This window comes from Diceros bicornis, chromosome 32 (genome assembly GCF_020826845.1).
Source record: "Diceros bicornis minor isolate mBicDic1 chromosome 32, mDicBic1.mat.cur, whole genome shotgun sequence".
NCBI classification, from domain to species: domain Eukaryota; kingdom Metazoa; phylum Chordata; class Mammalia; order Perissodactyla; family Rhinocerotidae; genus Diceros; species Diceros bicornis.
Window position 1 is genome coordinate 33531145 of NC_080771.1, and position 117817 is coordinate 33648961.

The 117817-nt window shown below is 50.5% G+C and overlaps 2 protein-coding genes across 6 annotated transcripts; one reads left to right on the forward strand and one right to left on the reverse strand.

The window, feature by feature from the left end:
- Nucleotides 1-35312: 35312 nt before the first annotated feature.
- On the reverse strand, nt 35313-77616 carry COTL1 (coactosin like F-actin binding protein 1). The gene is made up of 4 exons (XM_058528390.1): nt 77423-77616; nt 77084-77166; nt 53072-53229; nt 35313-36641 (listed from the first exon to the last, which is right to left on the reverse strand). Exons 1-4 carry the CDS (start codon nt 77497-77499, stop codon nt 36531-36533), a joined length of 429 nt encoding a protein of 142 aa, XP_058384373.1. The 5' UTR covers nt 77500-77616; the 3' UTR covers nt 35313-36530.
- Nucleotides 77617-101478: 23862 nt separating this feature from the next.
- On the forward strand, nt 101479-115400 carry KLHL36 (kelch like family member 36). 5 transcript variants are annotated; one of them, XM_058528391.1, is made up of 5 exons: nt 101483-101529; nt 104235-104467; nt 109430-110503; nt 112294-112451; nt 114658-115400. In XM_058528391.1, the coding sequence occupies exons 1-5, from the start codon at nt 101508-101510 to the stop codon at nt 115211-115213; spliced, it is 2043 nt and encodes a 680-aa protein (XP_058384374.1). In that variant the 5' UTR covers nt 101483-101507; the 3' UTR covers nt 115214-115400. The 5 variants fall into 5 exon arrangements, with proteins under 5 accessions (XP_058384375.1, XP_058384374.1, XP_058384378.1 ...); XM_058528395.1 differs by lacking the exon at nt 101483-101529 and adding an exon at nt 101934-101952 and having other exon boundaries at nt 104391-104467; XM_058528393.1 differs by lacking the exon at nt 101483-101529 and adding an exon at nt 101961-102353 and having other exon boundaries at nt 104391-104467.
- Nucleotides 115401-117817: the final 2417 nt, after the last annotated feature.

Below are 117817 nucleotides of genomic sequence, written 5' to 3' on the forward strand. Positions count from 1 at the left end.
CTGCAGTGGCTCCCCGCTGCGAGTTGAAGGTGTTTCATCATCCTGGTTTGGTTCCCTCCGCTGCCCAAGCCTCTGTACAGAGCCCCGTCATTACACTCCCTTTGAGGAACACTGTGGAAACACCACACTTTCCTGCTGATCCCGACTAATACAAATGCAGCTTACCCACATACGACACTGCTCCATGACCCCCGCTGTACCCCGAGTCTGCAAAACGCCTCCACACTCATCGTCATCCACACTCTCTGGGTCTAGCTTCAAAGCTTCACTGTATCTGCCACCTTCCTAGTCTCACCCCGTTCCAGGACTGTATGACCTCCCACCCGAATTGCTTCAATAACTCCCCAATCTGCACCCCTCCTTCATTCTCTTTGCCTCAGATCATGCTGCACACCCCTGTCTGATTCCCCCTCCTGTCATATGTCAATCAGAATGTCATTCGGCCACTGAAAAACCTTCAGCAGTGCAGGAGAAAGAGTACAGTCTTTGGTGTCAGACAGACCTGGGTTTCGTCTCTGAACCTCAGTCTCTTCATCTGTGAAATGGGCCCAGTAAGAGTTGCCTACCTTCTTGTCATTCAAAGTGTGGTCATAGACCAGCAGCATCAGTGTGGTCTGAGGGTCTGTTAGAAATGCAGAATCTCAGCCCCCACCCCCAGACCTGCTGAATCAGAGTCTGCATTTTCACCAGATCCTCCAGGGAATTCGTGTGCACAGTAAATTTTGAAAAGCCCGGCTCTGCCTCTCAGGATCTTGTTTGGAGTGAATAAAATGTAAAGTTTCTCTCTGTTACCAACTTGGAGAAAGGTTAGTGCCCTTCCTCATCTTTGTTTTCTGCCGGTAGGAAGGCAGAAACTCCATCCTCCTCCCAAGTGCAATCACGATGCGCCCTGGGGGCTAGCAGTTAACAACTTCCTATGCATCATCTCCTTCCATCCTCATAGTGCCCCTCTGAAGGAGAAACTATGGTCCCCCTCGTACAGACGAGGAAACTGATGCTCAGAGAGGCCCAATTCACCTTGGCCAAGGCAGGCAGGGAGACCAAGGCTGTCTGAGGCCCCTGCCTCTGTTTGAGCTGCTATGCTCGCCTCTCTTTCTCAGCCTGCGCCCTGTGGGATCCTAAGTTTGGGGCACTGCGTTTCTAAGAGCCACACCTGCTCCTGCTCCCATCTTCGCTCGTCATCCGCGACTTCCAGAGCAGGAGGCGGCATCGTCCCCGTGAACAAGTTACGAGTTCCCCTCCAGGGCCAGTCTGGAAACTCCCGACAAACACACCCTCCAAGCAAGCAAGCCAGAACTTGAACAAAGAAATACAAAAATGTTACCACCTTGCAGATTATGGGCAATCGGGCTGCCGGATTTGCATTTTCAGCCAAGTGTCGTTTTGCTCACTCTGCTTGCTGAAATCACTCCATTCTGATTCCCTCATTCATGAGCGTAACCACGACGGTCACTGGGACAGTGAATGTGATGCGAGCAGTGACCTTTCCGGAGAATGCCCAGTCGCCCCAGCATTCCTGAGAGGCATTCCCCAGAAGCAGCTGAGGACTTGGTGCTGTTTCTGGAAGCGCCTTTCTTGGCTGCTCAAAATCTTGTCTTTATATCTGGGAGTCCTGGCCTCTCGTTGCACGCACGTCCGGTTCCCCTCCAGGGGCGAGGACTTCCTCCAGGATACCCCAGCCGTTTCCTGCCTGCGGCTGTTGGAGGAGAGGTGGGGGTGAGTTCTGACAATCTCATCATCGGAAGGGATGCTGGGGCCAGAGGCCAGGAGCAGGAAGGAAACCACACAGCTGAGCACCTGCCGGAAACTGTCGCCCTGGACGCTGCAGCAAGAACGTGATCTTACTACTGAAATAACATGTGGCTGCACGTTGGTTCAACAAAATTTTAAAGCATATTTATTTGTTCCTTATGAAAGTAATATAACCACCTTCCAGAAATGAAAAGCAAGAAATCACACACACACATCGTGTCAGGGGGTCCCTAAACCATCCCCACGTTCAGAGATTCCCTAGAAGGACTCACGGGTTTCAGCATATAGCTGTATTCACGGCTAAGATTCATTTTAGCAGTGGAGTCAGGGCAGCCAGAACATAAGGGGAAACCCACAGGGGGAGTGTTATAGTCTGAATGTTCATGACCCCCGAAATTCATCTGTTGAAGCCCTAACCCCCAATGTGATGGCATTTGGAGATGGAGCCGTTGGGAGGTTAGATGAGGTCATGAGGGCAGAGCCGCATGATGAGATCAGTACCCTTAGGAGGAGAGACCAGAGCTCCCTCTCCTCCACGTGAGGACACAGGCAGGAGGCGGCCGTCTGCAAGCCAGGAAGAGGGCCCTCACCAGGAGCCGACCCTGTGGGCACCTTGATCTTAGATTTCCAGCCTCCAGATCTCTGAGAAATAAATATCTGTTGTTTAAGCCCCCCAGTCTGTGGTAATTCCATTACAGCAGCCCGAGCTGATTGAGACGGGCAGTCTAGAAGAATCCACACACAGGCTTCCTTCTGCTCTCCCCCATGAGGGTGACAGAGCACACTCTTCCTGCAGCAGCATGTGTGCGATGTGTCTGCCCAGGGAGCCCATTAGAGCCGCCATCCCCAAGGGTTTTACTGGGGCCTGGTCATGTAGGCATCCTCTGCCTGGCACGTGCCAAAATTCCAGATTCCCGTAAAGAAAGCAAGAGTTCAGCAGAAGCCATATTGTTGTACAAACACACTAGTGAAATATCTTTATCAGCGACGGAATGCAGAGGATGGTTCAAGTGCCCGGTTCCCAGGCCAGCTGGGGGCTGAGATGTAAGCAGGCCTTTCTGAGGAAGGCCACCTCCAGCCTGCCACGTTAACCCTTTTCTGCACCTACACATGCAACCATAACACTACCCCTGCTGGCGCTTCTGTGCGTTGCCCTCCTTTCAACTCCCGGCAAGATTCTAGAATGGATGATCTAGGAACACATGGAAAAGAAGTAGTTAGTGTTTGTTAGGAGCCAGCATGGAATGACAACAACAGCAACAACAATAATAATAATCTGCATCACTACATGCCGGGTAACTTTACATTGTCTCCTTTAATCCTCACGGCAACCTTGTGGGATAGGAAATATTATTCCCATTATACAGCTGAGGAAAACTGAGGCTCAGAGAGGTTAAGTGACTTGCCAAGGTCACACAGCCCTTAAGTGGAGATGCTGTGATTCAAATCCAGACCTGTCCTCCCCTAAGACCAACCTCCTAACCATCACACTAGGAGCATCACACCAGCTTATCTTATTTCCAAGAGGATTCACAGGCAGTAAATCAGGAAAATGCAACAAACACGGTGAAACCGGATGTGAGAGATCTCTCATGACTTCCTTGATATTTAACCCAATCAGTTGGATTCCAAATTGTTGCAAGACGGCCATCCACGGGAACTGACTGATCCGTGGGCAGGACTGATAACGGCTCAAGAGGGTGACATGTCACAGCGCTGTGGACTCAGCGTGGTCCTGTCAGCTGATCCCCTGACCCCCTTGCACCCCATCAGCCCGTGGTACAGTACCTGGGATGTGATGGGCACCCCAGGTGGCAGAGACAAGCCAGCTAAGGGAGGCCCTACTGTGGACACTGCCCACCTCTCCCGTCCACTCCGAGCCCCAGCAACTAGACTGACACTCACAGATGGGCCTGATCCAAACCGAAGAGTGAGGCATGATAGCTCTTGAGTTAACTGGAGATTTTGTAAGGATTGGATGGGAACATGTGAACCTACGATGGAGACTGAGAACAGGATTCAGTCCATTCCACAGTTAAATAAACACAACAACAGACCCCAAAAGGCAGATGTGCGGACACACCGCGGGAGGTGCAGCGGTGCTCTGCGGCCCTCCCCTCCCTGCTGCTGACCGGCCCTTAGCTGCACCAGGCGAAGAGAAAGCTCTCTCTGCTCGGATCTGGTCCAGACTCCCCTCCTCCACCGCCATGCGCTTGCGTTAGCCCCCTCTGGGGTTCTCGGCAGGCACTGCCCTGCCCTGGGAATGCCTTTGCTCTCATTTTGTTTAGTCTCCCTGGACATTTTCTGTCCTCTATGGTTCCCCGGCCTGTGGCCGCCCCCTTCGATGCAGTCCTAGGAAGGATTTTGAAATGCCTTTCCTTCGACTGGGAAGACCACCTTTCCAACCAGGTCTGTGTGTCTTGTTCCAGGTTCTTTCAGCTGCAGGAAACACAAACCCAGGGCCGGCTCCAAGAGCACACAACCTGTACAGTGGCACGGGGCCCCCGCTCAGAAGGGGTCCCCACTTGGTCTCATGCTCTCCTGTCGCCACCTTGAAATTCTTAAAAGTGTTTGAACAAGGGACCCCACAGTCTCCTTTTGCACAAAGGCATTCTGGAAATTCAAATTACCAAAGGAGATGACTGGAAGGACAAGGGGGCGTCTCAGAGAACCCAAAGGCAAGATTGTGGTCAGGCACCACAGGGCTGGAAGCAGGGCCTGGAGAACCAAGACGAGCCCAGGAGGCCTCGTCCGCTCTCTCCCTGAGCCCTCATTTCTGCCCCCTGCCTTATTCTCGCTCTGAGCGAGACAACATGACTGCTGGCCCACAAGATTCCCTCTCCTCTGTTCCAGGATCCTTCCCGACGGCGACTTCATGCGACAGAGGATCAGTTCTGGCCAAGGGGACGGGGCCCCACAAGACCAACGTGGCCTCCTTCCATGTGGAAGCAGAAAACCGAGTCAGCAGTTGGCAAAGAGCAAGTCTGCCTTCCCGTGGAGCAGTCAACCGCCCCCGGCTGCCGCAGCCCAGAATTTACGGCTTTACCATCTCAGGCTCACTCTCCCGTGAGCTGCCCTTCTGGGAATGAAGTCCACAAATGTACTGGGTGATGGATTAGTTGACCTCCGACCCTCAGTCCATTTCCAGCTGCGCTATTGATTTGGGGAAAATCCTATCCCCTCTTGTCATTTTCTTTCTCCTCCTATTTAAAAACAAACCGACCGAAATAAACAAACAAAACTTCACAAGGCAGCTGGGGCGGTGAACAATACAGATATCTGTGAAAATGGCTGGTCTCGAAAGACGCTTCTCACACATACAATAGAATGCGTATTTTCTAAGACTTTGTAAGCAAGCTGTATATCTTCGGCCCTTCAGAGTGTGAGCCTCAGTAACTCCTTGTAAAGCTTTCTCTGGGGCCATTCAGAGTTCTGGGTGGACGGATAGCAGCCTCCCCAAAGGAAGTTGATTAGACTCTGGGAGATAAATCTTCTTCGCTTCCTTCCTCTCCGAGACGATTACGAGGAAAGTGCTCCTACAGGCCCGGCGGGAACAAAGGCCCTGTGTCCAGCAGGGCACCCCCCGCCCCGACCTCTCATGCATTATGAATCAAGACCTCATGAGCATTTCATAAAGCGTTCCACGCTCTGAAATGGCCGCTGCTCATCCTCGGGCTGCACGCTGCAGGGACCCCCTCAGCCCCTTCAGGCTGCTGTCCCCCTGCTGCCCCCACACCAGCCCCAGGGGACTGCCAACCACCCCCAGCCACAAATGCCAGCCTGGCCTTCTGCAGATGCCGCCCTGGCTGACGCCCGTGGCTGGAGGCCCCCTTCTCCACAGGGCTCCTCCACTTCCCCTTCACCATCTTGCCCCCTCTCATGGGGCCCTGACCTGCAGGGGTGCTGGGGACCCTAAGCAAGTAACAAACACAAGCTTTGGGGGCAGGCTCAGCGGCCTTCAAATCCAACGCCCACTTCCCAGCCCCCTGCCTCTCGTCTCCTTGTCTGCAAAGAGGGAGATGATGACAATAGTGCTGATTTCACAGGGGCGGTAAGAGGTTAGCTGTGATCCCTGTGTGAAGCACTTGGCAGCGGGCCTGGGCCACAGTGAGAGTGGGGTCAGCTCTGGCCAGGGCAGTCTATCTGTGTGTCTGTCTGTCTCCTTCTCTGTCTCACCCTGTCATGATATGTTTTTACACCCTCCCTTAGGCAGAGGATGCTCATGAGATGATGCTCATGGGGAGCAGCGGTGGTTACTAGGGAGGGCAAGGGAGCAGGTGGCTGAAAATGCATCCTGAGAGGCAGGGAGGTGGCGACAGGCGGGACAGCCAAGCCCCTGGCGCATGCTCCGTTGTCCCACTGCACATCACTCACAAAACACAAATACAAAGATAAAATTATTAAGCATTTCCAGAAGGCTACTGTAGAGCATTAAATCCTGGGCACAGGCCTGTCTGAGCATAGGGCCATTTGCCCATGATGCCAGCCCTGACTGTAGCTATTATTTCAATTTATCCGTCACCCTAATTCTTTGATTCAAGAAAGCCATTCATTGAATAAACATCTTCTAACGATTTGGGAGTATCTGCTAGAGCTGAGCACAGACATACACCATAAGCCAGCAATTCCACTCCTCGGTACACACCCAGCAGGACTGCAGGCACTTGTAAGAACTTGCATCAGAATGTTCTCAGCAGCACTACTCACACTGGAAACGACCTGAATGTCCATCAACAGGAGAATGGTTAGACAAATGGGGCCCATCCGTATGATGGAAAACCACCCAGAAGAAAGGTGACTCTCAGCTCCACACGACAACAAGGCTGGATCCCACAAGTGTAACACTGAAGGAGAGAAGCCAGATGCAAAAGAGCGTCTGTGGTTCCGTGTGTGAAGGCAGGACAACGAATCTGGGCAGTTAGAGGTCAGGATAATGCTCACCCCTGGGGGAGTCAATGGGGGCACGAGGGGGGCTGGGGGCTGGTAACGTGGGGTTTCTTGATCTCAATGCCGATCACGTGGTTGCGTTCAGCGTGTGAGCATTAGTGGAGCTGTACACTTCAACGTGTGCACTTCTCTGTATATACTATATCTCAATAGAAAGTAAAGTGTGCAATAACCTTTCCCGGGGCTCACTCGGGGGACGACCAAGGGGGCGAAGGAGCTGACTCGGGCCTCCCCCAGGGCAGCCCCCAAGTCCTAGGTCTCCTTTGCCCCCTGCCTGTCTCCTTACGCTAGATGTGATTTTGTGACACTCAGAACATCACTTGGAGTGCAACAGTGACAAGAGAGAACCTGAAGGTTCAAGGCCAGGAAATGTGGCCCCCGGTATCCTCTTGGTTTTATTTACGGAAGATTGGTACAGAGTGATAGAAAAGCAAAATGAGGGAATACTGTACAGCCACTGGAAGAAACGCTGGAGAAGACCACTGAGTGACTCTCAAGCCTGTGAATGAGGGCGGCTGTACCCCACAGGCAAGCCAACAAGTTAGCCTGCTACAGTTCTACAGCTGCTAGCAGAAGACACGAGACCCCTGGAGCAGAGACAAAGGACTTTACTACTCGCCGCACAGCAGGTAGCACGAGCTCCAGGTCTGCATCAGTTCTCCTCGCCCCAGGTTCCACCGGGTGATGTGAAGGGACCCAGTGGATGCCCCACACACAGCGTGTTCCTCCCTGCTGAGGAACCTTGAGCTTGGGAAACCCAGATCTCTCCTGCTGGGCAGGAAGCCTGCCCGAGCTTTGTCCTGGAGGGAGACTCCGTCTGTATTATACTGGGCAGAAAACAAACTTGCCCTTTGCTAGGCGGGAGGCACTATGTCTAACACCAAGGCCGTTTGCCATACAAACATCCTTGAAAAGATGGTCAGTGCGTGTGCTTGCAAGACACATAGGAACCTGAGAGACACGTGGAGAACAGTCTCCCCACAATGACACAGAAGGAAATTTGGGGTCACTGAGAAACAGGTACAAAACAGTCCACACGTTGTGATCCTGAGTTCTGGGTATACACGCATGCACATTACATAAGCTATCACAAGACTGGCGAAAGATACCCACAAATGTTCACATTCCCTCTGAGTATTCTCACGTTTCTATAGTGAACAAGCATTACTTTTACATGCAGAAAAGTAAACGTAAAAAATAGTTATCAGGGCAGGCCCAGTGGCATAGTGGTTAGGTTCACGCACTCTGCTTCAGCAGCCCAGGGTTCACAGATCCCAGAAGCAGACCTACACACCACTCATTAAGCCATCCTGTGTTGGTATCCCACATACAAAATAGAGGAAGATGGGTATGGATGTTAGCTCAGGGCTAATCTTCCTCAGCAAAAAAAAAAACAAGTTATCATTGTGGCTAAGAATAAATAGCTAGCCCTTGCTCTATGTTCACAAAATGCCAAGCCCTGTACTGAGCACATTACATGTAACACCTCCTTTAATCCTCACAACGGCCTATGAGGCAGGTCTGTTTACTATGCTCATTTTCCAGATGAGGCAAACTGAGCCTGGAGAGGCCACACGGTAGGGAATGAGTACAGCTGGATTCTGAGCCCAAGGGGAGTGGCCGCAGACTTCAAGCTCTTACAACCACTTTCCTCTGTGCCTCGAATGAAGCCTTATTATGACAGGAGAGAAAGCCCTCTTACCAGCAGCCTTTTATTTATAGATGTAATGATAAGTCTAAAAATAGAGACAAGAATTGTTTTCTCTCCACCCAGAAAATTAAACAAATATAAATCCCACCATAGTTGGATAGGAAGACCATGTAATAACATCCAAATGTTTATGATGAAGTCAAAAAGGCAGGGTAGACAATTTATGCAGAACAATGTTGCAAATTTGTAAGAAAAAGATACATATATATATATACACATACATACAAGGGAACAAAAGCACCTGAACACAATATGCAAAGAAATTGCTGTGTCTGCTTTAGGGGGAAAAACTCTTGGTGATATTTTTTTCTTTTCCCCATTTTCTGAATTTTCTATAACACAGTTATACTTCTTTTATAACGAAAAATGTAATAACAATTTAAGAAGCAAGATAAAGCACAAATGAAGCCAATCATAGACTATGAGAGCTACTACAGAATGTCAGTCCGCTCCAGCCAGAGGTCGTGACCCTGCCGCCAGTGGGCCTCGTCTGCCTGAAGAATGTTCTACTTGGCTGAATCCCTGTTTAAACAAATACTCATTGCTTTCTGTCTCTATAAAATAGGGAGGTTTCAGATAAAATCCATCTTTCTCTGAACATGTGCCTTCCTCTGACCCAGCAGTGCCACTCCTGCGATAGATTCGATGGAAATGTGTATGCGCGTACACCAAAGGTGCATTCTAGAATGTTCACAGCCACTCCATTCATAATAGCCCCGCACAAGAAACCACTTGAATGCCCATTGCGGTGGATGAATAAATGAACTGTGGTTCATTCGCACCATGAAAGACGGTACAGAAGCTAGAGTGAACGATCTACAATGCCGCCCAAAACTGGTATGAGTTACAGACACAAGGTGACGGAAAGAAGCCAGATCCCAAAGCATAGCCTGTAGGTGAAGTGTGAATACAAACCAGCAGAGCTGATGCCTGGTGTTAGAGGTCGGGACAGGGGTCACCTCAGGGATGGGGGGACATCGAGGCAGTGATGCTGGGGCATGAGGGGGAAGGTGGGATTTCGGAGCCAGGCGTGCTGTTTCTTCATCTGGTTGCTAAACTGTGTGTTCCGTTTTCAAAAATCCACCCAGCTGTACACTTTTGATTTGAACACCTTTTTTTTGGCATGAACGTTATTTGTGGGTTCCGACTCCTAGCGACCCTGTGCACAGCAGAGCGGAGCCCTGCCCCGTCTTTCTTACACCATCCTCTCTCCTTCTGGAGCTGTATCAGACAACGTTCCGCTGCTGTTCATGGGGTTTTCGTGGCCAGTTTTTTCGGATGGGGGTACCCAGGTCCTTCTTCCTAGTCTGTCTCAGTCTGGAAGCTCCACTGACACCCGTCCACCACGGGTGACCTGCAGGTATTGGAAATCCCGGCGGCAGAGCTTTCAGCATCACAGCCGCACACAGTATGACAACCAACAGACGGGTGGTGTGGTTCCCTGAGCAGGAAACGAACCCGGGCCACGGTGGTGAGAGCGCCGAATCTTAACCACTAGACCACCGGGGCTGGCTATGAATGTCACACTTTAGTTAAAAACAAAAACCTTAAAATGACAAAAGCAAATATGATAAAATCTTGACATTAAAAAAAAAAAAACCGGGGCCGGCCCGGTGGCGCAAGCGGTTGGGTGCGCGCGCTCCGCTGCGGCGGCCCGGGGTTCGCTGGTTCGGATCCCGGGCGCGCACCGACGCACTGCTTGGTAAGCCATGCTGTGGCGGCGTCCCATATAAAGTGGAGGAAGATAGGCACCGATGTTAGCCCAGGGCCGTCTTCCTCAGCGAAAAAAAAAAAGAGGAGGATTGGCAGATGTTAGCTCAGGGCTGATCTCCTCACAAAAAAAAAAAAAAAAACCAAAGTTCTGGTTTCTCTTGAAAAATCAGAAGCTCTAGAGAGCAGAGCCCTCGTGGTAAAGCTGGCTCTGGCCTCCCAGGCTCACCGAGCCCGGGCACGGCCTCCCCACTGCCTTACCCACCTCCTGGCCCCGCAGGCACTGGCATCTGCAGTTTGTCACTTCTGAGGTGACAAAGCTGAGGCTCAGAGAGAGGACGTGGCTTGCCTGGGTCCACACAGCAATGCGGGTGGCAGAGCAGCGGCTGGAACCGAGTTTCAAGGCCCTCAGGGCATCGCCCCATGCGGCCATGCTAACCTCGTCTGGGCTGGAAGGAAGAAATGTCCAATTCAAGGTTAAAGCTGAATTCTCACTACGACTTCAGCAACTGGAGGCCGCTCGTCCTTCCCCTCTGGATTCTAATCCTCGACTGCCATTGTTTCAAGTCCTGCTGCTCTTGATTTTTCTCTAACTTTTAAAGCAACTGAGACCCACTGAGAAAGGGGTACTGGCCCCCTGCTGAGGCCTAAGCCGAGGGGTGACTTTGCTGAGAGCAGAGCACTGGGTACGCTCCCAACATCGAGAGACTCGTGGGCATTAACGCAGGTGGGTGTCCTGTGGGCTAGTAATCCCAGTAACACAGAAATGGAAAATCCTGGGTTCAACTCCTTCCACAACCTGGATCCTCTTATTGCAACCAATTCTCTGGGGGTGACTTCCGGGAGCAAGGAAAGTGGCGACTTAAAGTACTCTCCCCTAGCTGGTGCCTGAAATTCCACCACGAAAACTTCCATCCTGTTATCAGTTCTCTTCCCCTGGGAGGGCACCGCTTCGCTATCGCCAGTCCTGGGCACCTCACTGCGGAGGCAGGAGCTGAGAGCAGCTTTCCCAGGTGGAAGGAGGGGCCCTCACAGAGCACTAGCCCCTGGACAGAGGAGGGCCGGGGAGGATGGCAGAGTGGGCAGCAGGGAAGAATGCATAGTAAGCCCCTTCTGTGTTTGGGTGAGGTCCTTGCCCTCCAGAGAGGGCACCAGATGGACAAAGAACTATAATGGAGCAGGGACAAATGTTCTGGGCACACAGGAGAGGAAGCAAACACAGATGGAAGAGGGTTCAAGTCACTTAATGTCGTTAAGCCTTATCTTCCTTGTCTGAAAAGTGGGGGTGATGCGAGCGCCCACTGAGGAGGACTGTCATGAACTTGTGTGAGTGAGACTTTCATGGGTGAGAAACTCAGGAAGGCACTAAGCACAGTGCAGGCATGCAGTAGGTGCCCAGTAAATGCAAGCAAGGAGGAGACGTCACCATTGCGCTTGGGGCCGGCCCTGCCTGGTGGTTCTCACCAACAGTCTTACCCACTGCGTCTCGTTGGCCCAGAGGCTTCCCCTTCATCCCACCTGATGGATTCAGTTCCCGAGCCTGGCAGCTCCAGGAGGCTGGAAACCTTGTTGTTGATTTCCCCCGGGGTTTCCCCAGCAGCCAGAACCACGTTACACAGGGTTGACACTAAGTATCTTGTGACCGAGTGAATGAAGGAATGCACATTTCAAGGCTAGCTCAAATGGCACCTCCTCTCTGACTTCTGATTGCTCCTCCCCTGGGCTCCTCTGCACCCCTCACCCCTCACCCCACAGTGCTCTCTCAGCACCATGACAGCGCGTTTTCTCATCCACTCAGTGCCTAGGGCTGAGCGTGCAAGACATGAGTCAACACTGATGAAGCTGGTGGGGCAGGAGGGAGTGACGAGGGAGTGATTAGACCATAAACCATGTGCTGAGCCTCTGGCTCCTGGCCACAGGGAAGCCTAGTTTCCCATTTCCTCCCTTCCCCTCCTGTCCCGGCTCCTGGCTCCCCTCTGGTTTAGGATGCAAAGAAAACAAGTAGTGGGTCCTCCTGCCTCTGGGCTTTGTGGGGATTATTCTAGCTCAGAGGGGCAGTCTAGAAAGATGCCGGGACAACCTCTTTCCTCTCCTGGGCCAGAGCTGGAGGGCATCCCTCCAAGACAGGCTGATAGGATGCGGGCAAAGGGCTGATCAAGCGAGTGGCCTGAGGCTTCCATTCCTCAACTTCAGGCTGTGGGTGGGGTCCTCGCAAGGGGTCTGCAAATCCACCAGTGAACAGAATTTAACAACGGTTCCAGTATATATTTGCTATTTCACAAATTTATAAAACATAGGCTCGTTTACCATTGCTGTCCTAAATTTGCAGTAGCCTGTTACCCTCGGGCATTTTCTGAATCACCAGATGATGGAGAGCACAGGTGGGGGTTCAGTCCTGGAGCCCCCCCACCCCTCCTCCCCCGGGACTCTGCTCTCCGGCCCCCCAAGCACGGACCCCGGCGGCCATATTTGCACCTGGCCAGTCAGCTGCTCTGGCTGTAGCTGATTGGACCAGGGGTGGTCACCTGACTCAGTCTGGGCCAATCAGATTCTTCCCCTGAGCGTGCGCCTCCGCCAGGTTGCGTTTAGGAGTTGTGGTTCGTAATTTTAGATGCCGGGGGGGCCAACATCTGCCTCATGGATAGAGGACAGCAAGCAGGTTGGCAGTGACAGAAGATGGAGAAGGGATGCCACCAGGGTCTCTGATGGCCTTCCACCTGGTCTGACCCCTCCTGAGGCCCTGCTGCCCTTGGTCAGCAGGAGTCGGTGGCGTATGTCTCCATCTATGCCCCTTGCCCCTCAAGCCCACCCAGGTGGTTCCTAACAGCTCTGACAACTGCTCCCACACTTTCCGTTTTTGCATGAAGCAGGGGCTTGCATTTGAAAGAATTCAGAACTAACTGTCTAGGCAGCATGGAAACCCCAACCTCTGTAATTAAAGTCATTGTGTGATAAAGCAACATCAAAGATCTGGCTTCTCTCCATAACAGGATTCTTGAAAAGTAGACGAGGAAAGGGCATATTTATCCTCCTTCCAAAGACAGTGTTTTATTAGCTTCCTTGTTTTGAAAAAAAAGTCAACCAGCGACTTCCTTTAATTGGGCTGATCTGCCCAACAAAACCCCAAGAGCAGCTGTGTGCCTTGGCCTTTCCCTTTCGCCAAAGGATCTTGTTACTTAGTCCACGGTGCCTGTGTTCAAGAAGAATCTGAGACCCTGTATTGGAAACAGTGGAAGGGGTGGCTACGCGGAAGGGACCACCCGTGTTTGGGTTGGGATATGACGGTGAGGGTCAGAAGTAGAGATGAGAGAACCATAGTGGTTCACGGTTTGCTGTGTGGCCATGGACAAGGTTCTCCTGGCTCTGTGCCTCTTTTGTGAAATGAGCTGGACTCTAGTGCTCAGCTCCCTTCCACGGGGGCTTTGTAGACTCAGAGGAGGACAATCCTTACCGTGGGCTCCCTTCTGGTCACCCACAGGTGGCCCTGACCCCCCTCACATGCAGTCTGGAGGGCAAAAGAGCAAAGGACGAACAGTTCTGCCCTGGGTCCTGCCCCCTCGGTGCCTCTTACTCACCAAAGCCGTGACCTCTGACCACTTTACCCGAGAAGCTGTCCCCATCACACCCTAGACACACAGTGTTGGGTCCACCCAGAGCTTTTTAAGTGGATTAATTCCAAACAACCAAAATTGGGAGATTTCAAATAAAACCCAGATTTCTGACGCTTCTTGAAATATTAGATGATCTGGCAAAATTGAGCCACAGTCCCAACATGACCAAGTTCACGGAGCGGGGTGGTGCCTGTCACTTCAGAGGGAGCCCCTGCTCTGCGTGCCACCACAGTCCCCATTATGGGAGGACCCAAACGACCCAAATTACCCCGGGGCGTGGGCCTTTCAGTTTTAAAACCGGACAGTCCTGGGGCAAACCAGGGCAGTTTGTCAGCCTGGTCCTCACCCAGAACGTTTGCTCATTTGTGGTCTCTGTCTGGCCCCAGAGCCTGAGTTTGCAACCCCCTTGTTAATTGTATGTTAATTATATATGTTAACCACATGCCTCCCCACACCCTATCTCTTTGCTGCGCTACCCCCTGACTCCCCTTTATCGTGTGATGCCCCCACCTGCCCTCCACCACCAGCACCTGCATTTCTCTGCCTGGCAGCTTTCTTTGGCCGGGACCCCCTTTGCCCACCTGTAAGGCTGGCCAGCCAGAAGTGCTGAAGGCTGGTGCCCCGGGGAGCAGCCCTGAGCCCACCCTTGAGGGAGCAGAGGGCCAGCACTCAGCTGCCTGGACCTTGGGTGGGAAGATGGTCAAGTGTGTCCCACAGGGCAGCCTCCAGGTCCCCAGCAGGACTGAGCCCCGGTTCCTGTGGCAATCACTGGCACCGCAACCCTGCCCGTCATGGGCTCCCTCCCTTCCCTGTCTCACCCCCCAACTCCCCTACTCCTGTATCTCAGACCACCTCCCAGATAAACCCCTTGCACTCGAATCCTTGCTTCAGGTTCTGCTGGTTGGGGACCCAAACTAGGTCAACCACGACATCCCCAGCACCCAGTGCATGTAAGGCACTCGAAAAACATTTTTGAACCCATCAGTGAAGCAGCAGTTTCCTGGGGTTTGGTAAGCAGCCTCCTTGCTGACTGACAGGCAGCACACTGGGGGCTAAGAGCCGGGCTTCAGAGTCGGACCCAGAGACCAGTCGCATTTGTGTCACTTACCAGGGTCAGTTACTGCCCCTCTGAGCCTCAGGCCCTCATCTGTGAAATAGGAACAATCGCCACTCGCCCCAAAGAGTGGTTGTGAGGATGGTGGGGAGGCAGGAAGGCTCACGGCAGTGTCTGGCATGGGGTGAGTGCTCCCAAAACGCAGTACTGTGTGTGGTCCTTGTTGATGTCACTGGTGTCCATCTACCCAGACCAGGAGGATGCCCAGCAGTCTAATGTTGAGATTGTCAGCACCTGAGGGCAGGTTCCTGGGGGCTTGGGCTCCTGCTGCCCCAGGACACAGGAGGCTGAAGCACACCCGCTGGAATGAACCAGTTTTCCTTCCCAGCGGGACTTGCGTGGCGGACAAGCTGCCTGAAGTTGACTCAGTGAGAACATTTTACAATGGCCAGAGCAGAAGCAAAGTTTGGAGAGGAGCCCAGGGAACATCCCAGAACAGTTTCTGCATCTCAGGGATAGAGCCAGGCAGGGAGGTGAGGGGTCCGTGCTTAATGGCCCGGTTCTTGAGGCCTGAATTATCCATCTCCAGCAGGGGATAGATGCCAAGGACACTAGACATTCGAGTGGGTTGACGAGCCCCCACCGTGGTCAGTACTGGAGACTCTGTCCCTGTGTCTCTGTGACTGGCAGACACCACCACCCCCATCCGTCTCTAAGCTCCCAGCGCATAACATGCCCTTCCTACCATGCGGCCTTTGCACATGTAATAGTTTCCTATTGCTGCTTGCAGAGTTTGGGAGTCCCACGACCACCTCACTTCCTACACCAAGTGCAAGTTTAGGGGTTCCCAAGATCACCCTCAGGTTTGATAATTTGCTAGAAGGACTCATGGAACTCAGAGAAGCCAGCATACTTAGGTTCCAGTTGACCACAGTGCAAGGATGCAGCTCAGCATCAGCAAGGGAAGAGGCGCAGGGGGCAGAGTCCGGGAGAGACCATGCACTAGTTAGCGTCCAGTCGTCCCCTCCCAAAGGAGTTGTGTGGACAGCACTTATTTCTTGCAGCACGGATGTGTGACAACATGGTCAGAGTATTGCCATGTAGGGAAGCTCCTCCGAGCCTTGATGTCCAGTTTCTATTGGGGATCGGTCATGTAGACATGGCTGACCAACCGCATGGTTGACCTTAACCTCCAGCCCCTGCAGGGGTGGAGCTGACTGTAGACCCCAGGCCCCCAGCACAAATCACGTTGTTGGCAGAGACCATGCAGTGTGGCCCAAGGCCCCAGGTAAACAAAGACACTCTCAGACAGGATGTTCCAAGGGCTTTGAGGTCACCTCCCAGGACAAAGGCCAATCCTTTACTGCATACTGTTATAACAACCACAAACGTGGTGGGCTAAAACAACTCAAATTTATTCTGTTACAGCTCTGGAGCTCAGAAGTCTGAAATGAGTCTTATGGGGCTAAAATCAAGGTGTCAGCACGGCTGGTTCCTTCCGGAGGCTCCAGGGCAGAATCCGTTCCTTGCCTCTTCTGACTTGTAGAGGCTGCCAGCGTTCCTTGGCTCATGGCTGCATGACTCCAATCTCTTAATTTTGTCGTCACATCTACTTCTATAGTCAAATATTCCTCTGCCTCCCTCTTGTAAGGACACTTGTGATTACATTTAGAGTCCACCTGGATCCAGGTAATCCAGGATAATGCCCCCTCCCGTCAAGAATCTCAACTTAATCACCCCCACGATGTCCCTCTGGCCATATAAAGTAACATCCACAGGTTCCAGGGATTAGGGCCTGGACATCTTAGGAGGCCATTATTCAGCCGACCACAGTTCTCCCCAAAACGCCCCATATCTTCCGTGGAAAATGTCTCCTCAACCTTCAGATTTCAGCCTAAACTTCATCATCCACAGGGGCTTTTCAGGAGTCGGAGGTCAGAGAATCCCAAGTTTGACTTCTGGATTTCTCTGTTATTTCTCTTTTCTCAGCCTCCTAGAGCCTCGGTTGGCAGACAGTCCTTATAATGTAATGTAAGCAGGTAATGCCCACGAAACGCCCGGCACCTCCGAGGCGTGCCGCAAGCACTGGGTCTGGTCCTGCTTTTACTTTCCCCCATGAAAAGCCCACAGCTGGGTCCTCACAAACTAGCAGAGCTGGGAGGACTCAGAGCACGTGGCATCTCGCAGACCTCTTCACTCAAGGCCACCTTGCCAGACTTTCCCATTTGCAGGCACTACCTAGAGTGGATTTTTTCAATCTCCTTGTTTTTCTATTTATATATTGATAAGATCTTGAAGGAATGTGAGTAGATCCAAATTTTAGGACAAGTTTGAGCAGGCATCAGTGTTCAAAAGTCAAAGCCATAACGTGCATCTGACTTCTAGAAACATCGTCTGAACACGTTGATCCCCAAGAGTCCCCTGCTTGTCAAGCACTGCTCTTCTGACACCAGCCCCAGCTCGTCCACAGGTGTGAAACACTGTGGAAGTGCCCTGGAACCTTATCTCCAAAGGAGGGCACACCCTTCCCTTATAAATAAGCCCAGGAAAGCCCACCTGCCATCTGAACTAACTGTTGTCTGCAACACAGCAGTACTATTATTTAGTTCATATTTTAAAAAAATCAACCCACTGTGGTTTGTCATTTCTTAGCCTTGCTGGAGGTGATAGCCATGAAACCAGGGTTCTGATGAGCTGCGTAGTTCAGTGATTAACAACACAGACAGTGGATCCAGAACATCTAGGTGAAAGACTGAGTCCTCTACAGCTGTGTGACCTTGGGCAAGTTACTTAAACTTCCTGGGCCTCTGTTTCCACCTCTATAGAATGGGAATAATGATAGCATGTACTGCACAGGGTGGTTGAAAGGATTAAAGGAGTTAATATATGTAAGGTGCTTAGAACAGCTCCGGGCACGCAGTGGTGTACTGGTAAACGCCTGCCACATGGCTCTGTGGTGAGCCCTGATTTGCAGTGTTTGCTGGTTTCCCATTTCCCTGGCAGCTGATTTCAACGGCTGATTTCCGGTTTCCATCATGGCTGATTTCGAGCCACCAATGTGAGGTCAGTGAGCGAGGAGCTGGGAGGGGACAAGCACGGCGGGCTCCTGTGAGCCGGTTCTCGCTGGCTCCACCACACCTTTGAGTGCATGGCACCCGGGGAGCATAACGTTACTCAGCGGCTCTCAGAGGGAGGCCCCCGGACCAGCAGCATCAGCACCACCTGGGGCCTGGTTAGAAATGCAGATTCTTGGGCCCCATCCAGACCCATTGGATCAGAAATGCTAGGGGTGGGCCCGGCAATCTGCATGGTAACACACTCGCCAGGTGTTCTGTGCCTGTTTAAGTGTCAGAACAGCTGATGGAAGTGTTAGCTTCTGTTAGTGTAAGTTTTAATACATTCCAACAATTACCATAATGACTGTTCCTCTGTGTGCCCTGAAGTCACCAGGCAAATCGTCAGCCTTATACCCATCACTTTTCGAGAAGATTCACCTAATCCCTGGGGACACTGAGAGCCGTAGGAGCAGAGGGACAGCCCCAGGGCCACACAGCGTGTCTGTGACAGAACCAGGACGGGAGCCAGGTCACACACTCCCGCCAGGTCCCCTGCCCCGGACCTTCTCTCCAGTGATGGCAGGGGGTCCATCTAACGCCTTTCGTATTCTGACTTTTCTTGTTTGGTGGGGCTTGTGGTTCTCAAAAGCCCCTGGGGTGAAGGGAACATGATTCCGTGTGAGAAAGCACAGGTTTGAGGCCAGATCACTTTCCAAGTGCTGGTTCCGCCACTTCTGGCCATGTGACGGAGGGCAGGTGGTTTAGCCGTGCCCACTGGGCACCCTTCAGCGGCAGATGGGGACGTGGGGCCACCTCGCTCATCCACAACAGGCTGCACCAACACCTGCCGCTGAAGGCAAAGGGGCCCCAGGGTCGTCACAGGGGTGAACTCGCAAATCTGAAACCAGAGCCCGGAAGCAGCGTTTCGCAGTGGAACCTGATACCGTGAAAACAGCCTCTGGCGTTAGCTTTTCTCTTTTAACCGAACTGAAGTGCAAATCATGAATAATTAAATAGCTGTCTTGTCCCGTCCTTGTGATGGATTCCCAGGGCTTCTTGGAGCATTTGGGGATGTGCGGATTGGGTATTCTCTGCCAGGGCCCCCGAGAGGGGGTCACCTCTGCGGGGGACCCCCAAGGGGGGACATTTACTGTAAGCAGCATTTGCACCATCCTGCTCCTCACCTGGCGCCCTTACCTCTGCCATCTCCACCCTCCCCTTCAGGTTTGTTAAAGACCCTTTTCACTGCAGTACAAGTAACCAGTGAAGTCGCCAGTTTGGCCTTCAGAGAAATCTATATTCAACCCATCTCAATTTTCCCCAGTTTTTATGTCACAAACCTAATCAACACAATGTTTGACATCTTTCCCACATTCTCTCCCAGTCCTGGTGACACTGCCAATATTTTAGGAGAGACAGTAGCCCCCATTTACTGAGTGCCCACTATGGCCCAGGTGCCCTCCTAGGGGCTGGGCATGGAGAAGGGAAAGGGGCAGACAGAGCTGCCGCCCGGAGCCAGCACTGGACAGGGAGGCCGACAGGGGAGAGCTCACACAGGACTAAATCCTGTCCCTGCAGCCTGAGACGCTCCTGGGAAGAAAAGAAAGCCGACCCATTGGCAGAGAGGCCCGGAGGCCAGGGGGTCGGGCGGGGGGCCGCACACCACCTCCTCCTGCTCTCATGTTCCAGGCATTTCCTCTTGCAGAGTCCCAGAATCATTTCTTTTAATGTGCAAAAATAAAACTTTATTTCTCTATAAGTGCACTCAATTTGTTCGTGAAACAGAAGAACATTCTCAGTCTTGGCACTTGAGGATAATTAACCCTGTTACGGACTGAATGTTTGTGTCTCCCCAAAATTCCTACGTTGAAGCCCCAACCTCATAATGAGTATGGCTGTATTTGGAGATGGGGCCTAATCAAGGAGGTGATTAAGATTAAATTAGGCCATAAAAGTGGGGCCCTGCTCTGACAGGACTAGCGTCCTTACACAAAGAGACACCAGAGAGCTCACGTGCTCTCTCCACGTACACACACCGGGGAAAGAACCTGTGAGGACATAGTAAGAAGGTGGCCGACGGCAAGCCGGGAAGGAGCCCTCACCAGAAACCACCTCAGCCGGACCTTGATCTTAGATTCCCAGCCTCCAGAACTGTGAGAAATCAATGTCTGGTGTTGAAGCCCCCCATCTCTGGTGTTTTGTCATGGCAGCCCGAGCAGACCAAGGCAGATTTAAGGCCTGGCTCTCGCACTACTTAGGGGGCGTCCTGTATGGCACTTGCTGTTTCCCGTACAGTGGGACCTCGGGCTGCATCCACGTTTCCAGCTTTACAAACAATGCAAACGTCTGTCCTTAAAGGAACGTCACACAAGAAGAGCCCGTGTTCACAGAGTGCTTAGCCGGCCAGAGGGTCTTCGTTAACACTTACCAGAATTAATTACTTTCATCCCCAGCACCCCTTGAGCTGGAAGTGCTCTTGTTAACTTGATTTAACACATGGAGAAACTGAGGCACAGAGGGGTGAAGCCACTTGCCTGGGGCACAGAGCCGGTAAGTGCAGAGCTGAGATCTGAACTCTCACAGAGAGGTGTGGTGAGGAGCTGACATCAAGAGGAAAAGAGCCAGAGGGACCCGCCTTTGCTCTGTTCTCAGCACAAGCCCCGCCTCCTCCGGTGGGTGCACTGTGCCGAGAGCCACAGGAGAAGGTCTGGGCACAGGCACCCACAGCGCAGGTGGAGCTCGGTGCCACCACGTTCTGTGCCGGGGTGCAGTGGCACAAGCTGTGTGCAGCGTGACTCGGCAGGGCCCTCCCTATTCCAGGGGTGTGTCCTCCTTGGACCCTCTGCTGGTTCTCTGTCCTCAGGAAATACCTGCCCAGGTGCAGTCGGAGGCCGCACACGTTCCTCGCAGCATTGTCTACAATGGTGAGGAATTGGAAACAGCCTCACTGTTCATCAGTACGCAAGTGCTTACATGAATTATGCTGTCGTAAAAAAGAATGCCACGTCTACATCAGGGTTTCTAAGCCTTGGCACTGGTGACATTTTGGGCCGGGTCATTCTTTGCGGTGGGGGCTGGCTGTGCACTGGCAGACGTTTAACAGCAACCCTGGCCTCGACCCACGGGATGCCAGTACCACCCCCTCCCTTGCCAGTCGAGATCATCACAAACATCTCCTGGCACTGCCAGATGTCTCCTAGCAGACAAAATTGCCTCTGGTTAAGAATCACAGGTCTCCCTACAGTGAAGCATAAAGAGCCAACACAGACCGATAAGTGAGACGAACTTATAGAACTGGATGCATTTTTTTAAAACAAGCCTAAGCTATTTATCTATGCAGATATACAGAGAGGTGCCCGTACAGACACAGATAAAGTGGACAGCCACAGCCACAGACGCAGACCTAGACACAGACGGACACAGACGCAGACACAGATGCGACCACACAACAAGTTTTCCTGATTCCCTGCTCCATGCCCGGAACTGCTCTTGCTACCGGGAAAGAGCATGAACAACATGGACCCCCTGCTCTCCTGGGGTTGCTCTCTGGAGGGGAGAGGCTGGCAAGGAACAAAGACACCTGGTCAGGTGGTGAGCAGTGCTCTGAAAAATAACTGGACCCAGGGCCTAGAGAGCACACAGGGTGCTGACTGGAACAGGGGTCAGGGCAGGCCTCTCTGAGAAGGCGACACTGAGCAGAAAGCTACGTGAAGGAGGGAGTGCGCACAAGAACGTGGGGGTGAGTGTCCTCCAGGCAGAGGGAGGGAGTCGTGCAAAGGCCCTGAGGCCGACTGTGCCACGTGTGTGTGAAGCACAGGGAGGAGGCCTGCGTGCCTGGACCGGAGAGAGTGGGATGAGTGGTAGGTGATGAGGTCGTGAGACATCAGGGTCCCCATCACAGCTGGCCTTGCTGCCATTGTAATGACTGGGTTTGCTCGGTGTGAACAGGAAGCACACAGGGTCTGAGCAGATGTCATCTGTCTTAGGTCTTGAAAGCATCACTTTGGCTGCTGGCTGAGAATAAACAGACAGTGGGGAACCAGGAGGGAAGTCAGCAGACGGTGGCAACACTCCGTGCGAGGGGTGGTGGCAGTTTGGACCATCTCCACCCCTTAAGCTTGAGATGCCGGTGGAATAGCCCACTGGGAATGTAAGGACGCCATAGGATGGGTGGTTCTGGAGGTAATGGGGAGGGAGAAGGTGAAGGAGGGGGAGAGGGAGAGAGGGAGGGAAAGACATCAGCATGGACTTTGGAGCCAACAGATGGGCTCCAATCCCAGCCCCACCACTCCCTAGCTTTGCGATCTTAGGCAAGTAGCTTCACCTCTCTGAGCCTCAGTCTCCTCATCTGTAAAATGGTTTGACAATATCGCCTCCCTCATAGATGAGAATGACATATGCTTGTCACGTAGTAGGCCCTCAGTTAAAATGGCAGCTTCCCCCGCATGGGAGGCGTTCTTGCTCCCCTCCCCCACACACCCAGCCAATCTCTCAGCTCAGCACGCAGGCCTCAGGCCAGGGCTCCTGGGAGGCCCAGAGCTCAGCCTTCCCACGTGCAGACGAAACCTGAGATCCTGAGTTCATGTGACCGCAGACCTGCGGGCCTGATGGCTATTGTCAAGAAGAGCCTTTTAGAAGAACTTCCAAGCAGGGGCCAGGTTTCAAGGCCCCTGAGGGCTTGTTAGAGCCAGCATTACCCCCACAGCCAAGCAGCCCTAGGGAGGGCCGCCTGCCCCCCTAGAACTCTCCAGCACTCCGCCCTGACAGCTGGTGTGCCCCCAGCCCGCCCCCAAAGGCTGGGCTTGTGGTTGGGGTTTTCTTTCTCTTTCTCTCAGCCCGGTAACAGCCCCAGCCCCCAACGCCATCTCAGCACAATTCAGCAGGCTGGGAAGGTCAGAGCCCTCCCACAGCAAGTGCTCGGGGGCTCATAAATCCACTCGAACAATCCCTGCCCAGGGCATCTCCGTGTCACACGGGTGGGGGTGCACAGCCCAAAGGGGGCCTCAAGATGCTCCCGAAAAGCGACACACACGGGCTTGCTTTTCCTCAGACGCTCTGTAGCACTATGGAAACAGCCATGGTCACATAACCAGCTGAAGAGAATGTTCTAGGATCTTTAAACGGCCTGGCAGGAGTGAGCTGGGCCTGGAGGCAGAGCAGGGCGGTGTCTGGGGCTTTTCAAGCCACCAGCAACCTGGGACCTGCACCTCTTGTTCTTTTGGCAGAGAAGCCAGCCTGTGGGGCAAAATGGCTCCCCGCTCCCCCCACCCCCACTCCTCCATGTTGTCCAGAGCAACCAGAACGTGCCTGCTGAATGAATGCCAATCACTTTTATACAAATACCCAAACCGGGGCTTCTTTTGAAAATCAGAAGAACCGGGAACACACGGCCACCACAGTGAGGGGCGAGAGCTGCTCTCTTTAGCAGGGCACAACCTCTCCCCTTGGCCTCACTCCCCACCTCTCCATGCTGTCTCCTTGGCACTCAGCCTCCTTCCCTGGCCCCTGCCCAGAGAGGCCTCTGGGAGGCAAGCCCCATGCCTGGAGGAGGTGGGGGGCAGAACAAGGTGCAGGAGGCTTTTGCAGTTAGATTCAATAGACCTGGAAACAAGGAAGGGAGGACACGCTGAGGTCTCGGGCTGGAGAGCTGGGGTTGATGAGGAGATGGGGGCTGGCAGATGGGGAGTGCAGGGAGGAAGGGAGGGGCAAAGGATGTCCTCATTTGTTTGTATGTTGAGCCCCTCGCCTGGGGAGCCGTTCAGTCAGCAACTGAAACATCCAAGTCTGACCTGGAGGAGAGCACACGCGGTCTTCCACAAGCATGATCCTGTCCTCAGAGCAGCTTGAAATAAACACCGCTATTTTCACATCCGCTTGGCAAAACTAAAAAGATTAATAACGAGAGACAGAAAGCAGATTAGTGGCTGCCAGGGGCGGGGGTTGGGGGTGGGTTTAGGGAGAGACTGCTTAACAGGTATGAGGTGTCCTTTTGGGGTGATGGAAAGTTCTGGAACTAGATAGTGGTGATGGTTGCACAATGTTGTGAATGTGCATAATGCCACTGAATGGTTCCCTTTAAAATGGTTAAAATGGTAGATTTCATGTTACGTGTATTTTACCGCAGTAGAAAAAAGATGGATAATATCCAGTGTTGGCAAGGACACAGGGAGACAGGGGTGGAGCGTAGGTCGGCGCAGGGCCTCAGGAGGGCGGGTGGGTGGTTCATGTCATGATTTAGATGGTTCACCCAAAAATCTTTCAGAAACTCTGGAATAAAGATGCGTGTGCAAAGAGGTTCAAGACAGAGATGTTAATTGGAAACAGACAAACAAAAGCTGGAAACAACCTAAATGCTGCATTAGGTTTCTGTTTTTGCAGAACAAACCGCCACCCACTTGGCAATTTAAAACAAGACACCCCCAGCCCCCTCCCCCCCATTTACAATTTCACAGTTTAATAGGTCAGAAGTCCTGACACGACACACTGGCCTCTCTGCTCAGGGCATCAAGGCCGAAACCAAGACGTCAGCAAGCTGCAGTCCCACCATGAGCTCAGGGGCCTCTTCTAGGCTCATCCAGTGTGGTGGCAGAATTCATTTCTTGCAGACCATCAGCCAGGAGTTGCTGTCAGTGCCTGGAGGCCTCTCTCAGGCCCTTTCCTCTCTGACACTTTCAATCTCCCTGCCAGGAGGAACCAGTCCCTTTTAAGGGATCACCTGATTAGGTCAGGCCCACCGAGGATAGTCTCTCTTTCTTAAAATCAACAGCGCCATATAACATACCCTAGTCATAAGAGTGACACCTCATCATATTTATAGTTTCCTCCCACATTCAAGGGGAGGGGCCTCTTCAAGGATGTGGGTCCCTGGAGGTCATTGTAGAATTCTGCCTGCCGCAGTGCCCATCAGTAAGGGCCTAGTTCAGTAAACTATGATACCTCCACAATCTCGAAAACTAAAGAGAATTTAAATGAGATATATCTACATGAACTGATGGAGAACGTTTTCCTTGATGCATCGTTAAATGAAAATAGCACATTGCAAAACTATAAGTATGTACATTTTATATATATGTATAGATATATAATTTCACTTATATGTAATTTCATTTTATCAAAAAAATTCTATCTATGCATGCCTGTATATGTGTGTGTATCTTTGTACATGCACAAAGGAAAGAAAAATCTGGAAGAATACAGATGATTGGGGTAACCGCTATTTATAGTTTGGTCTGTATTCTTCTAAACGTTTTCCTTTTATTTTATACACTTCTGTACTATTAGAATTAGTTACATTGAATATCTATTATTTTTGTAGCTGAAAATGATGAAACATTAATAAGAAAAAGCTCACGACTTAGTCACTAGTCTAATCACTACATTTTTAAAGCACATGAAACTGTCTGCCCCCACAGGCCTTTTGATGTGATGACACGGGAGTAATTTTCAAGCCAGACTCGTCATTTTCAGTTTTGAAATATTCCTCAGTGACTCTCGAACTTACTCATTGCTAAGTGAGAGAGCCCGGAACTCAGAGTGAGGTGCGAACCTGGAACAACACCTCCAGCACAATGTTCTCCGCAAGGAGGGGGGTCAGCCGAGCTCTGAGTGGGTTGTCTACATTGGAGGCAAGCAGCAGCCCCTGAGGTCTGAGTCAGGCTGCGAGCAAGACCCAGCTGGTGATGGAAGGTCAGGGTGGACATGCACTCCAGGCGGCCAGTGGGGATGGGCACCCAGGGAGGTGGCATGAGTCAGCCTCAACGCAGAAAGTAGACACAATTCTAAGTATTTCTGGCTGAAAGCAATTTAGCACAAGGTACTAGGTGCTTACAAAACCGATGGCAGGCTGGGGAGCAGCTCCAGGCTCAGCTGCGGTAATGAGCCCCAGACACTGCAGAACTGACCCGCCAACAGAGCTGCCACAATCACGAGCGCGGAGAACCAGACAGCTGCAAGGGGACTGCTGAGTCAATAGTGCCCTCAGAGCTGCAGTCCGGGGGTCAGAGCCCCATGGCTGCCCTACCCTGCTCTAGGCTCCCACAGAGCTGGAGACTGGACGACCTTGCTTGACAAGAGAACAGGCCACAAGAGAGACAGCTGCCCCCTCCTTCCTGCCTTCCAGATTTCACGTGAACGCAGCTGATTGGCATAATCAAATCTGCACCCAGAACCCTTGCTCCCAGGGAGTCCGAGGGCTTCATTGTTAACTTTTCAGCATCGGCAGCACTAGAAGGAGGTAGGAATGAATACCGAGTACCAACGGTCATTACCCAGTAGAGGGCCTATGCCACGGGAGGTCAAGACACAGAGAGGAGACAGCAGAATCCGGCTCCAAGGCCCCACCACACGTTCACAGTCCCACTGGCAAGGACAGCCTTGACACAGCCTCCAGTCCAGGTTTCTTGGATGACCAGTGGCCCTCAGATGTAACAACGGGGGCAGGTTTCTCTTCTCTAACCTCAGTGTGGCTACACAGACGAAGTCCTGCTGAGCTCACGCTCTGATTATTGTGGATAATCAACATCCTAGTGGCCGTTCTGTATGGGGGGCACCATCATCAGCCAAGCCCCGTGCTGAGGGCCCCATGCACAACCAAGTATCGGATAATTTACAGCAACCTTATAAGATGGGGACTGTTGTTATTATTATTATTATTATTTAAAAAGTGATAAAACTGAGTCTCAGAGGAGTTTCGTAGCTTGCTCGAGGTGGCACAGCAACTGAATGGCAGAGCCAGGTTAGAGTCCATCTACCGGACCACAACAGGACACTGGGGTACTGCTATTCATCTCTGCTTTTGTCTTAAATGAGAAAACGAATCTGTGCTTCCTAAATGCAGTTGGTCTAGCAGACAATTATTCCAAAATACAGAATGCACGGGGAGGTAAACGATAAGAGGAACGCTTTGTGGGGCAGGCACCAGAATCACAGTGCTGAGTGGTCCCTGGACCCCTCTCAGAGCTAACGTCCTGTTCTAAAGCAAGTCGACCGACACTGCTAGACACTGGTCATCACCACAGCCACACTGGAAGTGACTGCCTGGGGGTCAGGGTGGGGTGGCGACACTACTTCTTTCAGGACACTCTGTCAGCATCCCTGAAGCGATCTACAATACGGTCCCAGAGTTGCCATAGCAACTCCCCATCTGGGCTATTTAAACGAAATAAAGGAAGCATCCTCTTTCTCTAGGCTTTGAAGAGTGACTCCTTCATTCAACAAATATTTAAAAGTGTCATCCAGGGTGGCAAACTCAAACGCTGTTAACATGAAGGAGTTCATGTCAAAGGATGGCAGGGGGATTAACTGGAGAGTTGGGGGCTGTAAGGCCCTAGAGAGTACACCCCCCAATCTGTATGGGCAGCCATCTCAGTCCCAGCCCCTCCTTGCTCTGTAGGAATGCAATCCTAGTGTTACTGGATCTTCAGATTTGTCAAGAAAAGTTGAGAGCTGGGTTTTTATGTGACATCTTTCCACTTTTAAACATTGGCAACCCATTCAAAATTTGGGGTGGGGCCTCTGAGTACTGTTGTGCAGGTTGTGCACTATACAATTCTGGGGTCACCAGTCTCATGTAAGTTCAAATGAGCAGTGCCCTCTGCGGTTGTGCATTGGCACACTATGCAGCTCTCTATGTGCAGTCCCATAACATCAAGGGGCCAAATTTGGCTTGTGGGCCACCAGCTTGCCCATTCTAGCTCTCTAAATATCTGTCCATAGAAGTTTAGCTAAATTAATAATTGTCCAACCATCCAGTACAAGCCACAAAAAAACGATGACTATCGTAGTATTCACTGATGTGAAAAACTGTTCACCATATGTTGATAAGTAGAAAAAGCAGGTTGCACAAACGTGAGAGGAGTGGAATCTCCAGTTTTGAAAATAAAAATGCACATGCTGCATTAACAAGGCTAGAAGGCTGTACCCCCAAATTCAACAATGGTCACCTCTGGGAGGTAGAGTATTTTATCTTCTTTGTCTCTATTTTCTAAATACTTTTATGATGGCAAGTAATACTCAAAAAATGAAAAAGTTTAAGTTCATTCTAAAAATGGAATCAAAGATTTTTTCTAGCAAAAGAGAGGACAGCAGGGCTGTGATCAAAAACGGTGGTTCTCAAGCTCAAAGGCGCGTCAGCGTCGCCCAGGGGCCGTGTTTAAATGCAGACTTCCACCCAGCCCTGAGTGTGACTCAGGCCAGGGATAGGCCTGTGGAATTGCCTTTCACCAGATTCCTAGGTGATGCCAACACAGTCCCGGACCAGGCCCTTCACTGGGAAAGAGCATCTTTAGGCTCTACCCTGTGTAAAGAGCTCCTCATTAGAGTATCTAAGAATCACTCAGTAAACTTGCTAAAAATGCAGATTCTGGGCTGATCCCCAAAAATCGTGACTCCCTGGGTCTGGGGTGGGGCCCGGGAATCTGCATTTTAGCAAATATGCCAGGAAGTTTGGCTGTGGGTGTCTGGGCACGCCCTTTGAGAAGCACAGACCTCTATGTGGTGCAAACCTATTTAGTGGTACCCAATTATCAAGTGACTATTAACTGGGCTCCTACTGTGTGCCAGGCACTGTCAGGGGTTGGAGGAGCTGGACAGGTGCATAAGACACGCCCCTGCCCTCCAGGGGTGTCACGGGGGGCAAAGCCAGAAGCAGCAGGCACCCAGGTGGAAGGCGTCTGGGGACGCTGACAAGATTCGGTGCAGGGAGACAGGAGGCGGGGGCCTGGGCAGTGGGTGCCCCGTGGACCTGAGGGAGGCAGCCTGCAGGAGGGCGCTGGGGGCCTCTGGGGACATTCTTCCTCTTGCTCTTCAGACCAGCAATCTGGTTCTCAACAGCCACCAGCCTCATTTCATTCGGTGTTTGAATCTTCAAACTCAAAACTCGTGCTGTTGCGCAGCAATCCGTCTGTTCCGTTCTCAGCTGGACCTCTAAGAGCGCTCATCAATTTTTTCCTTAGCTTCCCCCGACTCTGCCATCAGTTCTACTCCAGACAAAGTCGTCTGTTCCAGCTGAGCGGTTTGACACGCCTCCCTGCAGGGTACACTGTGTGAATTCTTTTGTCTGTTTTTAAAATTTTCTGAACTTCTGTATTCCAAACAGACAGGAAACTGGAGAAAATAACCTAACAAATTCCTACCTGCCCATCTACAGATGCTTCCATTTTATTGTATATATTTCCTTCCGCTCTTTTAAAAATAAATGAAACCAGCGGACAAGCTGGAGTCCCACTGACATTATCTTTCTCTCCACCCCTCCCTCCCCAAGGCTCGCCGCTCCTTCTCACGGCATCTGATGTATGTCTGCTCCTGTGTACATATTCATAACCAATATGTCATATCATTTTGCTTGAAAATTTAGCTCCGGTGTTATCATTCTGTACCCTTATCCTTTTGCAAAGTGCCTTTTACACCCACCTTTACGCTTGGGGATTTATCGGAAGAATCAAAGTTTGTCTTCCCTGTGCACACCATCCACGGTTTAGCGTGTCCTCAGCAGTGACACCAGACACGGGAACTGCTGGGAACGAGCCAATGCGCAAAGAACGACCTGTCGATGTCTGCTGTAGTTCTCCGGGATTTACCAGAAATAACCGTGGCAGACTGTTAGCCCTCAGTTCAAAGGGGCCTCTTCACTCTCTTACCCACCAGCGGCAAGAAGCTCCCCAAACCGGGGATGGAGAGGGGCTCCCCCGTCCAGGCCCTGGGCACAGGCGGACAGAACAGACCCTCCCCAGGCTCACGTGGCAGGAGGTGCCCCTCTCTGGGGGATCTGCAAGTCTCCGCAGGCTGAATCGTCCCCAGGGCCCCAGACTCCCTGGTGTGGCTCTTGGCGTCAGGGCAACATCTGTCCCTCCAGTTCCACCCAGAGGGAGCCAAGATCCCACACCTGCCCCAGCCTCGGAAGCAGCCTTCCCACGGTATCTTAAGACTTTTCCAGAGACAATTAAAAGTGAGGAGGAGTCAGGGCAAAGGGTTCAAGCTTCTGGAGGTAAAGGAGCTGGACAGGTGCACGAGACAGGTGGACAGGCAGACAGGTACACGAGATACGAGCCCACCTCCACGGGCGGGACAGGAGGCAGAGCCAGAAGTGGGAGCCAGCTCCCAGGGTGGGGAAGCCCGGAAGCCCCCTGGCCCCTTTGCCTGGTTCAGCACAGCACAGGGCTGACCCAGCCTGAGCAGGTCTGGGTTCCGTGTGCATCTTGGAGAGATGTGTGCATCTTGGGTTGTGTGCATCTTCTCCCATGAAGCCTCACTCACCAACTGTTTACTGAGCACCTACTCCGTGCGAGGCACTGGGAACACAGTCCCTGCCCTGGAGAGGTTTCCAGGTGGTGGTGGAGGGAGAGAAGCAAATGAGGGAGGGAAGTGTTCTGGTGCTCCTGTAACAAATGACCACAAACTGGGGGCTTATAACAGCAGAAATGTATTCTCTCTGACAGTTCTGGAGGCCGGAAATCTGAAATCAAGGTGTCGGCAGGGCGGCGCTCCCTCCAGATGTTGGAGGCTCTGGGGAGGGTCCTTCCTGCCTCATCCTCCAGGCGTTCCTGGGCGTGTGGCCGCATCTCTCCAGTCTCTGCCTCCGTCTTCACATGGCCTCTCTTGTGTATCTTTCTGTCTCAAGTCTCCCTCTGCTTTCTCTTACAAGGGACACCCGTCATTAGATTCAGGGCCCACCCTAAATCCAGGATGATCTCATCTGGGGATCCTTAACTTAATTACAGCTAACAGCCTCTATTTCCAAATGAGGTCACATGCACAGTTTCTGGGGCGTGGACGTATCTTTTGGGGACTGCCATTCAGCTCACTACATGGGGTGTGGGGGGACCTTCTGGAAGAAGGAGGTCAGAGCAGAGACCAATCTGTCTCTTGAGGAAGGGAGCAGGGTCTTCAGGAAAGTGAAGGAAGGAGGGCCAGACCAGGGGGCCAAGGAGAGGAGTGGACTGAGTCCCGGCTGGAGAGGCAAACAGGGCCCCCTTGGCCCCCTGGGAAGTGTAAAGGCGATCACAGGGCAATGAGGCGCTCCTGGGGGTCAGCAAAGGGCTGATAACGGACCTGCTATTTGGGAGTGATCTAAATTTAGGATGAACTTTCTGATGGGCAAGAGAAGGCTCAAAATTAAAGCATTGTTGGAAAAAAATAAGTTCTAAATATGTTTTTCTCTGAGTTTCATGACTACAGAATTTACATTCAAACAAAAGCAGAGTGTTGCAGGCCCCAGACGGCCAGGCCCCTGGACGGAGGCTGAGAGCTCATGGCGAGGGGACGGTCAGGCTTCACCTGCTGTCGCAATTCTCCCTCCAGTCATGAGTGACGGCGGACGAGACAGGATTGCTCCCCATGACTCTGCAGGTCCTGCAGCCCGGGTACCTCAGCCTCGTCGCACTCTGTCCACGAGGTTGGAATGTCCCCCGAGGTTTAGGGGAAGCCGTTATGACCAGTATCCACTCACAGAGGAGCAGGGAGATGGGCAATCGCCTACCGCCCGAGCTTTTCCTGCATCAGAACGGAGTCCTCAGAGGATGCCTCAGATCACGGCCAAGTCCTGTCTGAGGGCTTCACGTCCTGTATCCCCGGCATCCTTGTGCAAGGTCACCTTGAACCTGTTCCTTGTTTGGCCAGATTTGCGAATGGCTTCCAGCCAAATGCTTGACTCCTCTTCTCCCGGTTATGGTTTCTGAGGCCGGCTCAACACCTTCTGACCAAGACGAGGAGGATCAACACCGGGGCAATCGCCCCATCTGGTGAACTTGCCGGTCTGTCTTTGAGGGAAGTCCCTCGTGTCCAAAGGCCCCAACAGAGGCCTCACATGGTCCCTTAGAGCTGCCTTTGGTTTTCCTTTGCCCTTTTCTCCAGCTGGAGAAAAAATGGCGATGGTTCCACGCTGTCGTGGCGCCGTGGCCGCGGTGGGGTTTGGCTGCCTGGCATTTATGCCTCTTTCTTCGGATAGGAGCCCAATGGCCGGAATTCCTGCTCCATCCTGCCACAGCCTCGAGGGGCCGCCTGCCAAGGGGCCTTATCCTGGCCAAGTGAGGCTAACCAGTCACTTCCTATTGGGCAGAATGTTTGGGCTCACTCATTCATTCATTCCTGTGGCAGACCCCACAGCATGGGCTAATGAAAAGATACTTGTACCTGGGACTGGTTGGGTTCAAATCCTGGCTCAGCTAGTTCCTAGGTGTGTGTGGCAGGTTTTATTTCTGTTCACAATTATTTGGTGAAATATCCCTGCCCCACTCACTTGGCGCCGCTATATGACTTGCCTTGGCTACTCCTCAGAGAACTCAAGCATCCCACCTGAGGTCACACAGCCTGTAAGTGGCGGAGTTGGGATTTGAACCCTTCCACCTCACACCATGCTGACTCCCAGTGCCAGCCCCCCGTCCCCACCAGTGGGTCCAAGAGCCCCCCCACCGCCGCAAGCTCCGTCCAGGTGTCAGCCTGCTCTGGCAAAGCACATCCTAGAGGCATTTGTGTTCTCCACGTGACGTCTGCCAAACCCAGAGCTATAATGGCGGGCCCACGGATGGTGGCGCCAAGCAGGGGTAGAAGGTTCTAGATGCTCTGTCACTGCCTTGGTGTTAGGCTGACGCTGCTTGTGGCCCAGCCCTTCCCCAGACCAAGGATGGTCTCCCAGGACTACGCAGAGTAGCCATCATCATATTAACAGATGACATGGTGATGAGCAGTTTGCGCCTCACCTCCTTTAGTCCTCCTATAAATGTGGGGGGTAACGCTGTGGTCTGAATGTTAGTGTCCCCCCAAATTCACGTGTTGGAATCCTAACCCCTGCATTGGTATTAGGAGGTGGGGCCTTTGGGAGGTGCTGAGGTCACGAGGGTGGATTAGGGCCCGTATAATGGAGACGCCACAGAGCTCCCTGCCACTTCCACCGTGTGAGGACACAGCGAGAAGTCTGCAACCAGGAGAGGCCCTCACCCGAGCCTTCAGGCACCCTGAGCTCGGGCTTGCAGCCTCCAGAACTAAAAGAAAGAAATTTCTGCTGTCATAAGCTGCCCGGCCCGTGGTGTTTGTGATGGCAGCCCAGCCAACTAAGATGGGTAAGCAGGGGTATCGTGGCCCTGGTTTACAGGGGGGACCTGGGGCTCAGAGGGGTGAGGGGTGAGCCAGACCACCTGGCTGGTCACCTCCGGCCTGACTCGGCTGAGCGCAGAGCCGCCTTCTGTCCCGTGATGAGTCATCTCCTCCCAGCCCATTTGGCTTTTGGTTCTTGTTTTCTCCCTTTTTCTCTGACTCACTAAGAACCCGGGAACAGGAAGCAGCGGGAGACTGTGATGAGGACAACCCATCCTGGGACGGGGGCGGCACCCTGGAGCTGGCCCCCCTTTCCAGCCTCAGAGCCCCTGGAGAGTAAACATCCATCGGGAGGGCTGGGCAGGGTTGAGAAACGCAGCCTCCCCCAGGGGTCAGTCAGCCAGGAGCAGCCACCTCCGGGAGGGCCAGGAATGCCCGCCGCAATTATGGCTTGTTTTACTGTCGATGGCCTCTGCCCCGCCCCCTCTCACCCCCACGCTCGCACAAGTCCCCTGAGCATGAGGGCGCCCAGGGGCCTCGCACAGCGCCCGGTCCCAGCAGGTGTGGTGCCCGGTCCCAGCAGGTGTGGCGCTTCGAAAAGAGTCACAGATGTCTCGGCACAGTTCCCATGGAGAGGTGGAGATCAACATCCCTTCCCTTGAGTTGAGGGGGCTTAGGACCGCTTCCCCAGCGGAGTCCAGTGGAAGTGCTGCCCTGTGACTCCTGAGGCTTGGTCAGAAAAGGCCACGCAGCTTCCTCCTGGTCCTCTGGGGGAAGCCAGCCTCCATATAACAAGTCCAACAACCCGAGACCGCCACTCCGGAGAGGCCACGCTGGGTGCTCCCATCCAGCTGAGCAGCATCAGCTGCCGCCACGTGAAAGGGCCAGCTCGGACATCCAGCCCAGTCGATCTGCCCACAACCAAATGAGAGACCCCCGCCAGCGAGAATCACCCAGCTGAGCCCTTCCTGAACTCCTGTCCTTCCAAATCAAGGGCAAGTTGGAATGGTGGTTGTTTTACACCGTTCGATTTTGGGTAATCTGGAACAGCTGTTGGATGACCAACATGTAAGGTACTTCAGAGAGTGTCTAAGCAAAGACTCGGGTACTGAGGCTCCATCCCCACCCCCACCAGGCCCTGACAGAGGCCAGATCAGGGCCTCCAGGCCTCGGGCGGAGACAGGAGCAGGTGGAAGCAGCTCAGGCGACATTCCAGACGCCCACTAGGTGCCTGTTACGGGGGATAAAGAGGTGACAAAGGAGAGGCCTCTCTCTGCCCTTGAAGCCTCGCTGTGCGCCAGCCGCCCTCTGAATCCCAGCAGAGGCCTGAGCCGCAGCTTCCCATCAAAACCAAGCTGCTGGCACACTAACCCAGCTCCACCCTCCCTGCCCTTCCCCTCAGCAAACGTCCCCAGGGAGCCTTTGTCCTGGGTCCCCTTGTCCCTCCACCCCCTTTGCCCACTTCACTCCTCTCCTTCGGTTCTCAGCTCAGGTGTCACCTCCTCAGGGAAACCCTCCTTGATGCTCCTGACCAGGCCCAGTGCCTTGTAATTTTCTCTCATAGAACCTGGCTTTTCTTCCAGAGGGGGCTTACCCTCGTCTATAATTGTCCCAAGTTCTCTAACTGGAGCTCAAAGCCCATAAGCTGGGAAGCCAGACACCTGTTTTAGGTGTAGGAAAAAGCTGGGGCACGCAGAGCTAACAAGACCTAGTGGCAGGCATGATGTAATGAGAACCGAGCCCGTACCGGACACCCTCAGTCTCGCTGCACTGTAAGCCTGCCCACCTATCACAGTAGGTAATACTGTTGCCCGTTTTGCAGATGAGGAAACTGAGGCCCAGAGAGGTTAACTAACTTGCCTAAAGCCACACAGATGTACGCAGAGGAGCAGGTATTAGAACCCAGACGTGGCTGGCGTGGAGCAGGATAATCAGGGCCTTGCCCACACCTTGCAGGATCCTTCCTGCTCTGATTTTGGTTTCTGCCCCCTCCACACGCCCCCCGCCCACCCTGCCCCACACTCGGCTCCTCCAAACCCAGCCCTCTGTGGGTCTGAAGCTCCTCCAGCCCGACTCTGAGTCCCCACTGGGTCTGGTGGGCTGGAAGTCCAGTTTTTAAGTTCTAGGACAACCTCGGAAAGGATGTCATGGCCCAGCTGAGGGGGGCGCTTTCTCTCAGCTTTTCCTGAAGAGACAGAGTGGAGAGCTCTGCCACCTTCTAGCTGGGTGGCCTCAGCGAGTCACTTTGTCTCTCTGAGCCTCAGTTTCCATAAATGGGAATGCAAACAGCACCTATTTCGTAAGGTTGTTGTTAAACATTAAACTACTGAATATCAACGTGCCTATCCCCCAGGAGCTCCATAAATGCCTATTAAATCTGAACATGACAATTGCCTTTGTCTTTACAGTAAAGAAAGAAGCTTTATAACACAAAGCAGACAAACTTGTTTTTTGAAAAACAAAACAAACATTTATTTCTGTAAACTGTTTGAGTGCAGATGTTCCTGGCAACCCCAATACAGCACAGATCTCCCCCAATGAAGTGAGCAAGGAAAAGAAGAGAAAGAACCATACAAATGTGCTCATGAAGAACCAAGCCGATCTCATCTTTCTTTGGAAAAAAAATCCTTTTGAATGTGTGGTGCAGACCCAGGATTAGAACCACAGATGCTCTGGTCTGCGAGGGCGGGGCCCCTGCTCCACACGGCCGGGGTGGCAGAGCAGCCCTCGGCCCCTGCTGTCCTTGCTGTCGGCAGACCTTCCCGAAAGTAAGGAATCTGTTCCCAGCTCTACCTCAATCCCATTCCGCACCCCGGGCCTCTCTCCCTAACAGCCTTGTCACTTTGGGAGCCCCTGAAGTTAACCTGAAAGACTCCTCTTGTCAAATCTGGACTCGTTCCTTCGCCCCACTCCATGCCATAGTGAGACACCACCAAAAGGGCGGGAACGAGCCATTTTAGACCGTGTGGCCAAGCCACTGCCAGGCAACGTTTAAGGCAAATTTTCTCTCCTCTCTTGGTCTGAGTCAGGCCTGAATGTCTCCCCACCCAGCACTGGCTCTGTTGGCCATGTAGCTCAGGCAACTTTGATGGGGTGGGGTGAGGGACTCGGGGGCACACTCTGAGAGTTGGAGCCTGAGAATGGGAGAAATGTATGTGCTCATGAAGGCCGGCGGCGGCGGGCGCACAGCTGGCACCGCTGCCTCCTCAGCGGTCAGCAGGCAGGCACGCCATGGAAAACCAAGATGACGGCACAGACCTAGGTTCCAGAAGCAGCATGAGGCCATGGTGGGCAAGGCCAGGCAGGCTAGGTGCACGTCAGAGAAATGCCAGGAAAAGGGGTCACCCAAGGAGGCGCCTCAGATCTGATGATGGGCATGACCTTGGCATCAAAATGATTTTTCTTTAGAACATGAAAGAAGGGGTGGGGAGAAAAAGAAGATAAAAGAAAGATGTTCCATGAGCTTCATGATTTAGGACATAATAGGGCTCACAAGGGAAGCAGGGAAGGAAGGGGAGCTGGGGTGCAGACAGGGTGGCGGGCGTTGCCTCTCATTGCGTCTCCTCTCCCTGGTGGGCTGGTGGGCTGGTAGCTGAGGCCGCGGTCCCCTCCCCCGGGGAGCAGGCAGATGACTTTGGCAAGGGACAGGGGGAGGGCTGGGGTTACTCTGTCTGGGCGTCGTAATTGGCTCCCCCAGCCTTCTTCAGCTCGCTCTTGATGAAATCTTCCTCCAGCTCCTTCCGATCACTGATCACAAACTCTTTAGCAAAATTCTGCAAGAACAAAATAAAACACAGAGTTCCTGTTAAGAAGAAACAGGATCTAAGCGTTGCTCAGGCAACCCGCCAGGAAGTCTTGGCACCTAAAACACTAAGAAATGATCAAAATGAAAATTTGGTGGCAGAGTGGTTTGGCAAAAAAAAAAAAAAAAAAAAAAAAAACGCAACACATGACTAGAGATCAGAAAACAGGTAAAGTCGGGGTACTGTGTTGTCCCAAGACCATGGAGATGGGCCAAGGTCAGATCTGGGTTTCAATTCTGGCTCTGTCCTTTTCTGGCTCTGTGACCTTGGGCAAATGCCTTCAACTCTCTGTGCCTCAGTTTCCTTATTTGTGAAAAACCGTCTTGTCAGGAGAATAATAGATGAGGTTGGAAAGGCAGGCTAGTATGCTGGTAAATGTTTAATACCAGGCTCTCCAGAACAAAAAGAGAAAAAGGGGAGAGGCCTGCTTTGTAGCTTTTGCCCATTTCCATCATATAAATATTCTCGCAATGATTGGTTGGAGTTGGGAAGAGAGACTTGACTGGCTCTCATAAGCTGGCACAAGCTAGCTTCAGGCACCCCCAGCTGTGACAAGACAGAACTTCTGGTCCCAGGTCTGAGTGATCAGCCTAGGCACGAATGCACGAGAGTCAATACTGGGCCTTCCAGCCATACTCAGTTACTTGAGGGCAGGGGGTTTGTTTGCATTCATTCAGCAAACACCGTGCCATGCGCTGGGGCTATGGCAATTAACAAAATGGATGCAGTCACTGTTTCCTCTTGGGGTGCACAGATTTCAGCCATAAAACCCCCCAGGCCTGGCAAACAGGAGGCTCTGGGTAAAAGCTTGTGGCATGAATGAGCAAAGCAGGTGATCTGGCTTATCAGATGACCCCGAGCCATGAAGAATAACAGTTATTTTAATACATGGATCATAAGACTTCTATAAACAAGGAAAATTTGAGGATGGGAACAGATAAGAATATAGAGAAATCTACCAAAATATGAATAACAAGTCTGAAGGTCAGAAAATCATCCACATAAAAAAAAGTCCACAAGGAAATCATGTAAACAATGACCCCATTTATTAAGCACCTATTTGTACCGGACACTGCACACATTGGCAAACTTCATTCTTAAAACCCTTTCCTGCGACCCAGCAATTCCACTCCTATAAATCTACCCAAGAGAAATGAAAGGACACAAATGTTCACAGCAGCATTATTCGTGACAGTGAAAAAGTGGAAACAACCCAATGTCCATCAGCAGATGAATAGATAAACAAAAGATGGTCTATCCATACAACAGAATATTATTCAGCCATAAAAAAGAATGAGGTACTGACACAAGCTACAACATGGGTGAACCTTGAAGACATCATGCTCAGTGAAAGACGCCAGACATAAAAGACCACATATTGTACAATTTCATTTATATGAAATCTCCAGAAAAGGCAAATCCATAGAGATAGAAAGTAGATTATAGTTTCCAGGTGCTGGAAATGGGAACAGGAAATGATAGAAATGTTCTAAAATTAGATTGTGCTGATGGTTGCACAACTCTTTAAATTCACTAAAAGTCACTGAATTGTACACTTAGGATGAGTTAATTTTGTGGTATGTAAATGATACTTTGATAAAGCTGTTTTTTAAAAAATCATGTAAAATGATCAATATTATTTCTGTTTTAAAGATGAGAAAACAAAGGCTAAAGATTACAATACCTGCCCAAAGTCACATAGCTGGAAGGTCCAGCTGACTCCAAAGCTGGCATTCTTAAAAGCATCACCATCTCCTTCCATGATGTTAAAAGTGTTTTGGAACTAGATAGAGGTGATGGTTACACAACATTGTGAATATACTAAATGCCACTGACTTGTATATTTTAAGATGTTTAATTTTATGTTACGTGAAGTTTACCTCAATTTAACAAAAACAAGAATACAAAAAAAAAACCTCACCATGCCTCCAAGAAGAATAACTAAACCAGGAGAACACTCAAGGTCAAGTTTTACGTATAAAGACAAACCGTTTGCCATGCAAAGAATACTAACAGGAAGGAGGAATGAGGAGGTTAATATTTATCAAGAAACTAATATGTGCCAGGCACAGCCTCACACATTTTCTCACTTAATCCTCCCTCAGTATATTAGCTTTTTTTCTTAAGATAAGACCCACGGGTTGGCTTGGAGAGATTGTGTGACTATCTCAGGATGACTCAACATCCTCCTGACCCGTTCTACTCCCATCCCACCATCCTGTGCTGCTAAGTGTCTGTGTATGTCTGCAGTACAGTGAGTGAACACAAGCTGGATGTGAGAGCCAGAAAGAAGAACCGAGAATTAACGTGTTTCTCAACCTGAGCCCCAGTGGCCCAGAGAAGAGGCAGAGCACAGACCAAGGAGGAGGAAGCCCACAGCTCAAAATGCCTATAAAAGGAAGTCCAAAGTTCCTCTGTTTCGTGATAGCTATATATGGCAATCTAAAGAAATAAGAACACTGTTTGTATCTGTTAGCCATTAAAAGATTTAGATTAAGAAGACGTTTGATAAGGTCTAAGAAATCGACAGAGAAACTGTCCATGGAGCTGTGCAAAGTCCAATTTAAAACCACAAGTATATGGGAAATCAAATTATGGCCAAAATAAGGAGCAAGCAGGATAGCAGAATCTGGTAAAAACATAACAATAAACGTAAATGAACAAAATTATCTTTAAAAAAAAGCTATGTCTCAAACTACAAAGAAAAAGCAACCCCAAACCCTGTGCTACGTACAAGAGACATGTTTAAAAACAAAAGATTAGCAAATAAATGATTCCATCAAACAAAAGTATATAAGAAAGCAACCTCACCCACCCTCCAGAGGCACAAAGGGGCAAGCAGGAGGGCTCCACATGGAACCCCCCCGACACAGAGGATGCTCAGGCATCCCCAGAGGCTTCAAAGGTGAGTCATTGCTTCCCTTAAGGGTGGGGACTCTACAAAAAGTCCCCAGAAGGTCTGAGTCAACCTAAAAACCAACTCACAACAACCCCTACACTTCTCCACCTCTGTTCCTTCCAACAGACCTTGCAGAGTGGGCCTTCAGCTTGGCAAGGGAGATGCCATCACCCCCCAGGAATGGGCTTCATTGTGTGTTTTCAAAAAGAGGCAGAAACAGCAAAAACAGCTCTGTGGGCAGCTCTGACCTGTAGGCAGCAAGAAGGAGCCTACAAGGACTTGCCTGCGGCTGAAAACCACAAAGAACACTTCTGTGCAGAGCAGGGCCACCTCCTCGCCATGCTCACACCTCCAAACTCTCAGCCACTGTCCCTGGCACCCTCCCCACGCCACCAATCACCTGCTGGGGCAGAGGCAGGCGACACAAAGGCTGCAAGAGTCAGCAGGCAAGTCCTCACTAGGAAAGAGACTTTCAGGGCCCAGAGCAAGGCTAATACATACAGAATTTTTAATTTTCTAGTAGCCACATTGAAAAAAGTAAAAAAGAAACAGATGACATTAATTTTAATAGTATTTTATCTAATTCTATATATCCAAAGTATTGCCATTTTAACATGTAATCAATACACAAAGTCATTAATGAGATCTTCTACATTCTTTTCTCCATGATAAGTCTTAGAAACCCCATGTGTATTTAACACGTACAACACAGAGCAGCACAGACAAGCCAAACCTCAAGCACTCGGCAGCCACAGGTGGCTGGTGACAGCACAGGTCTAGACAGAACAAGAAAGAGTCTGAAAGAACAATATGCTCAATCAAGGAGAATCATTCATCATAAAACCTTAGAGCTGATCTGAGTGGGGGAGGGGGAGCCTTCTGCGGGCGCAGGAAATGTTCCATGTCTTGATCTGGGTGGTGGTTTCACAGGCGGGTATGAAAATTCAAAATTTTAAAATTCAAAAATTTATCAAGCTATACACCTAAAATGTGTGTTTTCCTCTATGTAAATTATACTATGGTTAACAAAAAAAGTGGGGAAGATGGAACTGAAAGGAAAGAGCCTTTGAAACCCTAACATTCACCCCCTCGTTTGATACAGGAGCAGCAAGAGAGCCAGAGAGAGGAAGCAATTCATCCCAGGGCACACAGCAGCCTCACAGCAGGGGTCCTGCCAGCCAGTTCTCGCCCCAGGTCTGTCCTGTCCTCTCTCCTCTGCATCCCAGACTGCCCATCCCACCCACATCAGCATCTGTCATACCCTCAAGGCTGCCGAAGCCACATGTCAAAGACTTCAAAGCAAAATGTGCTGGTCTGGGGCACTGTCACCTGTGGTTCTGGAAAGCTCTTCTTTGTCTTGTGGAGGAACACGGTGTCCCTAGTTGATAGCTTCCAGACAAGGTCTCTCCCTTTTCTACCACAGCAGGACTTTTCAAAGGAAGAAGCCCCAGCTAAATGAGATATCAAGATGGTTTGGAAACACGCACCAACCAAGTTTAGGACGCGTGTTGTCCCTCTGACTTTTCTCAAGGGCATATATGTTCGTGTGTCAAAGAGGTAAGATGGACACCAGCCTGCTTCCGAGGAAGGCAGCTCCAGAGAAGAACTGGGCTTAGGAACGGGGCTCTGTACATAGTCGAGCATCTAGTTGCAAGGCTGCCTTAAAAAGTGCATAAATATTTTCATATCCTTGGCTTTAAATCATCTCATTTCTAAATGGCTTCCAACTGCCTGAGTTTAAACCCCAGCGTCAGTCCTAAAGCATTCTGGGAATAGATCTGGACCAAATACAAACAGGGACAGTTGTCCATATGCAACTCCAACAGCCTGACTCTCCCCAGGGACCTCCCTGAGCCTCAGTCTCCTCATCTGCAAATGGGGACAATAAGAGGCCCTACATCCTGGGGTTGCTGTGAGGATCTGATGAGTGTGCAAAGGGCATGACAGTGGATGAGTGTGCCTGGTGCAGAGTAAGTGCTCAAGAATGATTAGGTCGCATCCTAAACGATCCTGGCTTCACCTACATTCTCAAGATGGTTAGGGGGTCTGAGGTGTAAAGAAGTTTTCTGACACACTCAGAGTGAGGGCACAGGGCGTGGCTGGTTCCTCTTCTCTCACCCCACACTGATTTCTCCATCTCCACTATGTATTTTTTAAAGAAGGGAAGTCCGGGGAATTCTTCAGAATAACCAATAACCAAGGCAGTGACACTGGCATCTCCTGGCCCTTGCAGAGAGAAGATGGTAAATCCAGCTGCACACTCAAAAGCTGGGCACAGGGTTAGCCACGGGAGGACGGGGAGGAAGCCTGTGTGGGAGTAGAAGTGTCAGGGCTTCTACCCAGAACAACAGGACTATGGTGGGTTGCTAACCGATGCAGAGAACGTGGGGGCAGGGGAAGGTCTGGGAAGAAAAATGAGTGGGGAGTCTGACAGTTAAAGTTGTGAGGTGAGCAATGCGTATTTCCACACAGCGGGGGCAGGGAGGAGAGGTGACCTTCGTTGTATCCAAAGACAATGAAGCCAATGCAATTTATTCCTCCAACCAACACATGCTTACTGAACACGGATTATATCCCACACATGCCTCTAGGCCCTGGGAAGTCACAATTCTGGTACTTATGGGTCTCTCTGCGAGTCTGAGAGCAGAAAGAGAGAACCAGGGGTTCTGAAATGCCCTGAAGGAGGCAGTCAATGGCTCTGGGCCCTGGTTTCTGTCTCCGTGAAAGAAGAGGGCTGGACAACAGGTTCTCCTAGCCCTCTTCCACCAGCCATCCACGGATTTGCACCTAAGCCTCCCGAGCACATGGAACAAACTTCCACTGAAGACACCAGAATCCGAGGGGCAATGGGGAAAACTGGCACAAGAAGAGTTACCTTTGGGATCAGAGTGTGGCTTTCCAAAGGAAGGCTGTGTGCCAGCTGCAGGTGCGACCCAAACCCTTGCAAAAAAGTGTGGGGGATGGAATCTTTCCTCCCGCATGTGTGAGATGGGGCAGGGGGTGGGCAAGGCACATCCTGGCCACAATAATGTATCTTTTCCCCACATGGGCGAAGATTAATTATAAACCAAAGACCTTAGCGTGCTGAAGAAAAGCCATCAGCCCCCAGAAGGCTGCATCTTGCTAAGAGAAAGGGCACCTTCTGGGGAACATAAGCCAGATGAAAATGCACAGCATCCACCTTGCTAGGCATTCAGCTGCCCACCCCCCTTGGGCCCCCTGCACTTCCCCTCCTATAAGCGTTCTAAAGTGCTCAAAGACCAAGGTTTGAAAAATCCTTCCAGCAAGGTGTAATTTACTCCACAAGAACAGGTTCTTCTAACAGGCGTGAGTCACCACAGAAAAGGGAAAAAACAAACAGATCAAAATGGTATGGTCGGGCGTCTGACAGATTCGGGAACAAAGGCACCTGTGTCACCGTCACAGTTCAGGAATGAGGCGACACTGTTCAGTAGGGAGAGGACAGAGGACAAGAGGGAGGCATGTGTCACCCATCTTTCAGGTGGGCACAGGGGGCTGTCCAGCACAGGTGGGCTGCAGGAAGGCGTCACGTCCTAAAGCGTGCTGCGGGTGGGTGTGTGCCAAGACCAAATAGGGCAGCTGTCTGCATGCCTCGAATCCTGGCGCCTGCAGGGCCACACACCTCCTTAGCATTTGGGCGACTGCCTGGATTCTGACCCCTGCTTTCCTGCTGGTGGACATCCACAGAAGCCCTAACCCCACTTCACCTGATGTCTGACTAATGGCTACCTGTAGATCGGGGATGGCAGGAACATGGGAAACACTCCACTCTCGCCTCCTGTATCCATGGCAGGCATCACGAAGCAATCATGGCACTTTTCCTGCTGAGTCCAGACTTAGCCTCAGAATCCTTCTTAACCCAAGGCTCCAAATAGCCCTGCAGTTGATCAATTGACAAGCAATACAAAATCCAGGTTTAGGTCTCAATTTCTGCCTGGTTAAAATTTTGCTTCGCATTGCTTATTCCTTAGTGACACTCACTTTTGGGAATTTTTCCCAAAGAAATAATTCAACAGGGTCCAGCCCGGTGGCCCAAGCGGTTAAGTGCTCGCGCTCTGCTGCGGGGGCCCGGGGTTCGCCGGTTCGGATCCCGGGTGCGCACCAACACACCGCTTGGCAAGCCATGCTGTGGCGGCGTCCCATATAAAGTAGAGGAAGACGGGCACGGATGTTAGCTCAGGGCCAGTCTTTCTTAGTAAAAAAAAAAGAGGAGGATTGGCAGATGTTAGCCCAGGGCCGATCTTCCTCACACACACACAAAAAAGAGATAATTCAACAGATTTTTTAAAACTACAGTATAGTCATGTGCTGCATAACGACGTTTTGATCAACGATAGACTGCATATACGACGGTGGTCCCATCAGATTAGTACCATACAGCGTAGGTGTGCAGTAGGTTGTACGACCTAGGTTTGTGGAAGTACACTCTGCAATGTTCCCACAACATCGCCTGACAACGCATTTCTCAGAACGTGTCCCCGTCGTTAAGCAACGCATTACTTACACCTATACTCAAAGATGTTCACTGTCAGTAAACACCAGACTGTTTTCATTTTTCAACCAAAGTTGAATAAATAAGTAAACAGTATCTACACTGAACACCTCATACACATCAGGCACTTATTATATACAGTATTTTATTTAACTTTTACAATTCCATGAGTTAGGAATTATCATCCCAAATTTTGAGAGGAGGAAGTGCTGAAGCTCAGGGAAGGGAAGCAGCCAGCAGAGGGTCACACCCATGGAGAGGGGTGGGCTGCGACTGAACCCCACACTTAGCTCCAGGCCAAGGTCTTTACAGGAGAGTGAACTCACACACGCACACACTGTACAACATTCACGGAACAGTATTCAACCATGAAAAGTATGCAAACTGAAAACATTTATGAACTAAGTGAAAGGACACACGTCCCACCTCTGCTGCGATTAACTGTTTGTAAAAACGCGTACCAGGTGGCGAGGGCTCCACGAGAATTAGCAGAAATCGCTGTGCGAGGAGGGAGATTGTGGCCGATGGTTATTTAGTCCCTGAAGTTTGTCTGAACTAATTTTTTTTTTCCCACAATGCAATAGATGTTTTATTTCTTTTTAGACAAAAGAGTTAGTTAAGAGGAATTTTTTGGGGGGTGGGGGGATTGTGTGGAGATCTAATATGCGAGTGGTTTGAATTTTCATGTTTATATGTTTGTTACCAATGCCTACCTTTGTAAAGTCAGGGAATTTTGTCTGAACAGTATCTTCTTTGGGGGTGTCTATTGTGGTTTTCTTTATGTCTGAGTTGCGATTCACTTTTATGAATCTTCCTGGCGCATCTGAGGAAAAACATGCCCTTTCTATTTCAAAGATATGACATATAATACATACTGTTGTTTGTATATATATTTCCGACGAAGCTGATAGTATTCACTCTCTCTCTGTTCTTACTTAGATTTGTCTGTTTGATCTGTCAAAGTGTGAGAGAGCTCTTAAAATCTCCCACTGTGATTTGTTTTTAATTTCTCTTTGTTTTTCTAACAGATTTTGTTTTATGTATGTCAGTCTTATTATTCAGCCTTTTATAGCTTCATTATGGGTTATTCCCTTTATCAACAGAAAAATAACCATCTCTCTGGTTTAATGAGTTTTTCTTGAATTTTATTTTATCTGCTTTGCTCTCTTTTCTTGGTGTTCACCTGATGCTCTCTGGCCTTTTCCTTCATTTTTAATCTTCTCTATGATTTTTTGACATGTCTTTTGTCAACAGCGTATAATTGGGTTTTGATTTTTTTTGAAGTATTTTTTATTGATGTTTTAATAGTTTTTAACATTGTGAAATTTGGGGTTGTACATTTTTGTTTGTCCATCACCATATATATGTCTCCCTTCACCCCTTGTGCCCACCCCCCACCCCCATTGCCCCTGGTAACCACAATACAGTTTTCTCTGCCCATGTGTTGGTTTATATTCCACATATGAGTGAGATCATACAGTGTTTGTCTTTCTCCTTCTGGCTTATTTCACTTAACATAATACCTTCCAGGCCCATCCATCTCATTGCAAACGGGATGGTTTTGTCTTTTTTTATGGCCGAGTAGTATTCCATTGTGTGTGTATATATATATCACATTTTCTTGATCCAATGTCTGAACTAATTTTAAAAACCACAATGCCCTGGGATAACCCACTGTGGGGGAGAAAATGGAGAGCATGCAGCTTGTGGCTTTTTCCGGAAGGCACTCTGAAAAGGGAGAATGTCGAGGGACAACTAACAAGAGGAGGACAAACGTGAAGAGGGACGCATAGAAGGGAAGAGAAAGAGGGAGGAAAAATCTGCAAGAACAAGTTGTAAAGGGAGCAGCAGCCTTCAGCCCCCACGAGCAACGTGGGGTCTGCATTTCACAGGACAGCTGTCTGGACTCAGCGCTCCAGGCTGCTTCAGTTGAGACCTGCACATGTCTAATCCGGCGTCCCCACAGCGTGGAAACCATACACTGGTGACAGTGAGGCGACAGGAGGCCAGCTGCTGGTGGGCCACCAGGCAGGTGCCGTGCCAGGGCCGGCTGGCCCGGGGCTGGGACCTGTCTGGGGGTTTAGTGAGGGCACCCAGGCCACAACTGCTGGGCAGAGCTCTTGGCTTGTAAAAGCGGCTTCCATTTCCACGCCAGGCTCCGGGTGCAGGGTGCCCCCCTCTTTCTCCTTTTCACCTCTAGGTAGCTGGAGCACAGAGCTGGCCGCAGGGCTCCCTGCTGCCTGCCCAACCATTCAAGTGGCCTCCAATCCCTTGTCATCTAGTTTCTGCCTCAACACTCACCTTGGCTTAAGGAGCCATCTCTCCAAGCCTCGGTTTCCCCATCTGTATCTTGGGGGTAGTAACAGCACCTAGCCCACAGTGAATAAGCCAGGCCGTCCGCACACGATACCCAGCCCCGCCGCTCACAGGCTGCGTGGGGGCTTTGCGTTTGTAACCAGGTGGTCTGGGTTTTAAATATACGATGTGAGCAACACAGAGCCCCCTTGCCTGCGTCCAGGTGAAACGCACCAGCACAAAAGGCCCTTTCTGGTTCTGAGAAGAATAAAGGGACTTTCCACGAACCACGGGCTGGAAGAAGCACCAACACGCCCCGTGAAAACAAATACTGAAACCCTCTGGAGAGCAATGGAGTGTCTACGGTTGGTGCCCGAGTGCCGGGCTCCGCGAGGGGGAGCGGCGGCCCTGTAAATCTCATTAGGGAGGTGCGGGGTTCTCCCGGCTGACCCTACCAGCTCTCACTTCTGCTTTCTATTGCAACAAAAGCAGAGCCTCTGGAAAGCCCAACCCACCCCCAAATCCCTCCCTGACTGCAACTGGCTTCCACAGTTAAATCAACCCAAAGAACAGTTATTAAACATTTACTAGCATCTGTCCAGGAATACACAAAGAATAAGAGACAGTCTAGAGCCTCTGCAAACAGATTCATTTCTTCACTTTTTAGCACCTGTTTTGGTATTCTTCTAGGCACGAGGAGTACTATGTAATAAAGCAGCCATGGTCCCTGCCCTAGAGATTACTTTCTAGGGTCAATTATAATTCACGGAATCTGGATCATAGTAGACACACAGACAAAGGAGCAATCAATTCTGATGGAGGCTGGTAGGAGAATAAGGTAAAGAATCAGGGTTTTGCAGGATGAATTGGAGTTCACCACTCACTAAAATGGAGAAACCCTCTTCACACTCTTTGCTTTTCTTTACTCCTTCCAACAACTCTATGAAAATTTACACTCCCTTCTTCATAAGTAAAAACAGATTCTAGAGATGAAGTTACTTGCCCAAGGTCCTAAAACAAAGAGTTGAGGCAGCTGGAGTATCAGCTTGGGTCTCACTCCCCCTATGCCCGTGATCTTTTCCATTTGACACAGCAGGATTTTTTTTAATAAGCACTGAGCAATGATGTTCAGTTTCCAGTTTGGAAAAAACAAAGGTTCTACCATGAAGGAAGATGGAGAACCAGGAAATTTAAAAATAAATGTAAAAAGTTTGTTTCCTACAGAACTTCTCAGAGCCTTTAACGTGCCATGTGCAATATGAGTCTACAAAAGTAGAGTTTCCAAAATGCATGTGGCTCAGAGCATTTTTCCTGGTGCTGGAGGACTTGGGGAAATGCACAGAGGGGTGAAGTGTGTGAGTCGGGGATCTGGGGCCGGACGGTCTGGGCTGCAGGCAGAGCTCCACCATGTCCAGGCGCTGGAACCTCAAGCAAGTTACTCAACTTCCCAGGCCCCAGGCTCCTCGTCTATAAAATGGCGCTAATGACAGAACTGGCCTTGTGAAGAATAAATGATTTCAATATGTGGAAAGTCCTTAAAAGTGCCAGGCACATGATAGGGCACAATAAAACTACTGTTATCAACATTATTACCACACTGGTACACACGTGACCCTCCCGGAGGAGTGGTAGGTACATCTGGTCCCGGCCCTGGGGGTGGGAGGAGGTCCAGAATGGAAGCCGCCCCTGCTCCTGGTTTAGAAGCAATCAGAATGCACACCGAGCTGACAGTTCCACTCCGTCACTGAATGTCTGTCCTTCCCACCTCCACTGCTCCTTGGAGGAAACACTCTGCTGTTCGCTTTCCCCAGCGCTGAAAGCTGAGATGTACCCTCTGGCTACTTGGCTCTGTGAACATTCATATGATGTTAAAAAATAAATAAAAGGATCACGTGAATAAAGTCATTCTGCAAGGCAAGCACGATGCACCCCTGACCGAGTCTGCTCTAAATCAGGACGGTCTGGCCTGGCACGGGCAGGTCTCTAACGGTGGTGACAGCATTGTCCCCGTAACCCCACAGAGGCGCCAGAACAATGGGACGGGTGTTCTGTCCCCGGCACCAGCCAGGCACCTCTGTGCAGCAGAGACGGCAGCGGCGAAGCAGCCACGCATGCCGTCCACTCGGCGCATTCCCGGGGCTCAAGTCCGGGTGTCACCACCACCCAGCCTCTGCTGCCGCGGCCGTGCTGGGGTGTCTTGTTTTGTCTTGTTTTCCCCAGACGCGGCCGCAGACACCTCTCAGTGTCTCAGCCTGGCTCTGAACAGACTGAAGAGACCCAGAGTTGAACCTCCTGACCTTTAACCTCTCCAGGCTCCAGCCCTGGCCCTGCTGCTTGTTAGCTGTGGGTTTGGGGCAAGTCCTGTCACTGCTCTGGGCCTCAGTTTCCCCAAATGCTGATGCACCTATGAGGCCAGCCCCGGGTGAGGATGACTTGTTTGAAGCACTGGCAAGGGTGGGGGAGGCGGGGACCTTCTTGTGTTGCTGACAGCTGTGACTTAGTCCAAGCCATCTGTAAGACAATTAGGAGATGTGGATCAACACGGGACCCACCCTCTCCTAAGGAAATACTCCACAGTGTGGAAAGCTGTGCATCACAGTGTTGTCTACAGTGGAAAACCGAAAACGACAACAGCTGCTGCTTCCAGGTCTTCACCAGACGCAGTTCTAATCTAAGCACTTCCCCTTTATTGGCCCATTTATCCCCACAACAACCCTAAGAGGCAGATACTGTATCACCTCTGTTTGAGACTTCAGGGGACTGAGGCCCAGAGAGGGTAAGCACTGTGCCCAATGCCACACATTAAGCAGCGGAGCTGTAATCTGAACCCTCGCCATCTGGCTCAGAAGGCTACACTCCAGACCATCACACTGCACTGTCTCTTCGTCCGACAAAGGAAAATAAGGTTCCTTTAAAGATAAGATGCCTTCATAAACAAAGTCCCCATTTAAAAAAAAGGAAAAAATGTCAGAGTGAGTCACAACGGAATATGGCACGGCAAGTCAACTCATCCAACTCACTTTATAAAAGGGGGAAACGGAGGCCCAGGAAGGGAGAGAGACTCACCTGCAGTCAGGGGGGTAGCATAAAGACCCACCTTTATAGATTCCAGTGTCTCTACATCCATGTACATTCTCTGTGTTTTATACAAAGTAAAGGATGTGGGTATATGGCTTTCATTACAATAAAAGCTAAGGGTGTGTTAGTAATCTTAAACCAGAAGTCAATACACTTCTTCTTCACATGGAAATCGTGGTAAAAGGGAGCTGTGATCCAGTCCCCAAGACATGGAACCCAGAACGGCCCATCTGGAAGGCCCCTTAGCAAACACCTGGTCCGAGTCCCCATTAAACAGAGGGAAAAATTAACACACGTGCCAAGATCAGCATGATTTTAGTGATTGTCGAAAGACACCGTTATGCCAGCATAATTCACCCTTTGCAACTTAAATGGCTGTATTTGTAACTGTAGAATAAACATGAGGTCTTGTAATAACTTCAAATAATGAAGCTTTTTAAATGCAGAGGTGGAAAATGCAAAAGTAATGGTCAAAATATTACATGGCACCTGCAGTTCAAGATGGCGTCCCTGCTTTTCCATTTACCAGCATCCCTTTCTTTTAATAACTGGCATCGTGCTGGAGCTGCCAATCATGAAGCTCCGCCTCCCTGCCCCACAGGATGTGCATGTGACCGTAAGCTGGGCCCAGGGGGGTCCTTTAAGGGAATGATGACTCTGAGGGAAGAGGGCTCTCTACCCTCAGATCAAGACCCAGAAGAACCACCATAGCCTGGACCATTCCTCCTGCTGGACAGAGGCCACCTGAGGCCCAACCCACGAAAAGCCAGATGAGAAGAAGATATTGCTTGAGCCCTTCACTCAGCCACACCTAAAGCTGGAAACCCCTGCACTTTCCAGTTCAGAGAGCCAGGCAGTTCCCCCTTCTGCTTCAAGTATTTGAGCTTGCAAATAAATGAATTATAACCAACACTCCCAACGGAAGGTCCCCACCAAAATATCATATTTCCAAGTCACCCTCAGTCACTGGCCCACTTAACCAAATTGAGAAGAGTTCTCAATTTAAGAGGAACTCTGCAGACTGCTAATGGGTACAGGGTTTCCTTTGGGGGTGATGGAAAAGTTCTGGAACTAGACAATGGTAATAATTACACAACACTGGATACACTTAAGGCCATGGAATTGTATACTTTAAAATGTTCTTTAAAATGGCTAAAATGATAAATTTTATGTTATTGTATTCTGCCACAATTTTTAAAATGGAAAAGAAAAAGGAGCTCTGAAAGATTTGAAAGACTGCCCCCTCTTCCCCCCACCGGAGGCATCCTGGCCAACACTTCCTCCCTGTGTCCCTTTTTCTCCTGGCCACATCCAGGCTGACCAGCGGAGGGCTAAGCGTAGCTGGTAGAATTAAGCAGACCTTTGGCCATGGAACATGCATTCTTTTGCATTTTCCATTCTGCCGCCACAAAGCAGACCTCTAAAAGTGTTAACCATTAAAACTCAAACTGGCCTGGAGAAAAATAGCCCGTAGGGTTGAATAGGTGGCCTCGCAAAGCCAGGGTGTCGGTGGTGGACACGGTGCAGACAGCGGTGCTAACCAGTAATGCTGATGAGGAGGTGAAGTAAACGACGTTTACTCAGCATTTACTATGTCCACGCATGGGGCTAACCCTCTTGGAAGGTAATCTGACACCCCAGACCTTTTTTTTTTTTGGTGAGGAAGATTAGCCTCAAGCTAACATCTGTTGCCAATCCTCCTCTTTTTTGCTGAGGAAGATTGGCTCCAGGCTAACATCCGTGCCCATCTTCCTCTACTTCATATGGGACACCGCCACAGCATGGCTTGACAAGCGGTGCATCAGTGCGTCCCCAGGATCCGAACCTGCGAACCCCAGGCCACCGAAGTGGAGCGTGCGACCTTAACCATTATACCACCCAGCCAGCCCCCTCACACCTTTTTAAAATGATCATCATGCCTATTAACTCCGGAACCCCACCTCCTGCAAATGTATTCTAAAGAAATAATTCAGATAGGAGCTGCGTGGATTAAAATGTTGGTTGCAACATTATTTACAAAAATAAAACTTGGAAGCAACTCAAGAGGCCAACAACAAGGGAGCATTTAGGACATTACAGTGCACTTGTGAAATGGGACACTCAGCCACCAGAAAAATGTTCATCACAAAGACTCTGCAGCCACATAATTTATGAAATTATGTTAAGTAAGACAGAAAAAAAAGAAGCCAAGCGGAGCGTGATTTGCAGGCTGTGACTGCGGCACGGCTCAGAGGTGGGTGAGCTCGCCCACGCGGCTGGGAGGGAAGATGGAAAAACAGGCCATGATAATGGAATGATAGGAATTTTTTTCTTTCCTATTATTATTTTTTAAATCAAAGTTTTATTTGGGGACAGTTTTAGATTTACAGAAAAATTGCAGAGACAGTACCAAGAGTTCCCATATACCCCACAGGCTGTTTTCGCAACTGTTAACGTCGTAGGATACTGTGGTACCTTTGTCACAACTACGGAGCCAACACGGGAACGTTACTATCAACTAAACTCCAGACTTCATTCCCATTTCACCAGTTTTTCTGTTCTAGGATCCAATCCAGAATTCCACATGGCACACAGCCTATTTTTGTGTGTGTGTGTTTTGTTTGTTTTTTACAATTCAACGGCTTTTAATATATTCGCAGATACGTGCAACCATCGCCACAGTCAATTTTAGAGTATTTCCATCACCTTCAAAAAAAGCCCCGTACCCGTGAGCCACTACCTCCCGACCCCGGGTTTTGAGAAATCCTTTTGCAAAATGGAGAACCCTTTGGGCAAGGAGACAACTCTCTCCCTCACCTCCCTTCTCCTGGTGATCTCTCTGGAATTCAAATTTTCTTTTCTCAGTACGATCCCATGCGCCAGCCCCAAATGAACCACCTTGGAGGTTTCTGATAGTGTCAATTTTTGTTATGTCCAGAATGGAAAAAAACTTTAAAATAGAGAGCTCTACACGTAGAACTGTTCAGGAGCTAAGAGACAAAACCAAGCATAGGTCCACCTTCTCCTCCTTCCTCCCAGTCTAATGGGGTTGGGGAGGAAGTCAGCCACAGCCAGGGGCCAGCTGCCCTGCCCAGGTGTCTGGGCCATTGGTGACATGGCCTTTGTCATTCTATGGCCACCAAAATCATAACACCCCCACTGGCCCTCATAAAGTTGACATCTATTCATTCAACAAGTATCATGAGTACCTACTGTGTGCCAGGCACTGTTCAGAGAGGGCACGCATGAATTCTCCCATTGGGTCCTCATGGCCACCACTGGAAGTTAATCATGATTCAACCAGGGAGTGGCCGCCCTTTTGGTCATCCCTCCAGCCCCTCCTCCATGAACTGCCTCTGCCTGACCCTCAAAGGGAGACTCCCAGCCGCCATGTTTCTATCACATGATGGTCAGGACCACAAATGCAGCTACCCGCCTCCTAGCCCGCACCCTGAAAACAACCTTAGTAACGTGTCACCCAGCGGCTCTAGTGGTCCAGAGACCTGGCACGGCACATTTGAAGTCACATCTAAGTCAAAGACCCAGGAGCCAAGCCCAGCCCTCTCTGACCCGGCTGGATGGTGCCCGTTTGTGGGGTGTGACCCCCAGACCCTAAGAGAACACAGAGACAATCACCTGCACGACTTCCTTCACCAGGGTCTTGTCCGTGCCGGTTTTGGCTCGCTGCAGCCCGCTGACGTTCTCGCCGATCCACGTGATGAGGGCGAACTTGGACCTCTTGCTCATGGCATCCCCGGTGGTGAAGCGCACGAAGGCGAACAGCCGGATGTCATCTGCAGCCAAGGGCAAAAAGAGGGAGCGGTGCTCGGTTAAAACACCCCAAGACCACGAGTCCCCAAGGAGGGGCCGTGAGCCACGAGTGCGCCCGCAGTGGCACAGCAGGGCCCAACACTGACCTTGCCACATTCCCTCCTAAACCCCACACCATCACCACAGGCTTTGATGCCCATGTCACAGATGGACACGGAGGTTCAGAGACGTCACGGGTCACTCTCCAGGCCACACAGGCAGCTGGAGGCCACGCTGGGATTTGAACCCAGGCCTCTGGCTGCTGCACCTGCGACCCTCCCCTCCCTTCACACAGCCAAGGCTCAGATTCTGGATCTTATTTGGGGAGCAGAAGTCCTTCAACTCCTCTTATCCCCAGTCGTCGAGGCCCTATCTGGACTGGGAAAGCCGCACGGGAGAGATGGGACCCGGGCTAGGGGAGGGTGGGAGGCACAGACAGACAAAGCAAGCAAAGCCCTTATTTGGGCCTGGGTACAGCTCCAGGTCCATGGGCACGGCTAGCTTATGCTAGACAATCAGGCCAATAAAGAAGTCTGATATTTTTCCATTGGGTGTGTTATGATTGTTGTATCTTATATATTCATTTTTATTAAAATGACTTAGGGAGGGCCGGCCCAGTGGCATAGCAGTTAAGGTCGCACGCTCTGCTTCGATGGCCCGGAGTTCCCAGGTTCGGATCCTGGGTGTGCACTGACGCACTACTTGTCAAGACATGCTGTGGTGGCATCCTGTATAGAGGAAGATGGGCACTGATGTTAGCCCAGGGCCAATCTTCCTCAGCAAAAAGAGGAGGATTGGCATCGGATGTTAGCTCAGGGCTAGTCTTCCTCACAAAAAAAAAAAAATGACTCTAGGGGCCACTCTGTTCCCTTCATCTACACTTACGTTTGTTTGATGACCACATCATTTTCATTATTGTCACTTTAGAATCTCTTCCACCATCCACTGTGCTAAGATCCCCGTCCTCCACTGTTCTGTGTTCCCAAAATGTTATGTGACATTCTTGAGTTTTTAAAGTGACGTACGTGTGTGTGTGTGTGTCCCATGAGGATAGACCAGGGTTCTCCACCTCAGCACTCTTGACGCTTGGGGCCGGGTCGTCCTTTATGGGGGGCTGTCCTGGGCACTGTAGGATGCTGAGCAGCACGCCTGGCCTCCACCCACTAGACGCCAGTATCACACCCCCAACCCAGTCATGACACCTAGAAATGTCTCCAGACGTTGCCCAGTGTCCCCTGGGGGGCAGAACCGCCCCCAGGTGAGAATGAATGTCTAGACACAGTTTGTGTCCCCAGTTAATTGGGATCCACTTTGTGTTTTCCACCAAAATTCTGTGCTTTCATTGAGGAAATCACATATCCTTACTCGCTTAATTTCTACATATTTCATATTTTAATTGCAACTATCAGTGAGATCTCATGACAACCCTTGACTGGGGATGGCTGGCACGTGGGGATGCTGCTGGTTGGGTTATTCATCTTGTACTTGCTGCTCTGCTCAGCTCTTATGTTCTCAAACGGCTTTTGGCTGTTGGCTGTGGGATTTCTCAGGCACCCAATGACACCGCAGAGCAGTGCTCCTCAAACATTCCTGTGTATCTGAATCACTCGGGGATCTTGCTAAAATGTGGGTTCTGACTCAGCAGGTCCAGGATGGGGCCGTGGAGACTGCAGTTCTAAGCATCTCCCAGGTGAGGCTGACGCTCCTGCTCAAAGAACCACGTTTTGAGGTTTTACTATTTTTTTTAAATCAAGGTGCCTTTCTTCCTAGAATCTTTCTAGAATCCTAGGTGCCTCCATGTGTGCCTCCATGCTGAATCTCACACAATGTGGAGGTTTACACCAAGACCCCAGGCCACAAGCCCTCTGCGTGTGATGGAGACACGGTGTGGAGTGACGAAGTTCACTGCCTGGCCAGTACCTCACAGCCTGAGCGCATGCTGGACAGCAAGCTGCACCATCTAACGGGCGACCACCTCTCCCAGGGGAGTGAAGAAACAGTTCTCAGAGGCCACGACTGTGACTCAAACTCTACACTCCGGGCCAGGGACTCCAAAGACTCATGTCTTAAAGGAAACAGACCCTGACCACCATTCACGTGGCACAGCAGCCTTCGGTTTATGAGACACGTGTATGTTTGACTATCCCATTTGGTCTTCACAACAATGCTGTGAGGTGGGCAATGGGGGGGCAGCACCATCATCACCTTCATTAACACCCAGATCACTGTTTGATAGATGAGGCTCAGAGGTCGTGTGATGTGTCCAAGGTGAAAACAATGACAAAGCCAAGCGTGGGGACATCTCGGGTGTGTCTGCCCAGCGCCCCCTCCTTGGGGAACTGCTTCCACCCGGCCATGGGAGTCTGGTGGGTGCCCACTGTGGGACCCGACCAAGGGGGTCAGTGGGTGACAAGGCAGTGGGTACAGAGAAGAAAGTGTCTCAGAGACACTTCACAAGCCAAATCGACAGGGCTTGGTGACCGACTGGCCATGGGAAGTAAGGAAGAGGTCCAGGGGATTCCCATGTGGGGTGCAAGCTCCATCTCTTACTCCCCAGGGACTCTGATTTAATCGCCAAACATCCCAGCCTCAGCTGCCTCATCTGTAAAATAGGGTAATTCTTTCTGTCCCTCCCATTTTTTTTCTTTATTGAGGTAAAAGTCACATAACATAAAATTCACCACTTTATTTTAAAGAGTACAATTCAGTGGCATTTAGTACACTCACAATGTTGTGCAACCATCACCTCTATCTAATTCCAGAACATTTTCATCACCCCCAAAAAGAAAGCCCACACGAACCAGCAGTCACTTCCCAGCCCCCCTCCCCCAGCCCTAAGCAACCACTAATCCACTTTCTGTCTCTAAATTTGCCTGTTCTGGACATTTCACACAGATGGACTCACACACTGTGTGGTCTTTTGTGTCTGGCTTCTCTCACTCAGCATGTTTTCAAGGTTCACCCACATTGGAGGGAGGTCAGTCCTTCATTCCTTTTATGGCTGGATAATATTCCATTGTATGGATATGCCACATTCTGTTCACCCATTCATCTGCTGATGGACAGCCGGGATGTTTCCAAATTGGGGTGAATTTATACCTTGCTCGTGAGTCGACGCTGAGGATTAAACAAGAATTCCCTCCTGAGTCGACGATGAGGATTAAACAAGAACACTGAGAAACCCGCTGGGCCCGACCTGGTAGAATCTTCTCCCTGAAGCTGTAGCCCAGGGTGGAGCTGCTAGGTGGACAGTGAGCACAGGAAATGAGGCTGACGGGACTGAGGAACTGAAATTCACACAGGGGCCGGCGGATGCAGACAGTGCGTGGGGGAGAAGCCCGTTAGCTCCTGAGCACTTCCCAGCTTTCACGGCCATGTCTGGGAAGCCAGCGTGCTGTTTTGAGTGGTGTTATTGGAGGAAAAGGAAAACCAGCACCCAAGTGTTTAATTAAATTGCTGCCTGGACCTGAGGGGGAGGTGGGGCCACACATCAGATGCCTCCCTCCTGACTTGTTAGCGCCTTAATGCAGAGGCAACACAAGCCAAAGGCCGGCAGTCTGTTTCCACGGCAACCACCCTATTCCCCATTTCCACATCGGTCAGTCTGGCCTTTGGGTTCCCGTGACTGCATGTGGATCGCAAGGGCCCCATCACTGGCCAAAGCCCCACTGTGGGAAAGTTGCAAACCACATGCCCCAAGCACCAGCCCAGGACCTGGCACAAGACAGATGCAGAATAAGTAAAGCACACCCCCACTTCCAAGGACACGGGGAGCCTGACCTTTACAGACTTTCCAGAACTGCAGGCTGATGTCATTTAAATGATCGTGGCAGGAGGGACTGTTTTCCTGGGTGGCTGTGCGGTGCTTATCTGACAAGGGTTTGGCCGACGAGATTGCTGCCATCTTTCAAAATCCAAGAGTCACGTTATGCTTACAGTCGTTTGCCGCTAAGATCTGGCACGACATTGAAACGTCAGCTGATTCCGAGATGAAAAACCTGTTGGTCTGAGCAACATTTTCGTGGCTGCCCACGCAGACCTGCAGCCTCTCTCTCCCTCACTCGCCATGAAGGAGGCTCTAAGCCCATTTTGACCTCAAACTGGCCTGGGCAGGAGGAAGTTCTAGTTCTGAGTCGCTGGTTGGGCTACTTTCCCCCTCTGAACAAACCGTACAGCACAACACAGACACACTCGTGGGTGTGTCAACTGAAAGGCACAGCTAGACCTCATCACAGACGCACATGTGTATGTGTGTGCGTGCGTGTGCCTGGGTGCGTGCATGCACGTGCGTGTGTGTGCACACGTACACTATGATGGCAACACTGGCCAGAAGAAGGCCAGTTCTGGAGGTTGCTGTCACCCCCACGGCTCCACTCGGTCCCCAATGGGGCCAACAGCACATCTTTTCAGACTGCGAGTGAGGAGCGGAGGGTGCCCTCTGGATGACCCCAGCGGGAGAGCTGGGCCCCAGACCTTACCCAAACACTCTCACCAGGAGACAGACCCAGAGCTCCTCTGTGAGGCTCAGCACAGATGTCTACACCTGCTGCTCCCTCTCAGCACAGCTGTCTACACCTGCTGCTCCCTCGGCCGTTCATCCTCAACCTTCTGCTCTACCATGTCCAGGTTAAGAGTCCAAGTTCTGGAATCCATTAGAAGCACAGCCCCACTGGGTACCAGCTCTGTGACACAGACCAATTCCCGAATGTCTCTAAGCCTCAGTTTCCGCATCTGCAAAATGGGTCATTCACCTTCCTCATAGGGTGGTTGTGAGGATTCAATGAAAAACTGAGACGTGAAGGGCTTGGCTGATGGGGATGGTCGCTGTTTCTCTATCCCCACCTCTTCTGTGACACTGCACTTGGAGGTCCCCAGTGGCCTCCTAACAGCCAAACCCAACGGACAGCCTCCCTGCCTCTGCCTTCTTTGCTGGTGTTCTGTGTCTTAACGCTCACTCCTCAGTCATTTCACCACTCGTTCCATGAGTATTTCTTGAGGATCCACTACATGCCAAGCACAGTGCTTAGCACTGGGGGTACAGATAAGACCAGTAAGGGTCCTGAGGATGACAGGCCACCATTTTTGAGCGCTTACGATGTGCTAGGCACCCTTCTAAGCATTTAAACAATTTCGCACATTTCTCCATCTCAACCTCTCTGTGAGGTCAGCTCTGCTCACAGTCCCATTTTACAGATAAAGAAACCGGGGCTCAGAGAGGTGAAGCGATGAGGAGCCAGGCAACCCTTTCCCTGCCCGAGGGAGAACTAGTTAAGCCCAGAGCAGCAGTTCTCAAAGTGAGAGTCCTTGGGCCAGCAGCGTCAGCATCACCCAGGAACTCATGAGAAATGTGAATTCAGAAACTCAGGAACGGGGCCTGGAAACCGGGTTTGAACAAGCCCCGAGGGGGATTCTGACGCCTCCAGGGCTTGAGAACCACTGACCTAGAGAAAGATGTGAGAAGAGGAAACAGTGAGGCTCTCAGCAGGGGGAAAGCACTCCATCCCTGGAGGGAAAGAGGGCGAGACAAGTCTCCCGGCAGAAACGCTGAAGTGCTCACAGTTCAGCCCCCACCCTCTTCCTTCCCGCCCACACCCCTTTCATTTGAAGGAAGTGATCATGTCAAGGAGCTTCCTATGGCCTCGCTTCTCAACAGTGTAATCTACAGAATTCGAGGTATCTAGGCATGGTTCCCGAGCATCTTACCACCAAAGACCACTGGAACTGGCCCCCAGTGAGTCTCCCTCCGCCCAAACCCCACAGCCCAAGACAGGGCAAAGAGGGGTACTCAGAAAAAGAGCCTCTGAACTCGGCACTGGGTGTCAGGGAGTTCTTTCTGTTGCCTCTAGATCATCTACTTGACATAAGCCATCGTTAACCAGGATTCCCAGTGCATCATAAAATCACACAGGGCCCGTCCCAGGGGAGACGTCAGCCAGGGACAAAGCAAGGGCAGGAGCGCCGTCCCCGAGGACTATCGACACCACTGTTTGCTGCCTTCTGGCCAGCGCCGTGAGCTCCAAGCCCAGGTCTCCTGCACGTTAGGTGTCCCCGTGAGGGACTGTGACACCCTCCCCTTGGTCCTCACATGGTGTTAATAAAACTCCACTCCCAAACGAACTTGACCCTTTGGTTGATCTGTGAAGCCTTGTCAGAGGCCAGTGATGGTTTATCAATCTGGAAGAGCTCCTGGACCAGCCAATCCCGCCACCCTTGCGGATCCCTCGGGACCGAGAAGCCCTAGGCAGGGCCCCTCGGTTCAATGTCCTCTCTTCAAGGCTCCTCATCTTCATTCACTAAGTCAGTTAATCCACAGCAGTAAGTCACCACACGTGAAGTTCTTGGGATACTGCCCAGCACGGAGTAAGCACTCAGAAATGCTGGCTGTCATCACGTTGCATTCTCTCCTCTGCAGCCCCGTCCTCCCTCGCTCTCCTCTAACACCCCTCCGAGACCCTGCATTTCCTTTCTTTCTCTCCTGTCCACTGCCTTTACTATGCCTCACCTCCTCCCCATCCAGGTCTCCTCGCTCCATCTCTTCTCTCCTCCTGCACTCTCTGTCCAGGGCTAGAAAGGAGGGAGGGATACAGGAAGAGAGAGGGAAGGCAGGAGGACCAAAGGTGTGATGCTAAGCAGTTATAGCAAGGGGACATGGGAGGAAATATAATGACACAAAGAGGGGGAGATGACCATAAAAGGGCATGGGAAGAGGGATAAAGAAAAAAGGGGGAATTCAGACTTCTTTGGACTCACCAAGGCCACAAGGATGAGCCGCTCTAATATTCTTCCAAAAACTATGAACAGCATATAATCCCCACCAAGTTCTCAAGGACTCCCCCTGCCCTCCCCACCCCTCCCACCCAGATTGGAAATCTCCCGAGGTTCAGGTAATCACTGAGGGGCAGATTCTGATCAATTCTCACCAGGGTGACCCAACACAGGATCCACATTGATCGAGGGCCCCCCACCTTCTCCCAAAAGGGATCCTAGAGTTCCCCTCCGCCTGCCCCCAAAGCCAGTCCCGGCTGGAGGACAAACCCAGAGGGGACTGAGGATCCGCGATGGGCCAAGCAGTGTGCAACTTTCACACACTTCTGCAAATGCTTTGAACGATTTTTTTCGTTACACACAAAACCTACTAAACATAGAATAATTAGAAGTACAAATAAGCAAAAAGAAGTGTCTCACCACCTATAACCCTAAGTGAACACCCTAAGTCACACCTAGGGAAACTTGTTGGTGCACGTCCTCCTGATCTTTTTAGCTACTTTCCTATCTGTCCAGTTCTTGTTACTCCCCCAGGGCCAGGCACAGAGTGGGCGCCCACCACATGTCTGCTGGCCAACAGAAAGAAAAAGGAGAGAGAACTCATCATTTCATAATTACCACCCAACACTGAACTTCAGAGCAAGACAAAAGAAAGGAGGAAGAAGAGGGGAGGAAATTGCCCCAGAGCACGACATGATTGCAGCTCGCTCTAAGGCTGACCTTACCTTATATAGACTCCCTGAGAAGTTATGCAAACATGGGTCAGTAAGGAAGAAACCCACACACCAAAAAGCTGAGCTGTCAGCTTCCACCAGCAAGCTCGAGCTCACGGAGCGGGTATGAAAGGAAATGGAAAGAATTCTAACATCCTGCCGCCCGCCCGGGGCGAGGGGACCACTGGACAGTGGCCACGGCAGCGCTCGCTCCCAGCTGGCTGCTAATGCGGGAGCCCAGGCGGCGACAGGACAAGCGACAAGGACTTGGGGAGAGGAAGATGTCCTCTCTCGGACACAGAGGATGGAGGGATTGCGGGGTGCCCCGGAGGGGACTGACGCCTGAGGCTGAGAGGAGCCGGGTTCCTCCCTTGAAGTGACAGCTTCGTTACTGAAAAGCCCCAAATCACGCGCTCTCTCTTTTCCAAAGTGACTTTTATTGCTAGCCCTGATTGCTAAAACAAACAACAAAAAACCCTCCCATCCCACTCAAAATCATTTTAGAAAGTATTAAAAAGCATAAAAAATAAAGAAACTCATTATCCCAGGAATAAAACCCATGTTCACATTTTGGATTATTCCTCACAGAGAATGAATGGAGATTTCGTGTATTTATATGAGTTATACTATACGTATATATATGTATATATACATAGTCTGCATTTGAGATCTCACTGTATATCCAGTTTGATACTTTGTTCCACCCATTCCTCAAAGCAGTAGACTTCTCAAATGATTAATGAATTTTCATCAAATGCCAAATGACCCAGCTTTCCTAGTCTGACAGAGAACACAAGAAAATGGAGTACAGGATAGCCAGAGGAAAGAAAGATGATTACTACTGAGGAACCCTCAGGGACTGGGCTGATCCAGATATCCAAATTATAAGGAGAGCTAAAGGTTCCCCCCCCATGACAAAGCACCAGAACTTTTTTTTAAATGGTTACTTTTACTTCCTTAAATGGAAGTCAGTGTGTTACACCCAACTTCACCTTCTGACTTAGAGAACTGCGGAGCCAACCAGTTCCTGGAGGCTCTGAGCACATTATTACAGCATCCACAATGAGACACCCCGGGGAGCCACGAAGGATTCAGTGTCTGTTTGCCTGAGCACTGAATGCCCCTGGTGTATACTGCTCTGCCTTCTTGTAGCCACTTTGCTGTTTCTTCCAGTGCTATCAGTTAGTCATTTGACAAACACTTATTGACAATCTGTGATCCAGGGATTTTGCTGAACAAGACACAATCCTTACTCCCCAAAAATACACAATCCAGCCTGGCAAACAAAAACGAAGTATGTGAACACAATGAAGTTAGTGCTACAGCAGCGAGTTATCTATCACAGGGCCAACAGGAACATCAAAGAAGGGAGGAAATTAACTCTGCCTGGAAGGTAGTGATCAGGGCAGGCTTCACAGAGGAGGTGATATTTGCCCTGGATCTTTAAGGATGACTTAGAGTTCATCCAGCGAACAGGGTACGGATGAAGGGGACTCATGTTAGCAACTTGAGGGATAGATTCTGGCAGAACTCCACAGACAAAAGCAACAGCTTCTGCGGGCAAGTTCAAAATGCTTTCCTCTACCAGCCCTCCTCTCTATTTCTGATTGCCACAGGCTAGAGGGGCATATAACTGGCTTATTATTACAGTGCGTAAAATAAGAGTCTAAAGGCTCAGAGTGACTTCCCTGAGGGCTCCTCCCGCCTGCTCATCCCCACTCCAGGAGGGCAGGAATCTTGCTCTCTGTTATAGCTCAGGCCACCAGAATGGTGCCTGACACACTTGATAAACACTTCTTGAGGAAATGAAGAGCCTCTGCCCCTCTGCTTTAGCTGCCCAGAGGTTTTTCAGTCCCCAGTTCTCAGCTGTGTTCCATTCCATGGGGCATGCCATCTTGTAAGGACAAAACCAATCCCCTTCCCGGATTTTAAAGGTGTGGCTTCCACCCACAGAGAGCAGGAATGAATAGACGGGCAGAATGATCAGATGTGGACAGATAACAACCGACTGGTCTGGACAAAAGTGCCCTTTAAGTGAAAGTGTGTGGGAAGGGCAGACCAACAGCGCGATGCGGCTAAGTGGGCACCGCCTGCATACTGTGGGGGCTCCTCTCCACCTTCCCGCCCACGTAACCAAGGGCAGCACCGCAGAGGAGCAAAGCCAGCGCTCAACCTCAGCAGCCCCAGAGGGCCAGGAGACCCTTCACGTCCGGCTCTGCCTCTCCACCTGTGACCACAGCCCAGTGGCTTCCCCTCCCAACTCCCAGCTCTCTGGGCTGGAGTGGCTTCTCCGTCTCTGCCCCAGAGCCCCTGGGTAGTGGGGACAGAACCACAGAGGGTTTCCATGCCCGTGGCTGTTCACACTGGCAGCCCTGGAGTCTGCCCCCAATGCTGACAGCTGACTCATTTTACTCTTGAATTGATTCCCTTATTTATTAACCCACATGAATACCCAAGGCAGAGCTTCCACTTTTCTTAAGTGCCGACTTTTCTTAAGTCATCGGGATGAGTCAATAGTGGAAAGCCCTCGGAATCCGGCCTGGCACATGGCAGGTGGCGAGAAGCATTAGATGACCCCCAGGAGAAGGACAGTGCTAACATTACGGAGCACGTGGAGGCAGCGGGCAAATGAGAACACACACAGTCAAGTCCACACGGAGGCGCGCCAGGCAGGGGCGGGCTGAGTGCAGCTGTGGGATGGGGGTACTGGAGAGTCCCCGAGGGGAAAGGTAGGTCTGAAATGGAGGGAAAAGGGACAGAACTGACCGGGGAATTAGCCACAAAAAGGGCCAAGGTGAAATTCTAGAAGGTCGTAGAACCAAAGGAGTGGGAATAAAATGCACAGCACTCAAGTAAAATCCAGAGTCCTCACCACCACTGCCCTCAAGGCCCGCCCCGTGCTCTGGCCCCGCCCACCCCCGGCCCCAGCTCCCTGCACACAGGCACCCGGGCCCTGCTCGGTTTCTGTCCTGCCGCTCACCCCTTTTCTTCTTTACATCTTAAAAACTGAGATAGTGTTTACACACCATAAAATGTACCCCTTTTAAGTGTACAATTCAGTGGGTTTTAGTATATTCACAAGGTTGTGCAACCATCACCACTGTCTAATTCCAGAACATTTCATCACCCCGAAACGAGACCTCATACCCATTAGCAGTCACTCCTCATCTCCTGTCCCCACCCCTGGCAACCACTAATCTGCTTTCTGTCTCCACAGATTTGCTTGTTCTGGAAACTTCATATAATGGAATCATACAATATGTGGCCTTTTCATACCTGGCTTCTTTCACTGAGCACAATGTTTTCAAGGTTTTAGCCACGTTGTAGCATGTGTCACTATTTCATTCCTTTTCATGATTGAATACTATTCCATTGTATGGACAGACCACATTTTGTCTGTCCATTCATCAGTTGAAAGACACTTGGGTGGTTTCCACTTTTTAGCTAATGTGAATAATGCTGCTGTGAACATTTATTTACAAGCGTTTGTGAGGACGTATGTTTTCAATTCTCTTGGGACTGCTAGGCTTAATCTGTTCAGGAACCACCAAACTGGTTTTCACAGCGGCTACACTATCTTCCTCTCCCACCAGCAGTGCACGAGGGTCCTGATTCTCCACATCCTCACCAACACCTGTTATTACAGCCTGTTAGTGCGTGTGAAGTGATATCTCACTGTGGTTTGATTTGCTCCCTAATGGCTAATGATGTTGAGCATCTTTCCATGTGTTTATTGGCCACTTGTATGTCTTCTTTAGAGAAATATCCATTCAAATTCCTTGCTCATTTTTAATTGGATTGTTTGTCTTGCTGTTATTGAGTTGTAAGAGTTCTTTATACATTCTGGACACTAGGCCATTATCGGATCTGTGACTTGAGGGCCTTCCCTTTCGCTGGGCCCAATCCTCACCCGGATACCTGCAAGTCCAGCTCCTCGTTCAGGTCTTGTCTTGGTGTCACCTCCTTTTAGGCCTCCCCTGAGCACGCTGGCTAACGGCGGCCTCTCTGCAGTCTCTCTCCAGCCCACTGCTTTGTTCTCTTCTCTTTATGGCCCTCATCTCAGTCTGAAATGATCTGATTTGCTGGCTTGTCTATCACCTGTCCCTGCTCTCCCAGCAGAACGTAGGCCTGTGACTCAGCTCACTCAACCTCCCCAGGGTCCAGAGCACCTTGCACATAGTAGGTCCTCGATTTATATTTCTTGGATGAATGAGTAATTACAAGTCGCCAAAGAAGAAGGTACGTTACTTTCCCAGAATCGGACACACAGCAGTAGGTTTTGCCAAATCAAGAACACGGCGGGTCAGGGGCCGGCCTGGTGGTGCAGCGGTTAAGTTCGCACGCCCTGCTTCGGCAGCCCAGGGTTCCCAGGTTCGGATCCTGGGCACAGACCTACGCACCGCTTATCAAGCCATGCTGTGGTGGCGTCCCACACATAAAGTAGTGGAAGTTGGGCACAGATGTTAGCCGAAGGCCAATCTTCCTCAGCAAAAAGAGGAGGACTGGCAACAGATGTTAGCTCAGGGCTAATCTTCCTCACCAATAAAAAAAAAAAAAGCCACAGAGTGAGTGGTATCCCAGTTCAGGGCTGCAAGAGCTCACAGGAGTGCACACAGGCCCTCCTCTGTCGGGCAGGGGGCTCAGCCAGGGGCTGCCCAGAGCCTGGCTCCTTTCCCTCCTCCCCAGAAGCCCCAGCGTGACCCACAGGGGCCCCTGGCCTGCCCGAGGCAGCAACTTCCTTTATTTGCAAACCATGAACAATCCACTCCATTCTATAGTCAGGGTAGAATTATAGCCAAAAAAGGGAAGAAAACTACTTCCGGGTCAGATCAGACGACCTCCAAGGGACATCCTTTCAGACAAAAGTAGCGAAATCAGAATTTTACCCTGGGGGGCCAGCCTCGTGGCTTAGCGGTTAGGTTAAGTGCGCGCGCTCCGCTACTGGCGGCTGGGGTTCGGATCCCGGGCACACACCAACGCACCGCTTGTCGGGCCATGCTGAGGCCGCGTCCCACATACAGCAACTAGAGGATGTGCAACTATGACATACAACTATCTACTGGGGCTTTAGGGGAAAAAAAGGAGGAGGATTGGCAATAGATGTTAGCTCAGAGCCGGTCTTCCTCAGCGAAAAGAGGAGGATTAGCACGGATGTTAGCTCAGGGCTGATCTTCCTCCCAAAAAGAAAAAAAGAAAAAGTAAATTAAAAAAAAAAGAATTTTACTCTGGGAAGGATGGAGGCATTTGAATTACAGAGTGTCGCTCCCCAGAGACCAGCACAGGGTTTCCACTTCAACAAAGGCAGAAAAAGTAGCTCTGAGCTGCGTATTCCCACAAATGTGCCACCAGCCAGAGACACCAGCCTCAGGTCCATCCCCTAACTTTCAACTTTCAAGAAAAGAGCTTGTGGAAAGTCGTTAAGAGTAGATCCTACAAGTTCTCATAACAAGGAGAAGGTTTTTTTTCTTTTCTTATTATTGTCTCTAGACCAGATGATGGATGTTATCTAAACCTATGGTGGTAATCTTGTCATAATATATGTAAGTCAAACCATCATGCTGTACACCTTAAACTTATACAGTGATGTACGTCAATTATTTCTCAATAAAACTGAAAAAAAAAGAGAGAAAGAAAAAGAAAAGAGCTTGTCTATGATCTTCCCTCCTTGTTCAAAAGAATTTCAGTTGCCAGTGTCTGGAAGCAGCATGGTGTGAGGAGTGGCGCCAGGAGCACAGGCACCAGGGAAGGAACACAGCTCAGCCTCTGTGCAACCTTAGGCCACTGCCTTCATGTCTCTGAGCCTCAGTTTCCCCATCTATAAAGTGGGGACAAGAACAGGGCCAACCACACTGGGTCGTGGTGCAGATGAAAGGAAATCATGATTAGACGTCTACGGCAGGCAAAACAAAGGCCCCCAAAGATGTCTGCGTCCTAATCTCTGGGACCTGGGACTATGTGACCTGATGCGGCAAAAGGGACTCGGCAGATGTGATTAAGTGAAGGATCTTGACATGGGGAGATGATCCCGGATGACACGGGTGGGTCCAATCTCATCATGAACATCCTCGAATGGGGCAGTGGGAGACAGGAGAGCACAACCAGAGATGGCTTCGTGAGAAGGACTCAACCGGCCATTGTTGGCCTTGAAGGTGGAGGGAGGGGCCACGAGCCAAGGAACACAGGAGTCTCTAGAAGCTAGAAAAGGCAAGGAAATGATGCTCCCCCAGAGCCTTCAGAAGGAAGCAGCCCTGCTCAAATCTTGATTTTAGCCCCTTGAGACTGATTTTGGACTTCTGACCTCCAGAACTGTAAGATGATAAAATTATGTTGTTTTAAGCCACTAAGTTTGTGGTCATTTGTTACAGCAGCCATAAGACACTCATACAATGACCTCAGCACAATGCCTGGCACAATAAAGGCCCAGTGTTCACCATATTTTTTAAGCATAATTATTACTTATTATTGGCAAGGAAGCTTACATAAATGCATAGAAGATAAAACAAATGCACACAGAAAAATGAGACAGATGACCACAGACTAAGTCCAGAACTAAAACAGGATCTAAGGAAGGTTAACTTCAAATTCACTGATGAAATAAAATACAAAATGCTGAGGTAACAGCCCCGCCTTCAGACACAGGCTTCTGCGGACCCAGCCCTGCCGAGGCCACAGAGCTGAATCTGAAAGCCAAACGTAAAAAATTAAGTCTGTGCGGAATGCAGCCAAGCAGGGGCTCCGGGGCAGAAGACCTAGGCCAGAGGCCAGTGGAGCACGGGGGCATCGGCCAGGGAGCCCCAGTGCCTGAGACCCTCCATCCGGGCCAGCAGAGGGGACAGCAGGCCTTCCAGGGGCGAGCTCAGCTCGCACACGTGTCAGGGGACTCGTTCATTCCTCTACTCAGCCATCACCTGTGGAGAACGGCAGGTGCTGTTCCAGGCACTGACGGTACAGCAGAGCCAAACGGACCAGGATTCTGCCCCTCAGGAGCTCAGATTCTAGCAGGAGAGTCAGACGACAGATACATGAGTGTCATGCAGATATAGCTTGGGAAACTGGTAGGTGCTACCGCCCATGACTTGGGCCCACACGAGGGAGTGACACACCCAAGGACTGGCAGACCATGAGGGTTGGGGATTCTCCACTGAGGACACCACCTCCAGAGAGACAAAGTCCCTCATTCCAGGACCTCGCCATGGAATTGAGGAAACAGACACGCACACAACCACCACACAATGTGGCAAGCATCACAAAGACAAGGAGGGCATCTGAGCAGAGGGGACATTTACGCTGGGTCTTGACGGATGTATAGAAGTCCTCCAGAAAAGCAAAATGGATGAAGACAGTGCAGGAAGAGGGGAGACTGTGCACAAGTCATACAGAAGGGGGAGGGCACGGCAGCACAGTGCAGGGGACAAGCTAGGAGCCTCCAACACAGATCTGGGTTCCAAGTCCAGTTTTTCCACGTACTGTGCCATTTCAAGCAAGTGACTTTCGACTCTCCAAGGAAACCATCAGATTCCTCATCAGTAAAATGGGGATAACTCCTACTTACAGGTGTCACTGCACTCATGATTCCCTCCTGGAGAAGGAAAATCAGATGAGCTAACACATGCAAAGCGCCCACACAGTGCCTGGCACTTGGCCATCCATGAGGTCAGAATCAAACATGTTGGGGACGTGCCCTGGAGGGGTTAGCTGGTGAGCATCCGTCATAAAGGGCATTCCATGTCCTCTCTAAGCTTCTGGACCATATGGGCAGAAGCCGCCAAAGGTTCCTAAGGGGAGAGGAGTGGATGCAACCTGCTGGGAAGTTCAGAAGCCACCTCTGGCCCGGACCGCAAGTTCACTGGGGTCATGGGAAGGGCCCAACTCAGCACTCGGGGAAGGGCTCAGCGCACAGTAGCCGCTCAACATGTCCTGGAGAGGGAAAGCCATGGCCAAGGGTGGAGCCCTTGGAAACACCCACACAAAGGGGAAGGAGAACCAGCAGCAGGAAGCGAGAACAAGAGATGAGAGACATAAAAGGAGAACTGAGTGAGCGGTGTCGGGCAGAAGCAGGGGGCGGGGAAATCATTTCTTCAGTAAGCAGAAGTCACTGACAAATGCTGGAGGGAGTTGAAGAGGCATAAACAGCCACGAAATCTGGCACCCAGAAGATTCCTGAAGACCTACGCAAGGGGTTCCACGCTCTGGGTGCGGGGGGACAGCAGCATGGAAGGGGGTGAGGAAAGGATAGAGACGAGGAGGCAGAGATTACACCTCTACAGTCCACAAGCAGTACTTTCAAAAAGTTTGCATTAACTCCAAAGGATTTTCAAGGAGCAAAAACTCAATTCAATTCAACTAACTGAAGACTTTTTCTGAACAAGGGACACCCTTCTCACCAGGAAGATGGACATCTACTAACCTTCCCCATGGGAGACGTGGCCACAAACTGAAAAGCAAACACAAATATCAAGACGCAATCCAAAAGATCTGTCACAAAGCCCATGCATCTCATGACACAAAGAAGGCACGCAATGTGGCTCAGGACCTCCAACAATAGATGTGCAGGAAAAAAAGGCAGTGGGAGACTGGATATTGCAGAAAACTATGAAGGTAATGGCTCAATAGCCCTCAGGGTGCCATTTAAAAATCATAACCCAACGTTGTTTCTGGAACAAAGCAGATGCTCAATTAATGTTTGTTGACTGCATGACTGACCAACTGTTTAGCACTTTCCAGTGTCCAAAGCACTGTCACAGATTTAAAGCTTCCTTTAGACCTCATATTCCCTGAGACTCACTAGACAATTTCTCTCCCTTCCTTCTCACTCAAATTTCTGAAATCCATATGTGTATGTACAGCTAGGGGGAAAAATCCAAGCACGCAACGGCATGATGAATAGGCTGCCGACTGCATGCGTGTTGTACAGCTACACACGCAGGCCACCCACAGCCAGTGTCTTTGTCTCTTCTGCACCCATCTCTCTTCTCTTGGTAATGGCAAAGATTCTCTCCTTGAACAAACTCTAATCAGGCTCTTCTGAGTTCTTTTTCAACTAGGTCTCAACTTTTGGGCTTCCGTGTTCATCTCTGCACTATCCAGTTTTAACAAGAATCCTGCTAAGTCAGTTTAGCCAGAATCCCCCACACTGTGAGTCAGATCACCCTCGATATCTAATGGGTTCCTCATCCTCCACCACCCCCAGGTGACGTCTGACCACCTGGCCTGTGTTCAGCAAGAATCCTGTTAGGTCAGTTTACCAGAATCCCCCCTCACCCTCACATTTCCTCTTGGTAACTTTCTGACCTCCCATCCTGCTCCTCGACTAAAAATTCCCACTTTTCCTTATTGTATTCAGAGTTGAGCCCATCTCTCGCCCCTACTGCAAAACCCCATCCCCACCCCAACAGTTCCCCTGCATCAAGTCTACCTTACCGTTCTTTAACGAGTGTCAGAATGAATAATTTTTTCTTTAACAGTAAACACACCCCCGTTTTCCTTAGGAACTATCCCATTACCACCCTCAGTCCCGGGTAGGGCTGACCCCATCCCAGAGGGGCATCACCCAGGCCTCTGCTAATGCATTGTGTCACTCTTCCTGGGAGCAGAACAGATCAGAGAAGGGGGCTGTGAGAGAGAAGGAGAGTGCATGGCCAATGAAGGCCTCTTTCAATCCCTTTCTTAAACACCTATGCCAAGTGGTTGGGCAGGTATGTCTCCTGACATACCTCTTATGATGAGGGTCTCACTACCTCCAGTGACAGCCCATTCTAACTTGATGACAGTTCTTCCTTAGGTGAACTCAAAAATCTACCCCTGAAATTTCTACTATTTAACCTTCTTCTACCACATGGGGTTGGGGGGGGGCGGGTAGGAACACTGAAGAAGTCCACACCTTCCACACAACTGCCCTTCGAACATCTGAAGACAACATTCATGTCCCCCTGAGGTACTCTCCAAGTTAAAAAGGCTCAATTTCCTCAGTCAATTCTCACATGAGAGGTTTTGAATTCCTTGCCCAACCCGGATTCTCCTCTCTTAGCCTGTCCAGCTGTCTCCCCTGGGGCTATGGCCAGGATTCATTTAGATAGAAATGATAAAGAACCCACTCAAGCTGGCTTAAGAAACAACAAATTTAATTGGCTCATAAAGCAAACAAGCTAAAGCGAGAGCTTCAGGCATGGCTGGATCCCAGAGTTTAAGCCATGTCATCTGGTCTCCATTCCCATCTCTGGCTCTGTTCCTGAGTGCTCAGACAGGTTCTCTCTCCAAACGGTAGACAGGTCCCACAAGCTCCAAGCCTTCGTTATGCTTACAGGTCTTAATCCCAGGGAAAGACAAAAGGACTCTTTCCCAACAACTCTATCCAAAGTCTCAGGGATGAACCTGATTGGGTGACTTGAGTCACATGGGCCCAACCCTGAACCAATCAGTTAACAGAAGGGATGGCTTACTCTGATTGGCCAGGTTTGGGTCATGTGCCTTCCCAGCGGGGAGGGACAGAGTCAGCCCCACTGGAACTACATTAGCTGAGCAGGATTATCATGAAATGAGAGGGAGAAGTTCCCCTAAATGATGGGCTGCTGAACAGACAAAAACATCGAACCCCACATCTCTCTGTGAGTGATGTTTTCAGCTGAACACTCCACAGCATCATGGGAATATCATGTGCACCCAGAGCATCATTCAGCCCATGTCACAGGGCATCTACCCCAAATCCAGCTTCATGCTGACACCGTCCTCAACGAATGCATTTTTCTGGTAACCACCCCACACATCAAGCTTATTTCAACCTATCCATTGATGTCCAACACCTTCCAAGAAGGTGCTACGTTAACAATAACCACATTTATCAAGCACTGAAGCGATACCAGGCACTGGTATCTTGTCAATTTATCCTCACAACAACCCCGTGTATTATGTGCAATCATTATCCCCATCTTACAGATGAGGAAACAGAGAATCTGGGAGATTTGTCCAAGGCTACAAGTCAAGGCAAGACACCCTGCCTCCAGCATGGATGCTCATAACCCACCAGCTCTAAAATCTGCACCAACAGAAAACTGGATTCATTCCCAGATGCCTGGATTCTTTCCAAAATAAAACTGCTTGCAACAGAATACTTTGGGGTCCATCAATAAAGGATCGGTTAAACAATGTTACATTTATATGAGAGAACATTATGCAGCCATTTTAAAAGCTGGGGGAGGACAATAAATTATCAGCTCCATGAGGACAGGAGCCTTCTCTGCTTCTATATTTATCCTCTGTGCCCAGAACAGTACCCTGCAGAATAGCTGCTCCTGTACATTGCAGGAAGGAAGGAAAGAGAATGAATGAACAAACTTCTGAGTGGGAAAGCTATACCTGAACTACATCTGGTTTTGATTCTCTTCTTTTTGCTCAGTCTTGCTTTCTGAAATTCTACAAGGGAACATGTACTACTTGTAAGGTGCAAAACAAAACGTGATTTCATGGCCAGCCCGAGACACTGCCTCATCACACAGACATGATCTGGAAGCCTTTCTGCCGCAGAGAGGTCCTGTGTCCAATCAGTCTGCCAAATGGCTCCTTCCCCGTGGCCTTTGCCAGCTGAGCCCTGCTCCTCCTCCCCGTGGCTCCTGACTCCCCATGGCTCTGTCGGGAGATCCAGAGACCCTCTAGCACAGCTCAGTACCCATTTCCTCCTCCCCATCATCTCTTCACCCTCCCACCTGTCTGGTGCTCAGACTACATACTCTACTTCCGTGTCAATTACATTCCACCAATGAGATGGCAATCACAGTTATTAACACTTATGGAGTACTTACTACGACCTTGGCACCATGGACTTGCTTGCTTCCTTAATCCTCCTAATGACCACATTATAGCAGAAGGATGAGCAGGTGGGTAACTCACCTGCTCCAGCTCACATGACTGGCGAGTATTTGAACCCAGGCTGTCCGATGCAGCCTAAACCTTTAACCACTGTGCTAACCACCTCTTACCATGTGCTGAGCACCTACTGCATGCGCACCTGGGCCAACAGTCTAATGTGTGCCCACATGGGGCCGAATGCCTAACGCGCCCACTGTGAGCTAACTGGGGTTGAGTGACTACTGTGCGCTGAGCTGGGGCATGCACTGGAAGCTTCAGAACAGAAAGCACACTGTCATCATAGGTGCTATAAGAGTAAAAATAACGATACCAAAGTAACAGTAAACGACAGCCAATGTGCATCAGGGGCCTGTGTTCTCACTTTAGACAGATTATTTCAGTTAACCCTCCCAGTTACCATCAGCGGTAGACACTGTCAGGACCCCCATTTTACAGCTCAGGAAACTGCAGCACAGAGGAAGGGACATTCTTGCCCAAGGCCACACAGTGAGTGAGAGGCAGAGTTGGGATGTGAATCTAGAGCTTTTCAGATTCCAAAGTGTCCTGGCTGTTGAAATAAAGAAGGGATCACAGTAGGCTCGGTGGGTGGCTGACTCCTACATGGGCTGAGATAGGGAAGAGGAATTCTACCCAGTGGGAACCTCCAAAATTGAAGGCCGCCAGGCTGGGAGTGTTACATAGCATCAGGGTGAGGGAAGCTACTGGGCAGGAGATGTGGGTGAGGACAAACAGAGTGGAATGCCTATTGACAGCCTGTGCTTAATTCAGTGGGTAGAGGGGAGCCATGGAAGGTTAATGACCAGAGGAGTGACTTGATTAGAGATGTGCTTTAGCAAGTTATTCCAGCAATGGAGAGTAGAATGGATATAAGACAAGCAAGACCAAGGGCTGAGACCTGCAACAAAGGGGTAGGGGGTGAGGAGCAAGGGACCTGTTTTTGGTTTGCCCCTCTTCTAGAAGTGGCACGCCCCCCCACTCTTCCCTTAGGAGGCCACCCGCCCCCACTCTGTCTCCTGGCTTGGGTGAAGCTGCCCCTCCTCGGCTCCAGGGTGGGCACTGATCCAGGCCTAGCCAGCGGAGGTTCAGGAGTCCCAGTGGTTGGGTCAGGATGGGTTCAAATGCCCAGCCAAGGCGAGTCTGTCAGCCTGGAGACTTCCACTGAAATCACTGGCAAAGGGTCTCGCTCTCCCCATGGGGATGGCTTTGCCCGTGGCCTGGAAGCCGGGGCAGTTGGTGGTCATCTGCATCACCACTCAGGGAGAATCTGCCCTCCGGCCCCCAAGAAGAGGGATAAAAGAGGAAGGCAGAGCTAGGAGATGGAGGAGACGGGCTTCGAGTTCGGGCAGCCTTCCCTGCACCTCGTACTTCCCCTGGACTCTCCAAGTGGGGAAGCTACAGACTGACTTTCTGCTTAAAGTAGTCTGCATTGGGCTTCTCTCAGTGCACCTGCAAGATCTCTGAGCATCCCACCGGGACTGAATGGGGCAAAAAGCAAGAGCAGAGGCGCTGACGGAGCGGTCAGCACAGAAAGAAAGAAGCCAGGCAAGTCCAGCGCCAGACGAGGAAGAGTAGGCGCACAGAGGGCTCCAAGGCCTGCCAGCAGAAAGAAACAGCAGCATGAGGGCCCAGCAATTTCGAGATCGGCGACCTTCCAGAAAACAGCTGCAGTGGACAAGGAGAGGCCAGGCCAGGGGGCTGAGGAGAGATGGGAGCAGGAGAAAACGCTGACAATTAGCCAGAGGGCAGAGGAAAGGGGAAGGAGGGTGTTTCAGAGACAGAATGCCTGAGGGGGGGCTGTCAGGGAGGAGAGAAAGCCCAGGAGGAAACCCCCCCCCTTCACCCCCCCAGAGCTGATGGAGGAAGAGACCAGGTGCTCTTTCGGGATTCCAAGAACCCTGCGCACCCTGCGAGATGTTTGGAATAGGGAGGCTGTGCCAGACTGGGTGCTTGTCTTCACAGCATGGGCCTGTCAGGATACCTGGCCGGGAATCAGGGCCACAAAGAGCCCTCCCTGCATCACACAAGTGGGTAAATATGTCTTCATAACCTGCAGACAATCCCACAAGCCCCGACCAGAACCTGCTGTGCCACTGAAGAAGTCTCATGGCTTGAAGATGAGAATCTAAACCACTTCCTGAGAGAGGAGGCCAAGAGCATGGGCCTCAGAGCCAGCCTGCCTGGGTTCAAGTCCCAGCTCTGCCACGTCCTAGCTGTGTGATCTCAGGCAAGTCACTTAACCTCTCTGGGCCTTGGTTTACTCTTCTGTGGAAGGGGTACAATCTCAGTAATGGAGACAAGGCGTGTCAAGTGCAGTGATTTGCATATAGAAAGTTACCAGTCGGTGTTCTGATTCCTTTGTCACTGGGTTATGGGGACACGACAGTGGGAGGGAACAAGCTTTTCCGAGAGGAACAAGAGCAAACACAGCAACCACACCTCGCCTGTACGTTTGTCCAACAGATGGCTGGGGAAGGAAGGCAGACTTCTAGCCAAAGCAGACGGAGCCTGCAGATCCCAGGGCCCATTCATAAGATCAACAAGCAGCAGGCAAAACATTTTTAGTTCCCCCACCAGACACTCCCCACTCCCACCCGAGTCGTAGGGGGTAGGGTTGGAGCAGACACCGGCAGAGCCGGAGGGAGGAAGGAAGCGGTGACCACACCGAGCCCTCCCAGCTTCGCCCACGGCCAGGAGCATCTGTTGGAAATCTACTAACAGGATGCTCTTTCTTCTCTGTCACCTTGTCCTCCTTGGTGGAGAGAACAATAGCTTCAAAGGCAGAACCGGTCTGATGGGGGTGGGGTGATGGATGGCCAGCAGGAGAAAGAAACTGCTAGTTGACCGTCCTGAGTTCCTGGAGGAGGGAAGCTGGCCTGTGAGACAAAGCCTCAGAGACGGCAAGGCAAAAAACATCCCAGTTGTGCTGAATCTCCTAGCTGTGCACCAAATCAAGGACCAAGTCAATAGTTTGCACTTTTCTACTTGCAGAAGCATTCACCACGGTGGCAGAGGGAAAGACATCATGGAGACAGAGCTCCTGAGCCAGAGGTCTGGGTTCAAATCCTGCCCCACCGACTCTCCACAAGAGGCCCTGTGCACTGAATTAAATGTGAGTTTTTATAGTACTTACTGCATCTAATATTTTAAACCTACCCTCTACAAAAGCAATGAGTGACTGTATAGAGGGAGCTCTCAGCGAGACATTTTAGTTGGGAGAACATTAAAAAAAACCCAAACAAACCATAGTACCACCCAGCCCATAGCAGATACTTCATAAATATTCTTTGAATCAAACTAAATGCAAATATCATCTGATTAGGGAAGCAGTTAAGAAAAGGCGCAGCCACACGAACCTTGGCACAATTTTGTACTTTTTATTTATTTCACAAATGACCATGTAGCTTGTATGGGCACGGTCCTGAGCATTTCACACACACGGACTCATTTATCCTCATGAGCCCTCCAAAATCACAGAAGAGGAAATCGAGGCCCCGAGAGGTTAAGCAACCTGCCCCAAACCACACAGCTAGGAAGTGGCCACTCCAGGATTCAGACCCACCGGCTGGCTCAGAGTCCCTGCCCTAACCTCCAGGCTGCGCTGCCTTTGTCTGAACCTATCTGCTTCCAAGCTAGAGACCAGAGACCCAGAGAGCGCGTTCTCCAGTCTCAGCTTTAAAGGGTCCTATTACCAATGAGGCTGCACCTCCGCCTCTACGGAGGGGTTAACGGTCATACACACCGTGCGTTCTTTCCTTTTCGTGGTTCACACACCCAGGGAAGTGCACAAAGTTTACAAATCTTAAGTATTTTGCTGATGATTTCTTACATAAGTACACACCTGTGTAACCACCTCCCAGATCAAAATGTGAGAGATTTCCACCCCACCCCACCCCAGCCTTCCGTGTGCCCCCTCCCAGTCAGTAGCTGTCTACCCCAAAATGGGACCACTCTGACTTTTCACACCATAGATTAGCTCTGCCTTTTCTACAATTTCACGTAAATAGTGGCGTATGGTGCGTACCCTTTCGTATCCGGCTTTATATTCTTCACATAAAAGACACGTATATAACCAGCACAGGGACAATGACTGCGAGAGACAGGAGGGTGCTGCTGACAGTTTCCTGCTCCTGCAGTAAGCTCCAGGATTTTTATTTTGGCTCACTGACCCATCAAAGGGGAGGTGGGAGGGCTGAGCACTGGAGTTTGGAACCGCTTGAGCTGACTGTGGAAAACCAGTGCCCGCAGAGGGCAAAGGAGCTGTCCCATCTGGAGAGGGTACTGCGGAAGCAAGGAAGCCAGGTGGTCACCTCGGGCTACTCTGGATGTCCAGAGGGGAGAAGACTTGATGAGGTTTTAAAACGCTCAAATCTGGTTCCTGCAGCGCCAGCGGCGCCTAGAGTGGCCACGGCTCCTCCCAGTTTGGCCTCCGTCGCTCCTCCCCAGGCTTTGACAATTTCCCAAAAGATCAGGAATTCCCCCAAAAAGCGCGTCTCCCTACCTGTGCATTGTTGGATGAAGTCCTGATATTCCGCTCCTTGCTCGCCGGGGACGATGGTGGAGCCGTCATATTTAAAAGTCACCCTTTGGATGGAGAGAAGAAAAACACACACACACACATCAGCGTTGGTAGCTGCATGGTGCCAAGCTTCCAGCAGGACAAGCTAAGAGATGCTCTGGCTGGGGAGAAGCCAGCGCTGGCTTCCCACGCTGTCCCGGGTTAGGGCTGCGGAAGACGGCACAGATGACCCTTAATCCGCCCGGTTTGGAAGCCGGCTCAGCGCACCAGGCCCGCCGCGAGCTCGGGAGCGGGGCTCGGAGAGCAATGGGAAGTTCTCACCAGATGACGGCCGAGCCGTCGTCGCGCACCAGGTTGTACGCCGCCCGGCAAGCCTCTTTGTCGATCTTGGTGGCCATGGCCGCAGGGCCGCAGCGGGGACACTCTGCCCGGAGCACCGAGCGCGCCCCGGGCTGGCCGCAGGGATCGGAGCGCGGCAGGGACGCGCGGAGGGCGGGCGGGCGCGGCGGCGGCGAGAGCGGCGCGGCGACGTGAGCTCCGGGCTCCGAGCGCGGCGGCGGCTCCGAGTGCGCCCCGAGCGCGCGCCGGGACCCAGGCCGTGCCGCCACGCCCCCCCCGGCCATTGGTCGCCCGGGCCGCGGCCCGCCCCGCCCCCCCTCGCCATTGGCGACCGAGCGTCAGGGGCGGGGCGTCTTTACTCGCCGGCGGCCAATCCCGGCCCGGGCGGGTTGCGCAACTCCGCGGTGGGGGCTGGAGAAGGGGCTCTTTCCTCCTCCCGCCTCCTCCTCCCTCCTCGTCTTCTCCTCTGTCCCCCTCTTCCCTTCTCCTCTGTCCCCCTCTTCCCTTCTCCTCTCTTCTTCCTCCTCCTCCCCTTCCTCTCAACGCGCTCCTCGTTCTCCCACTCCCCCAACTGCTCCTTTCCATTTCCTCCCTCCAACCCCTGTGTCTCCTTTCCCTCCTTCTTCTCTATTCCCTCTCCCTCCTCCCGCTCCTTGTTTCTCCCTCCTCCCCATTCCCTCCTCCTCAAGGTCTCTTCTTCCCCCTCCTCACTCCTCCCTCCCCTCCTCCTCTATTCCCTTCTCCCTGCTTCCTCTTCCCTCCCCTTCCTTGCATCTTCCTCCTCCTCCTTTTCCCTCCCTCCTCCCTCCCCCACTAGGCTGCCGAGCTCCACAGCCCCACAGGGGACCTCCGGGTGGGTGACTCAATGCACCAAACCAAAGGAGACTGCCCCACCCCCCACCCCCCAGTGTTCGGCTCCAAGGTTTCTAGGTGAGGAGGAATTGGAAAGAATTAAGCGTTTCCAATTGGAGAGGGTAGAAAGTGGATTGCTTCCAAAACGCTGAGGGGGAATCACTGTTTACTTTGTATTCTGGTTATTTGCATTCAGGTCTTATCTCGCCCTTTGGGTCCCCTGAGAGCAAGAGATGACTCATTCTGTCTTCTTCCTCCCCTCTCTGGCTCACTCATTCTTTCCCTCCTCCAGTCCTTCCACAAAGACCAGTTACAGTGTCAAGGCAGGTAAAAACGGGGGACCCTGGAGACCGGGCTCTTGAATTGTATACTGTGCTGCCACTCTCTAACTGTGGGCCCTCGGGCAAGCCTCAGAAACTCTCTGAGATTACTTTCCTCGAAGGGAATAATAATAGTACTGACCTCGTAGGTTTGTTTTATGGTTTAAGTGAAATGACACATGTAAACAAATATGTTAGATATTCAATAAAAGGTCATTGTTGTCGGTCATTAAGTAATTAAAATAAATCCTAAATAGAAACCCAAAAGGTCAGGGATCATGTCCAATTAATAATAAAATTCTCCGGTGGCGCAAGCGGTTAAGTGCACGCGCTCCGCTGCGCAGGCCCTGAGTTCGCCAGTTCGGATCCCAGGCGTCCACCTCTGCACCACTTGTTGAGCCATGCTGTGGCAGCGTCGCATATAAAGTAGAGGAAGATGGGCACGGATGTTAGCCCAAGGCCAGTCTTCCTCAGAAAAAAGAGGAGGATTGGCAGATGTTAGCACAGGGCTGATCATCCTCACAAAAAATAAATAAATAAAATGAAATTCTCAGTGGCAAACAACATCAATCAATCAGTGGATGGGTAAATGCATGGGTGGATGGGACTCCATTTTCAGGAAAATGGAGCAGCTGTTGCTATAAATAAAAAGACAAAAACAAAGAAATTAGAATTTGATGCAGCCTGAAGCAGTTCCTGCCTTACTCCTTGATAAAGGTGATGAGACAGTTGGCCATTAGAAAGAAAAACAAACAAGGATGGATCCATATCTCACACCATTGATCAGATAAATTCCAAAAGGGTCAAAGATTTAAATATAGACAAAAGAAGCCACAAAAGTTCCAAAAGAAAACATGGGAAGCTCCCTTTGGAAGTCTGGAATGTGAAAGGCCTTTCTAACTATGACTCAAAATCCAGAAGCCATAAAAAAGATGGATGCATTCAAATATATATAAAATCTTCAAGGGAGAAAAAAACATATCACCTCATGCAAAGTGTAAAAACAAGAGACAAAGCAATGAAAATTATTTGCAACTCAAATCACAAAGAATTAGTCTTGCTGACTTATAGAGAAGCCAACCTAAAAAAAACAAAAGTAGAATGGGTACAGGATACCACCAGACAGATCAAATGGCTTTTTTTTTTTTTTGAGGAAGATCGGCCCTGAGCTAACATCCATGCAAATCCTCCTCTTTTCGCTGAGGAAGACCAGCTCTGAGCTAACATCTATTGCCAATCCTCCTCCTTTTTTTTTTCCCCAAAGCCCCAGTAGATAGTTGTATGTCATAGCTGCACATCCTTCTAGTTGCTGTATGTGGGACGCGGCCTCAGCATGGCCAGAGAGGCAGTGCATCAGTGCGCGCCGGGATATAAACCCAGGCCGCCAGCAGCGGAACGCGCGCACTTAACCGCTAAGCCACAGGGCCAGCCCCTCAAATGGCTCTTAAACATATGAAAAGATGTTCAATCTCAACCTGTAATAAGAGAAATGAAAATTAAAGCATGACTGAGATATCTTATAAAATAATTTAGCAGGTTGGCAAAAATCAAAGTTTGACAAGCCTGTTTTGCTGGTGAAGCTATGAAGACCCAGGCCCTCTGGTACATGGCCGCTGGGAGTGCAAGTTGGCACAACCCCCTCTGAACGCCATGTGGCAATATCTAGCAAATTTACAAATCTATGTGCTCTGGACCAGTCAGTTTCCCCTAGAGGTCAGTGGTGCCCAGTGCTGGCTGGACAGTGAATCGCCAGGATGCCCTGGCCCCACGCTCAGAGGCTGATGTAGTTGATCAGAGGCAGGGCCTGGGTGTTGGGATTTTTTAAGGCCCCCCACGTGATTCTCATGTGCAGCTGGGGCTGAGAGTGACTGCTATAGACACACTCACGTGTTTGCGAAATATATTCAAGGTTATTCATTGAGCTTTATTTCTAGCAGCAGAAAGTTAGGAATAACCTGAACGCCCATCAATAGGGAGCTGGACGTATAGATAATGATACAGGTCTGCGGTAGACAACTAGGCAGCTGTGAAAGAAGGAGAGAGGACCTTTTAAGTACTGATGTGGAGCATTCTACAAGCTACAGCATGAACAAACAAAGCAAGGTAGAGAACAGCATGTTCAGAACACCGTCTGGTGTTGCTACCTTTTGGGTAAAGGAGGGGGTGTAAATAGATGTTTGGATTTGTTTATATGTGCATAAAGACCTATGGAAGAGAACCCAAGGAAAAAATAACTGTTGTACCCATTGTGGGGGTGAGGTAGAAAGCCAGGCACAAGGGAAGGGAGGGGATTTCACCATAACATTCTAGTCTATTCTATTCCATTTTTTAAGTGTGTGAATGCATCATCTATTCAGAATACTAAGTAACAACAACAAGTGGCTCCCGTCCTGAATTTGACTTTCAGGTTCAGCGCTGCTGGAAGGCAGACCTTGAATGCATTTCTCCCTTAACTGTTGTTCTCCTTGTGTTGGTTGTTGCTGTCGCCCTCTACTGGACTGAAAATGTAAAGTGTTGGTTTTAAAGAGAACTCTGTTTTTGAGCACCCTGAGGTCAACTTGCCCAGCTGAGGCAGAAAAATAAACTGCACCAGAAATAAAGACTGTGTAAATATTTGTTTAAATTGAAATCCACACAATATAAAAAGCAATCTAATTCAATTAATGTTTCGTTAGAAGAGAAATCAGGGCCGGCCCCATGGCTTAGTGGTTGAGTGCGCGCGCTCTGCTACTGACAGCCTGGGTTCGGATCCCAGGCGCGCACCAACGCACTGCTTCTCCGGCCATGCTGAGGCCACGTCCCACATACAGCAACTAGAAGGATGTGCAGCTATGACATACAACTATCTACTGGGGCTTTGGGGGAAAAATAAATAAACAAATAAAAATTAAAAAAAAAAAAAAAGAAGAGAAATCAAATCAAAATATTTGACACTGGGGCCGGCCCCGTAGCTTAGCGGTTAAGTGTGTGCGCTCCGCTGCTGGCGGCCCAGGTTCGGATCCCCGGCACGCACCAAAGCACCACTTCTCCGGCCATGCTGGGCCCGTGTCCCACATAGAGCAACTGGAAGGATGTGCAGCTATGACATACAACTATCTACTGGGGCTTTGGGGGAAAAAATAAAATAAATAAATAAAATTAAAATGATAAAAAAAAATTTTGACACTAATGTGCTAGGTACTGTGTCAAGAATTGGGGGAGTGGTGTAAATCCATTCCTTCCTTCCTTAGTTCGTTCCTTCATTCATTCTGGCTCTGGGCCTATTATGTGTTCCAGGGAATGACAAACTCTCTTGCCTGTAGGGGGCAGGCACGTAATGTAAATGAGCCAAGCACACAGCCTGTAGGAAAAATTTTTCTGGAGGTGATTCTCTAGTCTGCCCTCCTCTGGGTGTCAGTTTCATCTTCAGAGCTGATGTCTAAAGGGGACCACTGGTCAGGCTGGCCCCGTGGCTTAGCGGTTAGGTGCGCACACTCCGCTACTGGCGGCCCGGGTTCGGATCCCGGGCACGCACCGATGCACTGCTTCTCCTGCCATGCTGAGACCGCATCCCACATACAGCAACTAGAAGGATGTGCAACTATGACATACAACTATCTACTGGGGCTTTGGGGAAAAAGAGGAGCAGGATTGGCAATAGATGTTAGCTCAGAGCTGGTCTTCCTCAGCAAAAAGAGGAGGATTAGCATGGATGTTAGCTCAGGGCTGATCTTCCCCACAAAAAATTAAAAAAAAAAAAATAAAGGGGACCCCTGGTTCTCAGCTCCCCCTGGTTGCCATGCAGGAATCTTAGCATGATGGTGCCAAGCCTTACAATTGTCTAAGAAAATCAAAAAATCGGGATCTCTTTGTGAAATCTCTTGATTCTTAAACATTGGCAATAAAAATCTTACATACAAGAGCTGCCTGTGTGCAAATTTGAACTGGACAGTTTCTATTTTGTCTTCCTTTGGGCATCAGTTTCATCTTCAGGCAAATTCTGCCCCTCTGCCTGGCACACCCTACCCCAAATTCTGCATGTCTGACTTCTCATTCAGCCCTCAAATGTTACCGCTCAGAGAGACCTTCCCCAGATCTCAATATAAAGTAGTCCCCTCTGTAATCTCCACTGGTCACTCCCTATCATGTAACCTTCTTTTGTTTTCCATAGCACTAATCGCTATCTGAAATCACCTTTTTCATTTATCTCTTTACTCGTATATTGTCTATCCAATCCCACATGAATGTCAGGTCTACAAGGGTGGGGACAGTGTCCATCTCGCTCACCATTGTATGTCCATCTCCAAGCACAGCACCAGTCCCAGACAGACACAATCCATGTGGATGGATGCAGGATGAGGGAGAGAGAAGAGTCAAGGGAGGATATGCTTGCATAGGATAGACATATAGATCATTGGAACACAATCGAGAGTCCAGAAATGAACTCTGACATTTACCGTCAATGGATTTTTGGCCAGGGTGCCAAGATAATTCCATGGAGAAGGAACAGTCCTTTTAACAAATAGTGCTGGAACAACTGAATAGCACATGCCAAAGAATGAAATTGGACCCCTACCTCACACTGTATACAAATCTAACTCAAAATGGATCACAGACATAAATGTAAGAGCTACTCTTAGAAGAAAGCATAGGCATAAATCTTCATGACCTTGGATTAAGGAATTATTTCTTAGATATGACACAAAAAGCAGAAACAGCAAAAGAAAAAATTAAATAAATTGGACTTTAGCAAAATTTAAAATTTTTGTCATTCAAAGGGCACTATCAAGAAAGTGAAAAGACAACACATAGAATGGGAGAAAATATCTGTGAATCATACATCTGATAAGGATCCAGTATCCAGAATATATAAAGAACACTTACAACTCAAAAATAAAAAGACAGGTAACTCAATTTAAAAATATGCGAAGGATTTGAATAGACATTGCTCCAAAGAAGACATACAAATGGCCAATAAGTATGTGAAAAGATACTCAACAAGATTAGTCACTAGAGAAATGCAAATCAAAACCACAATGAGATCCCACTTCACATCCAGTAGCGTGGCTAAAATTAAAAAGACAGACAATAACAAGTGTTGGTGAGGATGTGGAGAAATTGGAACCCTCATTGCTGGTGGGAATGTAAAATGTATTTGCTTTGGAAAACAGTTTGGCAGTTCCTCAAAATATTAAACATAGAGTTATCACATGACCCAGCAATTCCATTCTTGAGAATATACCCAAGAAAAATGAACATGTTGAGTCTACATAAACACATGTATGCAAATGCTCATAGCAGTATTATTCAAAAGAGCCAAAAAGTGAAAACCTAAATGTCCATCAACTGACGAATGGATAAACAAAATGTGGTCTATCCATTCAATAGGATATTATTCAGCCATAAAAAGGAATGAGGTATGAATTCATTCTACAACATGGATGAACCTTGAAAACATTACGCTAAGTGAAAGAAGCCAGTCACAAAAGACCACATAGTATAGGATTCCACCTACATGAAATGTCCAGAATAGGCAAATCCACAGAGACAGAAAGTAGATTTGTGGCTGCCAGGGGCTGGGGAGGGAGGAAGGAATGGAGAATGACTGCTAATGAGTATGGGGTTCCTTTTGGAGGTTGATGAAAATGTTCTGGAATTAGATAGTGATGATGGTTGCACAGTTTGTGAATATACTAAAATCGCTAAATTGTGCATTTGAAAAAATGTTCAATGAAATTTTAAAAAAGAGCGAAGGAAGGCTCCTGGGTTGGGGGCCTGAGCATCTGGATGGGTGGAGGAGATGAGTCCAGTTTGGGACAGGTGGCATGTGAGCTGCTCATGGGACATGTGGAGACATCCAGCAGAGCCGCAGGTCTGAGACTCAGGACAGAGACTGGGTCGGAGATGCAGATCTGGAAGCCCTGCGTCTATGGGTGGTGATTAGGCCAGGGGTGTTTGAGATGGCCCAGGGAGGGGGCTTAGGTAGAAGGGGGTCTATAGCAGAGCCCCAGGGATCACCAGCAGTTAAGGGAAAAGGAGCCTGCGAAGTAGACTGAGAAGGACTTCGCAGAGAGGGAGGAAAAGACCAGGAGAGGCGGTGTTTCAGGAAAGGGGAGTGACTGTCACGGCATAAGCTGGGATCCATCCCTGTAATATTAGGTAGAGGAGAAGAAGGAGGTCAACAAGTGGGGAGGGGCATGGGACAGTGCACAAATAAATTTTTAAGTCTGTTATTGACCGAGGAAACAGACAATGGACAGAGACTAGTGTGTACATGCTCCTCAGCAACTTCACTGTATCACCTCTTTTGAGCCCCACCGCCATGCCCGGTGAGCAAGTCATATAATATATCTGGATGTATAAGAATATTATTAGTAATAGTAATGACGTAGCATATACGTTACATAGTAACTATATTATGGAGCATTAGTAACAGTAACGTCTTTCTGTGGATTGTGTGCCAACCATTTTCTCATTTAATTCTCACATCACCCCAAGGAAACGCTGTCACTACCCACGACTTAGATGAGGGAACTGAGGCACCAAGAGGGGACGCCATCTCCCAAGGTTGCACAGCCTGACCATTGCAGAGAAACTATTTGAACCCAAGCGTCTGACTTCAGGGGTCTGAGCCTCTCCACCCAGAGACAGAGTTTGGAGACCTTGACATTGACCCAGGGTAGCTCAGCTACATGTGCTCTGAGACAACCAGAAAATCCGGGCTGGCTTTTTAAGACCATCGTTTTTGCATGGGCTGTACTGCTTTCATTGCAAAAACCTTATGGACTCTGTAGGTCTGTAAGGTCAGCATCCTGGTTTCCACATTTTCCTTTGGGCTACAAATTTAAAAGAAAGAAAGAAAGAAATCCCACCTCAGCTGTAATTAGAGATGGGAATAAAACATAACCCTGAAACCTGCTGTCCTCAGCAAGGTGGTTGTCATTCTGAAGCAGGTGCCCTACACCGGAAGGATATTTGTAGAAAATGATATTTATAGACTCGGCGCTGAGCTCACCGATTGTCAAGTCTCTGCAAAGAGGCTCCCAGGAACACTTGAAAAATGAAGATGCTGAGCCACTGACTGAGGGTGTGTAAAGCGGAGCTCCTGAATGGTCTTTCTCAGGAACTATGAGTTGCTCAAAGAACTCCACTCAGGTCCCAGAAATCCAGCAAGAAGGCACTGGAAGGGGCAATGTGACTTGGGGTTGTAGCTGCCAGTGAGGAAGGGCAGTGTGGGTCCAGCTCACCAAGTGGGGCAGTGCAGTCTAATGGTTACGAGTTTGGGCATCCACTCACCTAAATCCTGGCTGTACCATATACCCTTCCTGAGCCTCAGTTTCCCCTTCTGTGAAATGGGAAGCTCCCACAGAGGAACTATTTGAGGATCACATGTAAAAGGATATAACAGCAGCTGGTATTTTAAGTGCCAGCCCCCTGAATCTGTATGCAATCTTAAACTGCATTACTAGAAGCAGCACACTGCACTAGGGTCCACTGGAGAGCAGAAACTATACACGTATATGTATAGAAACATAGAGAGTCAGGTACCTAAGCAGGACGAGTTGAATGCAGGGTATTGGCTGCACCAGGGACAGGAGAGCTGAGAAGCCAAGCAGGTTGGTGAAGCAGCCCAGAAATTAGCCACGGCACAGAGACTGGTGACCAGCCCTGGGCTAGAGGGACAGAGAGAGGGGGAGGGGGTACTAGAGTTCCGGGGCCAGGGTCACCCAGGGGAGGCTGGAACACAGAAGAGGTGTGGCTGCTGCCGATTTGCTCAGAGAGGGGTAGAAATACCCCAACGTTTTCTTCCCTCCCATCCTCCAGTCTCTGTCAGTGTCTTCCAATGACCAGCCCCAGTGGGAAGCCACTGACCAGGAAACCTGGGAAATGCAGCCTGCAGGGAGAGGCCCTGCCCTCACTCCAGCCCCTCTCCCCCAGTGATTCAGAGCAGAGGAGGGCAAAGGGGGAGCAGATCGAACAAGTTCTAGAAGCACTAATGCCCAGAAGAAAGGAAGAGAAAAATGTGCTCTCCCGTGAGCTGGTCAGACCACACTTGAGAACTGTGTTCTGACTTGGGAATGGTGCTTAAAGCAGGACGCTGGCCATCCCGGGGCAGTGCTCAGGACTGGGAGGGGAGGGAAGCCACAGATGTGGTTTCTCCTGCAGGAGAGCAGTTATATGGGGGCCATGGGAACTGCTTCTCCATTTGGGAGAGGCTCTTTCTTGTAGCTCACATTAGTCTTCTTCTTCTTTTTTTTTTTTTTTGTGAAGAAGATCAGCCCTGAGCTAACATCCACGCCAATCCTCCTCTTTTTTGCTGAGGAGGACTGGCACTAAGCTAATATCTATTGCCAATCCTCCTCTTTTTTTCCCCTTTTTCTCCCCAAAGCCCCAGTAGATAGTTGTGTGTCGTAGTTGCACACCCTGCTAGTTGCCGTATGTGGGATGCCGCCTCAGCATGGCCAGACAAGTGGTGCGCCAGTGCGAGCCCGGATCTGAACCCGGGCCGCCAGCAGCGGAGCGCACGCACTTAACCGCTAAGCCATGGGGCCGGCCCGCGACATTATTCTTCTTATATGAACCTCCCAAGAGCAGATCAAAACCAGTTACAGGAAGACTGAGTTAGATTCAGTATAAAGAATTTCTTTCCAATGGAGATGGAATGGGGTCCTCTGTGAGGTAGTGAGTTCCCCGTCACAGCAAAAGAATCAGGAGAGTTAATTCTTGATCTAGTAACTGTTGCCATTCTGAAGTAGTTTCTACTCTGGGCATGTCACAGAGGTTTCTGTAACACAGAGGATCTTGTATCATCAGTTAAACTTTTAAACTTGCTTTGTAAAAACCCTCTGTCTGTCCTATTTCCCCTTAACAGGCTGTAAATTCCTCACAGGCAGGAGCGTGTTTGTAGATCTGCCTGACTTTAAGCAAACACAATATATGAAAATCTTGATTCTTGGTTTTACTTATATATTATATTATATATTGTATATCATATATTATGTAAATATATTGATAGATATATATTACATATATTATATATAGATATTATAGATACAATATTATAGATATTATATAGATATAGATATAGATATATATTGGTTCCCATACCAGCTGCTTTTATATCCTTTTACATGTGATCCTCAAACAATTCCTCTGTGGGAGGTTCCCATTTCACAGAAGAGGAAACTGAGGCTCAGGAAGGGTATATGGCACAGCCAGGATTTGGGTGATATATATTGTATATATTATAGATATATTATATATGTATTTTGGGTGAGATATATTATATAGATTATAGAAATATATATAATTATAGATATATATAATATATTATATATTAATGTATTATTTATATTATATCTATATATTATATATACAATATATATTATATTATAATATTATATACTGTATATTAATATAATATATTGATATAATACACAAAATATAATATATAATAATATATAATATATCTAGATATATATAATATAGATATTATATATTATAGTTATAATATAATAATATTATAGATGTTATATATAATATTGTAGATATTATATATAGATATATTATAGATATTATTTATATAATTATATAAATAAATAGATATTATATATGTATCTACCACAGAAGTCCTTTAAACAGTAATTTTCCCTAGAACACTTAAAATATACTCTCAGGTTCATTTAAGATGTTTTCTGAAACATTTATTACATGCTGGAGAAGGGAAACTATTATTCTGAGGAGGCCAACAGAGAGGAAGACATTAATGTGGACAATACGCAACTAAAAAGCCACCATTGTCGGCAGCATTTGTCAAAGTAAGTATCCCTTTGGCTTTAAGCGGCCCATGACATTAGCATGCAGCGGATAAAGAAATATTGTTTAAGTTAATTAACAGAGAACGCTGCATTTAATTCAATAAATATAATAAATTAAAAATCTCCAGTTCCATAGTTGGACATTTAATAGAGAAAAAGGAACAGAAATAGCAGAGAAAAAAGAAAAGGAGAAATTGGGAGGATAGGAAAAAAAGAGGAAACAGAGCACCTCAGAAAAATGAGGAAGGGTTCTTATTCTCTAAAATCAGGACTTTGGGCCACCAGCTAATTGTGAATCTAAGAAGTCAGTTATCACAGGCATCGCCTCAAATTCATCCAGACCACGTGTGTGTAACTCGACTAATACACATGAGTGTACACTCCTTCTTGGAGCACAGGCTGGCTGAAGCCTTGTCTTCTTCTCCCATAGACCACATCTATAACCGTCTGTTACAATTCCCCATTCCCGGTTGTTGACAGTGGCTGGAGAACCTCTCAGAGTAATCCATGTGCAGACTCGTTCACCTCCACCGGGGCTCACGGTCCCCCCGCCTAGTCTTCCCCACTTTCCACAGCTGATTCAATATCAGTTTCCTTGGTCACTCACTTCTCACGTCTTCCCAAGTTTCGTCTTAGTTTTCCTAGAGACGATATTCCTTCTTATTATCCTCATGTTCCCACAATTATGTAACGTTTAATTAAATCAGTTAATAATGATAATAAACACAACTGCCATCAACAAGTTTGGGAGCAAACACAACTGACTCTAGATAAGCAGATGGACCAACCAGTGGGGTGAGGAGGAGAGACATGGAGGGTCAGGGTTCTGGTGTGTTTCACAGAAGAAACGGGACAAATGTGTTAATCTAGTGAGTCAATTAAGTAGACGTTGGCAAAGGAAGCATCTTTAAAAAATGATGTGTTTAACAATTAAAACTTGATTAGACATTAGAAGTTAGAGGTGCTTTTATGCATTAGCTCATTTTGTTCGGTCGTCCATTCATTCTTTCATTCAATAAATGTTCCTTCCCTGACCTCACAACAGTATGCACAGTGCTTACCACAGGCTGATTGGCAGGGTCAGGATTATCGTGCCCATTTTATTGATGGGGAGACTGAGGCTCAGCCATTTATCCATTGTCACACACGCGGCAAGAGGTGCCAGACCTCAAACCCAGGTGTCCTCGTTGTAGATCCTCATATGCTTCCTACTATGTCATGCTGTGGGTTCAGATCATCTTCCCCTTAGCACAGAAGTTCAGGTTCTCCATGTTGACAGTATGAGGTAGCAAGCAGACAACTTTAGAAGCCATTTTGGAAAATGACAGATACATGGATTGAAAGGCAAATTCCCCCAGTGTGGGGAGCCAGCGTGCAGACAACACACAGAAAGCACATCAGATGCAATTCTGAAGAGACTGTCAATAAGGGACTGTTTAGAGAACCGAGTTAGAAGAACCAACAAGAGCTGTTGGGGCACCCGGGGCTGGCCAGAACGGAGCTGTCGCCACCCCAGGCCTGAGGACACAGCAGCAGGAGAACCTGTTACTGGAGACTGGGGCTGGAGCTGGGGAGGGCATGGCAAAGACTCCTCCTTGACTGAACTTCAGTCAGGCTCCTCTGAGCCCTCTTCTCGATGAGGCCTCAGCCTTGGCTCCCATCCTGTCTTTGGCCCACTGAGTTCAGTTTTAGCAAAGGATCCTGCTAAGTCAGTTTAGGGAAAGTCCCCCCAACCCTTGATATCTGATCAAATTCCTCAACCCCCACCCTTGATATCTAAGTCCTTGGCCTGTCTTTAGCAAGAATCCTATTAGGTCAGTTTAGCAAGAATCTCCCTTGATATCTCCTGTTAGTAATTTTCCATCCACTGACCCCCTGACTCTGCTCTAAACCCTAAGCTGTCTCTGCTATATTTGGAAGTGAGCTCAGATTCTCTCCCTTATTGCAATAATCTTGAATACAGTCTGTCTTGCATGTTTAACAAGTGTCAGCATAATTTCTCTTTAGCAAGATCGCCTGGCAGGAGCTGTGGTTATGGAAGGAAGCAGCCGCTGACAAAACCTCAGCCCAAGGCAGGGAATGCGCAGGGGAAGAGATGCCCCAGCCTCTCTCTTCCCGCCCTCCACTCTCCTGCTGGTGCCTCCCATTGGCTGAAACCAACAGGAAGTCACAGGGAGGGGAGCCAGCTGATGCCATCCATCAAGGTCAGACTTCCAGGACACAGAAAAGGTGGAGAACGGATCTGGGGAGCATGCAAATGGGGAATAACCAGACCACCCCTCTTGCCAATGGGTGGCATAAGTTGTGTTTAATTAATAGGGTCAGAATTCTTTTTTCTTTTAAAATGTTAAGAATTCTCTGAGACTGACCCAAGAGGAGGTGGCAGGGGGAAGATATGCCAGCCAGGGCAGCATTGGTGCCAGCCCACCAAGGGGGTCAGAGGGAAGGGCAGGGGCAGGGAACCGATAGCCAGACCCAAGCCCACCAAACCTCTTGATGCCCGGAAGGTGACACCTAGACCAGAAAAGGGACTTCGCAAGAGGCTGAAGGTCACCGAGGCAGACACGACTGTCCTGGTGAGGGTGGGCTATGCTCTTCGATCTGTTACATGAGACAGGGTCCCTTGGTGAAGTGCATGCCCTTCAGATCCGCTCTCCCCAGCTCACTTCTGTCACCATGCAGCCAGCAGTTCTGCACTGGCCTCGGCTGTTTTGTGCAAGAGCAAAACGACTGGGGACCCTGGCCAGGATCACCTAGCTCTTGTCATCAGCCCCAGACTTCTCAGACACCGCGGCATGCAATACCACACAGCCCTCCAGGGATTCACGCAAGCACTACCCATAAGTTGGCAGTGGGGTTAATACCCATGGACCACCCTTGACCAATGTGGGTGTGGGAACCAATAAACAATTGTATCCCCCTTTTGTGTCCTGGATGGAGAGTCTGAGATGCATTTCATGGGCTCCCCGGGAGGTCCCACAGGATCGACTACACAGTCACCCCCGCACTGGATGACTTGAGGGTATGTCCCTGGACCGGCAACCTCTGACTCCCTGTTCCACACCCCCATCCTGCATTCCTGCTTTCTGGAATCACACATATTATGTAACTTGAAAAAGAAAAATATGAAGCTTTCCAGTTGAGCTCAGCCTTCTGGGAGCCAACAGCATAGGAATGGCCTGGCCTCGAGTACACAGACTCATAATCCAAGATTCTCTGTCAACAAATGTGTCTTTATCCATGAAATGCTGCCACTTCTGAGTCTGAGGGATTAAAATGTGAAGAGCCTCTGCGTTAGTTAGGACTCAGTTGTTGCAAATGAGAGAAACAGAAATCACACCAGGTTAAACCAATAGTTTGGGGGAAAAAGAGGAGGAATTTACCAGCACCTGTAACCACCCATAGAAAACAGAGGTACAATGGGTCCAGGGATTCAACATCATCATCCTCATCCTTTCTCTCCCTCTGTCTCTCTCATCTCAGTTCTGTTTTTCTGCGTGTTGGCCACATTCGCTTCTATGGCAGATAAGCTACTTCCATGCAGAAAACTCTGAGCTTACATCCTCTCCAGTTAATGACAGAGAAAAGAGAGAACTTCTGTCTCCCAGCAACTGTATAAAAATCCCAGGGAATGATTCTGATTGGCCCTGCTTGGATGACATGTCCATCCCTTGAACCAATCACTGTAGCCAAGGAATCAGCTGCTATGATTGGCTAGACTTAGGTCACGTGCCCACACTTGTGGATGGGGCTGTGCGGGGTTCTCAGACTAACAGCTTCAACAGAACATTTTGGAAAGGACTTTGGGGAGGAATAGTTCCCTAAAGGAAGGTGCAGTGGTTGCCTTCGGTGTTCCATCTGTATTCTCCGGCCCTTACTTCTGCTGCTGTCAGTATCCGCAGTTCTAGGTCTGAGGGCTTTGCCCCAGATTACGGGAGATGCTCTGCCCACTGACCCAGCAGGCTGGATGTGCAGGCGAATTAACCCCCGTGAGCAGCTATCAGCCAATACACACAGACAATGACATGTAAGTACCCCACCTCCCCCACCCCTTGGGTGGGATACCTCTGAGGGGTGTGTTTTCCACTGTTTGCAAGAGTTCCCTGTGTATAAAGCACTAGTCACCCTCAGAAGTGGCTGGCTTCCTCTGTGCCATTGGGATCCCCTCCCTTTGCTGTCTTACTTCCCCTCCCAATCAGTGTTTCCTGCACTTTCCAAATTAGCTACTTGAACTTGAATCCTAACCTCAGGGCCTGCTTCTGGGGGAACCCCGCCTAAAGGAAAAAGGATTGGTAGGGGGAGGGGCTGTTGTTTTATGAGAAAAAGGACATAGACAGCAATTGTCACCTCCAGCCTTGCCCTTCATCCACTCATTCATCTGGGGCATCTTAGGTCTAGTGTCTAAGCAGCAGCCCCTGAGACAGAATCTCAAGCAGTGGTCTGCTGAGGGAGAGCTCTCAGGAGAAACCTGTAAGAAGCTCAGGAAGTGGGACAGGGCCGGAGAAAGCCCAGCAACGAGTGATCTCACCTTGATCCCAGGAGCTCTGGAGCATGAATAGAACCACAAAATTGTCCCCTCGACCTTGAGGCAAGGGACCAGACCTGTATACCCTGCTATTGGTCAGCCATTGGCTGCAGGCTGCCCTCCAGGGGAGGGGCTGAAACCCTGCAGGCATTCAGGGTGGGAGGCACGGTGTCACCGCCAGCAGGATCTGGCCAGGCGTGGGCAGCATCTTCTCCTCGTGGATTGCAGGTTATAGGAAAAGGAGCCTCAAAGCTGCTGAAATTTTGACGAAGACAACAAATACATATTGAGTGTGACAAAGAACCAGGATACACGAGCTCCGCCTTCCCCAAGTTCATGGTGTACTTGTGGAATTTAAAATACAGTCACCCTGTGCCAGACCCCCAGCTAAGTGCTGAAGGGTTTCTGTCCCCGGGGAGTCCAGTCTCCCTCGTCGACCCCATTTCTCACTGTTCCCTGCAGGCACCCCATGTTCCAGCCAGCCTGGGCTCCTCCCAGACTCAGTCTGCTGCTTCATTCCTCCAGGCCTTTGCACACGCTGTTCCCTCTGCCTGGATCCCCTTTCCTCTCATCTGCCTGGTGATCTTCCACTAATCATTTCAAACACAGCTCGAACATCACTCCCCCAATAGTTATATGTCATGAGCAGATAAGCTTTATCCCTGGGTGCCAGGCAAGCTTAGCATTTAGAAAAAAAGTTAGCTCATGGGGGGCCGGCCCCATGGCACAGCGGTTAAGTGCACGCGCTCGGCTGCTGGTGACCCGGCTTCGGGTCCCAGCGCACACTTTCGCACCGCTTGTCAGGCCATACTGTGGCGGCGTCCCACATAAAGTAGAGGAAGATGGGCACGGATGTGAGCTCAGGGCCAGTCTTCCTCAGCAAAAAGAGGAGGATTGGCGTGGATGTTAGCTCAGGGCTGATCTTCCTCACAAAAAAAAAAAAAGTTAGTTCATGGAATTTACCATGTCAACAGAGTCAAAAAGAAAAACCTCAGGGGATCCGGAGTGTGTGTGTGATTGACAGTAGCCAGTATCAGGCACTTATTACAGCGCCCAGGCGTCATGCTAAGCCCTCTCCGTGCAAAAACTCATTAAATCCTCCCTGCAACCCTTGACCCTTGGGGGTAGGCTGTATTGTAAACTCCCTTTCACAGAGGAGGAATGCAAGGCACAGAGAGGTTGGGTAATTTGCCCAAGGTCACACAGCTGGTAAGTGGCAGAAGCAAGAGCTGAACTCAGACCGTTTACACCATGTGTCCTTATCGCATGCTGTACTGAGTGAATGACTGAATGAATGCAGCTAGCAAAACCAAAATGACCCAAGAGCCAGAGAGAGGACAGCCCTGCTGAGTCAGGTCGGCCATCCAGGTCAGTGCGGCAGTGGGGGAGAGAGTGGGCTAGAACAGGCAGTTCCAAGGGTCGGGCTAACAATGGAGGAGAAGGCAGTCCAGGATGGGCACCTCCTCTGTGAAGCGGACTCCTGGGGACCCAGCGTTCCTCCCTCCCCTGGGTCCCCACGGCCGAGGGCCAGCCTCTGCCGGCCCCCTTATCTCACCATATTGCAATTGCGTGTCCACATGTCTGTCTCTCCCACCTCTGACACGGGGCTGGGCTTCCCTCAGCCCTTTTTGGCCAGGACTGTTTGCCCAGGCTAGAAACAATCCATTTTTCTCAAATAAAGAAGAGGAACAGGATTCGAGACTCTGGGAGCCCTGGTGAGAACACAGCCAGACCCCACTCCAGGAGGCAGCAAAGCAAGGAGCCAGTTACTGGCACGAGGTCAGAGCAAGACCGGCTACTCATCTGACAAGGTACTGACTAGGCACTTGCTCTTTCCCCAAAGAAGGGACAGGCCTGGGCCTGGAGTCTGAGCTTCCTCAGGACCTAAAGGGTCTCAGCATCCCAGCTTGTGGAGGCCAAGCAGCTTGTAGGGGAACTTGGAGGTGATGTCAAAGAGGGAGACTGAGTTCTGAGAGGATGTGTCTGCGAGTGCTCTACTCTGAGAATCCCATAGGTACCCCTGGGCTCAGTGGGAGTATGCTGTGATCAGTTAGCAATGTCTGCCATGGGTGCGGCATGGGAAGTGGAGGCACATATGTTATGTGTTTACCATCCCAGGTGGCAGGACTGTGGGAGAAGGGAGCTGGGCAGATGACTAGTAATAATAGCAGCTAATGTTTATTAAGCACCTAGAATGTGCCAGGCACCGGGTTAAAAGCTTTTCCTGCTCTATTCCATTTAATCCTCAAACCAACTCTAGGAGATGAGTGCTGTCTTTGTCCCTCCTCTAGGTCAGCTCCATGAGTGCGATGATTTTATTTATCTGTGTTTAGTGCCCGTATCCCCAGCACCTAAAAGAGTACCTGGCACATGGCCAGCACTCAACAAGTATTTGCTGTTGAGTAGATGAACTCCCATTTTGGAGATGAGGAAACTGAGGCCTGGGGCAATAAGTAACTTGCTCAAAGTCATGCCATCCTGTGTATGTAGTAAGTGCTGCTTTAGGGCAGGGTCTCTGTGGAACTTCCTGCAATGATGGAAATGTTCTATAATCCGTGCTGTCCAATATGGCAGCCACTAGCCGCACATGGCCACTGAGGACTGGAAATGTGGCTGGGGCAACGCAGAAAGTGAATTTTGCATTTTATGTAATTTTAACTAATTGAAACTGAAACGGCCACATGTGGCTGGTAGTGACCATTTTGCACAGCACAGCTCTAGAGCCTGAGGGCTTGACCACCTGCATCTGACACCAAAGGCCAGATGCGGCAAACACGGCCCAGTTTCTCCACGGTCGCACACTAACACACCGAGACTTTCTAAGTTGTAACTCCACCGGGGAGGGCAGGGTAACCAGTGAATGAACATACAAGCAACTGCCTTTGTGTCCACCAATTCTGGGAAGGCTTTTATCCATGTCGTCTAGTTTTACACGAGAGATTAGAAGATTCCAGAAGAGACATGGCTCACTCAGGCTTACCTGCTGCCTCGGATCCACGCCAGGTTTGCAACCCTGAAATCGCATGCCCTTCATTTTAACAGTTGGCAAAAAGAGAAGCACATGGTCGGTCTGGCATGCCACGGAGGAGTCAGGCGCCGGGCGGTGCCCGCTTACTCAGGGACCTTAGCAGTAAGTGCCGAGCGGTTCTGACCTGACAGGCCCCAAGACAGAGTCAGCTCCAGGTGAAACCATGACACACAGGGAGCCTCCACTACATCCTATACCTGTACCTGCTTCCCTCCTCTCTCCTTCTCGGTACCTCTGTCCTTTCCCTCCATTCACAACACGATCTTGAGAAAGTGCCTGAAGCTGATGAATGCTCAAGTGCAGATGACTAACAGAAAAGTGTCCATTTCCAAACGATTTCTGTCCTAACAGGAAGCAAAGGCTTCAGCCAGAGAACAGCTCTCTAACTGGTAGCATGTCAGGCCCCGTCAGCAAAGGCTCAGAGTTATGGAACTTTATGTACCGGGCGCTGTTGGAAGCAGCCGGCGTGGATTGATTCATTTAACTCGCCATCAACGCTGTGAGAGAGGAACAAGTGCTACCCCATTTGGAGATGGGGAAACTGAGGCACGGTGAAGCTAAGTAGCTGGTCGAGGTCACATGGCTGGGGGAGTAGCCAGGCCAGGGCTCACATCCAGGCACAGCTGGGGAGAGAAGTAGTGGGGAGGAGAGGGAAGGAGGAAGCGGCGAGTGCCAATTTTTCTTTAATCTGAGATGAAGGACGACCCGAGGTCTGGGGCCCAACTCCCGCTGTGGCTCTACCCGTTTGCCAGGCTGATACTCTGGAGGCGTCTGTTCTTGTTCTCTGGTCTAAACAGTTACAAACTTAGAGGGGTGAGCGGGCCAGGAATTCTGCTGTGGACGTGATCTGGCTTGGCCCCTAGCCTGCTCGTTTTTGCCGGGCTGCGATTTTTCTCGATTACTCAGCCTTCAGGAGGGAAGCTGGCCAAGGACGAACCTTTGGAGAGAAGCACAGGGTGTTTAGAAAACTGGTCCCACGTCCTCTCACTCCTCCTCCAGGAGGCTCGGGAACCTGGAAACTCCCTGGAGGAGGAGGGCTGGCTGCAAGTAGCAGTTCTCACAGGATCCCGCCCATTCCAGGCCCCGCTGTTCTGGGAACCCGGCTGACACCTGTCCCAGCCTCCCCTTAGTGCCTGCTGAGACCTCCTGGGCACCAGGCAGGTCAGAGCCAACTTGGCAGCCTGAAAGAAAAGCAGCTTGTAGGCTTCCGGTGAACCTTCCAGCAGGCTGGTTAACTGGTTAACTGGTTAACTGTTTGGGCACTGGCATATGATGGCCTAGGTTCCTTATCCTGGTTTCTGCGCTTACCAGCTGTGTGATATTCAATGCACCATCCAATCGATCAGAACCTCAGTTTCCTCATCTATAAAGTGGGGATAATATCGCATCAACCCATCAGGTTATGGTGCGTTACCCACAATTAACCTGGGCCCCCTCCCCCACCCTTCTTTGGCCATTCTAAGTGTCCAAATGATGTGCTTCTTTGCACGGGCACTCTGCTGTGACATTAATTTTTGAACTGAGGATTGAGAGTGGTAACAACATGAACCTCGAAGGTTCCTCTTTGGTGACAGTTCCAATGGTTCCATCTGGGGCCAGCAGTCACAAAGGGACCCACACTCAGAAAGGCCCCACACTTGAGGTTTAATGCTCTGGGATTGTCTTGAAATTCTTAATAATTTTATCTTTTGAATTTGCGTTGTGGGAAGTGAAGCCAAATGGGAGAATGGAGCATGTGCTGGGGATCTTGCAGCCTCAGTTCACATGGGGTCCCCCCTCCCCTCACCCCCTTGCCCCCCAGGACAGTTCTTGGCCACTCGAGTCCTTGCCTCTGCCCAACGATCACTGTCACCCAGTGGGGGCCTGGGCACAGGTGCAGGAAGGCGTGGGGCTGGGCCTGTGAACTCTGCCCACCAAATCACATGGTCCCAGGCAGCTGTGAGGGTCTGCGTGTGTCCCTAAGTAGCCTATGCCCAAGGGAACAGCATGAGACAGTGAATAAAAGCACCATGACTGGTCACGAGAGAGCCTGCAGGAGAAAGGAGAAAGCTCTGTCCTGCCTGTCGAACAAGGGGACCCACATTTTGCACTGGACCCTGCAAATATGGAGCTGGCCCTGGTTCCACCCAACGGTGCCTGGATCTCAGACGTGACAGGTGCTGAGCCACTGGCAGGGGCACCTACTAGGACAGCCTTTGGGGGCGTTGGTTAGAGCTTTACAAATACGCGCTCCTCTGACCCAGCACCTCCACTTTACCATCAGAGATGTGCACAAAGGCGTGTGTGCAAGAATGTTCACTCAGCATTATTTATAATAGTGAAACCAGCCGGATACCCAACAGTGAGGATGGGTCAAGTGCATAGACCAAATCCAGGGATCGGATGCTGCCGTTAAAAGCATATTGAGGGCCGGCCCGTGGCTTAGCGGTTAAGTGCGCGCACTCCGCTGCTGGCAGCCCGGGTTCGGATCCGGGGCGCGCACCGACACACCACTTCTCCAGCCATGCTGAGGCCGCGTCCCACATACGGCAACTAGAAGGATGTGCAACTATGACATAGAACTATCTACTGGGGCTTTGGGGGAAAAAAAGGAGGAGGATTGGCAATAGACGTTAGCTCAGAGCCAGTCTTCCTCAGCAAAAAGAGGAGGGTTAGCATGGATGTTAGCTCAGGGCTGATCTTCCTCACAAAAAAAAAAAAAAAAAGCGTATTGAAAAAGAGAACTTACTGACATGAGAAAAACTCAAGGGGAGAAAGGGGGGCCACCAAAGGGCCCACACCGCCTGACCTCATTGCACAGAGGCATGGGGAACACACACATGGGGAATACACCGGCCGATTTACGCTAAGCACTGACGGCTGCTCTCCTCGGGCATGTGACGTTTTTCCCTTTGGTGCGTTTCTGCTTTCTAAGTTCTCTCCACGGAGCGTGCAGCACTTTTGTCGTTGCACAGAGGCAGGAGGGTACAGGGGGCAAGGTTAGGACTGCAGACTTTGAACCTGACTGCTTGGTTCAAAGCCCAGCTCTGCTCCTTACGAGCTCTGTGACCTTGGGCAAGTGATTGAACTTCTCCGGACCTCAGTTTCCCCACCTGTAAACGTGGAAAGTAATACTACCTCCCTCAAAGGGTCGAGGAGCTGAAATGAGTTACTATGTGCAATGTCTGGCACACAGTAAGCTGTATGTAAGTGGCGGTGTTATTATTGTGAAGAAATTATATAAGGGAAAAATATGGAGAGACAACAATATTAACAATTATTATTTTTGGATGGGGCAGAACTGAGGGTTTTATTTTTCCTTTCAGACTTTTCTTTATTTTCCAAGTTAAGCATGCATTACTTTTATAATTTGAGAGAAATGTTACTTAAAGAAAAAAACATGAAAGGGTGGTTGACTAAGTGGTCTTGGGGAAAACAAGATGAAGTCAGGTTACCAAGTCTGCACGTTTTTCAGGTCAAGGTCACATGTGGATTCCTAAGCTTGTCCCAAGCCCTCACTGCAGGTTGCGCATCTTCTTGTTCATAAAGAACCCAACATCTGGAAGACAGGTGTCAATCAGTTACAGGCTCTTAAAATATCTATAGCTAAGTCTCGGTAGATAGATACAGATATATCCATATATACATAGAGATCCATATATGTATATCTTTATATCTACCTATCGATATCCACATCCACATCCATCTATCTAGAGAGAGAGAATCTTTATAACTATAAAAAAGAATATGTCCCACCCCCAGCACTCGGAACATAACCCTAGCACGAAACTAACTACGATATGGTAATTACTGATTTGTTTGCCTCCCTCCCTAAAATCCCTGAAAGTTTCTTCTTTCTGTCTCTGGCACCTACCACAGTGCCTGGCACACAGTAGGAATTCCCTAAAAGTCTGTTGAATGAATTAATGAATGAAGGAGTGTGTGAATTCATGTAATAGCAGAGATTCACACGTCAAGATACAGACATAGAGCAAGACGTGGGATTAGCTTTGTTGGGGTGGAAGATGGGCAAGGAAGGCTTTGGAGTAAAGAGGGTGCCTGTGTAAAGTATAGAAGGGTGAACATGTATTTGTCCCCATAGAGAAGGGGACAGAGACGGAGAGATAGCAATCCAGGCAGTGAGAACATCATTTAAAGGACCCTCACGGGGGTTCAAGGGCTAGTTTTACCCTAACTCCCTTTAATTTAAAAAGATACTTTCTATCCTTGGGTTTCTAAAAAATTAATGATATTTAACACAAACCCCAGTCATCAAAAGTAATAATTAAAAAGAAAGGCCTGTAAATGTAATGCTTGCCAGAGAGAAGCAGGGTGTGAGTGAGCAGTGGTCTGAACTAGCAATGAGAAGGCCAGGCTGGCTCTGCTCTTATTGACCCCATTTCACAGATGAGGAAACTGAGGCTCAGGCGATGAAGCTCACTCAGAAGAAAGCATGGAGCTTACCCCATGCCCATCTGCCTCTCCTGTAGGCTTGAGACATGCAATCATTCAATCATTGCACAAATTCTTCTGCATCCTAACTTTGCACCAGAGGTGACTGAGATCCCCCCTACCCCATACACCCCCAGGAGGCAGTGTCTGGTGAGAGGTGCTATGGCCAGGGTGGGATGGAGCCAGCCCCAGGCTGCTCAGGGTTCTTGTGGTACCTTGCTGGAACCACCTGATGGAAGGGGCCCAAGTTGAGTGTTGTGTCTAGAACAGAAGGAACAAAGAAAGGCCTTGAGGATTTGCCTGGTCATGCTGACTCCCCGCCCTTATTTTTCTTTCTCTTCTGGCCCACCTTCAGTGGCTGCACCTAGCCATGCTTTACGCAGCGTTGAAAGACGCTCTGAATCCTTTCCAGAGAAGGCAGGAAATAGCAAAATAGGGAGAGAGAGAAGTTTTTTGTTTGGTTTTGATTTTGTAACAGTTTTATTGAGATATAATTCACATACCATCAATTCACCCTTTTAAATGGCACAATTCAATGATTTTTAGTATATTCACAGAGTTGTGCAATCAATACTAATTTCAGAACATTTTCATCACCCCAAAAAGAAGTCCCTTATCCTTTAACAGCCACACACATCCCCATTTCCCCCCTCCCCCCAGCCCCTGGCAACCACAATCTGCTTTCTGTCTCTATGGATTTCCCTATTCTGGACACTTCATATAAATGGAATCATACAATATGTGTCCTTTTGTGTCTGCCTTCTTTAACTCAGCATAATGTTTTCAAGGTCCATCCATCCTGTAGCATAAGTTTGACAACTGATAGACTGATCGGTGATGATTCAATTCATTCATTCCATAACTATTTACTGAGCGCCTACTGTGTGCCAGCCCTGGGGGCCCGGCCAGGAATAAAAACGACAATAAACCCTGCCCTGGAGGGTTTCTAGTGGGGGAGCGAGGCAATAAACCAAACGCATAAATTATTTAGAGTATTAGACAGTGGTAAGAGCCACTGTGAAGCCTAAAGCAGGAAGTGGGGTGAAGAGAGAGCGGACGTGACTTTAAACAGAGGGTGGGCCAAGGCCTCACCGTGGAGCGAACGCAGGGCCCGATGGAGCTGAGACTGGAAGGAGGTGAGGGAGCGAAGATGCCATGGCGATGCCCGCTCCCAGCACTCAGGTCCCCGCACACCTGCCTGTCCCGTCCACGCCGAGTCCCCGCGCCTGGGACGGCGGGGGACACCAGCAGGCACTCGGCGATGCGCGGCTGTGGCCGGCCCCTGTGGGGGGCCGCGGCGGGCGGCGGGGGGGGCCCACCGCGCCGTCCCCCCGCCCCGCCCCCCAGCCCGCGCAGGCCCCGCCCCGGCGCCGCGGAGCCCCCCGCCTCCCGCCGCCGCCATTGGCCGCGCGCGCCTCCGCCCTCGGCTCGCACTTCCTGGCGGAGCCATGGCTGCGCACCCGGCCCGCCCCGGGGCCCCGGCGCCCGCGCCCCGCCGCGCCGCCCGCCCTGGCCTGCCGCGGGGGGTCCCCGCGCCGCGCCCGTAGCGCGCCCTCCAGGTGCGCCTCCGCGCGCCCGCCTCCCGCCCGGGCCCCGCCGCGCGCCGTCCGGGGGGCCGGGCCTGCCTCCGAGGGTCCCCGGCCGCGCGAGCTGCGCCCCGGCCCGCCCGCGTCCCTTTGTGCTGGGAGTGGGGGGCAGCGGGCGGGGCGCGGGGCCCCCGGGGCCGGGGAGGGGCGCCGCCCCGCAGGTGGGACAGGTGCGGCCTGTGCGGCCCGGGCCCGCGCGGCCAGGTGAGGGTCCCCGCGTCCCGGCTCGGGCGCGGCCCCACTCCGCCCCTCCGCTCCTCGCAGCCGCCTCGAGCTGCCCGGCGGCCGTTGCGCCGGCGGTTCCGCCGGGGGGTGCCGGGTCCGAGCGAACGACAGCGGCGTCCCCGGAGACCCTGCCGGCGAGACCCGGACGGGTGAGTGCCGCGGGCTTCCGTGTCCATCTCGGCGACGTTGTGTTTCCGTGAGCGCTAAGGTCGCGCAGGTGCGGGATCGAAACCCGGGGAAGGAGAAGAGGAGGCTGCCTGGGGACCGTCCTGTCCGGACGTCGCTTCCGTTCCCGGGTTTACTAAAAGACCTTTTACACGTACCTGGGGATCGTCACCGTTCGTGGGGATGGCCTTGACCCCCTCACCTGCTTCCAGAAAGCACAGGAGGCAGCTGACGCCCAACGCTCATGTGGAAATCGGCCCCAAACCACTGCCCCGGAGACAAAAGGGGGCCTCCACTAGAGGAAACTCTCTCTAGAAATCCTGGCCTAGAAAAGAAGCCTTTAGCCTGAGTGCAGACTGAGCCCTGGCCGGCTGCCTGGGGTGGTGGAGAGAGGGGCCAGCTGCTCTTAGTTGTGTGACCTTGGGCGGGCCCCTCTGCCACCCAAGCCTGGGTGTCAGAAATCATGGTGGCACCTGTCTCAGAGTGGGAAGGGGAAACATGGACGTCAAGGGTATGCAGTAGGCATTGCATGAGTGCTGGTCTTCTTCCCTTCCCTCTCTGAGCCCCCCAGGAGCCAGGGGCAGTCAGGACAGGGGTGGGTAGAGGTGGTCGTTGTCACAAAGTTGCTAGTTTGTCAGGAGAAATCTAGTTGTCCCTTCTCCCCCCCCCCCCCCCCCCCCCCCCCCCCCGGGACCTGGACAGGATGTGCCTGCAATTATTCCTCTGATTGCTGGAGCCTCCTCTGTGTGTCCCCAGTTATCTTGAAACAGTACTGACTTCTTGTCACATTGTTCTTTGTTAGCAAAGGCTGCCTGTTCAATAGGTAACAAATTGACTCTTCTCAACTCAGATAGCAGGGAAAAAATTCCTCCCTAAAACCCACAGTTCTGTATGTGACTTGTGCCCATATTGCTGGCCTAGTCCTTCTCTGTGTGCCCCAGCCCCCAAGATCCCCCACAGCCTGACTCTGTGCTATGAGTGAGTCGCTTAGCGTTTCAAAGCTGGAAGAAACCTTAACATCTGGTCCACCAGCCCATTCCATAGACACGGCCATGAGGTCTAGAGAGGTTAACGCGCTCGTTCAAGTTTATACTGAATGTTCCTGGCGGGGCATAGAACCCAGCAGAGGTTTCCTGTCTGCGGGCTTGTTTTTGTTGTTGTGGTTGTTGTTGTTTATGGCCAGGCGGGAAAGCCTAGGGGTTAAGAGCATGGAAGCCACCCAGGGTTGGAATCCCAGCTCTGCTGCTTCTTCCTATCTGTGTGACACTGAGCAAGTTACTTCCCCTCACTGCTGTCATCTTCCACCTCCATAAACTGAGGATAATAATAGTGCTGGCCTCGTGGGGTTGTTGTGGGGATTAAATCAGTGAAGACACTGGAAAGCACTTAAGACAGTGCCGTTTGTCTAGAACGTGTCTTATGCATGGTAGCCCTCACTGCACTGCGTCCTTAACCTTGACATGATATTTTGCAAGTAAGATGCTCTCCAAGACTGGGCTAGGCACAGCCCGAGCATCACGGTGAAGGGCCCAGGTTTGATTCCCAGCCATTTCCTAGCTTCGTGGCCTTGAGCTCAATACCCTCATCTGTAAACTGGGATAAGTGACATCCGCTTGGGGGGTTCAATGAGCTAGCTCATGTAGGTCCCTTAGCTTGGTTCCAGGGTCACAGCTGGGATCTGAAATAATAACTGTTGTCCTTTTAGCCTTGATCCAGCCAGAAGGCCTGGTTGAGATCAAGCATCAAAAGGTACATATTTGTAGCAAGTGGGCTAAAGGACATAACGTTGTCGGATTTTAGATGATAAAGGAACATTTGTTAAATGTTCTGTCTGATTCTAACAACCTGATTTTTTCACCTCACAGTGCAAAAGAGTTCTTTGTCGTATGCTGTTTTCTTGCCCTCTGTCCTCCACGTGACTGTTTTGGCTGCTGTTGTCCCCGGCATCTGCCAGCAGAGCCTGCAATTCGTGAATGACTGGAGTTATCACTACGAGCTCACGAAGCCTGTTCTTGTCATAGGGCTGCGATCTCTCATGATGGAGGGGAGCCGGCAGACGCGAGTGTCTCGGCCGTACAAGATCAGCGAGTCTTCAAAGGTCTGTGCGTGGTCGCTTACCACCTATGCATATTGCCTGAGAAGTGTGATGTTTTTCCAACGAGCTCATTCTTAATATACAGACCGATTTTCTGTTCATGGTGGTGGTATTAGTCTCCTTAACGATGAGTAGAGGTAGCAGGGGCAAGGAGTCAGAGAGAGCTGGGGGCGCGAGGGACATTAGAGAGACAACTTGGCTCATTTATTCTGTGCCTCAACCCTAAGAGGTCATGGGGCAGGAGAAAAGCCACGGGATTTCTGTCCTCACTTGCACTTGGGGGCTCCAAACTCCAAGGGTGTGTCTGTTGAGAAGCCAGCGCCCAACCTTGTGGTGGGGGCAACACATTGTGTACCTGGGTGATAAGGGCCCAGAGTCCTTACCTTCTGGGACCCTGAGAGCCAGTGAGTGTGGGTTCCCCAGGGCCAGGCTACCAACCTGTGTCACACTGGCTGCATCAGAATCTCCCTGAGAGAATGTGTGGGGGAGGTGTCTCATTAGAAATACATATGCCAGGCCCGCCCCCAGACCTGCTAAATTAAAATCTGAGAGCAGGAACTGGAAATCTACACCTCACGGGACTTGGAGCAGCCCCTGTCCCCACAGCTGCTATAGATAAGGATCGGGGGACCGAATTGCGGGACAGTCCCCATTTACACCTGTCTCTATAAATGGTAGTAACATCCACTTTTCTCTAAAAGTGGCCCCTTTTGGTTTTTTTTTTTTTTGGTTAGCTCATTGGCCATGAGCTAACATCTGTTGCCAATCTTCCTCTTTTTGCTGAGGAAGATTGGCCCTGAGCTAACATCTGTGCCCCTTTTCCTCTATTTTATATATGGGACACTACCATAGCATGGCTCAATGAGCGGTTCATAGGTCCATGCCCAGGATCTGAACCCAGGATCCCAACCTGTGAACCCCGGGCCACCAAAGTGGAGCGCAAGAACTTAACCACTATGCCGCCAGGCCGGCCCCTAAGAGTGGCCACTTTTAAAGATTAAATTTTATGGTTACCTTGGGTCATGCATTCTGAATGGAGCCAATGTTGCCCCTGAGGGGGTGAAATTGGTTCTTAGGGGTGCGGAAAGAATTTTACTCTTTTTATGTATAAAGCACTGCTACGCATACAGTACATGCACAGACGTACAGAATTATGTGGTGTTAAAATTTCATAGGGGGCTATTATGAAAAAAAATCTTAAAAGAGGATTGAAAAATAACACTTTAGATAAGGGGAGTTGTGAGCAGCCTATAGATTTGAGGGGGGAAAAAATGAGGGAAAGAGATTCTACAGATATGCATGAAAGAAAAACGGGGTGTAATTTTCAGGAGAGGTGGGTTCCCCAGAGAAACGGTCTCCTGTTTCCATCTGAGTTACTGAGAAGGGTCTTGCCAAGCCCAGCTTTATCTGCTATGAAAACCACAGAGGTCTCGCTGCATTTCAAAGGGGCTTTGTTCCGGAGCTTGGCTGCAGAGACAGGGTAGCTTTCTAAGTTTGATAGCACTAGAAATCTTTGTCCCTTAAAGCCAGATTCTGTGTTTGTTTCTTTCTGAATGGAAGCTTTTAGGAACAGGGTTCTCTCTCCCTTCACTGATTGTATTTAGGTTCCTAACGTTTTATATTAAAAAAAGTGCCCAAATCATGTGTACCCTTGATTTTCCATGTAGCCAGCACCCAGATAAATTAAAGAACGTCACCAAACCCCTCCAGTCCCTACAGTCAAGAGAGCCACTCTTCGAACTCCGCAGCTTCGCCTGCCCCGAACTTTGTGTAAATGGGTTCAGAGGGTAGGTGCCTACTCTTTTCCCTCCTCCTTATGCTTCTGAGGTTCACCTCGGTTGCCACCTGGAGTGGTAAATTGCTCCTTCTCAGTGCAATGGAGTCTTCCATTGTATGACGGCCTCTGTTCGTTTATCAACTCTAAGATGCGTCGATCCATTTGGTTGCTTAATTCTTTTTTAATATGAAATACCCCATACCTGCTGCCTCGTGTCCAGGGTTAACACCTGAGTACCTGTGTTTCTTCACCCACCTGCCTTGCCTCTGATTAAGGCACTAAAATAGGAAATGCAGGAATGAACAGGGTTAATACCGTCAGAGAATGTTGGGGGTTGGGGCTTCTCAATTGTGGGAAATGCTGCCACTCTGTTACTGATGTCCCTTTAAAATTGGGAAGTCACGTCTGTCTGTTTTTTGAAAGTTCTCATCTCTGCAGCTACACCAATCAAATAATCAGAAACAGGCTGTAGTCGAGACCCAGGTAAAAAAATGGAACGTGCCTGCCTAGCGTGAAGACCCAGTTTTAGAAACAGCGTCTGCCTTTTTCCCTGCCCTGCTCCCAGGAGCAGATGGCTCCCCCCCGGCAGCTGTTGTCCGGGGCTTTCCCCGCTCCCTGCCCCCAGGGCTCTTTCCCTTTTTACTCTGCAGGTTGGGGTCCTGCATGCCCCCCTTTAAGTGTGTAGTGCCAGCACCCCCACCAGCTTAGAGACAGCCGGGGGCCCAGGGTGGGCAGACAGCCACCTGATGCCAGTCACCTGCTTCTCTCAAGACACTAAGCCTTGACTATACTCGAGAGCTGCTGTAGTGCTTTTTCAGTCCCGTCCTTCAGTCCACCCCCCAGAGGGGCCCCAAGCCAGTGTGTGTCGGAGCCCAGACTGTTCCTGCTTAATTAGAAGCCAAAACCAGGCCAGCCTGGCACTCTCTGTGAGTAACCAGAATAAACGGCGACACCCGTGAATGGGACCGTCCTGGGATGTAAGAGCAGCAGAGCCTGGCTCTCTACACCTGGAAGGGGAGGAGGCTTTAGGTACTACCTGGTGTCCTCATCAGAATGTGGGAACGTTGCCCAAGCCTGTAATATGGACAGAGTGAGGAAGGACCACAGGGAAATAAAGTACCCCAATTACAGGTGTGTCGGGGGCAGTAAGGAGCAGATCTGGAGGGGAAGAGAGAAATGAAACCCACAGCTGCAGGACATGTGGAGAAGTCACCTGTAAGAACTCAGGCCCTGTGAGCCAGTCCTCTGTCCATCCTCCTTTCCTCCATGTCTCCTTTTCAGGCTTAACGCTCAGCCAGCCCTTTTGCTCAATCGCCCTCAAATAGACCAGCTACCTAGTTGACATTTCTGAAGGGTCTGTTTTTCCCTATGTTGAATTTTCTTGTTGGTTTTTGGGTTTTTTTGTTTTTTTAGCTCTGAGCTAATAGCATCTGTTGCCAATCCTCCTCTTTTTGCTGAGGAAGATTGGCCCTGGGCTAACATCCATGCCCGTCTTCCTCTACTTTATGTGTGGGACGCTGCCACAGCATGGCTTGATGAGCAGTGTGTAGGTCACACCCGGGATCTGAGCCTGTGAACCCTGGGCCACTGTAGTGGAGTGCGCAAACTTAACCACTACGCCACTGGGCTGGCCCCTCTTGTGGTTTTTTTTTTTTTTTGTGTGTGAGGAGATCAGCCCTGTGCTAACATCCGCCAATCCTCCTCTTTTTTTTTTGCCGAGGAAGACGGCCCTGGGCTAACATCCGTACCCATCCTCCTCCACTTTATATGGGTCGCCGCCACAGCATGGCTCGCCAAAGCAGTGCGTCGGTGCGCGCCCGGGATCCGAACCAGCGAACCCCGGGCCGCCGCAGCGGAGCGCGCGCACCCAACCGCTTGCGCCACCGGGCCAGCCCCCCCTCTTGTGGTTTTGATAGTGAATAAATAAAGCAGTGTGCAGTTTCCTGAAAACCTGATGCATAATTAGTCCTCCAAGGATTTAGAAACTGTTTTCTCCATCTGACTTATCTTCGTGCCCTCAAAAGCACATGGCAGGCATATAGCACTCAATAAATGCCTACCAACCGGAATTTGTTGTTTAATTCAGATTAATTATTCATATTAATTGATTTGTTGATTCCAGGGTAGCATGGTCACTAAAGGTATGGGTCTGGAATCAGACCTGTGTTCAGATCTCAGTCCTGCCACTCAGTCTCTGTGGGGCTTTGGACAAGTTTCTTAGTCTCTCTGAACCTACGTTTCCCTGAGCTGGACAAGGGAGATTGTAATAGATGTTCCATTGGAGGGTTTTCCTGCAGCTGGAATGAGAGAGGGCACAGCAGAGTGTAAGGTACGTGTAAGCCCCCAGGAAGAGACAGCTTCCTGCATTTTACATACAATGTATTTCTTTTAACCCTGGCAGTGGCGGGTGAAGCCATGCTTCTGAAAGGAGTAGCCCACGGTGGTCAGGATACACTGCAAGTCTTTGGGACCTCCCACATCCCTGGACCCATCAGTGAAAATGGAGTCTTCGTAGCATGACTGTGTGCCCAGCACTTTCTAAGACACAGAGAAAGCCGTCTTCCCAGCACAGAACCTCGGTGGGAATTGACAATCACAACAGCGAATGTTTCTCCAGCTCTCTGCCATGTCCTGTCTCATTAACTCCCGGAACCTGAGCGGAAAATACCCTCATCCTTGTGAGACGAGGAATTCTCGCGACTGACCCAAGATCACCCAGTTTGTCGGTGGCAGAGCTGGGGTTCAAACCCAGATTCTGTCCGACTTGAGAGGCTGTGCCCCGAGCAACTCCTCTGTCCTGTACAACAGAATTTTTCAAACCTGTTTGCTTCGTGACCCACAGTAAGAAAGAAAGAGAGAGGGAAGAAAGAAAACTTTTAGGAATCCTATTTATAAAGAAGGAAGGAAGGAGAAGAGAAAGTATTTAGGAATTGTATTTATAAGGAAAGAAAGAAACCTACAGTACCTACACACACACACACACACACACTTACACACACGCAGAAACACTCTTATATCCTGTGATGCCCTCTGATATTTCATTTCCTGTTCTCTTTTGTTCCGCTGGATTTACATGCTGGTCGTGATGCACTAGATTGGTTCCAGGACCTGTAGCTGAGGGGGGTGGGGTTGGCATGCTTCCCCAGCCCGGGTTCAAGCCGAGCCCTGACGTGCGCTCTCTGCCGCAGGTGTACCGCTGGGCTGACCACTCGACTACGGTGCTGCAGCGGCTGAACGAGCAGCGTCTCCGTGGCCTCTTCTGTGACGTTGTCCTGGTGGCCGATGAACAGCGCGTGCCGGCCCACCGCAACCTGCTGGCCGTGTGCAGCGACTACTTCAACTCCATGTTCACCATCGGCATGCGCGAGGCTTTCCAGAAGGAGGTGGAGCTGGTGGGTGCCTCCTACATCGGCCTTAAGGCCGTGGTGGACTTCCTGTACGGTGGAGAGCTGGCCCTGGACGGTGGCAACATCGACTACATCCTGGAGACGGCCCACCTGCTGCAGATCTGGACGGTGGTGGACTTCTGCTGCCAGTACCTGGAGCAGGAGGTGAGTGAGGACAACTACCTGTACCTCCAGGAGCTGGCCTCCATCTACAGCCTCAAGCGGCTCGACGCCTTCATCGATGGCTTCATCCTGAGCCACTTCGGCACGCTGTCCTTCACGCCCGACTTCCTGCAGAACATCTCCATGCAGAAGCTGTGCGTCTACCTGAGCAGCAGCGAGGTGCAGCGGGAGTGCGAGCACGACCTGCTGCAGGCCGCCCTGCAGTGGCTGACGCAGCAGCCTGAGCGCGAGGCCCACGCCTACCAGGTGCTGGAGAACATCCACTTCCCACTCATCCCCAAGAACGACCTGCTGCACCGTGTCAAGCCAGCCGTGTGCGCGCTGCTGCCTAGGGAGGCCAACTGCGAGGGCTTCATCGAGGAGGCCGTGCGCTACCACAACAGCCTTGCGGCCCAGCCGGTCATGCAGACCAAGCGCACGGCGCTCCGCACCAACGAGGAGCGCCTGCTGTTCGTGGGCGGCGAGGTCTCTGAGCGGTGTCTGGAGCTCAGTGACGACACCTGCTACCTGGACGCCAAGAGCGAGCAGTGGGTCAAGGAGACGCCTCTGCCAGCCCGGCGGAGCCACCACTGTGTCGCCGTGCTGGGCGGCTTCATCTTCATCGCAGGCGGCAGCTTCTCGAGGGACAATGGAGGGGATGCGGCGTCCAATCTTCTTTATAGGTATGACCCCCGCTGTAAACAGTGGATCAAGGTGAGATTAAAGCCAGATTATTTCTTTACTCTTGAGGACTTTTGATCTCCTTAATCTAGCCGTGCCTGCCCCTCCCTTCTCTCAGGCCTTGACCACATCCTGCTTCTGAACGAGGTGTGACGATAAAGTGATGTGCCACATAATCCCTACCCTTGCCTGTGCCCAAACCCTGGCTGGTGGGAGTGGGGCTGACCGGCTGCCTTCTACAGGGTCAGTCGTTGTCCAGAGCAACATGTCCAATAGAACTTTCTGCACCAATAGAAACGTTCTACGTCTGCACTGTCCGGTACAGTAGCCACCAGCCACGCGTGGCGATTGAGCACTTGCAATGTGGCCAGTGGGACTGAATTTTCAATTTTATTTCATTTTAACTAATTTACATTTGCGTGTAAATGGCTGCCTAGTGGCTACCATATTGGCTGGCTCCGGCCTAGAGATTGACCCATCGTTCAAACAATCTTCCCGTGTCTGAGTCTCCGCCAAGCTCCTCTTTTGGAAAGGTTTGGAGCTAGTTAAGGAAGCTACAGTGTTCACGCCTGGTAGGAACTGTGGCCTTTTGGCCGGTATGGCGGCCTCATTCTGGAAAGAGCCTGGGTCTTGGCGTTAGACCTGACTTCACATCCCAACTTGGCTGAATCGCTGGGAATTTCAGGCTGATTCCTGCCTTCTCCAGATTTCAGCTTCCCCTTCAGGAGATGGGTTGGGAACGTGGACCTTCCAGGGGCGGGGTGTGTGGCTCTTGTTGATTGGCAAGCACCTGGCAAGGAAGGCGTTCCTTTCTCCTGCAAATACCTCTCCAGACCAACCCCCCACGAAAGTCGGTCTCAGGCTTTATACTCACACCTCTGTGTTTTTACTTAACTCGGTGTTTTTCTGAGCTCAAAACTCAGAACAGATTCCAATGACCTTTCAATTTTATTCTCAAAAATCTAAAATTACCCACCACAGTGCAAGTCTTGCCACTAAAAAGAGGCTCCCAGTTTGGAGCCCGTCAGCAAAAGCTTTTGTAGCAGTGGCAGCCTGAACGTGTGGTCTCCTGTGGGACTGTTCATTTGTGTGTTCTGCTTGGGTTATTTAAAAAAAGAGTTGACTCGGGGTCGGCCCGGTGGCGCAAGTGGTTAAGTGCGTGCGCTCCGCTGTGGTGGCCCGGGGTTCGCTGGTTCGGATCCTGGGCGTGCACCGACGCACCGCTTGGCAAGCCATGCTGTGGCAGCGTCCCATATAAAGTGCAGGAAGATGGGCATGGATGTTAGCCCACGGCCAGTCTTCCTCAGCAAAAAGAGGAGGATTGGCAGATGTTAGCTCAGGGCCGATCTTCCTCACAAAAAAAAAAAAAGAGTTGACTCTTCTGCTTTTTAATTTTCTGTTGAGTGCCACTTTCTGCCTGTAAACACGGATGGCAATCAGCATTAATTAAAAAAATATCTGAAGGGGGGCGAGAGGAAAGATGAATTTTTATTCCAGGAAACCATGACATCAGCAATTCTGAACTATGTGTCCTTCAGAATTCAAGTCCGTGAGGTCGGCCACCTGGCCAAACAAGTTTGGGGAACTGTGTTCTCCATCCCTCTCTTGGGAGTTGGCAATGTCTCAAGGGTTCTTGGGGGCTCTGAGAAGCCCCACCTAAGAACCCCCTTTCTTCAAGTTTGGCTCCCTTCCCCCAAACTCGCTTGACCACTGCCTCACTCCCTGGGCTGTGTGTTCCCCAGAACGCATCGGGGAACTCAGTGCTAGATGTTGGTGCTGTCCCAGGATGGGGAAGGGAAGGTACAGGTGTCTCGCCTCCGCAGGTGGCCTCCATGAACCAGCGCCGCGTGGATTTCTACCTGGCCTCCATCGAAGACATGCTGGTGGCCGTCGGGGGCCGGAATGAGAATGGAGCTCTCTCTTCGGTAGAGACCTACAGTCCCAGGACCGACTCCTGGTCCTACGTGGCCGGCTTGCCAAGGTGATTGGGGGTTTTGTGGCAGACTCTTCAGACGTGACGACCTGAGTTACAGTTGAGTCCACCTCATTCCCTGGATATTTTGGCCTCCAATTCCAGAAAGAATCTCCTCACTTGTAAATAATAGCGGTATCAGCTCTGCCGCTAGACAAACATCCCTCAGTTTCCCAGCCTATTCACTTCCTGAGTCTCAGGGAGTGAGTATTAAGTTCAGGCACTGATTTATGTGAAATCTCTCTGAGTTTGGGCAGAAGTTGTTCAGAGAGGTGCGGGGATACCAGTACTAGATCTGCGACACGAGCACGTGCCTTCACCCCACTCTCTGTTTCCTCATGCCAAGTGGGCGTGGTGAGAGCACCTGCCCCAGAGCTTGTCAGGAGGATGAGATGACAAACCACTTAGGAGTCCCCCCGGCATCCAGCACCAGGAGATGCTCCAGGGCCCGGAGCTCGTCTTGTTCTCGTCTGTCTCCCAGCATCACGGTGTGCATTCATTAAGCATTGATTCTCGTGACAGGTTTGACAGAAGGGGCGTGCCGTCTGTTTCACTGGTTCCCTGTCGTTGAACCTGCAAGCGCCCTTTCTGAACCAGGCTTGCGTGGAGCACGTCCAAGCACCTCGGGACTTTGTCCCTGGGAGTTGAGAGTGTAGGGGGTAAGCGTTTGAGTGTGAACCCAGCTCCTCCAGTCCCCAGTCACTGCCACGTTCTTGGAGGTTCCAAGGAGCCAGTGGAGTAACACCAGGCACCTGTGATAAGATGATCTGAAGGTCATGATCCTGGCTACTGATTGCCCCATGCCACCTCCGGGCCGGGTGCTTCATGTGACAAGTCCCTAGACATCTCAGTAACCTGGTGGGGCAGAGGTCGGTGCCCATGTAATTTATCATCCAAACCAGGAGGACAGTGAATGGGGCAGGCCCTGCGGTCCCTGTAGGGTTAGGTGCTTTATTTATCATCCCATTTTTCAGACGAAGTGAGGCTTAATACCAGTGGTAAGAACGTCTGCTGCCGTCATTTCTCTGGGGCAGCCGTGTGCATTATGTACCTTTTAATGCTGCAACAACTCAATTATTGTTTTTGCTTTCTACGTGGACCTTAGGTGAACAGCGTTGGAATAAACGAAATCCATCATGCTGTCCTCTTCAGTGCATGCACACCCCACGTTTATTTCATTTACTTACTCAACCTTTTCTCATCCATTGACCTGTTTGTATAACGGGACCTCAGTTATACCTCAGCCCACAGTTCAGCCCGGGAGCCGGGACGGTGAGCAGTGACTCCCGTCTGCCCTTTGCTTTCCCTCCTGTCCCCCTGCCTCCTGCTGGGAGCCACTGTCCTGAACTTTGTGACATCGTTTGTTCCCTTTTTGTTTCACCTTTGTTTGTGCTTTGTTTTGTGGTTTTTTTCCTTTGTCTATAAAGACTTCATTTTTGAGAGCAGTTTTAGGTTTACAGAAAATTGAGTGGAAAGTACAGAGAGCTCCCGTATGGTCTCTCCCCAAGCACACACACGTTCTCCTATTTTTAACATCTTGCCGTAGTGTGCTACGTTTGTTCCAGCTGATGCCCTAGAGTTGATAGACTGCCTTAACTAAGGTCCGTAGTCTGCTTCAGGGTTCACTCTCTGTGTTGTACGTTCTGTGGGTTTTGACAAATTATGATGTCCCGTGTTCACCGTCGTGGCGTCGTACGGAATAGTCACCACCCTAAGAGTCCCCTGTGCTCTGCCCATTCATCCCTCCCCCGTCCCCCAAACTGCTGGCAGCCACTGATCCGTTACTGCCCCCGTAGTCTTCACTTTTCCCAAGTGTCATATAGTTGGTATTGCACTTGATTTTCCTTCCCCGTTGGATATGTAATCTGATCGGGTCCATGTGTGTGCCTCAATAGCACGTTGTTGTTGTTTTCAGTGACAGTCTTGTGATTATCCCCACTTCTCAGATGGGGAAGCAAAGGGGCAGAGCTGGGGTGCTCGTCCTGGCGGTCTGCCTGCCTCTTCCTGTCTGGCCACAGCTGCCTTCTGTAAAGTGTGCACGGGGTGCCTGCTGCCTGCGTTGTCCCCTCAAATCTTCATGACACCTCAGAGGGCAGGTTGTCCCCAGCTTGCAGAGGAGAAGACTGAGGCCCCGGCTTGTGGAGGTGCAGCCTGGTGCAGCGCTGAGCTCCCTCTCTGTCTCTGTCCCTCCATCCATCTGTCTGTCTCTCCGCAGGTTCACGTACGGCCATGCGGGCACCATCTACAAAGACTTCGTGTACATCTCAGGGGGCCACGACTACCAGATCGGCCCCTACCGCAAGAACCTGCTGTGCTACGACCACCGGACGGACGTGTGGGAGGAGCGGCGGCCCATGACCACGGCGCGGGGCTGGCACAGCATGTGCAGCCTGGAGGACAGCATCTACTCCATCGGGGGCAGCGACGACAGCATCGAGTCCATGGAGCGCTTCGACGTGCTGGGCGTGGAGGCCTACAGCCCGCAGTGCAACCAGTGGACCCGTGTGGCACCGCTGCTGCACGCCAACAGCGAGTCAGGGGTGGCCGTGTGGGAGGGCCGCATCTACATCCTGGGCGGCTACAGCTGGGAGAACACGGCCTTCTCCAAGACGGTGCAGGTGTACGACCGCGAGAAGGACAGGTGGAGCAGGGGCACCGACCTGCCCAAGGCCATCGCCGGCGTGTCGGCCTGCGTGTGCGCCCTGAAGCCGCGGCTGGAGGACAAGAAGAAGAAGGGCAAGGGCAAGAGACCCCAGGACCGGGGCCAGTGACCCCGCCTGCGCCTGGCCGCAACCTTGACCTCGTCCCCACCGCCACCTCCCAGAGTGTCTGTAGACCAGCAGCACCCTCGTGGAGCCCCCGCGCCCTTACGTACTTCTTAGCAGCTCTTTTCACTTTTATGAGTCTTGGTATTTCTATGGTATCACAGTAACTGATTAAATATTCTATATAACTTTACATATTCTCTTGCTTGAATAATTAAACCTGGGCCCAGGCAGGAACTATGCCCTTCTGTCTGTGCAGGGCTTCTTCCCACATTGCGGATCCCTGTGGGTACCCCCAGCTGTCCCCCTGAGAGTAGCTAGCATGGGGCTCGTGCACAGATTTTCATAGTGAAACTAGAGGCTTCCATGGGACATTTCAGATTCCCTAGTCCTTGCCTCCCCAAACCTGGCTGAGGTTTTAAAAATACAGCTTCCTAGGCCCCATCTCAGAATGATCACATCTAAAACTACCAGGCGCGACGGGGGGAGTGCCTGGAAATTGTATTTTAACCAGTTCCTGGAATGACCATCAGCCGTGTTTGGGAACCACTGGCGAGGTCAAGCACGTTCATTTTAGAAGTGGGGACATGGAGACCCCGAGAGGGTGAGTGAGTGACCGAGGGTCACTCTCACCAGGGATGGGTTCCCACTGGGATTTTCTTATCAAGTGACTACTGTTTCTGAATAGTCTTATTTTTCCTGGTTGGTAATCTTCCCGAATTCTGAAAGGGTATAGGTAATCAAGGAAGGAAGGAAAAAAGGCATGATGGTTTTTATAAACATTATTCTGTGATTTGTGCTTTTTTTTTTCTTGGTATTTTTTTTTTCTGAACCCACTGTTTCTTATATTACTGATGTACTTGAGCCCCCAAATCTACATTTATTTCTCAGGAAAGGAAAAGGGAGCACCCTAGAATTTGCCGTTGTTTTCTGTGACTCCGACTCGGAGAAACCATTGAAAACTCTTGCATGAATGAGTGCGTGTTGATCCCTAAGAAGGTTGTGAGTGTCTCCCTGACTGAAGCGACAGATCCTGGTCCAAGAGGTCTGTGCTGCTGGGCAAATTCTTTAACAAGTCTTGAGCCGTTTGCTCATTCATTAAGCGACAGGGTTAGATGAAATACTCGCCAGACTCCTCCCAGGGGCTAAGCTCTTTCAGTCTATAGAAGCTATTAAAACGCATTCAGCTCCTGCTTGTGAGATGTGTGCCCGCCCTGTGCTGATTCCTGCAGTTACTAGAACAGGCATCAACAGTGTGCCCTTGAAAGAGTAATGGAGGCTCCTGCCCAAGCCACTGTGCCGCACAAGGGTGGTGGGAGGCTGGCGTGAGATGGGTTTTAATCATGAGCCAGGGGGGGCGTTAACGGTCTGTTCCTTGGCAGAGAGCTGATGGCAGAGATGAGAACACTTCAGGATTTATTAGCATTGATACTAGGATCAGTTAATTTCTTCGGGGTTTTTTTGTCTTTTTTTTTTGTCTCTTTACTGCACTTCCTTTCTTTTACCTTCAAGGTTGACTGTGATTTTGATTGGCCTGTTTCTATAGTGACCAGGAAAGCTGAGAGCGGCTTATAAGTTGAAAGCTTTGGTACCCAAATTACTGCCCTCTATTGCTAGGTGGGCGAGCAGTCTGCGTATTTAGCTAGTTCCTTTCGTGTGGAAGTCCCTTGAGGCTTACAAACTTGAGAGGTTCTGCAAGGCACACAAACAAACCAAAAACCTGTATACTCTTCTTGGAGCGCCACAACACTTGTGTGTATTAAAGGCTCTGAGAAGTCCTGCATTAACTATTAATTTTCCATCAACCCAGCATCTCCAAACTTCATGGAGCCTGGAACACTTTTTTGTCTCACGCCTAGTCCAATTGTCCACAAGACATGTTTTGCAGAACCTCTGCCAGCTTTGAGATAGCTTGCCTCCTTCTTATTCCAGGGAAAGTTTCATTCCTTGAAGACCCATTAGAAGGCATAGAACCTGTGTTCTGTTCCCAGCTCAGCCTGGGTTGTCAACAAAGAGGTGGTCGTTCAACCAGAATCCAGAGGCAGGTTGGGAGGAGGACACAGAAGGACTCTGTGCGTATCTTGGGGAGCAGGATGGCTTTGACCTTGAGGAGAGGCCAGCCGTCAATTTTTAGCCTAAACCAACTGTTTCATTTTTGACCACGGTGTGCCCCAGGAAAAGGCGCAGTGCTGGTCTCTATTCTGGTTTTCTTATGCCTTACGAGTTGCATACAGTGTCCTGCACGAATGTTTCCTGATGTCTCTCCTGCTGCTGTGAAGGCGGTTCGTGATTTACGTGGCTTAGAATCTAATATTGTGAGGTTGAGAGCATTCCTTTAAAGGTAGGGTTGATAAGTAAGTTTCCACTTGTGGAGCAATTTCAAATAAGTGGTGCTAAGAAAGCTCCACCGTGCTAAGAAAGGTTTTCAAGCTCGTTGGGGTCGATAGGAAGGAACGTCATGACCAGTGGGGAGTGCCTGCCTGTTCGCAGGAAAACAAAGTGGTGGGCCCGTGGTGGGTTTTTGCTGTCCACGTTTTTAAGACGGAAATCACTCTGCTGTACGGTCCAACTAAGAATGGAAGAAAATGGTTTTTAACTCAGATGAACAGA

Bases quoted from the DNA above. Each gene is read 5' to 3' on its own strand.
- COTL1 (XM_058528390.1), bottom strand. From the start codon at position 77,499: ATGGCCACCAAGATCGACAAAGAGGCTTGCCGGGCGGCGTACAACCTG. The intron at 53,230-77,083 runs GTAGGGAGACGC...CCTTGGCTGCAG, and splicing joins CTTCATCCAACAATGCACAG to ATGACATCCGGCTGTTCGCC. The intron at 36,642-53,071 runs GTGATTGTCTCT...TTGTTCTTGCAG, and splicing joins TGGTGAAGGAAGTCGTGCAG to AATTTTGCTAAAGAGTTTGT.
- KLHL36 (XM_058528391.1), top strand. From the start codon at position 101,508: ATGGAGCTGAGACTGGAAGGAG. The intron at 101,530-104,234 runs GTGAGGGAGCGA...TTCACCTCACAG, and splicing joins GGAGCTGAGACTGGAAGGAG to TGCAAAAGAGTTCTTTGTCG. The intron at 110,504-112,293 runs GTGAGATTAAAG...TCGCCTCCGCAG, and splicing joins GCTGTAAACAGTGGATCAAG to GTGGCCTCCATGAACCAGCG.